This window comes from Perognathus longimembris, chromosome 8, assembly GCF_023159225.1.
Source record: "Perognathus longimembris pacificus isolate PPM17 chromosome 8, ASM2315922v1, whole genome shotgun sequence".
Lineage (NCBI taxonomy): Eukaryota > Metazoa > Chordata > Mammalia > Rodentia > Heteromyidae > Perognathus > Perognathus longimembris.
The window spans coordinates 23,054,861-23,199,039 of NC_063168.1; the positions used below are offsets into that span (position 1 = coordinate 23,054,861).

The window sequence follows — 144,179 nt, forward strand, 5'->3', positions numbered from 1 at the left end:
AAAAGATGAGACCTTACTTGAAACAAAGTAATAAAAGCAAGACTAGAGGCATAAGTCAAATGGTAGAACCTCTGCAAGAGGCCCTGAGTTCAGTTCTCAGTACAAAAAAAAAGTTTAAACAACCTTTAGTATTCCATCCTACAGAATGATGACATAATACAGAACTTTTACACTTTTATTCTATGCCACACAGCAAGTCCAAGCAAGTCCAATGTGCTCATTAAAAATAAATGATTCAGAGATGGAGGTATGGCTCAAGTGAAGTATATGCCAAGGCTGCATGAGGTTCTGTGTTAGATCCTAGTGCTGGAGAAGAATGATTTGTGAACTCCAGGAAATGGAAACAAGAGGTGGTTTTATTTCTTTTTTGCTGTTTTTGTTTTCTTTCCTTTTTCTTGTTTGTCTACCTGTCTTTGGGAGGTCAAGGGGAGGCACAGAACTGGAGGGTCAAAGGGTAAATAAATAGAGCAATGGTACTCACTGGGCACTATGTTGAAAATGAACTCCACAACTTGTGGCTGGGATGGGAGGGAAAAACTGGGAGAGAGCAAGAAAAGGGGTGAAATTGTCCAAAAAAGAAATGTACTCTTGACATGACTTATGTAACTGTAACCCCTCTGTTTTTATCACTCACAAATAAAAATTCAAAACAAAAATGATTTGTGGGAAGCTTAGGCAGGAAGACTACAAGTTTGGGTCCAGTCTGGGTTCTATAGTAAGGTCCTGTCTCAAAAATCAAAAACAATAGCTGCAAGAATTCAGAGGTGTTTTAGTTCCTTTATGGCATGCAGAATTCTCACTTCTAAGGTCATCACCCTAATAAATCTACCACTTGTGAGTGCTGAGGCCTGTTTCTCTGGTGAAGATTCTTCTCATGGGAGTCTTAGTCCTTACCAAAGGAAATGGCATTGTTGTGAAACCCAGAGTAGTTGAGTAACAGTGGTATTGTCTCTACCCAGGAGGACCAACCCAAGTCCTCCAGGGATAGGGTCTCCTCTCAGAGTAAGTGATCCTGTCATCTGCCATAGATATATGACTACTTCTTCACACAACTTTTAACCGTACATATTTTAAGTTTATATAAAATAGAGGATCCACAACATTTATATCAAATTCTCTATTGTATCTTTCTGAAGATCTGATTGAAGTTCCCAAGGGGCCATAGTTTGTTTTCTGGTGGAGGTGGGGGTTGGGGAAGGTAGCTGACAGCCTAATATTCACATATGAAGTTTGTGTCAAGAAGACTTTTTAGGGCTGGGGATATGGCCTAGTGGCAAGAGTGCTTGCCTCATATACATGAGGCCCTGGGTTCGATTCCCCAGCACCACATATACAGAAAATGGCCAGAAGTGGCGCTGTGGCTCAAGTGGCAGAGTGCTAGCCTTGAGCAAAAAGAAGCCAGGAACAGTGCTCAGGCCCTGAGTCCAAGCCCCAGGACTGGCAACAAAACAAACAAACAAAAAAAAAAAAAGAAGACTTTTTAACTGTTAAGCATTTTCATCACCATTTTGTGAAAAGAAAAACATAAGCAGAGATGGATAGCAAAGTCTATGACATGTCCCTTGTCTGGTGCATAGTATCTAAGATGCAGGGCTTCTCTACCAGGGCATCATCCTTTCCTCGCAGTGTTCAACACTGCCTTCTGCTGGTCGACTTGGGTGTTTGGCTACAAAGTAATGGTGGCCTAGTACAAGTAGCTCAAAAAGTTCTAATTTTTGTTTAAGCAATGAATAGGATTATACGAACTTTCACTCACCTCTGTACCAAAGGAAAAAAAGAGGAAAGAAAAAACATTTGGATATGTCTAGATTTAGTACTTTAAATTAAATTAGAATTATTCTTCATCTACTACTTAGTCCCCTAAAGTTCCTTTTCCTTTCCTTTTTTCCCCTTCAAGATATAAACACACAAAATGTCTCATCAACATATCAGTAACTAATTGGCATAGAAGTCCAAGTTTGATGTTACTTTGTTTTGAACAAAGTAGAAGAAATGAATGACTAAATCCAATAATTCAACTCTATAATTCAACCTACCATGTCACTCCTCTGTGATTAAAGCACTTAAAAAAAAACAGATAGGAAGTTGAGATTTGCACTGAGATAAAGATAGAATAGATCAAAAGAAATTGTACATATGTCAGTTAGATTAAATGACAAGATGTGGGAAGTGGCTTGTCCCATATCCAGTTACTTTACACACAAGCACGCTTGCTAAATGCAAGTACTGCAACAGGCTAGCCACCCAGGGGCAGAAACAAGGGAAATTAATGGAAGGCAAACTAGATGGCTCAACCCAGAATTTTTTAAGTCAGAATATTTATTCAGATAGGGATTCAAGATCACATTTCTTCTGATTACTAATACCACTGGGTGTTTGTTGTTGTTATTTTACTAATGTCTTGTCCTGCCCAACTCATCCTTGAAAATTTAACCTTTTAGAAATCTAAAAAAGCCAGCATTATATTGTAAGTCCTCTATAACCCATGCCCAAACTTATATAGACAGATTATTTCCCCAAACCCATTAGAAAGAAAAATATTTACACACACACACACACACACACACACACACACACACACACACACACACCAATTCTATAATACTACGTATAGTATTGGGGGGGGGGGGACAAGTAATGTAAAATAAGGTCAGCATCACTGGAGCCCAGAAGACAATGCTAAATCCATTTTAAAATGACTTGAAATTAGAAAAGAGAGAAGATGGGAAAGCATAGTGGTTTCTGTAGTAAATAAAATGGAAAAATCATACCATAATTAATTTTCCTGGAAGGGTGAGTTGCAGTAGAAGAGTGTTGCTAAGGACCAAAGTCAATGCTGAATGTTACCTGGGGATGTCACTCAGATTTCATAAGGAAGATGATCTTGGATAAACGGGCCAGCTATACATCACAGTGGTTAAAACCCTATGTTAGGGAACTTCTGTGCAGGTTTCCATGAGGGTTGCTTCTTTAATATAGTCACTAAAATCTAAAAGTCTAGAGCTGAAGCTGGGAATATGGCCTAGTGGCCAGTGTGCTTGCCTCGTATAAATGAAGCACTGGGTTCAATTCCTCAGCACCACATATATGGAAAATGGCCAGAAGTGGCACTGTGGCTCAAGTGGCAGAGTGCTAGCCTCAAGCAAAAAGAAGCCAGGGGCAGTGCTCAGGCCTTGAGTTCAAGACCCAGGACTGGCAAAAAAAAAAAAAAGTTAAAAGTCTAGAGCTGGACCTTCTACTTTACCCTCACTATACTTGACTGCCCCTACTGTAGTAATAATCAAGTCAAATCACCTTTCAGCTAAAATGTTTCTAGACCCTTGAAGATCCAATAGATGGAACTGGATCAAGATACCTGAGGCATTTGTCTTGGCTACAGAATTTGAAGATGGCATCTAAAGCTTAAGTAATCAAGGTAAGTATTATTTGGACATCTCTTACTGTACTCCTAACTTTGTTGAATTGTCTTCATTGAAACTTTTATAGTGCTGGGGACTGAACTGGGCCTCATGTTTGTAAGACAAGTCCTCTACCATTTGAGCCATGCCTTCAGCACTTTTTTGCCTGTTGGTTTTTCAAGGAAGGATATTGCTTTATTTCTGATCTAGCCTGGACTGGAGTCTGCATTTATTCTTCCTGTTGTTGGTAGGAATAACAGGCACCTGGTATCACAGCCATTGAGTGAGATAGAGTCTTTCAAACTTTTGTGTCCAGGCTGCCTTCAAACCACAATCCTATGATCTCTTCCTTACAAGTAGCTAGGAGTATAGGCTTGGGCCACTGCACCCATCTTGAAAGTTTTTGATAAATCCTTCACCATGGAGGGGTTTTTGGTTTTTTGGTTTTGCATTGACTTTGAAGTTTTCAATATTATTCATCTTGATAAGTGAAGTTTGAGGGGCATTCTTTTGAATTCTGCATGCTAAAGCAAATGTTGCATTTACCTTGTACCAGATTCAGAAATCTTTTCCTTGCATCTAATCCAAACTTTCTCAGTCTCAACTCTACTGACATTTTGAGCCATATAGTTCTTTGTGATGGTTGTAGGAGCTGACCTGTGCACTGTAGCGTGTGTAACATCCATCCACTAGATGCCTTGAGTATATCCAGAGCTTATAATAACCACAGTGGCCTAGACTTTGTCAAACCATCCCTGGATGAAAACCACTAGACTAGCCAACATCTCTCGTGCAGCCTACTACCCCCATTTCTCCTCATTATGTTCTCAATAGAGATGGAAACAGCTTTTTATCATCTTCTAAATAATAGCTCCATGAGATTCTTTGCTTTGTAGAGTATGTTTACTTGATCATCTGATTAGAGTGATAGTAATCACATTAACATGTCTAGACTTGCTAAGGCCAAACCCCTGGCCTCTGTAAGGTTCATTCCTGCCTAATATCTAATGTCACCATAGACTGCTTGGCTGTCTGTACCAGCAGATCTCACAATTCAGAGATACCTTATAATTATAACCCCTTCTCAAACTATAAACTCAAATTGTTCATTGAATTAGTTACCCCCTAACTTCATTTTCTCTCTTCAAAGTGAATTTCATCTCAAATCTTATCAATATCCTCTATGTAAACTATATTCTTTTCCATCTCAGGAGTTAAGGCTCTCACAAGTTCTACTGAATAATCCAGCTTTTCAACTTCTTCTGTGATCTCAATTTTTTAAATCGTAGAATTTGGGGGAACCATTTTGCCTATAATGAACAGAAAAAACTGAACAGTTTCCTTCTTAATATTTGAAGTCCATTAAAAAAAGCTCAGAGAAGACAAAGATTAATTTCATGTGGAGACTTAGAAAAATCATTTCAAAGGCAACTGACACAGAAGATGATATGAATTTCCCAGACAGTAGGGAGAAGAAGACTTTGCCCAGCCATGAGAATATCCTCAGCATGGGGTCTTGAGAAGAGGACAAAATCATGGGATTATTGGGCAAGTGAGGGAAGACCAACTGGGAAAGCCAGTGGGGTGTAATTGGGATGTAATTGTCACAATCCTTGCAAGTTGCACCCGAGTGGTTGTCTCTTCACCTGCTAACACTGCCTGAAATTTTGCTAAGAATTGACCTGAGGCATCAACACTTTTGTTCCTTCAGTTCTGGTCAGATATTTAATTCATTGTTTAGGAGTTCAATCCCAGGAATCAAAACAGTGGAACAGGCAAAGTTTTCTCTAGTCCTTCCTTTGGTTGAATCTACCTTTCCCTTCTTAAGCCTGCTTTCGTCTGCAATCCTCTGGCTGTACCTCAACCAATGTTATGCTGTGTTGCACAAGCTGAGGGCCCTGGGCCCTGACCCTAACCACACACCCTGCCATCCTCCTTCCTCCTCCAGCTCATCCCAGCCTAGGACTGAAGAAGCGCTCAACAGAAAAAACCGTCTCCACTGTGATTCCAGGCAGCAATTCTTCCAGTAACCTGGTCTGCAATAGAGAGCATGAAGACCAGAAGCAGCAGTGGCCATTTTCCTACCTCATTTTCTTTATCTTTTCCAACCTCTCCTCCAACCCTATCCCACTCCTGCCACCAACTAACCAAAATCCCTGATACTGACAAGAGAATTATCACAGACCACAAAATAAGACAAACACAGCCTCTCTAGAAAGAATGAGGTGAGCAGAGGCCTTCTTGTTTCTTTTCTGGCAATACAAAGGGCTTTGAGCTGGAAACAGAATCTACCCTTTCCTCTGGCCTCACATTCCATAAGAGGTGGGAATAGGATCCATAAGGCTCCATCATGCACACACACACACACCCAAAAATAGGATGAGTGGAATTCTTTGAGGATTTGTTTAAGCTGCTCAGATTCTAGGAACTCAAGCCTTATGAGCAGCTCCAAGAATCTTAGAACAGGGGCTGGGAATGTGGCTTAGCGGTAGAGTACTTGCCTTCCATGCATGAAGCCCTGGGTTCCATTCCTCAGCACCACATAAACAGCCTGCTGATATGAGAGGTCATATCACAGCCACTTGATATGAGAGGTCTTGCTTATTCCCAGTAAAACACTTACCAGGAAGAACGTCCCTGCAGTCCTCTCCTCTAAAAACTGACAAGCTCACGCTTGTACTCCTAGCTACTCAGTTCAAAGCCAGCCTGGACAGGAAAGTTTGTGAGACTCTTACCCAATTAACCAGTAAAAAGCCAGATGTGTAACTGTGGCTCAAGTGGTATATAAAGTGCTAGCCTTGCACACACACACACACACACACACAAAAAAAAACACCTCAGTGATAGCACCTAGGCCCTGAGTTCAAGTTCAAGCCCCAGAACTAGCATGTGTGCGTGCGTGCATCAACTAGGGTATTTTCTTTTTCATAAAGACAGTTTTCTTTTTTAAAAAGTAAAGATAATATGTATAAGCTAAATAAAACTAGCCTCTCTTGGCGTATTAGACATGAGTTCTATTGTTCCCCCCTTCCCTAGGTTGTCAAGAGGCTTGGAATTATATTTTGTGCTTCCCTTTGTGTTTGTTGTTGTTCCTGTTTTGAAGCTACTGGGAGTGGCTCAAGGCTAATGCTCTACCAGTTGAGCCACAACTTTATTATCAGGGTTTTTGGGTTTTTTGTGGATAATTGAAGAGTCTCATGGACTTTTCTGTCTGGGCTGACTTCAAACCATGATCCTCAGATCTCTTGAGTAGCTGGAATTGCAGGCATGATTCACTAGCACCCAGCTCAGCATGGCTTTCTGCAGGTTATTTTGGAGATCATTTTTCTGACTGGTCTGGCTTCAGACCACCATCCTCTACATCTCAGCCTCCTGGGTAGCAAAGATGATAGGCATGAGCCATCAGCACCCTGTTTTCTTGGTTATTTTTGAGAAAGGGTCTTGCTTTTTGTATAGGTCAGGCTACATCAAAATCTTCCTATTAAGCCTTCCTTTATAGTTGGGATGGCAGGTGTACACCACCATACCCAGCCTTTCTATTGGGATGAAATCCCTTGAATGTTTTGCCTGTATTCAGTCTGGGTCTTTCTGGTCTTTATTTAAGTAGCTAGGAGTATAAGAATGAGACACTGTGCCCAGCATGTGTGTCTGTGTGTGTGTGTGTGTGTGCGTGCGTGCATGCGTGCTCCAGTACTGAACTCAGCATTTTTCACTCAAGTCTAACACTCTACCACTTGAACACAGTTCTACTTTCAACTTTTTGGTGGTTAATTGGCAATAAGAGTCTCATGGACTTTCCTGCTTGGGCTGGCTTCAAACTGTGATCTTCAGATCTCCTGAGTAGCTAGGATTACAGATGTGAGCAATAAGTGCCTGGCCAGTCTTTTCATTTTTTTGAAAACACAGCTGTTTTCCTCTCCCACACTTTTCCTTTCTCAGTAAACACACACACACACACACACACACACACACACACACATTTTATAGTCTATTAAGATGTGATATAAGGCTGGGAATATGACCTAGTGGCAACGATGCTTGCCTCGCATACATGAAGCCCTGGGTTCAATTCCCCAGTACCACATATACAGAAAATGGCCAGAAGTGGCCCTGTGGCTCAAGAGATAGAGTGCTAGCCTTGAGCAAAAAGAAGCCAAGACAGTGAGTGCTCAGGCCCTGAGTCCAAGGCCAAGGACTGGAAAAAAAAAAGGGGGGGGGGGGGGCGCTGGGAATATGGCCTAGTGGCAAGAGTGCTTGCCTCGTATACATGAAGCACTGGGTTCTATTCCCCAGCACCACATATATAGAAAATGGCCAGAAGTGGCGCTGTGGCTCAAGAGGTAGAGTGCTAGCCTTGAGCAAAAAGAAGCCAGGGACAGTGTTCAGGCCCTGAGTCCAAGCCCCAGGATTGGCAAAAAAAAAAAAAAGATGTGATATAGCTGTGTTCGTAAGTTTCATGTCACCATGACAAATGCTTGAAAGAAAAACTAAGAAGAAGCTGGGTGCCAGTGGCTCATGCCTGTAATCCTAGCTACTCAGAAGGATGAAATCTGAGGACCAGGGTTCAAAGCCAGCCCCAGGAAGGAAAGTCCATGAGACTCTTATCTACAATGAACCACCAGAAAACCAGAAGTAGCACTGTGGCTCAAAGTAGTAGAGCACTAGCCTTGAGCTGAAGAGCTCAGAGACAGCACCCAGGCCCAGACTTTAAGCCCCACCACAGACAAAAAAGAAAAACTGAAAAGGAAATAGTTATTTTGGCTATGCTTGGCCTACTCAATTTCTTTGGAACTGAGACAAAGCTCAAACAGGAGGGCAGTCAGAACATGTGACATAGGCTGTTTGCTTTGTGGTGGCTAAAGTGCAAAGAGAGAGAGGAAGGGGCCTGGGAACAGTATACAGTTCCTCAGAACAATTTCCTCCACTAGGCCTCACCTCCAAAAGTTTCTATCATTTCTCAATAACTCCATCAAGTTATGACTCAGTCCATGGAATAATTCATTGATTAATTCAAAATCCTCATCATCCAATCACCTTACCAGTGGTCGGATCCACTAGCAGGGGATGAATCCTGTAACACATAAACTTTTCTAGGTGGGGACACCTCATAACTAAACCATAGCAGTAGTAATGCTGACTAAATAATCTGACTTTCCAAGGTCATGGTGCTTTATTTGGGTTGTTTGTTTGGCTTTGTGTGTTTTTTGTTGCTTTGTTTTGGGTTGTCGTTTGAGACAGTTTCACTGTGTATCCCAGAGTGGCCTTGTTCTCCAGTCTCAGCCTCCTGAATGCTGGGATTATAGAAGTGAGTCACCCTGTCAGACCCCTTTTGTATAAATTTCTTCTGTTTTGTGTATTTTCACATAGTACTCTCTAGCAAATGTTCAAACTCACTGATAATTTTAAAATCTGGCTATATAGTGAACTCCAATGGTATGCTAATTAAAAATGTATCATGTTATCCTCATTTTACGTATTTCCCTTTGGAATATTTTCTTTTTTTGTTTTATTGTTAAAATCACTATTGTCTCTTCTTGCAAGCTGATTTTTGAGTAGAGATGATATACTTTAGGAAGGGGTGATAAATTCCAAAGTAATCTTTACCAAAGCTAATTTCTGCATAAATTAGACCAAATGTGTTTTTCAACCCTGTAAATCAAGTGTAATAGCTATAAATAAATCATGAACTCGGGTTTCCTCATTTATAGCTCCAAATCTATCATACTTCAACATAAATGGGGCAAAAGTGTTTTTGTTTATTGAGTTCTTTTAGAGATATGGGGCTTACCATCTCAAAGTTGGGAATAATTATTATAGATTCAAAGGGGTTTCTTCTCTGCAGCTGGAAGCCTAATAATTAGAAGCCCAGTAGAAAAACTCCTTCTGCATCCCTCTCTATGCTTCTGCAAAACATCCCAACACTCCTCTTGGAACCAGCAAATCCACAGAAGAGTTGCTTTGAGAATGGGATGGGCTAGGAACGAACAACTCTGGAGTTAGGAGGGATGTTCTGGTGTTTGCAGTGCATAGCCAGCTCTTGCCATCCTCACTCTCTCCAAGGCTTGGCATCCCACAGCCAAAGAGAACACAAAAAATCCAGGCTCCTCGCTTCCATTCTGCCTTGAGATGTATAGTCCAGAATTACACTGCCCATATGGTGGTCCTTGGTCATAAGTTGCTGGGAGCCGGTATCTCACACCTGTAAACCTAGCTACTCAGGGGGCTGAGATTTGATGATTATGGTTTGAAGCCAGCCAGAGCTGGAAAGTCCATGTGAGACTCTTATCTCCAATTAACCACCAGGAAAGTGGAAGTGGTTCTGGGCTCAAGTGGTAGAGCACTATCCTGGTGCAAAAAAGCTCAAGGACAGTACCTAGGCCCAAAGTTCAAGCCCTATGACCAACTAATAATAATAATAATAATATAGTGAAATTTAAAATCCAGTGCCATACCCAAGTATAATCTTATGCTCCTATAGTCCAGCCACTTGGGAAACTAAGGCAGGAGCATCTCTTGAGCCGAAGGGTTCAAAAATAACCTGGGAAATACAGGAGACACCATCTCAAAAAACTTTCGGTCTCTCAGCCACTCTAGCCATAGTTCAAGTGCACAGTGAGCATAGGTAGTTGGCAGCAGCTCTAGTAAATTATACAGAACATTTCCTCTGTGGCAGGAAGTTTCACCCAACAGCACTGCTTTAGTATTGACTGGCTATGGACAGGCCAAAGCTAAGCTTGAACTGAACCAGCATCCTTGCTCAGTGATTTCCCCATCCTTGTCCACATCCTTGCCTCTCAGTAGGCTTATTCTTTTCTGAAGAATATTCCCTAAATAAATAATGTGTACTCAAATCTTTGTCTCCGGCTCTGCTCTAGGTACTCCAATCTTTCACTTCACATTTGGATTCAATCTAAGTTGCCAACTACATTGTGTTTATTTTTTTACATTGTGTTTAGCTTATGATAAACCCAAACCTAAGTATTCATATACAGAAGCCTTGGGTTGTGATGTAGAATAATATATAGAGAAGATTTATTCTATTGGTTCTGTTTCTCTAGAGAATCCTGACTGTTAATGCAAAATCCCTTAGCACAGTAGTATGTGCAAGTGCTCAGTAAGAGTTCATTAGTTACTTCATCATCATTATCACTGTTGTCATTGTGATGATGGAATTACTAATAAATATCTGCAGATAGGATCGCAGGTGCCACAGACTGTATAGCTTCATAGACCTTTATCGTCTTGGGGTACTAGAGGCCCAAAGTCCAAAATCAAAGTATTGAGTGGAGACTCTTACCAGGAGAAGGATTGCTTGTGCCTGTCTCCAGGCTCCCAAGACGGAACCTCAGACATTCCTTGACTGTACACACAGCACCCCGGTCCTCCATCTTCACAAGTCCTCCTCCTCCCTGATTTCATGTCCTCCCATATGCATGTCTGTCTCTCTGTCCACATTTCCTCTTTGTATAAAGACACTTAGTCCTATTGGATTAGGGCTCAGCCTAATAATCTAATTTTAACTTTATTTCCTTTGTAATAACTATATTTGCAAATATGTCACAATATATTCAGTGGTTTAGAACTTCAACATGTCATTTTAGGTGGGCACAAATAAGTCATTACATGATCCAATGACAGGAGCCAGGAAAGACAAAAGCCAGAAGAAAGGCTGAGAGCCAGGAGCCCCCACATTAGAGAGTACATGACTGACTGTATTTACTGGGAGTTGGAGGTAGGAGAGAGTAGACGTGGCTAGATAACAGCCTTTGCTTCCATTCCTGTTTCCAGTCAAGGAAATTGATCACAGCTTCAGAGAACACAAAGGTGTCAGGGATGGCTACACCTTTAAGACCTGGGACTGCTGGCTGTCATCCACTCCTACCTTCTCCCCGGGTCTGGAACCTCCCCCCGCCCTCTGTCTGTGAGTACGTGTGCCACCATGGCGCCAGCTGGACTGGTCCTCGGGGGACTGTGGTCTCCGCCTCTGCGGGAAGTTCCGTGACATCCCCGTGATGGACAGTTCATTAGCCGATCGTTAATACCCAGTTAGTCCCTCCTCTTCCTGCCGCCATTACTGTTATATAAACCCCTCCCCTGAATAAAACTTTGGGAAGTCGGTAGTCCATCAGACGGCTCCCCCAAAATCTCCGTGTCCAGTGTCTGCTCTTAAACATAAGGGGGGCTTGGGACGAGGGGTTTCGTTGGCTTTACCCCATCTCAGTTTAGTCTCAATTGGGATACGCTCTGCCCTCCCACCAGTGGGAGTAGCGCACAGAGCCGAGTGTCCCCTACAACCAGTGTAGCATGACACAAAGGAAGTAACCCAACACATGCTGCAAAGCACCTTGTTCTGGAGCCTGACGCAGCCTGTCCCCCTGTGCTGTGCCAGAGTTTTAAAAAGGAAAGAAAGTGGGAGATAGTGACTTTGTACTTATTTTTTTCTTCTGTCTCGAGAATGCAATGAAAACAGACACTTCCATGTCAAGCTTTCTGCTGCTAGGATTCTAGCAGGTTATCAGAATCCCCTGGCCAGCAGTTGTGTTCACTGTTCCTGGGAGATCCCAGCCACAGAGGAGACATTTTCACAGTGCATTCAGACTCCATCAGCATGCAGGGCCTCCTTACAGGGAGGTCGTGATTTTACCTCATCGAAGTTAAGCCTCCTGGCTTAACTGGTTTCACTGGAGAGGGAGGACAGGGAGTGATGAGGGACAAGATATATCCTTCAAAGGCATTCTCCAGTGACCTACTGTCTCCTAGTCCATACCACTTCCCAATAATGCCATCCAAATAGGAATCCATCAATGGGTTAATCCAATCAGGATCCAATCACTTCCTCAAAGCCCATCAGCTAGCAACCAACTCATCATTTAAAAAGCCTTCTATAGACATTTCAGATTCAAATTATGTTATCGGGTGTTAGGTGTTTTTTTTTTTTTAATGACTACTGTAACAAGTTAGCACAAAGTTGATGACTGTGCATAACATAAATTTATTTTGTGTAAGAATTCAAGAGCACTGAGCTGAAGTCAAGGGACTGGAAGGACTAGTTCTTTTGGAGGCCACAGGGACAATCACATCTGCAAAGTTTCTTTCATCACATAAGGTGACATTCTCAGGATCAGGGATGAGGTCCTAAATCTTGGTTGGGAGTGGGAGATGAATTGGTTTAGATGACCATGGCTTAATAAATCAAGGCATTTTTGTTAGTTCATCAATATAGACCTTTTCAGCTAGACAATTTTTATTACAGTGATGAATACCAACTGTACAATTCAGAGACTACTCTTCTAAGTTATGGTCTGTTTAGCCCCCCCAATCCACATTTGCTACTGAATAAGTATAAGACTGTAGTCTTCCAAGGATGGATGAGCCTCTTTCAGCAAATGTGCCTGCTTCTTCCCCCGGTTGGGGACTAGACAGGCATGACCAGCCCCGAGTTCCCTCCCAGGATCCTTCCAGCTCCTTTCCTCCATTCCTTCCCAGTGCCATTCCAGCTGGTCAGTCATCCTTAGGACCCTCTCCCACTTCACACCAGAACCCCCACCCTATTGGTGATGGGTACTGCACGCAGCACCTGGTAAATAAAGGCTGAGTCCCAAACCAACTTTCATGGCTGATCATGTGGCTCAAGTGGTAGAGCAAATCATGAAGCCCTCAGTTCAGTAACACACACACACACACACACACACACACACACACACACCCTTGAAACAAAATTGCACATTCCTAGATAAATAAAGACAGCAAATAAAATTCAGTTGAAACCTACAGGAGATCCTTTAGAAGTTGTCAAGGGTGAACTAAGGACGGCAAATGTTCAGTGTCAAGTCAGTCAAACCTAGGGCATCTGAATTATGAGAGGTGGATCACTGATACTGAAATTTTGTAATCAGATGTAAGGAAGGATTGCTAGTGAGCAGTGAGATTGGAAACACATCATAGATCTGCTACATCCTAGCAGCAATTCACTGAACTTCTGTAAACTTTGTGGCAATTTGTGTTAATTCTGTATGAAAGTGTGTGCTGACTCTTCTAACTCATAGTAGTTCCTCAGAAAGGGTGGTGGACTAGGACATCTCAAGCCATCTGACTCAAGGAAAGGGAAAGAGTTCTGCTTCCCCTCCAAGCCTGTTCTTTTTCTTTTATTGATACTGAAGTTTGAACCAGGGCCTCTTGCTTGATAGCCAGGTACTCTACCACTTAAGCCACCATCTTGTTTGCTTTCATTGTTTCAGAGATAGGGTCTTGTGTTTTTGCCTAGTCAGTACTGGATTGCGATCCTCCTGTTTATATCTCTGGAGTAGTTGAGACAACAAGAGCACTCCACCACATCTGCCTTTTTATCAATTAAGATGGAAGTCTTACAAACTTTTTGCTGTAGCTGGCCTTGAACCACAAACCTCCAATCTCCAACTCCTGAGTAGCTGGGATTACTGGTGTGAACTACCACACTCAGCTCCTCTGTGTCTTTATATTGGAAGCACCTGCTTTGGGGCTGTGAATGATCAGTGAGCAGCATTTTTGCTGTAAGGACACCTCTTGCTTTCAAGCCTTCTGCAGTTAATGGGAAGATAGCATTAACTATGTAGAAGCACATGACAAGCCACTAGAGGGCAGACAACCTGTTCTCTGTGTCTATCTGGCTCGCGCTCTCTCTCTCTCTCTCTCTGTCTCTCTCTCTCTCTCTCATTCTGGGGCTTGAACTCAGGGCCTGGGCACCATCCCTGAGCTTTTTGATCAAAGCTAGCACTCTACCACTTGAGCCACAGCTCCACTTGTGGCTATTTCTATTTATGTGGTACTGAGGAATCGAACCCAGGGCTTCATGCATGCTAGGCAAGCACTCCAACACTAAGCCACATTCCCAGCCCCCTCCAAACCTCCAAAGCATGAGCAGGGATTTGCCCTCCTCATTCACTCACACCCTTTCCCCACCCCATACACTGGTGGACCTGGCATGATAGCCTCCACAGAGGTCAGAGGGCAGTACCACTAACAAGAAGCCCAATGGTTTTGCTCCTTGGGGCTGGAAAGGCCTTGTGTATGGCTTCTGTTTGGAACCCATTTCAGTCTACTTGGTCCCCAGGCTTGCTTCTCACCAGGCCTTGTAAATAACAACCGGCCCCAGGGCCCAGCTCCACTCAGGGCTCACTCTCCCCAGGGCATATAGACAGCTAGGCCAGAGCTGCTGCTAATTGACTTGTCCCCTTTGTTTTCTCCTCACTGTCCTGGGTTATGTGTGACCAGAGCTGTGAGGAGGGGAGACCCCCAGGCCCACGTGGTTACTAATGAGAGTCTCTGTGAGCTGGGGCACAGCAGTAGTTGCTGGGTTGACTCTTGCACCTTATTTATTCTTTTTTTTTTTTTTTATTCCTTCCTCTTGATTTTTTTTTTCTCAAATTTTTATTATCAAACTGACGTACAGAGAGGTTACAGTATCATACATTGGGCATTGGATACATTTCTTGTACTGTTTGTTGCCTTGTCCCTCATGCCCCCCTCCCTCCCCCACCTTATTTATTTTTTAATAATGAATGCTCCAGTGCCAAAGAGTTACTCAGCACCCATCAAAATGTTGGCACTGCACCTACGGGCATGTTCCCCTCCCCTTAAGGAGGCTGCTGTCTTTCTTTCTACAACCACTTCATGGGTCTATCTACCTCCTTTCAGGTGGCTTTTCCCCCTAGACACTTGCTGTAATATTCTTCTCTCTTGTCTGCTAAGGGGACGCTCTCTTCTTCACAATGGCCCTCTGGATTTGAGGGAGGCTCTGGCCATCTTCAGGGGAGCTATGCCTGTCTCATTCGATTTCATTGGCCATGTCTAATGCCTCTCCGACAGGTTTCAGATACAGGCCTGTCCAAGGATCTAGGATCCATGAAGAGCACACCTGGGACTGAACTGTCTAAAAGCACGTTGGGTGGGCTGCCCCACCTTCTCTCCCACGTTCTCATGATGGTTGGTATGTCCTCAGTGTTTCCTAGGATGTATAGAAAGTTTGAACACATGACTGGGATTGGATGATGAGCATACTCTCTCTGACCATTACAATTGGTTCTTGAGTGGGTTTATTACCCAGCCAAGCCAATGAGCCTTAGTCCTAAGCCTCTGCCAGAATCATTGGGGTCAGGTGTTCCTTGACCACAGTTATATACAAGCCAGCTATACTTGTCACCACATGGGGCTTCTTCTAGCGGACGAGGGCCTAGATTCCAAGAGGCATTACCCTGACAACAGAATTTGAGCTTTGCACCTTTGGTTTAGCCATATCAGACATATTCATCCCTATACTTCCCAGTGACACATCTCCCATGTTTGTCTTAACCCAATACAAGTTAAGTTCCTATGTTGACCTCAGGAAGGTGTTACTAACACAACCACGCCTCCATGATCAGTCTCTCTTTCTTCCCTACAGGCCACACACCTTCTTGTCATCCACATCTCTCCAAGCAACTCTGCTGGCCAGTCCAGCCCTCCCTTCTCAAGCCCTTTCACATCAAGGCCTCCTTCCCTCCTGTCGAGCCTTCCTTCCTACCTTCACTATCCCTCTCCTCTTCATGACTCCTTCACAAAGTGAGTCAATTTCAAGCCTAACAGCAAGCTTGGTGCTCTTGTTTCCTCTGGCAATCTAATCTCTTCAACCACATCTTTTTTTTTTTTTTTTTGCCAGTCCTGGGCCTTCGACTCAGGACCTGAGCACTGTCCCTGGCTTCCTTTTGCTCAAGGCTAGCACTCTACCACTTGAGCCATAGCGCCACTTCTGGCCATTTTCTATATATGTGGTGCTGGGGAATCAAACCCAGGGCTTCATGTATACAAGGCGAGAGCTCTTGCCACTAGGCATATTCCCAGCCCCTTCAACCACATCTTAAGTTCTGCAGCATCAGGATGGTTCCTCACGCTTCCACAGAGGCTGAAGCAGCAAGGGGAAAGAAGTGGGTGTGTGTTGGGCTCATTCTGTGTACCAGAGACAGTTCTGACACCACTGAGTGCACTACTTCACTAACTCCTCATAAACCAACAAGGTAAATGTTATTAGTACTTCTGTTTTCGAGGTGAAAGAAGCAAAGTTAAAAAAAATAAGGAACTTCCTTAAAATCCACCAGCAAGGAAGGAATGGAATTAGGCCCAGAGACCTAGTTACTGCACCACACAGTCTCTTCATAAATACCTTCTGATTAAATTCCAACTGTATATGGGCCAGGCATTGGTGAGTCACAGTTATAAACTTAGCTACTCAGGAATGGAGGTGGGGAGGATTGTGGTATGAGGCCTGCCTTGGCAAAAGGTTCTCAGAATTCCATCTCAGTGAATAGCTGGGCACCTGTCACTGATCTTCTTCTTCCTTCCTTTCACAGCTCTTGCATGCTTCTTGTTCTTGCCAGACCCTTCTCCAAGTCAGCCCTAATGGTGATAATGTAACAGGTCCAAACTGCCTTTGCTGAAAACCATGGACTCCTTACTTGGACCCAGAAGCTAACTAAAAGTAAGAGAAAAACTTTACATCCCTTCCTCCAATTTGTCTTCACCTCTGTCCTGAGCCATTCTCTCTACAGTCACTCTGTTATCCCCTTGGGTTCCAGGAAGGACAGCTCAGCTGCTAACATCTCTGTAGCCAGGAAACCAACACTAGGCTAAGGAACAGCAGAGATTGCAGAACAGACTGTCCCCTCCCCAAGTGAGGATGCTCGCCTGTAAGGGTGAGGCCACCTCCTGGAGCAGGAGGACCATATTATGAGAACCAGGTCGTTCTCCTAGTGATGACAGTGATGGCAACTTGTCTGCAGCTCTCCAGAGAACAGGGACTGAGAGCATGGCCAACCAAACCCTTCCAGACCCATCCTGAGACAATGAGCTGCCACTTCCTGCCACCAGAACACACCCATGACAAGGACTGGTTCATAATTACGTATACCTTTTACACCCTCCTCGAATTCTATGTCTATTTAAACCAAAAGCTCAGAAAATGGCTGCAGAGGAGCCAAAGAACTGTCTGTAGTCATCTGTGCCTTGTTACCTCCTCGCTCTGTCCTTCACCATGTCTCTACTGAACATATAGGAAGAGTAGGTAGACGACATAGGGAAGTCCAGGAGTTGGGGCCGCCTTCTAAAACTCTGGTTCCAGTAACCATTATAGTAGGACTCCCACCCCCAAGTACAAATAATGAAACAGACAAAACGCATGTAGAAAGTGCACCTGTCCATAAAAATGATAAGGAGTTTGAATTCTGCAAGTGGATAAACCATATTTCCACTTCTGGCACTCCTACTCACTGGCTGTAGGATTTGGGGCATATTTCTTAGCCATTTGTATCTTATTTCTTCACTGGAAATGTCATTCCCTATAGCAGGTCCCTCTATACTTTATGTTGAGCAACACTTAACATAGTTCCTAGCACATAGTATGTGCTCAAGTAAGTACCAGCAGCTACTAATATTGTTATCGATATTATCTGTAGTTAGTATTTTTTGTCATAACTATTTAACACAGGTTACTTCTGAAGCAGAAACAATTTTATTTTAGGTCACAGTTTCAGAGTCAAGAGTGCAAGTTGAGTCGTCCCATTGGTTTGGGACTCTGGTAAAAGCCAGCCAGGAAGCAAAGAGGGAGGGTAGGGAAGAGACCCAGAACTTATGATCAGTTTTTATTCGTCCATGGAATCTTGAGCTCCAGTCACTTGAACAGCAAGAAAGAAAGTGAGATGTCCGGTTTTCTTGTGTCTAAGTAAGTTGTTTTGGGTTTTTTTGTTTTGTTTTGTTTTGCTAGTCCTGGGGCTTGGACTCAGGGCCTGAGCACTGTCCCTGGCTTCTTTTTGCTCAAGGCTAGCACTCTGCCACTTGAGCCACAGCGCCACTTCTGGCCATTTTCTGTATATGTGGTGCTGGGGAATCAAACCCAGAATTTCATGTATAGGAAGCAAGCACTCTTGCCACTAGGCCATATTCCCAGCCTTAGTTTCATCTTTCTTTTTCTTTTCTTTTCTTTTTTTTTTTTTTTTTGCCAGTCCTGGGCCTTGGACTCAGGGCCTGAGCACTGTCCCTGGCTTCTTTTTGCTCAAGGCTAGCACTCTACCACTTGAGCCACAGCGCCACTTGTGGCCATTTTCTATATATGTGGTGCTGGGGAATCGAACCCAGGGCTTCATGTGTATGAGGCCAGCACTCTTGCCACTAGGCCATATTCCCAGCCTCCCCTCCACACTTTTTTTTTTTTTTTTTTTTTTGGAGAAGACATGGAATGTCCATCAGAGGCTCTGTGTGATTTGGTAGACTGACTACTAAGGCTCCCTCAAAGAGGCCTCTGTCTCTGTCTTCTTCGAGCTCTTTTGCTCATGATCAATCAGGAGTTCTGGTCCGCTGCAGAATCTCCTCTGTGCATTGTTCCTGAGCCCTAGCTCAGTGAAGTGTGGCCAGGCCAGTGGTTGATAGGGCTCCAAACCTGCTGACTGCAAGCAGGGACTCCCTCTGGGTGAGAGTGTTATCTTCCACCAGATAAGGACCTGCTCAGCCAGATCAAACACTTCTTTATCTGTGGGGTGGTGAGAGCCAGCCCGCTGCTCCAGTTCCTCCCTGGCAGTTATTTGCTTACCCTTATCACCTCTGAATGGTGGTATTGTTTGCGCACCTGTTTTCTCAGTTTCTGGCTGGTTGCACTGAGGTGCCCTGGCCTCTGGGAGGGAATGGAGGATTGAGAAGGAGGCTTAGGGCCTAGGTCTGTCTCCATATGAAGTTGTTGAGCACCATCTGGTTCTGACATCGGATGGGCTATGAGAGACTGAGACAGAATGGAGAAAGGGTGAAGAAAGAAGGAGCAGGAAGTGAGCACTATATGACTAGAACCCACACAAATCTGAAGCAAGAAGGATGCTGGGGAAAAATTCTAGAGTTTGTTCAGGAAAAAAAAAGCAATAATGTAAAAAAGATTTTCTTTGAGAATGCTTCATGAAGATCAGAACTCACAGAACAAATGGGTGGTGGTAGGTGACAATAGCTACTATTTACTTCACAAAATAAATCCTCATTTTAGAAAAGAACGTCAGCGTCTTTTACTTGGGAAAAGATTTTCATGGTGTTAAAAATAAAGGAGGACCTATAATAAAGGAAAGACAGAACGTTACACAACAACCCCGATGTGTAAAAGCAAGCGGGGCTTTTTATACATTCTCACATATTTTAAAGAAATGTTTATTATGATAATGTAGTTCTCAAGGTTCAATTGACATGCATGCCTTTTGAGATAATTGCACAAACTGTGTTGGTTCTTCAGTTATATTTGAAGGGCAAAATTCATTTTCTTTTATGGAAAAGTCCTGTGGTGCCCACACTACCCACGAGGGGGCAGTACAGCCCTTGGTCTGGGTTTACAACAAAGACCTGGGATTTGGAATGTGCAGCCCTAGAATAGAAGGCAGACCCGGCCACTACCACCACCGCCACCACCCCCGTCCCAGCCTCCCCCACCCCACTAGAGCAAGGACGATGAGCTACCTGAAGGTAGTGAAGGAGGTCTGAGGGAGCTGGCCTGGCTCAATTCCAGGTTTCTTGAACCCTCAGTCTTTACACACACATACACACACACACACACACACACACACACACACACACACACACACACACAATTTGACCTGTTTAAAAACAAAATGGATGCAGTCACCAGATGTAGGCCAGTGTACACTGAATCATAAATATACCTCTTGCTTCAAATTTCTTTTGTGAGACTGTGGAACACAGAAGCGCAGGGGAAAAGTGGCCATGTTTTGCACGGGTTAAGATTGTGTCAGCTTGGAACAAATATTTGGGGTTTGAAATTATTATGTAAAAGTAAATCTTAACAAAATAAACTTAGAAGATTGAGTTTTTCAGGGGAATTTTCCTTTCTTTCCTTCTTTCTTTTTTTTTTTTTGTATTGGCTTGGGCCTCCAGGTAATAGGTAACAAAAGTGATATTTCCCTTTTTGTTTTAGTCATGGGGCTTGAATTTGGGGCCTGGGTGCTGTTCCTGAGCTCTTTGGCTCAAGGCTAGTGTTCTACAACTTTTTTTTTTTTTTGGCCAGTTCTGGGCTTTGGACTCAGGGCCTGAGCACTGTCCCTGGCTTCTTCCCGCTCAAGGCTAGCACTCTGCCACTTGAGCCACAGCGCCGCTTCTGGCCGTTTTCTGCATATGTGGTGCTGGGGAATCGAACCTAGGGCCTCGTGTATCCGAGGCAGGCACTCTTGCCACTAGGCTATATCCCCAGCCCAGTGTTCTACAACTTTGAGCCTCAGCTCTACTTCTGGTTTTCTGGCGGTTCATTGGAGATGTCTTTTTTTTTTTAAATTTTACTCTCAATGTTGATGTACCGAGAGACTACAGTTACCTACATAAGGTAGTGATTACTTTTCTCCCTCATTTTTCTCCTGCCTCCCCCTACCCCCAGTTGCACAGCTGATTTCCTACAAGAGATAAGAGTCTTACAGACTTTCCTGCCCAGGTTGGCTTTGAACCTTGATCCTCGGATCTCAGCCTCCTGAGTAGCTAGAGTTCCAGGTATGAGTCCCCAGTGCCTGGCTAAAGGTGATTTTTGAAGAGAAGGAAGTACAAGATATTCACTGTGCCATTTGGATTGGCTGATGGAGAAGATAGACTAGGGAGACCTGTGCGTCTAGGCCCGGATCTGGCCTACAAAGGCATCATACCCTAAATTTTGCACCAGGGGAGGAGTCAGCCAGGAAAACCTTACACTTGGCTGTTTGCCACACAAGGCAAACAATTTGTCTCCTGGCTGCCTGTCCACTTCCTGGTCTTCCTCAGTACCAGAAATCCTGGGTGTTTGCTGAGCCTATCGTTGCGGGAATAGTGTGACTTTCTTCATCTTTCTTCATCTCACTTCATAACCAGTATGAAAGGAGAAAGTGTGTTCTTTGAAGGATTAAAGTATCCTTTCTCTTGCTTTTCCCCTTTATTCATGGTTAGAAGTTAGTTGTGATGATTGGAGCTGGAACAGCCACATGGGATGGTGAGTTTTAAAGATACATAATGAAAATAGTAAACAAATGAGATTTTTTAAAAACCCACCAAGTTTTGGGTTGTTGTGGTTACCATAGCAGCCTACTTAGATTTTTAGCAAGAGAAAAAAAAATCTGTATTTCATTCCTATAAATACACTTTTGTGTTGTTTTCTTTTTCAAAATTACTTTATCCTTAAGAAGGGTTTCAACATGTCAGTTTGTGAGTGTAATCCATCTTGATCAAGTGCTACACTTTTCACATTTCTGTATTTTGGTTATCAATTACTTATAGCTGGCGCTAATCACGTGCAATAGAGACATCTTGGGGAAAAAGCCAGAAGATAGCTATTTTCTCCCCTAGATTTTCTCATTATTTCTTCATTTTCATTACCTATCAACACATACAGAATGTTGTTTGAAGACAGTGCACAGGGTTCTGATTTTAAGGTGGGTTATGGCGAGGGCTGGACTCGGACATCATAAGCAGGGCTCCATTGTTAAAGAATCTTTTTTGAAAATCACCCAGCCACTGCATTGCAAATGCAGGTTAGTTTGGTCATAGCCATTGCTCTTTCTACTTTTTTTTTTACCCTAGGAACAAACCTGTTTACTCTAAATCTCTCCTTATAGTCCAAGTATTATAAAGCCAAACATTGTTTCCCTTTTGATGTTTGATGCAAAATCAAAACATTCACACACCTCCTGGGGAAGGCTGCGCTGGTGCCACTGCACCTGCTAGCTCTGGATGTGGTGATTCATGGCCACTTCTTTGGTTCTAGGGCTGAAGACAAAGCAGGTCAATAGACCCCAGAGTCTGGATAAAAGGCTTCAGGCTGGCATTCATCCACCTCAGACCTATAGAGAAGATGGACAGGAGTGACCACCGGTCAAAATTGCTCAGCATGCCAGGCGGCATTCAGGGGGTGCTGTGCGCAGAGAACATGGTCTTCACGGACAGAGTCTCCATCAGGCTGTGCAGGAGGCAGAACTTCCATCAGCAGGTGTGAAAAGGTGTGAGAGCAGCTGGGCCCAAGGCCCCCAGGCTCTCAGGGGACACCTCAGGCTCTGCCTCACTGGGCCTCACCTTGAAGGCCACGCTATGCAAATCCAGTCCTGGCAGTACTGAGGGGATGGAGGCTGCAAAACATAAAGGAAGTGGCTGCCTTCCAGGAATGGCTTTCTAGGTAAGAAGAACCAGTATGTCTCTTCAAAAACATAACTCAAAGTCTATCACTAACTTAAAGTTTCAAAGCAGCCAGATCATTGTATTGTCATGAAGTTGCATGAGCCAGCTTTACAATGTGCCATTTGCCTGGAAGGTTCTTTTCCCCACAATGTAACAGCACCATAGCCAAGTACTCTATGGCAACACTGAAAAACAAAAACAACCTTGCAGTGAAAATGTGCTCAACACTGCAAAGCCTCCTGATTCAGAGGGGAATTTTTGGCTTTGTTGAAGCCTAAATGAATCAGTTCTATTGCCAACATCTGTCTCTAGCATTTGCCACCAGGTCCAGCTATGTATGGCTTGAGGTGTCTTGCATGTATGCCTACACTAGCCTCAAACTGCAATCCTCCTGTACTTAGCCTCCCAACTAGCTAGAATCACAGGCATGAGCCACCGGCACCTGGCTCAAACTTTCCGTTTGTGAGCATAAAACAGTCCTACAATGATAAAAAATTATAATAAAGGCTAGGCAGGGGATATAGCTCAGTAGTAGCAATTTCAGTGGCCGGTGACACTGCAATCTCCAGCACACAAAAAAGGTATTTTTTTTCAATTAACATAAAACAAACACTTAAGAAGAAAGCATTGTATCCATTTCTCAGTGGTGTAAGATAATGCTACATGTCTTACACTTAATGAAACATGTTTACTTAATTGATTCAAATGGATCTAATTATAGACTACCAAATATAAGTGTTCTAAGAGATGATGTTCACTGATTTCATGTTCTTTTTTTTCCTTTGAATATTGGGGATAAACCTATAGAAAGAGGTTTTATAGAATTCAATATCATGTTTACTTTCAAAACTATGCCCATATCATTGTACTGTGAGACATCCGGGGAACTACCAGCGATTCTTCTGAACTTAATTGCCCATCACACAAGCTTTACATATGACACATATTGCTGGGTTTCTCTGAGCTCTAGACTGGAGGTGGGGCGCAGGCTTCATCAGAGGGACCAAGTCGGTACACCCAAAGGCCAAGTGAAACAAGTGAGGAACAGAAAAGAGCCAGTGAACCAGAAGAACTTACTAATAAGCATTGACAGAGCAAGAGAGTGACTGTGAACTTTATTATCATTGCTAAACGAACCGAAGCTTCCACAGACTTCAAAAACATATATTTATTTATAAAATATACTTAAAAGGCTTGACAAAAAAAATAGGGCTTCAAACTCCTCAGTCTCCAATATTTCATCCTCATTCATCAGAATCAACAATCAAGTCTCACTAACTCAGCTCCTGCATTCTAAGTACAAAAGAGAGTCTGTAATTACAATATTTCATTTTATGAATTATACTGCTGAAAACAGTTATGTTTTGTTACTTAGTAAAATAATGTTCTGTACAGAAGGTTACTGTCATTCCTTAAAATGTATTGAAAAGGTTAATTCACAGTAGTGATTTTCTAAGGCAAATTATTTTAAATGAATGAAGTGATTCTTCTCACAACATTGTAAACACTAAAATGCAATACAAGTGTAAAAGAGAAAATATGAAACCTTGGAGACACCGAAAACATTCAAAATATCTTTAAATATCAACAACAATTAACTTTGGTTTTCCATTTTAATTTCATCTTTAAATTTTAGTTCTAAAACTTTCTATGTGTGTATTTGTGCCAGTCCTGGAGCTTGAACTATGTAGGGCCTGGGCACTGCCCCTGAGCTTTTTCACTCAAGGCTAGTGCTCTACCACTTAAGCCACTACTCTACTTCCAGTTTTTTGCTAGTTAAATTACGGAGATGAGAGTGTGGCCCAGGCTGGCTTCAAATTACAGTCCTGATTGTAGTTCAGCCTCCTGTAATCCTCAGCTAGGATTACAGATGTCAGCCACGGGCACCTGGCAACATTTCAACATTAATTTTTCTAAGATGAGGTCTCTCAATGTTGCCCAGGTTGACCTGGAATTCATGGACTCAAGTGATCCTTCTGCCTCAGCTTCCCAAGTAGCTGAAGACGACAGATGTGCACCACCACACTGGCTTCTGATTTTGTATTAGAAATGTATGAGAGAGAAACAGAACTGTTCCTGGGGACATGTGGCCCCAGGTGCAGCAGCAAGTTAAGTGTCTAAACAGGTCACTGACTGCACCTGGAGAGAGGCTGGCGGTTGGTGCCTGCGGCCTTCATCCATCAGCCAAATCTGATTGTTCAGTGAGGGTCCGAGGACTCCAGGATGCATCTTCAGTTCTGGAGTGTCTCTCTACGAATCTCCAAGTCCATAGTCTTCAGGTCAAATTGTCTGGAGCTTTGTGACAATCAGTACTCTCACCATCTGGTCGAATGAGCTGCAGATGCAGAGTCCCCTTTTGTCTGGACTCCAGTCCACACTAGAGATGGGCTGGGTGGACAGCGTCACGTTCTGCAGGAGGCTGACGGAGCCCATGACTCCCATCTCCAGGCCTTCGGAATCTTTCTTGGAGCGCTGCATGGGGTATTCACTGAAAGCCAGGTCACAGCAGGAAGGAGAGACAAGGATTAGCACTGGCCATTTTATTTTTACCCATAAACTTCAACAACACTGGTTTTCTTTCTCACTTGATTTCTAGAACAAATATTTCAAGAACTTTCACAATGTTGAGTTGTATGGGAGTAGAGATGCTACTCACCTCGTCCCCATTCCCAAAACATCATATAAAGGCTTATTCCTTTCACCTAAATTACAGCTCTGTTTATTTCAAGTGAAACAATTGTAAGTTTTTGTCATTAAATCAACTACCAGGACACTGCAAAAAAGATGTTCATATGCATATGTATATATGAGAATATACATACATACAGGTATATATATATGTGTAGATATACACTTCTATAAAAATATAATCCTAATATATCCATACTAAAAAGGGGGAAGACTCAATGAGGAGTTATATTTTTCTAAAAGGATAAATATAACTGTTATAGCAAAAAGGCAAAACCTAACTGGCAATATAAAATAGGACTGTGACAAGTAGATGAGTGTGTGTATGTGTGTGTGCTCGAGGTGGCCCTATGCCTGCCAGCTAAACTTGTCCAACTGAAGGTCCTGAATTCAAGTCCTGATACCAGCACAAAAAAACCCAAAACTAAACAAACTCCTCAATTATGGATGTGTGTGCGCACGCATATGCGGATGTGGATGAGTGGTGTTTAGAGGAAAATTTTATTTTTTGCTCTCTAGATAGATACATTCATATAAAATACACCTTTGTGTGTGTGCATGTACATATAAGTATATATAATATACACATAAGAAGAGAGTATAATGAAACCCATGAAATCGTGTTTGAAGAGAGGGGAGCTAAGGGAATGTGATCAAGTATAACAGAAGGGGTAAACATGTTCCAAATATACTGTACACATGTATAGAATTTTCACAATGAAACTCCCAACTACTGTTAATAAAAACATATTGGCCCTTGTGGTACCCATGGCTCATGCCTGTAATCCCAACTGCTCAGGAGATCTGAGGAACATGTTTCAAAGCCAGCACAGGCAGGAAGGTCTGTGACACTCTTTTTTCTAATAAACCACCAAAAAGCTGGAACGGAGCTGTGGTTCAAGTGGCAGAGCACTAGCCTTGAACAAAAAAGCTCAAGGAACACTGGGCACTGGTGGCTCATACCTGTAATCCTAGCTACTCAGGAAGCTGACATCTGAGGATAATGGTTCAAAGTCAGCCTGGGCAGGAAAGTCAGTGAGACCCTTATCTCAGAACCTACTGAGAAAAAGCTGGAAGTGGTATTGTGGCTCAAGTGGTAAAGTAAACCAGCCTTGATCCAAAGAAGCTCAGGGACAGCACCCAGGCCTTGAGTTCAAGCCCCAGGATTGGCATAAAAAAACAAAAAAATGTCTGCAAGACAGTGACCAGGCCCTAAGTTCAAGCCCCAGACCAACCAGCACACAAAACAAAACAAAGAAAAACCTCATACTGGAACAACAAAAAAACCCAATACCTCTCCCATTGGCTTTATCCTTTAGCAGAAATCACTCTCATAAACAAAGCAAAACAAAGTCTCTAAGGTTTTCTCTCTTACAGCAAAAGCTGAGTGTCTCTCAACTGCTTGCCCCAGGCTGTGATCACTTTTCTGTACCTCCGCAGAAAGCCTATGCTGCCACAGGCCACCAATTCCCAGGCCAAGAAACACTTTGCAGCACTTAGAGAAAGTATGGGCTAGAGGTGGCCCTGCTAACCTTGTCCTACTGAAGAAGGTGCTGAATTCAAACTCTGATACAAACACAAAGAAACAAAACTAAACTAAAGATCCAGTTCTGGATGTGTATGTGTGTGTACTCACACATATGTATACGTGTTTGAGTGGTGTTCAGAGAAAGACTTCATTTTTTCTTACTTAGCTACTTAGTTACTTAGTTAGTGAAGAATTCAGAAACATCCCGGACTCTCAGTTTGTATCAGTGCCTAGTGACACCTCTCACAGAACCTCCTCAAACCTAGGTTCACAGAAAGCAAACTCCAGACTCCAAAGTAGGACATTTCTTGGAGATTGTTATGGTTTGAATATGATATGCCCCCTGCTGGCTAATGTGTTAGCATTTGGACCTAGCTAGTTGTGCTGTTTCAGGTAGCATCTAGAAACTTTGAGCAGGTGGGCCTAGTGAGAAGAACTAGGTGACTGGGAGTGAGGCTTTGAAGGTTGTATGTGTCCAGGTCCCTTCCCTTCTCTGCCATACCCCCAGGAAAATCCAATGACAATTCTTCTTTCTTTCTTCAGAAAGTAGACACATACTCCTCCTCTTCATATTTAAGTACAAAATGCATTAAAGAAAAAGATGCTTAGTTATGTAACATCATTTAAGTTTCAATCATGCCAAATGAACCAATAAGGAGGGAAAAAGATACAGAAGTTCAAGCTAATCCTACTTTACACCCACGAGCATTTAAGAAGGAACAGAGCACAGTGCGGGGACTTACTACTTCCAGAGGTGAAGGCTGCCTGCGCCTCCAGCTGTCAGAAAGAGCTCTCTGTTCTGGGGCAGGTGTCGGACCTGCCAGAGCGTAGATTTATGAGCCTAGACAGGACAAGAGGCACACTGTCATTTACACGCTCAATGGCACACCTGGAAAGAAACCTCATAAACAAAGAGTTTTTATACTGTAACTCCAGTAGATAGAAAAGGAACAAAGGTTATTTTCTAACACATCTCTTCTTGAGGCCTACAAAAACTTATAAGAGCCCATCTTCTCCTTTGCAAAAGAAAACGACAGATTGATTTTCTTCTTAGGTGGGTTTTTATAGCAGTCTTTGGTTCCCAGGAAAACTGAGTGGCAAATATAAAATTCTCCTTTATAGACTGGTCTTCAGTTTATTGCATTTGACTTGTTCAGTCTTCAAAATGAGGACCATAGACTTACAAACTGTGTTTATAGTCACATAAGTATATAAGATTTTTAAACACAATAACTGATGCTTTAAATAATTTTACTTAATATAGAAAACTAGACTACAAAATAATACACAAGGAAATGACATAATTGATGTATATTAAAACATTAAAAAGTTTATTAACTGTATGTTTACATGAACATTATATATTTATTTAAAAATACCAGGATAGGTTTCTGTTGATCAAATTCTTGTTTGTTTGTTTTTTTTGTCCAGTCCTGGGGCTTGGACTCAGGGCCTGAGCACTGTCCCTGGCTTCTTGCCGCTCAAGGCTAGCACTCTGCCACTTGAGCCACAGCGCCGCTTCTGGCCGTTTTCTGTATATGTGGTGCTGGGGAATCGAACCTAGGGCCTCGTGTATCCGAGGCAGGCACTCTTGCCACTGGGCTATATCCCCAGCCCCCAAATTCTTTTTTTTAAATAAAGACCATGTTCTGTTTTTATTTTCATTTAATTAATTAATTTAATTATTTGCCAGTCCTGGGCCTTGGACTCAGGGCCTGAGCACTGTCCCTGGCTTCCTTTTGCTCAAGGCTAGCACTCTGCCACTTGAGCCACAGCGCCACTTCTGGCCATTTTCTGTATATGTGGTGCTGGGGAATGGAGCTCAGGGCTTCATGTATATGAGGCAAGCTCTCTTGCCACTAGGCCATATTCCCAGCCCCTGTTGATCAAATTCTTAATACCAGCTAGGTTTCTTGTGACTGTCCTTATACTACAAAATAAGATTCCTAGCCAACTAAGATCTTTATATAAGCAAGAAGTTTCCAGTTGGTAAACCTTGGGAAATTACTGTTGGCATAAAAAACTTGTCAAGATCTCACAAGAATATAATAAAAAGTAGTTCCTTTCACAGAAAGACCCAGAGGAAGCCTGGTGACTAATTGGATTTATTCGTCTAAAACAAGCTATTATTCCTTTCCACGGAAGACATTTTCCTCTTACCTTTTCTGAAACAGAGGCAAAACCTTTGGTTGGATGCTGTGTTCGCATATCAAAGACATGGAATTTTCCTTCCAGAGATGTAGCCACTAACTTATTCATACTTATGTCTTTTCGGTCAAACTCTAAGCTACATACCTGAAAGCAGAGAATATTTATTACTGAATAAGCTCACCCTTACTAAAGAGGGTCACTTAAACTTGGTGAAATAGCTTTAAAATAATCAGATTAAGGGAAGCTTTAAAATAATCAGATCATTTTTTTCAATCAAAACATTATTGTTACTATGATCAACAAAACCATCGTGGGCTCACATGCTCAGTGAGCACGGCTGGGAAGCCAGCATGTAACTTCCCATCATTTAGCTGTCAAGGCCGCCCCCAGAAAACAGGAGGGAATCACATTCTTCAATACAGGTGCACACTCAGGAACCAAAAACCCAAACATAGTTGGAGAAGTTGTTATTTGAAGAAGTTGCTAGAACTTCAGGCAAAAATGAAGCCTCTCGTTTGTTCTTGATATCACACCACATGGCCTGCAGGATTCACAGATGGGCTTGGGTCAGCTGACTCCTGGGTCAACATTGGGAAAACCATAGAGGAGTATGTGTCTACTTTGTAACGAAAGAAGAGTTCTCATTGGATTTTCATGGGGGTATGGCTGCAAGGGTCATTGGTAAGCCAGAAATGGTGATGCACGCCTGTCATTTCAGCCACTTGCAAGGCAGACAGGAAGATTACAGTTTGAAGCAAGCCCTGCCAAAAGTTCATGAAAATCTCTCTCAAAAACAAGTCAAGCAGGGCTGGGAATATGGCCTAGTGGCAAGAGTGCTTGCCTCATATATATGAAGCCCTGGGTTCGATTCCTCAGCACCACATATATAGAAAAGGCCAGAAGTGGCACTGTGGCTCAAGTGGCAGAGTGCTAGCCTTGAGCAAAAAGAAGCCAGGGACAGTGCTCAGGCCCTGAGTCTAAGCCCCAGGTTGGCAAAACAAACAAACAAACAAAAAAAACTCAACAAGCCAAGCATAGCAACACATGCCTGTCATTCCAGCTACTGGGGAGGCACAAACAGAAGGATCACAGTCCAAGACTCTGGACAAAAGCTAGAAATCCAATCTTAAATAAGAATAAAAGCAACAGGAGTGGGGTAAGGCTCAAGTGGAAATGGAAGAGTGTCTGCCTAGCAAGCATGAAGTCCCGACTTCAATCCCTAGTACTACAAAACAAAACAAAGCAAAGCAAAACATCAGTAAAGGATTGGATTAAGTTAAAAGAGGTGCTCCCAGAACTTAGTAAAGGTTCAAGGGGCACAGAAACATACTCAGAGTAACTGAATAGCATCAAATCGCACATTACCCCATTTTTAATGTTTGTCTCCCACCGCAGTGACATATTTCTGAGATCAAACAGTTTGATATCTCCATTATCATAGCCAGCACAAACAACACGCTCCTCTTGATTGTAAGCATTGCCTGCAAGTCAAGATAAAACATTTCAGATTTTTACGAATTTGAAGGCTGCTAAAAAATGTTATGAAACTACATCTGACTTATAAAAACCACACTGAGGCTAGATGCTGATGGCTCATATCTGTGATCCTAGCTACTCAAGAAACTGAGATCTGAGGACTGCAATTCAAAGCCAGCCCAAACAGAAAGTCTGAGAGATTTATATCCAATTAATCACTAAAATGCCAAAAGTAGACCTGTGGTTCAAGTGGTAGAGCACCAACCTTAGCAAAAACAAAAATAAAAAACCCCCACAAAAACCAAAACTAACACCTAGCAGATAGCTAAGGCCCTGAGTTCAAGGCCAAGAACCAGCACAAACACAAAACAAGACCTCATGGTAGGTAGAATTCCATTTTCTCGAATCTGACAAATGTCAAGATAATTAAATTGGCATTTAATTTTTTAAAACAAAGTTCGTTACTTGAAATTCAATACCAAAGGGTTACTTGGAAGTTTTCATAGGATTTGAAGGTGAAAGACAATGCTCTCTCTATACAAAGACTGAAAAGACTACAGAGCACCTATTGTTCAAGTATCACCTCTACATTTCTATTTCTTTTCTTTTTTTTTTTTTTTTTTTTTTTTTTTTTTGCCAGTCCTGGGCCTTGGACTCAGGGCCTGAGCACTGTCCCTGGCTTCTTCTCGCTCAAGGCTAGCACTCTGCCGCTTGAGCCACAGCACCGCTTCTGGCGGTTTTCTGTATATGTGGTGCTGGGGAATCGAACCTAGGGCCTCGTGTATCCGAGGCAGGCACTCTTGCCACTAGGCCATATCCCCAGCCCCTCTATTTCTTTTCTTGACAGTATGTTTCAACACAAACAGAAATTAAGTTTACTTATTTGGTAAAAAAATGTTCTGGTGTTCTGTCTTTACAAGGACAGCACAGTGAGGTGGAGCTTGTTGTGACTAGTGTTACTAGTCTGGAGGACTGCATCTGAAGTTTATATTCTGTATTTCAATTCATCTGGCTTGGGTCCAGGATCATCTTTCATAAGGACCTCATGCTCAGGAAAGTGTGTGAAGGGAGAGGGAGGCTGGTCATTGTGCTATGCCATCTGAGTTATCTTACCACAATGATTGGCCTTTTCCTCTCCAGCCTCCAACAAGATGATGGTACAGCAGCATCTTATCCTTTCATGTCCTAAACTGTCTTTGCCACCTTCCCTTAAAGGCATCCCATCCTTTGTGGAGCTTCTTATTTATTTTGTGCTGTGTGTGTGTGTGTGTGTGTGTGTGTGTGTGTGAGAGAGAGAGAGAGAGAGAGAGAGAGAGAGAGAGAGAGAGAGAGAGAGAGAGAGAGAGAGAGAGAGTCAGTCAGTCACTGGTTTTAACCTCAGGGCCTGGGGTCTGTCTTTCAGCTTTTTTCACTCAAAGCTGGCACTCTACTTCTTGAGCCTCGCCTCCATTTCTGGCTTTTCATTTGTTTTGTTTCCTGGTTAACTAGAGATAAAAGTCTCACAGACTTTCCTTCCCTAGCTGGTTTCAAACCAAGATCTTCAGATCTCAGCCTCCTGAGTAGCTAGGATTACAGATGTGAGCCACTGGTATCAAGCTAGCCTTTTAAATTAATAACATCTTTCACTTCACGATGATTGTCAAAAGTCAGTCACTATGAACATACATCTTTGTCTTGTACCTCATATCCCAAGTCTGACAAATTCTATTTATTCTGCTATACTATAACCTTTTAGCTTCTCTGCTCATTGCATGTAAATGCTCTTCCCTGGAACATTGCCAAAAGTGCGACCTCTCAGCCCCTAAGCACTCTCTACACTTTACCAGTTAAGTTTTTAAAGGTGCCGTAGCAAACAAACCTTCAGACACCCCTGGCCATGGTCCAGGGCCATCCCGAAGACAACTCCTACCACTATTCCTTTCTGGATGTTTTTTAGGCACTTTCAAGTTACTCCCTATAATTGAAATTTCCCTTCAACATCTGGGGTGGAAACCCACTGAATCTTTGGTCTGAGGCATCAATCCCTCTGGATTCCTTCTGCATCTCTCTATGACTTATGGTATTTTTTTATTCCTCCTATCTCATACTGTAACCAGTGTGGACCTCTTTTTCTCTTCCTAAACTATACATGTTTATTATGATATTAATTTGTAAACAATCATTCTAAATACTGATCCTGAAATTTTTACCATGAATACATATAAGTTCATATTACTGCTCATAGTATACAAGCACAAAGTGATTCCCATATGCAAGAAAGAAGTTGGGAATATAAATGCTTTCTCTGATTAAATACCAGTCCTAGGGGGGCATAGTGATGAACACTTGTAATTCCAGCTACTCAAGAGGCTGAGGTACCAAGTTCAAAGCAGCCTAGGCAATTACCAAGACCTTTCAAAAAAATCTATTAAAAAATCATTTTTTTCATTTGCATAATTAGTTATGCAAGAGGGAAACTTAAAAGAAAATGTAAAAAGGACTGGGAATGTAGCTCAGTGGCGGAGTACTTACACAGGTGTGAGACCCTCACTACTAGTAAGTAAAAATATAACTCTCAGACTTTTAAGAAAACATAGTATACAGGGGCCAGGAATATGGCCTAGTGGTAAAATGTTCACCTTGTATACATAAAGCCCTGGGTTCGATTCCTCCGCACCACATATATAGAAAAAGCCAGGGGCTGGGAATGTGGCCTAGTGGCTAGAGTGCTTGCCTTGTGTACATGAAGCCCAGGGTTCGATTCCCCAGCACCACATATATAGAAAACGGCCAGAAAGTGGCGCTGTGGCTCAAGTGGCACAGTGCTAGCCTTTTGAGCAAAAAGAAGCCAGGGACAGTGCTCAGGCCCTGAGTCCAAGGCCCAGGACTGGCAAAAAAAAAAAGGAAAAGAAAAAGCCGGAAGTGGCACTGTGGCTCAAGTGGTAGAGTGCTAGCCTTGAGAAAAAAGAAGCCAGGGACAGTGTTCAGGCCCTAAGTTCAAGCCCCAGGACTGGCAAAAAACAAACAAAAAACATAGTACAGTTCACAATGTTAAATTCACTTTTCATTCTTGTTAACTCAGTAGGATTATACTGAGTAAGAGCAGAATGAAGAGAGAGGTTGAGAGCCAAATATGGAGCCAGAGGTAGTGGTGCATGAATGTAATCCAGGTATTCAGGAGGTTGAGACAGGAGTAAAAAGTTCAATGCCTGTTTGACTATACATCAATACCTTGTCTCAAACAAAACAAAAACAACTAAATATGGTCCATTTCCATTAGTAGCAAAAATTGTTTTGTACTCAAAAGAAATAATTTTAAGATGACATAAAATATTTTCTAGAAAATAAGCACAGCCTACATAAAATGTAAGCCATTTGTTAGGCTACTATTTGCATTTGAGGCTCTGCTTAGAAAAACACCATGAAGGACATTTAGTTACAAATTGTATCAATGCTGGCCGCAGGGTTCAAGTTGTAAAGGCCTAGCAAGCAGCCCAAATCCCAGAGTTCAGCCTTTAAATTCCAGTACCCGTCCCTTCCCCCAAAAAAGTATTTAACTAGGTTAAAAAAATATATATATATATATTATTTTTTTTTTTTTTGGCCACTCCTGGGCCTTGGACTCAGGGCCTGAGCCTGTCCCTGGCTTCCTTTTGCTCAAGGCTAGCACTCTGCCACTTGAGCCACAGCGCCACTTCTGGCCTTTTTCTGTTTATGTGGTGCTGGGGAATCGAACCCAGAGCCTCATGTATACTAGGCAAGCTCTCTTGCCACTAGGCCATATCCCCAGCCCCTAGGTTAATATATTTAATAGCAAATTTCTTTTGGCCAGTCCTGGGGCTTGAACTCAGGGCCTAGGGACTGTCTCTGAGCTTCTTTTGCTCAAGGCTAGCACTCTACCACTTCAGCCACAGCACCACTTCCAGCTTTTTCTGTCTACGTGGTACTGAGGAATCAAACCCAGGGCTTCATGCATGCTAGGCAAGCACTCTACCACTATGCCACATTCTCAGCCCAACAGTAAGTATTTCTGAACAGTAAATAATCTAAGCACACTTCTAAACAGTTTGGGACAATACTATCCCCAAGTGCTAATGGCTCACACCTGTAATCCTAGCTACTGAGGATGCTAAGGTTTAAGAATAGCAGTTCAAGGCCAGGCCCAGAAGAAAAGTCCATGAGACTCTCTTATCTTCAACTGACCATTCTAAAGTAGTAGAGTACTAGCCTTGAGCAAAAAGTCTCAGTAACTGAGTCCAGGCCTAGAGTTCCAGCACAAAAGAGCAACAACAAAAACACAATCAAGTGAATTCCATGGTCAGTTCCACTTTGTAAAAGAAACAACAGAGGAACAGAGAAGTTTAGTAACCTGCCCTCAGCCATAGATGAAGCAGACCAAAGATCCAAATGTTGGCCCCAAAGGCTGTTATTAGCCACTGGGATAATTGCCTCAATAGACTGTCAGACTAAAGCACAAAGCACACTATCAAGAAACAATGGGGGAGGGGGCATCAAGTACTGTGATTTTTCCAGCTGAACTCCCAATACCAGCATTCTACAATAGCTTACCAAATGCTACAGTCCAACAGTCTCTCTTGTTTTCTCCTTGTACAGGTTCCATATTAGCAACGGGGTCATCTTTTTGCCGTGGGTCCCACACCTTCACAGTACCTGCCAGAAATAAAAGTGAGTTGGTAAATTACATAGTGACTGGTCATATGGCTTTTGGTACACATGGCAATATGGCAGAAGTTAAGGTATCTGAAAACACTCTCACATTTGCCCGACTTCTAATTGGCTAAGTGTTATTTGATATCAGAGATATAATCCATATGTTACTGTTGAACATGATTTTGTAACAAATACACAGAAAAGCCAACAACTGTTCCTAAGTTTCCCGCAAGTTATGACTCACGGGGCAAACACATGTGTTATATAATCAAACCATGACTTATTTTCTTTGTTTGACCTAAAATTAATGTATTATTTACTTAGAATACCAGTACTGTTTTGATTTTTGTTTTTCCCTTACATAACCTTTAGCATTTTTCTTATACGGAAGAAAAGCTCTAATTTTCATATCTGCAATTTTTTACAAGGGGTTTTTAGGAATACTATTTTCATACAATTAGGTTTAATTTCCCTTAGGCAGTCATAAGGAAGGAAATGTTAAACAAAATTAACAAATATTTCTTCTCAATTTAATTTCAACTCCCTCCTGTTCAGCCATATTACAGGACTACTAAGTATTGGCACTACCTACAAGAAATACAAATGTATGTCATTATATGGCTAAAAGTAATTATAAGTACCTGAGAGAGAACAGAAAAAGAAAATCTTAAAGGCAGTAATAAACTTGGGAAAGGGGGAAACATCTCAGTAGACTTATTTTCAAGGATACAGCTGCTCATTATAAAGGATCCTATAAGGAGAAAAATATTTCTCAAAAATATGAGATTATTATCTAACCCTACACTATTTATACAAATTGATAAGGTTTGCAGTAAGTTTATAACAGTGAAATGAGCAAAGAACATAAAAAGACAACTCATAAAACAAAATGAATTAGTAAGTAAACACAGAAAGACACTAACACAAGTTGGAATGGAATACTATTTTGAATTTATAAAATCAGAGGGGAAAAGTAGAGCTGTGACTCAAGAGGCAGAGCATCAAACTTGAGCAAAACAGTTAAGGGCCAGCACTCAAGACCTGAGTTCAAGCCCAGAACCTGCAATCAACCAATCAATAAACAAACAAAATCAGACAGAAAAAAGAAAACCACTATTACTAGAATAGGTTGGAAACCCATGTCATCCACATTACAAACAAGTATTTCAGAAACTCTGGGAATAAATTTTAGAAGAGCCTAATAGCTATGCCCTTATGAACGCATAAGAAGATGCTAAGTGAAATGAACTCTATGTTATGGAAACGACTGTTATATCACTGTTGTAATTACTTTCAACATGCCATGTGAAACCATAGCTTCTATTGTTGATGATCCTCTTGTATCCCCTTCCTGTGGTTGTACCCGCACTATCACTGTATCTTGTCTGAGTACCCTGGATACTGTATATACTGGTGTTAGAACTAGGGAAGTGAAAGGGAATATCAAAATCAAGAGACAAAGGATAAAAAGACAAACGGCTCCAAAGGCAATACTTGCAAAACCATTTGGTGTAAACCAACTGAACAACTCATGGGGGGGGAAGAAGAAAAAGAGGAGGGGGAGGGGGGAATGAGGAAGGAGGTAACAAACAGTACAAGCAATGTACCCAAGGCCTAACATATGTAACTGTAATATCTCTGTATATCACTTTGACAATAAATAAGAAAAAAAAAAGAAATCACAAAATATTTATTCTTAGAGTCTATTATTTTAGGAAATGTTTATTCTTTTGTATGTGTGTGTGTGCATGTGTGCAGAGGTCCTAGTGCTTGTACTCAGGGCCTAAGCATTGTCCCTGAGGTTTTCTTTCTCAAGGCTAGCACTCTACCACTTGAGCCACAACTCCACTTCTGGCTTTTTGGTAGTTTACTGGAAATAAAAGGCTCAAAGTTTCCTGCCCTGACTGGGTTTGAACTGCAATCTTCGGATCTCAGCCTAAAAAGTTTATTCTTCTTATGCTAATAATCATGAATTATTCTCAGTTACTCTCCTAACAATAAACATCAAGAGCAAAAAAAAAAAAAAAAAGTCTACAGCATCCTGAATGTTAATTAACAGAGAGGCATGGTTAAGCACCTTGTGATAGTCATACAATAGCAAAACAGTCATTAAAGTAATAATTATGGAAACATTTGCATTGACAAATCTCATATGAACTAAGTAACATATCTAATATTATTCACATCAGCATATATAATTTATAGATAAAAGTTGAAAGGGAAAGAAAACCTAAGTCTATTTTACCTTCTGCACTCTATATGGCTCTTTAAGTAAAAACAATTGATTTCTAAAACACAGCTGCTCTTGAGTAACTATTGGAAAGTTCTAACTCTTTGAAAATAGTTTTCTTTTACATCAATGAAGGTACCAACCAATCTCTATCCCCTCCTCCCCTCATGAATCAACAAAAACTGACTCCAGACAGACATTCAGAGCAGCTTTGGACCTGCCCCTCAAGGTCCACCGCATGGGAAAAGTGGAAAGATGTTGGAGCACTCAATAGTGCTCAGTGGATGGATCACAGAACTTTGGTATTCAACTGGCTGTCAATATGACAAGTTTCATGAGTACCAATTCTGCTTTTTAAAAAAAAAGAAAATGGAAAGCTGCCACCCACATTACATCATCAGCTGCCTCAAAAACCTGTAAAGACAATTTAAATCTTTCAAGGTTTAGAGGAAATTATCATTGTCAATCGTTGAACTTACACAACATGAAAATAGGAAGTGTTACTGCCTCTATCTTAAAATACCCAATGTCTGCAACATGGGGGAACATGCAATCAAACTTGCCCATTAAAATGTAGAAGCAAGCTTGTTGGGAGTTGGAGGGCTGGGGGACTGCAGAAGGTTTTCATGAGGATATACTGCTGCACAGACTTCCACTTGAGAATTTTTTTCAGAAATACTTAGACTGGCTGACTCACCATCTCGACTGCCAGTCACAATTTCAGGCGCTCCTTCCCCAATTCCAAGTCCACCAACACCGTCTATCGTGTTCACAATTTCTTTGTGAGCCTTTACAGAATACACTGGCATCTCTGGAGCTTCCAAATTCCTGAACAGAAAACACAGCGTACTTATACCACATGCCCAAACAGCTAAGTCCAAAACAAAACTTTAAGATTCTGTAGGTAGGCCTGGAATGTTCATGCCTGCCTGTATTCCTGGCTACTCGGAAGTCTGAGACCCAGAAGATTGAAGTTCAAGTCCAGTGCTGACAGAAAAGTCCAAGAGACCCCTCTCAGTAGAAAGAAGCTGAGTATGTCAGAGTGCACCTAGAATCCAAGCTATGACAGGAACTATAGAATAGGCAGAGTGTGATCCAGGTATGTGTAAGCAAGACCCTAGCTCAAAAATAACTATTGCAAATAGGGCTGGAGGTGTAACTCAATAGTATAGTGCCTATCTAGCAAGTGTGAGGCCCCGAGTTCAAATGCCATAACACAAAAAATTATACATACACAAATTTAATATATAAATATTGTTTGATACAAAATATTATATTGCATTATTACATATAAATTTCAGTATTTGATATATATCATACTTAAGTTTTTGCTTAAAAAATAAAAGTTGTACTATGAAAATAATTTATACATTTATTCTGTTTTCCTCTCTACATGTTCTTCCAAGCCCCCAATGAGAACTGTTATTATTAAACAAGAAATTTGAATTCCTGTGCCTCCTTAGTGTTCTTTAAAACTGGTCTTATCTAGGTGTGCTTATTAATAAATGCAGATTCAGCCAAGCGCAGGTGGCTCACACCTGTAATTCTAGCTACTCAGAAGGCTGAGATCTAAGGATGGAGGCTCGAAGCCAACCTGGGCAGGAAAGTCCATGAGACTCTTTTAGCCAATAAACTACTCAGAAAAAGGCCAGAAGTGGTGCTACAGCTCAAGTGGTAGAGTGCTAGTCTTGAGCACAATGAGTTCAGGGACAGTGCCTAGTTCCTGAATTCAAGCCCCAGCACCAGAAAACGGGGCGGGGGGGGGGGGGGGTAGGGAGCTCAAGAACAGCACGGAAGCCTTGAGTTTAAGCCCCAGGACTGGCACAAAAATAAATAAAGTGAATGAATGAATGTAGATTATTGGGCTGCTTGCCAGACATTATAAATCAAAATCTCTAGATGGGCCCCCAATATGCTGACCACTGTAATAGGGAGGCCAGATCTGCCCAGTGCCATCATTAACTGTGGAGGGACTTCAGGTTGACTCCAGCTCAGATAAGAGCAGAAGCCAACTCCATCTCCACTAAGCCCTCCCCCACCCTATTCAGGGAAGCTCCTCTTTACTATGTTAAGTTATGTAGATTGACTACCTGAGGCCTGGGAGCTTCAAGGGAACCTGCTATGAGTAGGTGTAGAATGATAGGTTAGTTCAAATAGATATTATGAGACAGACTGTAACTCTATTGGCCACCTGTGTGCGGCCTAGCATGCTCTGTAAGTGCTGTATCTTCATTGGTCACCTGCGTGTGACAAGTTTGTCTGTGATGTTTGCCTTATAACCAGGCTGGAAGGCCACACGGACACGCGGTCCCAGCTCCCGAGTCTGGGCTGCACAGGTGTGCGTGGTTCCAGCTCCCGAGTCTGGACTGCACACGTGCGGGCAGTCCCAGCTCCTGAGTCTGGGCCCTGATCCTGCACACATGGTCGGCAGTTTCGGCTCCCGAGTCTGGGCTGCGACCAAGGCCGGTAGGTTCACTTTTTGTTCACTTTTTACTTCCCCAATAAAACTGTCTTTTTGTCACCTTGTAGCTAGAGACTGTGTGGTGGACTCTTGGGGGAACCAGGAATCCCCTCCCTTGGGGGGGACCCCGTTTCATTGTAGCGAACCCCCACTCTACTTCAACCACCAGTACACAGCAGTCCAATTTGCATTGTTTTAAATCTAGAGTAAATTCAAAGTGATTCAGAATGTTTCCAAAGCAGGCCTTGGAAGTTTGATGTTTAGGCCCTTCTGAAGGATCAAATATAACTGTTTATTTTGCATACATTTCTTTCTTCATAACGTATTATTTTCATCTAGTGACAATAGTTATGTTCGTAACAACAAACAACCCAGCCAGTGCTGCTAATGGCCATCTAATTCAAGATTAGTTCAGACAAAAGGCCTCAAGGAAAGTGTAGAGTACTGCCTGGGCTCTAGTCCACAAACTGGGTGGCTGGGTGCTGAATGGCTGGACCAGGCCAGCTCCTTTAAAAAAAAAAATACATACATATATATATATATATGTATATATATATATATATGTTTTTATTGATCAACTTTGAATCTGAGCCACAGTTTTGTTCTGTTTTTTTTTTCCCAGTCCTGGAGCTTGGACTCAGGGCCTGAGCACTGTCCCTGACTTCTTTTTTTTTTTTTTTTTCCAAGGCTAGCACTCTCTGTCCGCTTTCTATATATGTGGTGCTGAGGAATCTAACCCAGGGCTTTATGTATACAAGGCATGTACTCTTGCCACTAGGCCATATCCCCAGCCCAAGGCCAGCTCCTTTTAACTGTCTCCTTGCCTCCTTCCATTGTCTTCCACTTTCCCCCACTTACTTTTCTATGGACTAAATCAGTTTTCAAATAGCTTTTCTTCCAGGATTGTAACTATTTGTAAAATATAATCTCAACTTATTATTAAGGCAAAATTTATTGGTACAATCTCACTAATCAAAAACTTGAACTAGGGGAGTATAAATGGCTCTTGCCTGTAGTATTAGCTGGGGAAGAGGTTGAAATCCAAGAATCATGGTTTCAAGCCAGCCCCAGCAGGAAAGTCAGTGAGACTCTTATCTCCAATTAACCAGCAAAAGCAGACATGGAGCTGTAGCTCAAGTGGTAGATATTAGCCTTGATGAAAAAGCTCAAAGACATCACCCAAGGCTGGAGTTCAAGCTCTAATACTGGCACACATTAATTTAAAAAAATGAGCTAGTTCAAACTAGTTTAGAGATGGTATATCTTTGTACCATCATTAGGAAAGATAAAGAGATTAAATGGGGGTAGGCATTGGTAGCTCATGTCTGTATCCTAGCTACTCAACTAGATTTGAGGATTGAGGTTCAATGCCAGCTGGGGCAGACAAATCTGAGAGGCTTCTTTTTTTTCCTGGTCCTGGAGCTTAAAATCTGGCCTATGCACTGTCCCTGAGCTTCTTTTGCTCAAGGCTAGCACTGTACCACATGAGCCATAGCTCTATTTCTGGCTTTTTTGAGTAGTTGTATTGGAGGTAAGAGTCTCATGGACTTTCCTGCCAGGTTGGCTTCAAATCACAATCCTCAGATCTCAGTCTCTTGGGTAGTAAGGATTACAGGTGTGAGCTACTGGCATCTGGCTTCTAAGAGACTATCTCCAATTAACCAACAAAAATCCTTAACTGAATGTGGGCTTCAAGTGGCAGAATGTCAGCATGACTGAAAAAATAGAGTGCAAAACCAGTATTGACTTCGCAGGAGAAAAAATAAAAATGGCAATGAAACATATGAGGAAATGTTCAACATCCCTGGCAGTAAAGGAAATGCAAATAAAAACAACCCTGAGATACCACCTTACCCCAGTTAGAATGGCCTATACTCTGAACTCAGGAAACAACAAATGCTGGAGGGGGTGCAGGGAAAGAGGAACCCTTCTCCACTGTTGGTGAGAGTGCAAACTAGTATAACCACTTTGGAGAACAGTATGGAGGTTCCTCAAAAAACTCAGCATTAACCTACCCTATGACCCAGCCACACCACTCCTAGGCATCTATCCTGAAATAACAGGTCTCAGGATACCATAAAGACATCTGCACTTTCATGTTTATTGCTGCACAATTCACAAGAGCCAAAATATGCCCCACTACAGATGCATGGATCCAAAAATTGTGGTACCTGTACACAATGGAATACTACACAGCAATGAGCAATGATAAAATATTGGTATTTGCAGGGAAATGGTCAGAGCTTGAACAAATAATGTTGAGCGAAACAAGCCTAGAACACAGAGAACAAAGGTGCATGGTCTCCTTGATATATGACTGTTGGGGGGGAGGGGGCAACAGTAGAGACCAGGTCTGCAAAATAACAAACTTCTTTTCAAATTGTATTTCTACAAGTTTGGGTCAGCGACTTTACACTATGTATCTAAAACCAAACAACTACTAAACAAGCATAAAAAGGTCTAGGATAGACCTATCAGAAGATCACAATAGCTCAACAGCTATGTACACATGATTATATGAGTATAAGCAAAAAGAACTCCAAGAGAAGGACACAGGAGGATTCTATAATTGTCATTACGTTTAATGTTATAAGTGAAATTCCTTTGGTATACCCCCACGTGGTTACTGTATATAATTTTGGTACACTGGATATTGTATATATGCTTACCTGAACTAGGGAACGGAAAGAAAAATGAGGAAGGGTGTAACAAATACGACAAGAAATGTACTCACTACCTTATTATGTAACTGTACCCCCTCTGCACATCACCTTGTCAATAAAATAAAAAAACAACAACAACTACTGACCATCCCCCCAAAAGAGACTAAGTACAATTGTGATGACACTTAAGAGAAATAATTTACTATTTATACAGTTTTACAGTATTGGGGATTGAACCCAGACCTTAGACATGCTAGGCAAGTACTGTGCTAAGGATGTACATCCACAGCCACTTGATAATATCTACAAAGACGAGTGTCAACAGTTAAGTTCATTGCATAGTCTCATGATGAATGTAATTTACTTCAAGAAATTAAAAAAAAAGAAATACCACACTGGTCTTTCTTCCAATTTCTATGGAAGTATATGAACTAGCATGTGAATTGTGACAAATGCTAATTTAATTATTAAGCAGCTAAAGCAAGGGGAACCCAAACTTGCTTCAACCTGTTTTATATTATGATTCTAAAAAATGATTGTAATTCAATTATAAAGAAGCACATTTTAAATGAGGATCCAGGAAGGCACAGTAGAAAACATGACAGGGAATATAGTTCCTTTCTAGAACATTCAGTGTATATATTAAATGGTTGAAATATGTTCTTGAAAGGTAACTAAACAGACTTTCAATTTGCTCAGTTCTATAAGGAAATAACTTTAGTAAGACATGAAAATTAGAGGCACTTGGCACAATTGACTTTGGTCATTCCAAACAATTTTATTCTTGATTTGTTCAACAGATGTGTTTCTAAAACATTGTGCCTAGAAGCTAAAACATTAAAAAAGCAAAATTTTGGCATTCTGTAGTGCCAAATCTCTTGCCAAAATGTAAACACAGTATCAAAATTTCAATGTCATATATGAGGCTTTGTATATTGTATCTTTTGGGGGGGGGTGTATGTGTGTGTGCACAAAAGAAAGAACACAATTATTATAGCTTCAATTCAGGACCTCCCACTTTCAATTTGCTTTTTCCACTCAACCTTGGCTCTTTAACCAATTGAGCCACACCTCTACTTTTAGCTCTTTGCTGGTTAATTGGAGATAAGAGTCTCATGGATTTTTCTGAGGATGGTTTTGAACCATGATCCTCAGATCTCAGCCTCTTTAGTAGCTGGGATAACAGCTGTGAGCTACCAGTGCCTGGCCCTGTATATTGTATCTTTAACAGGAGAAAACAGAAGATTATTTGCAGATCTAGGGCATTAAATACTAGCATCAAACAGCATATGAGAAAATAAATACTAACAATATAATTTTAAATATCTAAAGGAAAACATTATTGTAAAGTGGATTTTTAAAGATGAAATCCAGATATATTAAAATATAATCTCCATATTTTATAGTTAATATTGAATGAGAAAAAAATTTAATTAGAATTCTCTCAGAGAAAGAGTAATAAAAAAATGTGTTTGTCCTATCTGTCGGAACACTTATTAGACAATCTTACCATATATGAAGGTTTCCAGCAAAATCTCCAGTAGCTAAATATCTCTGTTGCAAAGATGTTGCACCAAATGTTCCACATTTAATGGGCTTGGCCTTTTCAATCTTGATAGAGGGAGGGAAAAAAAGAGCACACATTATTTAAGCAGTTATTTATAAGCCACAATATTTATGGCTTTGCTATGGGATTTGATAAAACATAATATAAAAAGCAATTAAAATATTTTCTGATTTAAAATATGTCATGCTCTTTCCTTAGTTGTTTTCTTCAACTTTAAAAGTATATAACTGTGGCTGGGTGCCAGCATGGCTCACTCTGGTTGTCTAGCTATTCAAGAGGTTGAAATCTGAGGGTTGCACTGGGTAACAAAGTCCAGGAGACTATCATCTCCAATTAACCACTAAAAAGCCACTAGGCCTAGTCTTGAGGGAAAAAAACCCCACAGGGACAGTGCCTAGACCCTGAGTTCAAGCTCCAGGACTGGCGCGCACACACACACACACACACACACACACACACACACACACTTATTTAACTGTCAAAAATGGTTTTAATTTACTTTTCTCATCTCTCTGGAGAGACATTCAAATGGGAACTACCATCTCCACTATTTCAGCATGCAATGTGCTATTCTTTAAGATCCTCAGTAGAAATGTGAACACAATGAAGACATCATTCTTTCCAGATGGCTATGGAACAAAGATGCTCCTGTGTCTCTTACTGTCCCTGCAGAGCTCTGTAACCAGAAGTTTATGTCGCCCTTGCTCCGGCCCTTGCCAGTTCATAGAGATGTGCACACTTGTGTATGGACATTGCTATGAGTATGAATTATCCAATCTTTAATTTCTTTCATTTAAAAGACTACTGCTCTGAGTGTTGTGTCTAATGACGTTAGTAAGACAATCTTATGCTAACACACTGTTGAAGGTATAAGGCTCATAGAAATCAGGTGCAGAATACACTATTGTGTAAGGGGCCCTGGAAATGATATAATGATATAATGAAATACCATCCTGTCACAGGAGACTGAAGGCTTCACAGATTTTCCCAGTGCATGCGACATTCAACATTTAGTGACTTTCTATTACTGGGAAACACCTCTATTCTGAACATCTGAACTACAAAAGGCTCCAAAATCTGAACTGCTTTGAATGCAGATAGGATGGCACAGGTAGAAAATTCCTTGCCCGAATTCACATCACGTGATGCATCAAAAGGCAAACTCACTAAAATATTACATGAAATTGTCTTCAGGTCTAGGTGTATATTGAAACTTTGTGTTTAGACTTCAAGCCCATTCCCAAGATGTCTCATTATGAATATACCAATAGTCCAAAATCTAAATTCCTGGCCCCAAGCATCTCATGTAATCTGTATGTACTGTCACTGAACTACGTAAAGGGAAATAAAAAATAAATAAGATGGACACCAGTGGCTCACACCTGTAAACCTAGCTACTCAGAAGGCAGAGAACTAAGGATCCATTTCGAAGCTCAGAGAAGAAAAATCCATGAGACTATTATCTCCAATTAACCACCAAAAAGCTAGAAATAGAGCTATGGCTCAAGCAATAGAGGACGAGCCTTGAGCAAAAGCTCAGAGACGGCACCCAGGCCTTGAGTTCAAGCCCCAGGACTGACATAAAAAAATGAAAGAATGAATTTAAACTTATTTTAACACCTTGTCATTTGCATGAGGACACATTTTCTTCATAAGGATTGAGCTCATTTGGCAAACTTCTATTTGTCTTTTGTGTTTTTTTTTTTGGTACTGGGGATCAAACCCAGGATGTTGCACTTGCTAGGCAAGTGCTTTGCCACTGAGCTACATCCAGCCTGCTCTGTTGGCAAACTTCTAAAAGCAGGCACGTTTTCTCTTTCCTCAGACATTTATGGAAATTATAATAGTTACTGAATTAAGAGAGGACACTACTTACATTACTTTTTTTTTCTTTTTTGCCAGTCCTGGGGCTTGGACTCAGGGTCTGAGCACTGTCCCTGGTTTCTTTTTGCTCAAGGCTAGCAATTTGCCACTTGAGCCACAGCACCATTTCTGGCCATTTTCTATATATGTGGTGCTGAGGAATCAAACCTAGGGCTTCATGTATAGGTGGCAAGCACTCTTGCCAGTAGGCCATATTCCCAGCCCTACATTACTTTCTTGTAGGGTACCAAAGGGCTCTTCCCCTAACCTTGTTAAAACATTTTGTATGGAAAAGAAACCATACATAGAACTCAATAGAAACCTAAAATCTTTCTTGCTAGAAAACTGATTGGTTAAAAAATATTTATAGTTCACACAAAAAATAAGCATCTAAGGGATAATTTTTATTGATATAATACAAAAATGACCATCGATGATAGTTTAGCTGACCTTTGCTACAAAACTACATTAGAATGGTTAAAGAAGCCCATGATTGATCATTTCTGCTGAGCTATTTTTGTTCTGTCTGTGGGTGGGTCTAGTACAGCTTGTCAGTATTTCCTCCTCCACATCCTGGCACTATTAATTAACATTACACGGGTTAGTCAACTCAATGCTAACAGGCAGTGAATTCAGGGGCTAAAAAATTAGCTTGTCACTAATATCCACAATCATTATTGCATTTTTCAGGGCAATTCCTATTCATTTGGTATCTTGTACCAATTAGGGAAAAGCTGTGCTTTATAAGCGGATGGAAGACTTGATGAAGGGAAAGAGACACTGGGCTAGAGACTTTTGTGTGGTACAACCAACTGTTCAAACTATACCAGGAGGCCCTACCTTGAATTTTCTATCTATCCTGTCACTACCAACACTGATTTGCTTCCTTTACATGTTTTGTTCAGATGCATGGGTTTTTTGGGTTTTTTTTTTTTTTTAGCACATTTTTGGGGTGGTTCTTGCATGATAAATCAAATATGTGGCCAGGAGCCAGTGGCTCACATCGGTAATCCTAGCTACTAAGGAGACTGAGGTGTGAGAATGGTGGCTGGAAGCCAGCCAGGACAGAAAAATCCCCAAGATTCTTATCTCCAATTAACCAGCAAAAAGCTGGACATGGAGGTGTAGCTCAAGTGGTAGAAGGCCAGCCTTGAGTGAAAAAAAACCCCAACAAAACCCAAAGAATGAGAGCCCGAGAGTCCCAGTATTGGCGAGCACGGGGCACGCGCGCACACACACACACACACACACACACACACTCACACTCAAGTATGTTTCCTAATATTTTATTTGGTTCAAACATTCTCAACCCAGCATGTACTAGAATCATAGCAAAAGTTGAAAGACAATACTGATGTCTGTCCATCTAGGCCTTAGTCTAGTTTAAGTACAACAGAGTATCACTGAATCAAAATTTCTAGGACTAAAGACCAAGAAGGTCTGTCTGTCTGTCTGTCTGTATGTATGTATGTAGAGAGAGAGGAGACAGAGAGAGAGAAAGGTAGAAATTGAGAGAGAGAGAAAAAGAGAAAATGAACACCACCAGTACAGGGCTTGAACTCAGACCCTGGGCACTGCCCCTGAGCCTTTTTATTCAAGGTTAGGACTTGAGGCACAGTTCCACTTTTGGCTCTTTGGTAGTTAATTGGAGATTATCATAGACTTAAGACTCTCACAGACTTTACTGCCTGGGCTGGCTTTGAACTATGATTCTCATATCTCAGTCTCAGCAGGAAATTATAAAACATGCACACACACTAATGACAGCTACAAACACATCCAAATAATTATAATGCACAGTAAGGAGAACCACCAAATGCATTTAACCCATATTCTTTTTCACGGCATCACTCAAGACAAATACACTAAGTTTCAAAATGTGTTTTTCTATTCATTTTACTATATTTTTAGACGGCACACCTTTCATACATATCATACAGATACACCTTTCATATGCACAGTACTTTGAAAGAGCAAGTTCTCAGAAACTCATGATAAAACAAAAAAGACAACAAAAAGGATCCAGGCAAAAATATAAAAGTGGTTATTCCTAGGGTTGAAATTATGGCCGACGCCCTCTAACACCTCAATTTATACTTTCTAAGTTGTTCTCTTATGAACAATACTTTTGGAAAATAATTAACGTGCCAGAATTCTCCAGTAACTCTAGAAGAAACAAAGAACATTATTTCACCAAATGGAATAAGTATTAATGAAGTATATACAAATCATAATTTTTTAAAGTTCCTAAGTCTACAGAAGCTCTGTTTGAATCTTGATTAGCATTTGTTCCTAGTACTTAAAAATTGTAAAAAAACTCTCCTGTCCAAATGTTTCCAATTTATTCCTTTATCCCAAGTTAACTAATGTTGACCAAGTCAATATTTACATTTCCCAGGTTATTTCATGGTTATAGACAAACACACTGACTCATTCTTTCAGCAAATATTTATTGAGTGGTTGCTCCTTACAAACTGTACTAAAGAAAGATACTGCCTTTACTCTCTCGGAGTTTACAATCTAATTAAGAGAGAACTGGGGCAGAACGTGTATTTCCAGCACAGAAAAGAAGTACTTAAAGAAATGCATTATACAGGAAAATTACTTTGTGTGGGGATCAATATCAGATAACCTGAACGGCTGACTGGGTCAGCCAGACTATCACAGTCACTGACAGATGTGACTTTAGGAAAAATCCAATACAGCAAGCCATATACCCACGTTTAGGAACTCCGAGTGCCTGGATGACAGCGAAAACAGCTGATCAGGAAAACAGGCACTCAGGTAAGTTCAAAGTGGATGACGCCTCCCATCCCTTTTCATCCAAACTGTATCCATCCATTACCCATCATTTCAACCCTTATCACCCTGCAAGCTGGTTTGCTTCGTAGTTTTCCATCGTTCAGAGCTCTCAACCGCCCCTGCACGTGTGGCATTTATGACATACGCCTACACAGAAGCCTCTCCACAAAACGGCGCAAACGGCCTCCAAGGTCCTCCTCGCATTTAGACACGAAATCGCGCAGGCTGCGCTGGGGGTGGCAGAAGGAGGAGCTGGCAGGAGCCGGAGGTGCTAAGCCCACCGGTGAGAAGTTAGGGCTGAGCGAAGGCTGTGACAAAGAGGAACGCACCCCCCACCCCACCCCCACCCCCGCCTCTACCTCCACCTGCACCCCCCCCCCCAGGGCAGCTCCCGGCCCGGCCCCCCAACCCGCCCCGCCCCCCAGCCTGGGCGGCACCCACCTCCCGGAGCAGCTTCAGGTCCCCGTGCTGGATCTCGTACAGTTGAATGACGCCAGTGCCCCGTGCGAAGTTGCCCATGGTCACAAATTTGGCGCTGCAGGGCACCCACTTACAGTCAAACACGGTGTAATTGAGGCTCTTCTGGATATGGGCGATGACCTGAGGCTTCTCGAAGGCCGACATGGTTAGCCGACTTCAGTCCCAGTAACCGCCACACTCAAAGCCCCACAACACACGAACCTGGAAACTGGACGCCAAACAGGAACGGCAGTTTATCCCTCCCGCTCGCCGTACTTCACTCCTTGGAGGGCGGGGGAGCCTGCCCCGCTCCGCTCTGCCCCGCAAATCTTAGTCCTTTCTAATAATGCCAGATCCATCCTGATTTCGGACAAGATGTTTTTCCGCCAAAGACACAAATATGTCCATTGATTTTACGCAATGACTTTCTCATGTAGGCGTACTAGAGGTTACAAATGCTATAGCTATGACAGTCAGGCATTTGGGGCAAGCGTACGAATCAGGCATATTGTCGGACAGTCCAGGCAGACACCGTCTCGGATCCGTCCCCAGTCCCGCCCCTCCCGGCGTTGGAGATAGTTGGTCAGGGGACGGAGCTTTGAGGCTGATTGGCAGGGTCGTGCGCGGTGCGCCTGCGCAGTGCGGCCGCGCACGTGTCCCTGCACTGGTGTTTGTTAGCTGTGGAGATGGCGGAGATGGAGACTCAGACTGCCGGTGCCCAGGACGGCTTTACTCCGGTCACCCGTAAGGGTGGCCGGCGGGCGAAGAAGCGGCAGGCTGAGCAGCAGTCCTCCGCGGGCGAAGACGAAAGCGCGGGCCGCATGGACACAGAAGAGGCCCGACCGGCCAAAAGGCCTGTCTTCCCTCCCCTGGCCGGGGACGGATTCCTGGTACTAGTGGCGGGGATCTGGGGTCCCTAGTAAAGCCGGCCCGGCCGGGTCAGGCCAAGCTGGTGGTCTCCCCAGGTGTCGGAGCCGGGCGGGGGGCTATCCAGCCATGACTTCTTAGGGAAAGTGACTCTTGGAAGTTTTAACTGTTCTGTGAAGGGGAAGTATTTTTTTTTTGTGGGTCGGCTGTCATTTTACAACTCCACACGTCTCTTGAGGTGTTGTTTGTTTGTTGCAGAGTGGGAAAGAAGAAACACGGAAAATTCCAGTCCCAGCGAATAGATACACACCCTTAAAAGAAAACTGGATGAAGATATTTACTCCTATTGTAGAACATTTGGGACTTCAAATACGGTTTAACTTGAAATCGAGAAATGTGGAAATCAGAGTAAGAATGTCAGCCATTTCCTAATATACTGTTTTCTCTCCAACAGGGATGAAAAGGCATGATCAGATTTTCCTTAATAGGACTTTTTCTTTTAAGTGATTTTCTTTTTTTAATACAATGTGAGTTGGAACTTAACAAATACCTTCACAATATTCATTCAGCACAAGTTTTAACTGGATTCCTAAATTGATGCTGAGATTATATCAAGATGCTAGAAGTGTTTGTGCAATTTGGTAACGTTGTGTGCTGAATTAAGAAAGATAGGTAGAGAGCACTGGTATGCACAGAAGTAGGTAAATGATAAAGTACTCGCTGCAGTACAGGTGCTTCATATTTTCATGGCATTCTTACGAGAAATGTGTTTGAGAAAAATAGAAATTATTTTATACATATACATTCTTTGTTTTTCATTCTGTGTTGTCAGTCAAGTAGAGATTTAAAATTGATACTGAATTTTCCTCTTCCAGGTGTCAATTTTGTGTCAAAATTGATCACCAAAATTATTTATGTTTGCCTTTGTGAGAATGCTTATGCCATCATTAAGATTCCTGTGGACCTACATCCTACTAGAGCACTTAAACACTACCCTAAGTAGTTGGCAAAGTTCCAGAATGTGACATTAAAACCTCTCTTTGCTTTCTTTGCCACTCTAGTGTCTTTTTAGTGGTAGTTTCATGAACTTTTCCTGCCCAGGCTGACTTGGAACCTTGGTTCTCAGATCTCATCCTTCTAAGTAGCTAGGTTACCACTGAGGCTCATCTCAGTTTGAGTTCTCAGCATCTATTGATTCTGCCCTGTGCCAATCGCTTATTGGTACTTTGACATATACCGCATCATTTGTTTTAGGACTGCTGGGTTAGGTAGATAAGAGGTGTGAGGAAACAGAGTCAAATAAGTTGAATGTCTTGGTCAACATAAGGGAACCAACTGACTCAGGATTTTCCACTTTGACCTTCCTTTTATAAATAAGAAAATTTACATCTGTGAGGATCCTTGCTACTTACCCACTGTCACATATACCATTGGAACTAGGATCTGGTTTTACATGTGAAAGTTCAAAGTAGTTTGCCATTACAAAGTGGTATATGGTTTAAAGTTGTGCCATATGTAGTCTCCTCAGCTAGATAGTGAGTCTAGGTTAGAGAGTGGAAGTACTAGCTTTGAAGTGAGACTAGTGTTTGAATCTTCCCTATTTAAGGTCTTAGTACCTCAGTTTCCTTAGATATAAAAGTGTATTCAAGAGTATAATGATGGTATGGCTAAGGTGTGTAAAGCACGTTATTTACAGTGGTAGGAGTTTAACATTTCTGCAGTTGTTAGATAAAAATGGACCAGCCTGGGCCCTAAAGAGACAGACAGCCATTGGGCCATGACAGAGGAGTGCTGCTATTAACCCAGAAGTCCTACATCAGTCATATAGTGCGGTTAGTCACTTGACCATCCTTTTTTATTTTTATTTATTTATTTATTTATTTTTTAATGTTTGTTTGCCAGTCCTGGGGCTTGGGACTCAGAGCCTGAGCACTGTCCCTGGCTTCTTTTTGCTCAAGGCTAGCACTCTACCTCTTAAGCCACAGTACCACTTCTGGCTTTTTCTGTGTATGTGGTACTGAGGAATTGAACCCAGGCCTTCATGAATGCTAAGTAAGCACTCTACCGCTAAGTCACATTCCCAGCCCCATCCTTTAAAAAAATGTTTAGTGGAGCTGGAAAGGGTTTGTCTGCTAAAGACTGCTTATCCTCCCCCCCAAAGGTGGGGGGGTGTTCACATAGACCAATGGGGAAGGGTGTTGTTAGTGAAGGTAATTATAATGGGAAAGGTCATTTCTTACTTTAGAATGTTTTCTTTTTTTCTCTTCACTATTTAAAATTTGATTACCTTTTTGCAGACTTGTAAGGAAACGAAAGATATTAGTTCTTTGACAAAAGCAGCTGATTTCGTGAAGGCCTTTATTCTTGGGTTTCAAGTGGAGGTAAGTCTGTGATACTGAAAGTGGAGACTTGAGAAATATTCTATGGATCTTTCAGTGAGTTGGCCACTTATCAAAGCATTGAGTCCTATACTACTGGGGCTTGTGTATTTTTTGTTGTACAGTGCTGTCTGTGTTACGTGTCCTTGGGTATAAGTGAGAATCTTCACAGAGCTTTTGTATTTTAGGATGCACTTGCCCTCATCAGACTGGATGATCTCTTTCTAGAGACCTTTGAAATTACAGATGGTGAGCATGCAATAGTCTTCTGTGAACAATTATCCTTTTGTGTTGCTAACTTTGTATTGTATTGTGACTTTCAGTTTCCTAATACATACTGCTATTTACACTTTTATTCTGAAATGTGCATTTTGTGTGGGAAGTTTAGGTAATGGTTGAACTTCTGTGTAGTGGGTACAGTGGAGTAGCTTCCATTGGGTGGAATGGAGTAGTTTGCCATCTGAGGTCTTGCTTTTCTTCTTTATTCTTTAGTTAAGCCCCTCAAAGGAGACCATTTGTCAAGGGCAATAGGAAGAATTGCTGGCAAAGGAGGAAAAACCAAATTCACCATAGAGAACGTGACACGGACACGGATAGTTTTGGCTGATGTGTAAGTGTGTGATCTTGAGAAAATTATTGTCATAATGGTTAGTTTAAAAAAAAAATCTAACAATTGTTTGTGTATAATATTCTTGCTAATTTATTGGAAGTATCTGGTTCAAAGTAAAGACCATCCTTGAAAGAGGATTACATTATCAAGAAAATTTCACTAATTGTAAGGTGTTTTTTTTAACTTAGCAGTGAAAGAAATGTATGTGAAGTTAGTAACATAATATGGGCAGTGAGGGTGCTAAAAATGAATTTGAGATTGCCCATCATGCCTTGAAGCTGCTCCTGGTCATGCTTGCAACAACTGCCAGATGGGGCCTGGAGCTTATATAATGCTATGACATGATGAATGAAACAGTTGACTGAGAGGCCGAGGGATCTACTTGTAACTGAATCCAGAAATGATTTTATTAGAATCTATACACTTCCATGTATACATATAAATTTGTATAACTTATCTCGCTTTTGCTCTAAACTGAGGGGCGTAGTATTTAGATCTAAATTCTCCTTCGTTCTTTCCTTTCCTTTCCTTTCCTTTCCTTTTCTTCCTCCTTCCTCCTTCCTCCTTCCTTCCTTCACCTAAGTATCCAGTTGAATGAGCTGGCTCACCAGTAATACAGTCCTGCAGTCCACTCCATAGTCCCTGAAAGTTCCCCATGTGCTTTTGTGTGTGTGTGTGTGTTTCTAAGAATTGAACTCAGCCTCACAATTGCTCTGCCACTTAAACCTGCAATCCTTTTGCTTTTAGTTTATTTTTCAAATAAATTCTGGTGCTAAATTGGTCTGGGCTGGTCTAGAATTCACATCCTTCTACTTCAACCTTCTGAGTAGTTGGAATTACAGCTATATTACCCTGTCTGCCCATGTACATCTTTTTTGGTCATGGGGCTTGACCTGAGGACCTGGGCACTGTCTTCCCTGAGCTCTTCAGCTCAACACTAGCACTCTACTACTTGAGCCACAGAGCCATTTCCATTTTCTGGTGCTCATAGGAGATAAGAGTCTCACAGACTTTCCTGCCCAGGCTGCCTTTGAACCATGATCCTCAGATCTCAGCCTCCTAAGTAGCTAGGATTACAGGTGTGAGCCACTGGCACCTGGCTTCAGTGATTACTTTCTATTGCATATTGAACTTCTTTTTTTTTTTGCCAGTCCTGGTGTTTGAACTCAGGGCTTGGGCACTGTCCCTGAATCCCTGAGCTTTTTCTCAAGGCTAGTCCTATACCACATGAGCCACAGTGCCACTTCTGGCTTTTTTTGTTTATATGGTACTGAGGAATTGAACCCAGGGCTTCATGCATGCGAGGCAACCACTATCACAAGCCATATTCCCAGACCCACATAGTTAAACTTTCTATTGTTCGTCACAGTTTCATTTGGGAGCCATTATGAATCAGGTTGCTAGGAAATTATTGTTTTTATCTTTCATAATTTTTACAAAAAATTACAAGTAATTTGATGAAATTAAAGAAGTGTACAGTCCTGGTTTTTGCTATATATAATCTAATTGGAAATCCACATGTTTAACAGTTCATATTAATTATGGAATGGCCATAAGATGGGCTGCTATGTACTTGTAAATGGTGTGATGATCTGTTGCTTATAATCTAGCAAAATATAGTACAATGTGAGCAAAATACAAAAGTAGTTCACTCCAAATATATTCAGAATGCAAAATGGGAAATAATATTGTATATGTTCCTTGAGGTTTGTTGTGTACAGTAGACCTCTAGTATTCACAGGTACATGATTCCAAGGAGGCTTCAAACATTGAGGAAAAACTGCGTGCTCAGGAAGCAGAGTTCATATGTAAATTATTCAAATTTACCTGTACTGTATACACAGTGCATATGAGCATCCGTAACTTGAAATCACATAGAATCAGTACCTTCCTGTCACAAAAAATTACTGTTGTACACGTTAACACTCACCAAAACTAGATTTTTTTGGGGCTGGGGATATGGCCTAGTGGCAAGAGTGCCTGCCTCATATACATGAGGCCCTGGGTTTGATTCCCCAGCACCACATATACAGAAAACGGCCAGAAGTGGCGCTGCGGCTCAAGTGGCAGAGTGCTAGCCTTGAGCAAAAAGAAGCCAGGGACAGTGCTCAGGCCCTGAGTCCCAAACCCCAGGACTGGCCAAAAAAAAACTAGATTTTTTTTTCCTTCTCTTTAATACTGCTGATGTTAGCTCCGTAACGCCACTCAACTTCCACTAACCTTTCAGCAAATCTGAAGTTTTCAACTTAACACTTCAATTAAACACATTAACTTTTCCTTTGTTTTTTAGAGAGGGATGTTTTCACACAATAAGGGCAGGGAAAAAGCAGATCACTACAGTAAGCAAGATTTAAACTAATGATAATGCTAGAGAGCCTGAGAGTTCTTCCTCAGAAATTAATTTTTTGTTGTTTTTGAAGTTGGTTTTGGACTTTTAAAAAATTGAATAATTAACTGACAAATAAGGTGAGCTTACTTGTTTCCAGCTATTGCTCCATTACTTTGATTCTTTTAGTAGCAAAGCTATTTGCACTTTGTTCTTGATGTGTCTATTTCCTCATCCATCATGCTGCATTTTATTTTAGTTTATTTTTAGCAAAATGAGACACGTGTAGTTTGAAAGGCCAGTTATGTATGCTGCTTACCTTTATCTCACCCTCACCCTGAAGAGCCAGTTTCATCTTGCTTAGGTTAATTTTTAAAAGCTATTTATTTGTGCCAGGGACAGTAGTGCATACCTTGGTATCAGCTCCTTGAGTGGCTGAGGCCAGAGGATCACAAGTTCAAGACTAGCCTGGGCAACATTGCAAATTCTGTCTCAAAAATAATATAATAATCCAGTTGTATTTCCAAGTATCTTACTATTCGACAGCTTTTCAATTCTTAGATTCAGTGGTGATTTTTCTTTTTTCTTTTTTTGCCAGTCCTAGGCCGTGAACTCAGGGCCTGAGCACTGTCTCTGGCTTCTTTTTTGCTCAAGGCTAGCACTCTGCCACTTGAGCCACAGCGCCACTTCTGGCCATTTTCTGTATATGTGGTGCTGAGGAATCGAACCCAGGGCCTCATGTATATGAGGCAAGCACTCTTGCCACTAGGCCATATTCCCAGCCCCTCAGTGGTGATTTTTTCATCCTAAAAGATAAAGATTTAGGGTTTGGTTTTGTTTTTTGTCCTGGGCCTTTAACTCAGAGGCTGAATGCTTTTTTGCTCAAGGTTAGCACTCATAACTTAAGCCAAAGCTCTATTTCTGGCTTTTGTTGTTGTTAATTGCAGATAAGAGTCTCAGTGACTTTCCTACCTGGGCTGGCTTCTAACAGTGATCCTCAGAATTTAGCCTCTTGATTAACCAGGTTTACAAGCATGAGCCACCTGCATCCAGCTAGATTGAGCTTTCTTTTTCCTCCTCCTTTTACGTGTGTAGTCCTTGTTATACACATTTAGCTTTTCTACCACATCAGCTTAGTCCTCCCCTTGTAGCTGAACAAGGTGAAATTCTGTGACCTTTTTCTTCTGCATATGTGTTCTCTTGAGGAAGTGAATCTGGTATGGTTAGTTTCCAATGTAATGCCATAAAGACGTCTGCATCTTCTCTATCTCCTTTTGGTATATTTAGATGCATGAGCTGTTAATTTATAAAGCTCTCCTGGAGCATTTGTTCCAAAAGCACCTGTACTGTCTTATTCTTGTCCCTGCTTCCCCCTCTGTGTCTTTACTAATTTGCTATTAGAATCCCTCATTCAGGGCTGGGAATATGGCCTAGCGGTAGAGTGCTTGCCTCATATACATGAAGCCCTGGGTTCAATTCCTCAGCACCACATATATAGAAAAAGCCAGAAGTGGTGCTGTGGCTCAAGTGTTAGAGTGCTAGCCTTAAGCAAAAAGAAGCCAGGGACAGTGCTCAGACCCTGAGTCTCAAGCCCCAGGACTGGCCAATGAAAAAAGAATCCCTCATTCACTGTTAACTTTCTCTGGAGGGAACATAGTTCCTAGGTTCCCCTACTGCTAAGTTAGATCCAGTTTGCTTGAGACTGTGGGTCTACAGAGTCAGTTCCTGGTTTTCCATCTGCTTTCTGCCTTCCTGGAACTTAGTACTATCATCATCACCTTCTTCCTTCTGGGTTTGTATCTTAGCTATCATTTTAGTGATATGGGCAGGGAAACAGATCACTAAGCAAGATTTAAACTGATCATAATACCAGACTGGCTGAAGGAGTACTTGTGTGTTCTGTCTATCTGGGGGTGTTTGGAAGTATGTTTTAGGCAGGAGGAGCGCACAGGTGTACTAAGTTGAGAGTCTGTCATGTGGAAGCCTATGGCTTCATGTACTTCACTGGAATAAACCAGTGGAGGATGAGAAATAATGGCCATATAGTAACATAGGAACTTTGACTTTTTATCTGAGTCAGGGGAGGTCACTGGATGATTGTGAGCGAGGGAGGGGAGGCAGGATGTAGGAGTGAGACGCCATGAAGGATTAACTCAGTAGGTTAGAGGTCCTGGAGAAGTTGAAGGACTTGGCTATTGGCAGATTAGTTAGCATGAAGTGGAGTGATAGAGGAAGAAGACTTGAATGTTTGAAATTCAAATTATGGAGGGGTTGCAGCTTTTGGTAATGACCAAGAAGACTAGGACATGACAGTAGACATAAAAACAGGATGGAAAACAAGATCCAATGTGTGTATAAAAGATGTCAAAGCCCCAAGAGGCTAGGGCATTGGAACTGTCATCCCACAGCTAATGAAATTATTAGGCATTGTGATGGGAGTAGTCAGAGCCAGTGAGCATGGAGCTAAAGTCTTTCAGGATGGTTTGTGGGGCTGGCTGAGGGTCCCAGCAAGATGTAGTAGGCAATGTGGTCTTAAGAGAGCAACCTAAAGCTAAACGCTGAAGGGTCTAGGAGTGGAGATGATCCCACCCCCACTCCAGTTGGTGGTATGTGGTTTTTGGAGAAAACTGGTCACCATGAGAGGTTGGTTTTAGTTAAAACACAGTGATTGGGATTTTAACCAAATTTTAAGAATTAAAAGATTTATCCCAATAAATATTATAGAATGGAAACAGTTTTAAGGTAGACTTCAAAAGGCAAAATCCTGCCAGGCCTGTTGGTACACACCTCTGTAATCCCACCTACTCAGGCACAGGCAGGAGGATTGTAGGCTTGAGGTCAGTCTAGATAATATAAATATAAATAAAAGCTGAGTGTGTGATTCAAATGGAAGTCCTGGTTCATTTGCCCCACCAATACTTGAAAGTGCTACGAATCTTATTGGAGTTGTAAAAGTCTTCTCAAAAGGATGATCCTCCAAATACTGAAGACATTTGGATAATTTTTTATTAAGTTGTTGAAACATGTTATAATTTATATGCAATTTTGTTTGCATTTCTGGGTATTCATTGGATAATTATGTAGTCTAGTAGTGTATAGGTTTCTTGATTTTTGTCTGTGTCTCTCCCCACCTCCTTTGTTCTGGATTGAAGAGCTTCACATATATTTCTTTCATTTTAAAAGTGATCTTAGGATATTTAGAGTTCTGCAGCCATTACTTCTGCCTTTGTTTTCTAATCTGATCTATTTTTCTGGAGTTTTTAGATTTCAGGATTTAGTAAGGAAATGTACTTTGGGGCTAATTTATGGCTAATTTGACTCATTTCATCCCTTTCAGGAAAGTACACATCCTTGGATCTTTCCAAAATATCAAAATGGCAAGAACTGCCATTTGCAATCTCATCTTGGGTAATAGAAGTTTACTTATTTTCATTATATTGGTGTGTGTGTGTGTATGTCTTTGCCTGTTTTCTCTGGAAACGATGGGGAATTGAGGAACTCAAGCCACATTTGCAAAGCAGTTTAGGGTAATATTGAAGATTCCCAGCGGAAGTCCTTGGGAGTTGGCAGCTGTGGGCCTAGAGGAAAATGCAGAAATTCTTTGCTTAGATATCATTTATCCAAGAAAATTAGTTTTATTGCTTAAATCTCTGCTGCTTTCCCATGAGAAATGTGCAGAAAGCTACTCCAGAACAGCAAGAGCATCACAGCCTGGGTTTCACAAAAGGAAGGCTTGCTGGGCAGCTGCCTTGTTTGAGCCATGAATATGGGTTCTAGCACTGCAAACTTGGATTGTCCTCTAATGCCCAGAACTGATTGACTTCTTTTTTAAATAGTTTGACAATCCAATGCCTTTCAGTCTTAGAAACTTAAAATGTTTTTCTGTAAGATTCTTTTCATGGCTCAAGATAAAACTTTTTTTTTTTTTTTTTCCGGCCAGTCCTGGGCCTTGGACTCAGGGCCTGAGCACTGTCCCTGGCTTCCTTTTTTGCTCAAGGCTAGCACTCTGCCACTTGAGCCACAGCGCCACTTCTGGCCATTTTCTGTATATGTGGTGCTGGGGAATCGAACCCAGAGCCTCATGTATACGAGGCAAGCTCTCTTGCCACTAGGCCATATCCCCAGCCCTCAAGATAAAACTTTGAAAACTCCCTCTTCTTATTGGGGTGGTCGGCCTTTTTTTTGTACAATATCTATATAGGTGTGTGTGTGTAATTTTATTTATGTATAGATTACTTTTTTTCTTTTAACAGGAAATCCTCCATCAAAGGTTTATGGCAATATTCGAGCGGTGGCTAGCAGATCAGCAGATCGATTTTGATTTCACATCAGAGATTTTATCTTCAGACTTCAAGGAAAAAGTCCCAGTGAAGCCATGGCTATAGTGGCAGAACATTAGCTTTAAGCAAAAAAGCTCAGGGACCACGCCCAGGCCCTGAGTTCAAACCTCAGGACTAACAAAAAAAAAGAAAAGGAAAGACAGTGGCCTTACTGTCTGCATGTGTTCACACAAAACCATGTAGGGAATGTTGCAGTCATCTTTAAGCCTGGGTCCTTTCCTCCATGCTCAGTCAGAAGCATAAACAGAAAGGAAAGGTTTAGAAGTATTTACACTCAACAGCATACAGAATAACTGTCAAAATCTAACAGTTATGTGTTAAGTATAACTTTAAATCACATGTATAGGTTTGCACTTTTAAATCCTCCCATTTATAGAAAATTTCTTGCTTAAAGCTTTCATATGGTGAGCTGGGAATATGGCCAAGTGGCAAGAGTGCTTGCCTCGTATACATGAAGCCCTAGGTTCAATTCCTCAGCACCATGTATACAGGAAAGGCCAGAAGTGGTGCTGTGGCTCAAGTAGCAGAGTGCTATCCTTGAAAGAAGCCAGGGACAGTGCTCAGGCCCTGAGTCAAGCCCCAGGACTGGCAAAAATAAAAAATAAATCTTTCATAAGAATTTTGAAGCTTATAAATTTGTGAAGTTATGCCCTGTAAATTGTAATTAAAAATTATCTCAGAAAACTATGAACCAACCAGCAGTAAGTAATGATCTTTGTGCTTGTTTTGTAGTTTGTAAAATGACTTTGTACTGTAACGTTGATAGGAGGAAAGTTTTATTTTTCAAATATTCATAAGTACTCACATTACAATGTTGGCTATATTTCTCATAATTAGTGCTTGCTTATTTAAATATGATTATTTTTAGAATGGAAGAAATCCAGTTTATTAAATGTGATTTGATACTACATTCTCTCACATATCTCACAAACCCTAACCGGACTTTTAATAATGGGAGTTTCATGAAAATTCATGAGAACTAAAGGAAAAAATACTTTTAATAAGCCTCTATTTCCTCTACATTAGTTATACTTGCTGCTTTCCCAAGTTGTTTTATATATTGCATGGGACTAGGTATACTTACATACCAATTGGAAATGCAACTGGAAATCACTGAAAATGGCTCTCCAAAGAAGTTTCTTCACTTCAGCAACACAACAGTACGGGGAGAGTATATTGGATTCCTTTACTTAGGTTGAAAAGTGGAATATGTTATGCTGGACATATACTGGCTTCTGTAGCACTGGCCTATTGCCACTCTGCACAGAAAGATACATTCAAAATCATAGTGGCTCACTACTAACATGCTTTTCTGTGATATGACAGCCACAGAATCTCATTTAATTGGCTTTTCAAAGCAGTTGTGCTAAAATGAACCACTGCTAGGTAAGTATATGTTTTGATTTCTAAGGAACTAAGGCAGACTATGATTTTGATGGAGAGGTTTGGGTTCTTTGTTAAGGAGAAATAATGTTTTGGTTATTGATTTACTTCACTTCCTCTTGAGGATGTCTTACGTAATTAAAACAATAATTGATTTACCCTTCTCTGAGGAAGTAGTACTACTAGGGATTTGAAATGAAGACAAAGGGACTTGGTTAGTTCCTGGAAGGGAATGAATGGAGGAGGAATAGAGGTAACAAATTATACTGTAGCGGGCTGGGGATATGGCCTAGTGGCAAGAGTGCTTGCCTCGTATACATGAAGCCCTGGGTTCGATTCCCCAGCACAGCACCACATATACAGAAAATGGCCAGAAGTGGCGCTGTGCCTCAAGTGGCAGAGTGCTAGGCTTGAGCAAAAAGAAGCCAGGGACAGTGCTCAGCCCCTGAGTCCAAGGCCCGGGACTGGCCAAAAAAAAAAAATTATACTGTAGCACACTGGTAGTTGATCTTAATGACCAATATCAAATCACTTCTTTAAACCCATGGGGCAAGTCACTAAATCTAGTACCACAGACATGCTTTTGTGTCTGCGAAAATTCAAGAACACAACTCCTGGCCTATTAGTTTACATACTAGTACATTGTCTTGGGAATAGGCCAGCAAGAGGAGTGCTTTTAAAGATGCTCAGTGACCATGAGAGGAGATGATGTTTCCTCATTACTCCAGGCCTAGGTTCCACTCATGTTCCCTATGTCATCATGGGAGGGTAGAAAGTTCATGTTTGTCAAATGCGAGGGGGACCCAATTTTCCTCCTCAGAGTCATGCCCATGTTAAGATAGAACAGAATCATTAGAGTGAGATTACTGTTAGGTATACATTGACAACAAACAAGGGGCTGGGAACATGGCCTAGTGGTAAAGTGCTCTCCTTATATACATGAAGCCCTAGGTTCGATTCCTCAGCACCACATCTATAGAAAAGGCCAGAAGTGGCGCTGTGGCTCAAGTGGCAGAGTGCTAGCCTTGAGCAAAAAGAAGCCAGGGACAGTGCTCAGGCCCTGAGTTCAAGGATTGGCAAAAAATAGTTCATAACTAGGAGAAACAAAGCATAAACGTGTTAGAAAAGGACAAGTGCAAGCAATGCAGTAAAGGAGACCTAGGTGTATTATTATCTAAAGGCAGCCAGGAGAGATCATTGAGCCCAGGATATATCTGAATTATGAACTAAAGGCATTAAGTGGAGATCAGTATGAAGCCTCCTCAAAACAAACTAGACACTAGTGTCGCATTGCTTCCTAGCTACTGAGAAGACAAGATCTGGAGGATGGTTCAAAGCCAACCCAAGCATAAAAGTCCAAAACTCCAAAATGAACAATAAAAACTAGCTGAAAGCTGGGCATCAGTGGTTCAAAGCCAACCTGGACAGGAAAGTTTGTGATACTCTTAGCTCCAACTAACTGAAAAGCCAGAAGTAGAGCTGTGGCTTGAGTAGTAGAGCACCAGCCTTATGCACAAAATCTTAGGCACAATACCCAGGCTGAGTTCAGGTTTTAGGACGGTACATGCGCACACGCACACACACACACACAAATGGGAAGTCATGATGGAAACAGCAAGAGTGCCGGCCAACCAAGACTTGAGTACAAACCCCAGTCCACTCAAAAAGAAAAACTACAGCCCTCAAGATCACTTCTGGGAAACATCCTAAGGAGTTTAAAACAACACGTACTCTATTTATTGTGGGTCTGTCCACAGTAGTCTAGGTATGGTATCAGCTGAGCTGCCCCACAAGTGATGAATGGATAAAGAAGATGCGGCATGTACATACCATGGGAAATAGCCACAACGGAATATACAGTTGTCATTTTTCAGGAAAATGGGTGAAACTGAAGATCACAGTGAGATAAGCCAATCTCAAAGGAATCTACACCTAAAAGACATATACTTAGATATACATTCACACATGTATATGTATTACAATATTTAAATGTGGGACAGGAGACAGGAAACAGGGAGGACATGTAACTGCAATGTATGTTGTCTAGCAGGCATTAGGAATCTCACTGAAAGCTAAGGCATAACAGAAACAACAGGTGGTTAGTCTGCCTATAATATATGCACACCTGAAATACCATGGTAAAGCCTGTGTACAAGGAAGATACACTAAGGTAAAACAGTAACAGTAAAGCAAATCAGGCTCTTGGGTGGGTACCAGTAGGAGTTGAGGAGCAACTACCAATGAAACTTTCCTTGTATAGTACATGCTAATTAAAAAGAATCAGGCACAGCTGCCCACTGGCACACTTGCCATCCTTTGCTATGTGAGATTATAGCTCCTAGCTGTACTTCCAGGGCAGCCAGAACACAATAGTTGCACATACTAGGTAGGGCAAGCAGCCTGAAATAGGTGGACTGAAGTCCAGGTGCAGGCCTGGGCAGGAAAGAGCCATCTCAGAAGTAGCCGTCAGGGCTAAAGTGAGGTTCAGTTAGTACAGCACTAGCCAATAAGCAAAAGCAGCAGGTACTGAGTTCAAGTACCTGTCTTGGACCTAAAAACGAAACAACAAAAAACAGCACAGCTGGGCACTAGTGGTTCACATCTATACATCCTTACTACTCAGGAAGCTGAGGTATGAAAAAAATCTTCATTCAAAGGCAACCACACAGACAAAAACCAATCCACACGTTAACCAGCAAAAAGCCAGACCTGAAAGCATAGTTTGAATGTTGAAAGAGTGGCATCCTTGAGCCAAAAAGCCAGCAAAAGTGGCTGAGTTCAAGCCTCAGTACCAGTACTATCGCTCCTAGCAGAACATCTACCTAGCAAATGTGAGGTCCTCAGTTCAAACCACAATACTACACACACATACACGTTAAAAAGAAAACATTCATTAGCAACCGGGTATTGGAAAGCAGCAGGGACAGGGTAGTACTGCAAAGGCGTAATGTGGAAGCAGCTAAGACAATTCCAGAAAGGGTGGTAAGAGATGAGATCAGGGAGGTAGCAGTTTGGAGGAATCCTTTTATTAAGGCTTTGTAATGACTACTCTTCCCATTATAAAGCACATTAATTTTACCTGTGGCTTACAATGAAAAATAAAACATTTTATCAATCTTTTTTAGCTGTGGAAGTTCAAAGACAACTAAACACAGTCAATGAAGTTTCAAATATTTTATTTTCTTATTCATACAGTATGAAGTTTTCTAAGGATCCCACAACATGACGCATCATGCAGAAGAAAAACTAAACATTCAACATAAATCACCCCCACCCTCTCCACCCCCACACACAAACTAAAAAAAAAAAAAAAGAAAAAAAAGGAAAAACCCTCATTCCCCAGTAAGGAAATAATGTTTGCACTATTTTTCTGTAACGCCAGCCAGGATATGCACAAGCAAGAGAAATAGAAAGCATTTGCTAAAATATTTGTAACAAATAATTATGTACAAAAAATTCACAAAAGACTAGTTCCCCCTTGAAGCAGAGCACATGGCAGTTGACACTGGAACAGATCAAACCACTGGCTGGGATTGTAAGCCATGTACTTTTTACTGATCCAGAGGAAGAAAGGTACATGTAGTGGAGATTCAGTTTGAACATTAACATTTCCAAAGTTTGGCAACATTATCTTTTAAAATTATGCAAATTATGTAAACAAGAGGTACATTTTAAATCGATCTACATGCAAAACTCCATGTCATGCAAGGACACCAAGCACCGGGATTTCTCTCACAGACAGAGCCCATGATGTGCAGCACTCAGCTGAAGGAGCAGCAGTGGCAGGAGGGGGCGTCCCACTCAACACTCAGTCCCCTGGACTCCACCTGCCCCACGACTACTCATGGTTCTAAAACCACTTGTTCAGAAAACTATAGAGGGGAAGATCACTGTCATATAAAGCTAACCAAAGTGTTTTTCTTCCAGCCAATATAGTACCTTTGCAGAAAAGGGAAGGGTAACAGCAAGTGGTGGAACATGATTTACTACTTTTATATCACACAAATTTATTGCGTTATCATCCATTACCAATTATTTGGGCAAGCAAAAAAAAATCATGTATTCTATACCTTGCATTAAAAATAAACAAGTATAAATTTGGATAAAATTTTGCTCTTCTACAGTGTATACAAGATTTCTCTCATTTAAGTCACAAGTGTATGTGTATGTTTACACACATACATGCACATTAAGTATCTCAAGTATTTTATATAAGCTCCAAGTCTTTTGAAACACAAGGGAAATTCATGGTTCAAACACGAGTTTAATGACAAATTATTTACCTATGTATAATGAAACAAACAATATCCTAAGCAGTTACATGATTGCTTCAGGTTTCCTTCATTAAGTAATGCAATAAGAGAAATCATGATTGCTTCTGGCCTTTATGAATAAAATCAGGACTGGTAAATTACACTTACTCAGGGACATTTAATAAATGTTAATGGCTCTCAGTTACAGAGTAACAGAAGGAAGCAGCCATAGCACTGTGCAGATACTATAGGAATACAGCCAGCTCTTGGCAGCAGCACTCAACTATACTTTCTCCTCAGGCAGAGATGGATTAAAAGCTGCTCAGCAACGAGACATAGTCCCTGGAAATATATTCATAGGTATAAATAAAATTACAGACTCCTCTGTCTAAAAAAATGTAATTAAGGTAAATAATAGGACATTAACAAATGCTTTGTCAATCTCTCAAAAGAGAAAGCACAGGAAAATAGCTGGCCTAACACCCGGCTCAAATTGTACAATCTTCTATCTACATATAAAACTGTGTGAAATAAAAGTAATGGTGTTTTATGTTCTGCTTGGCACTTTTGTACTCTATTGTTTTGTTTCTGAATCAAGTATATTAAATTAAAGCCAACCTATTACATATATAGAAAGCTACATATATCTATATATAAATATTTACATATGTATATATAGATACTTTCTTGTTATAAAAGATGAAGAAAAATAAATTAAAAAGCCAACCCCTTCCCTTTCTCCACCACATTGATATGCTCTTTTCATGTTGCTGTCCCTTCAGACTTTAAAGTGCTACACTGAGTTATTGAGAGAGCAAGAGTTCAATAACACTTAGTTGGCTTCATGAGGCTCATGTTGGAAAATGTGGCTTCACAGAGAAAAATACTTCCATTTAAATACACAGAGAGCATTGCTGGACGTCTTGAGCAGATCTTCAGAGATGGAGAAGAAAGCAAAAGTGTTGGGTGGTACTTTTCAAAGAGTCACACATCTACCACCATCTTTTTGTGGATATCTAGGCCACCTACAACCTGCAACGGAAAGAAGAAGATCCAGTTTAACAATGCTTAAGAGATGCTTTTTTAGTAGTTTAACAACCTTATCAAAAGTATATATAATTTAAGCTGGGCATGGTGGCTCACACCTGTAATCATAGCTACAAGAAGCTGATATAAGAATCGAGGTTCAAAGCCAGCTCTGGCTCTTATCTTCACTTAAAAAAACCAGAAGTAGAGCTGTGACTCCAAGTAGTAGAGCACTAGCCTTGAGCAAAAAGAGCTCAGGGTCAGCTTCCAGGCCCTTCCATGAGTTAAAACCTTATAACTGAAAAAAAAAAAACAAAAAACAAAAAACCGAACACTATAATTTACAAAGCATACTACTCTATCGATTTTTAGAAACTAGATTTAAAAACAAAAATTGGAGTGCCTCCAAGTTAGAGTTTTCAAAGCCTTTTTTTTCTAGGCGAACAGGCATTTTGTGGGGTTTTTTTTTGCCTGTCCTAGGGCTTGAACTCAGGACGTGGGCATAGTCCCTGAACTTCTTTTTCTTTTCTTTTCTTTATTTTTTTTTGCCAGTCCTAGGGTTTGGGACTCAGCCTGAGCACTGTCCCTTGGCTTCTTTATGCTCAAGGCTAGCTAGCATTCTAGCTCTTAAACCACAGTGCCACTTCTGGCTTTTTCTATATATGTGGTACTGGGGAATCGAACCCAGGGCTTCATGTATGTGAGAGGCAAGCACTCTACCACTAGGCCATATTCCCAGCCCTTTTTTCTTAAGGGTAGCTCTCTATCACTTTTGGGCAGTTTAATGGAGATAAAGGCTCCCTCAACTTTTCTGCAAAGGCCGGCAATGAACCTTAATCCTCAGATCTCAACTTCTTGAGTAGCTAAAATTACAGTATTATAGGCACGAGCCACCAAGCATCAGGCTCATTTTGCGTTTTAATACAAATGTCAACAAACTTGTCCTGTGAACAGCCAGAAAGTTCTTCTAACTTCAGAGACCACATTGTTTCTTTTCCATTTTCTTTTACTTAAATAATAATTTAAAAATCTAACTCAAAAGACATAAAAAAATAACAGGCCAGGGATAGTATTTTTCCTTCTTTGTAGTTTGTTGATGCCTAGTCTAGTAGTTTAATATTATATGATAACCATACTGCCATAAAAATTATTCTCAAAAGCCAAATGAGGGCTTCATTGGCAGTCTAATCTAGAAAGTATTAAAAAAATTCCAACTGAATAAATTTCTGTGTGCTGTTTCCACATATACTTCTCAGTAAATACAAGTTTATTTAAAAATAAAGAATAACCATCTACCCGATTCTAACAGGATGTCTTATTATGAATAAACTGTATAAGCAGAAAGCATGACTCATAAATGTCCACAGCTTGATGAGTTTCACAAAGTGAATAATATCCAAGTAATCAGTATGTACATTTTTACTCTGACCTCCTTCAAAAGGCACCAGCCAACCCACAAAACACACACACACACACACACACACACACACACACACACACACACACACACACACACACACACACACACCTGGCTTTTTTTTGTGCCAGTCCTAGGGCTGGAACTCAGGGCCTGAGTACTGCCGCTAAGCTTCTTTTTGCTAAAGTCTAGTGCTCTACCACTTGAACTACAACTCAGCTTCTCACTTTTCGATGGTTAACTAGAGATAATCTCATGAATTTTTCTGCCAGGGATGGCTTCAAATCACAATCCTGGGATGACAGCCTCCTGAGCACCTAGGATTACAGTTGTGAGCCACTGGTGCCCAGCAACCCTGACTCTTTTACATCATGCCTAAGTCTTCTCTGTTGTATATCGTATTAATAGAATCTCCCTTTTGAATCTATGAAGTTCCCCTCACTCAACAGTATGTTTATGGCATTAATCCATGTTGTATTAAAAATAATTGCATTTTTACATTTAAGTTTATCCTTTATAATATTTTATTTGAGGTAGGCACCTGTGACTCACGCCTGTAATCCTAGCTACACAGAGGGGTTAGATCTGAAAAATCACAAGTTTGAAATCAGCTAGGGCAGAAAGTTTATGAAACTCATCTCCAATTAACAACCAAAAAGCCAGAAATAGAGCTATGGCTCAAGTAGTAGAACACTAGCCTTGAGCACAAAAGCGAAGGCAAAGTTTCCAGGCCCTGAGTTCAAACCTCAGGACTGGCACCAAATACACACACACACACACACACACACACACACACACACACACACACACCTTACTTTAAAGATACAATACAAAAGCTAATTCACTCTATAAATTGTGCAACAGAACAAGTGGTTTACCACCATGTTTCTTTCATGAAGAGATGCTGACACTAGAGATGAAAACACAGCTTATTTACACTTAATTCCCAAACATACACTCCCCAACATCTCTGCCCCATTATTTCCCTGACTAGAGATTTTCCCTTTATTCTCATCAACCCGTTTCTTGTGAGGTTATAGGAGAGGTGCATAGCTGAGGAGCAACGGGGAGTCCTAATGCTGCAATGGCTTCTCAAGAGACTTTAAACAGCTCTCTTGCTTTAGCTTCACTGTCACCTCCAGCTTGTGCCCTTCATTCTTCCAGAGAATTCATGCCATCAATTTCTAAGCCTTTGGGGACTTCTGAATTACAAACTAGTCTTTTCTTAGGTTTCCAGGCTGATAGCTTGTAATCCTTTCTCCCTGTCCACTGGATTGACCATTCAATGGTGCAAATCACAAATTCAGTCACACTGTATTTTCTGATACTCATTTTGCCCATGTAGGTTCATAACCCTTTAAGTCATTTTATTCAAACTTTAAGAAGTAAAATAAATGCATGTTCTAGCTATAATCTTTAAAAAAATTTTAAGTAGGTGTATAGTATGTAAACTTTAATTAAAAAAAAAAGAAAAAGGCCAGGCATCATTGGTTCATGCCTGTAATCCAAACTACTCAGGAGGCTGAGATCTAAGTACTGTGGTTCAAAGTCAGCCTGGACAGGAAAGTCTGTGAAACTCTTATCTCTAATAAGCCAACAGAAAACCAGAAGTGCCACTGTGGCTCAAAGTGGTAGAGCACTTGAGAGAAAAAGCTCAAAGACAGTACTCAGCTGGCCCTGAGCTCACGCCCCATGCCTGACAAAAATAGAAATAAAAAATCTTTTCTTATCCCTTCCATTGCTGTAGCTTAAGTAGTCACAATAAAAAGAACATGGTAAAGCCAAAGTTGTGGGCTTCATCAATGTTTAGAAAAGTGGGCTGTATTTGCTTTTGTATTCATGGTTTTAGGGACCAAACTTAGGGCCTTGTACCTGTTAAGAAAGGACTCTTATCATTATCAATTAAGCCCTATTTAGGTTTTTTTGGTTTTTTTTTTGGCCAGTCCTGGACCTTGGACTCAGGGCCTGAGCACTGTCCCTGGCTTCTTTTTTGCTCAAGGCTAGCACTCTGCCACTGAACCACAGCACCACTTCCAGCCATTTTCTATATATGTGTTGCTGGGGAATTGAACCCAGGGCTTCATGTGAGGCAAGCAACTCTTGCCACTAGACCATATTCCCAGCCCCCTATTAAGGTTCTTAAGCCATGTTTTAATAAACATGATTAATGGAAGACCAGTTCTTCTGTACTTACAGCACAGAATTCTTCAAAGGATATTCTTCCATCTCCATCCTTATCTGCATTTATTATGGTTTTGTCTACAATCTGTTGTAACTGTGTATCTTTCAGATTGTTCCCCACCATCATCTTCAACACCTGGAAGAGCTCCCCATTGGAAATATAGCCATCTTTATCCATGTCATAGATACGGAAAGCAACTGAAAACAGAGGAAGGAAAACAATTATATAAAGCAACCACATATGAATCTTTTAATGAAAAAGAAAACAATAAATTGTCAAACATCTAAAACTATGACTATGAGGACACCTCTTTCTAATATGTGGAAGTTACCCACAGGTTCAGCTTAACATAGTTTATTAAGAGTATAAGCTATGGACTCAAGACTGACCAAGCCAAAGAGTATACAAGAGTATACCTAGACATAAGTTATTTAACCTAATATAGAGCTCTATAACATTATGTAGAACTGGGGGGGGGGGGGGGGAGTTCCAACCTCTCAGGTAACTTTAGAACAATTCTTCCCACTTTCATAAAAAAAAAAGAAAAAATTCATGGTTAAGTCATATAGCTAGTTTGTATGGCTGTTTTCAGAAGGAAATTCTTAATCTCCCTCTATACAACTAACAATACATTATTCAAATACTGTAGTTGCAAATATCCTGAAGGATTCTCACTACAACATAATGAGAATCCCAATACAACTGGAATAAATCTTTTAGAATATTTCAAGAGAAGTCAACAATGCAGTATGGAACGGTAGTAATTTAAGAATAGTGTCAATGAAGAAAAATACTTACACCTCAACTTCTGCTCCTTATCTCCTTTCACACTGAACTGAGACACTCCCTCAATGAATTCTAAATAAGAGTTGAAAATGTTTATAAGAACTTTCCAATTATAACACAGAAAAGCAACATTTATCACCTTACATACCCCCCAAAAGTTATTTCCTATGCAAAACAAAATATCTTGGTTGAAAAATAAAAATGACTAAATTAAAATCACCTATATTTTCACACACCTGGAATTTCAGCACACAGGAGGCTTAGGCAGAAGGATAATAAATTTGAGGACCTAGCAAGACCTTGTCTTAACAAAAACACTCGCATGTAATCCTAGCTACTCAGCAGGCTGAGATCTGAGGATCTAAGTGAACCCAGACAGGAAAGTCTATGAGAGTCTTATCTCCAACTAACCACCAGAAAACCAGAAGTAGTGCTGTGGCTCAAAGTGGCCGAGTGGTATAGCCTTGAGCAGAAAAACTCAGGAATAGTGCCCAAGACATGAGTTTAAGCCCCACAACCAAAACAACAAGAAAAATAAATAACTAGAAATAAAAATATATCTTTAAATTTTTTGAAAACAAAGTAAGAATTACAAACTTCCCAAAACAAGATTTTTCCCTCATTTCAACTTCAAATTCTGAATTAATCAGCTGAATATTTGCTAAGCACTGCAAACCATAACACTCAAAAAAACATTCTTGAATTATTTTTTTTTCTTTAGACTGTAATAAAAGGCTTTAAAACTAAAAAAGAACTATATCCAGGTACTGGTGGCTCATGCTTGTAATCACAGCTGTTCCAGATGATCATAGATTCATGCCATCCCAGGCAGAAATGTCAGAAATAACCAGCCAAAAACCTGGCTGTAAGGTCATGTTAAGTGGCAGAACGAAAACAAGTTCAAATCTCTTAAGTTCCGATCCTGTACTGGCAATATTTTTTTTATATCAAAATTGAAATGTTTTGCTAAAAAGAAAATGAACTTGGGTTTCTGTTCCCAAATTCACAATCAAGTAAATACACAGAAGTTTAATGCAAAATAATTATCTTTTTTCACTGTTTAGGAAGCACTAAATTATCTACTTTAGATTCCTTCACTTACAAATCAGTCTTCCAAACTAAAAAAACAAAAATCTAAGTATAAAATCAAATATAAATTTTCCTATTAGTAAAAGCACATTCAATGTCATTATGCAATCTAGCTCAAGTAATCTTGTTTTCTGATAATACTCACATCCTACTTCTATGGATAATATATCCTTGCTACTACAGGTCTTAGTCTTAAAAAAGAAAAACAAAGGTTTAAAATGCAGTTTCTAATACTGTAAGTTGTTCTCAAGAGAACAAATTAGAAATACTGAATTTCCCTTTTGGGAGTAAACTCTTCTAAATGATACCTTAATCATTTATGGACCAAATAGTAAAAAGATCTTAGTTCATTTAAATATACATGCCATAGGTTTTGAGGTTTTTAACATAATCTTCTAAGATCATCAAAATATAAAGACTTTTCATAAAATCTTTTAAGTTTTATTTTGTAGAGACTACACATAGGTTTATCTGTGAATTTAAAAAAATCTTTTAAAAACATTACCTTTAAAGTCTACTTCTCCATTCCCATCTGTGTCAAATATATCTATTACTCGCTGTACTAGAGGATTCTGTTGTAATTCAGGAAGAGACATGAATTCTTCCACACTCAAAGAGCCAGAATTGTCCAAATCAAGCTTCTTAAATCGCTTTCCTAGCCTTTTAATTTCATCAGCATCAACTAAAAGGAAACAAAATAGGGTAGCAAGATTTTTAAAAGATGGTCATTTATGGTCATTAAAAGAAAAAATCCAGCAGTTAATTACCCAATAGTTTAGTTTGTACATTGCTTAAAAGAATTACATATATTGCAAAGCGAATTACTTTAAATACAAAAAGCATAGTATCTTTATTTGGTTACCTTTCAGTTTCTTTGCTCCTGCCATAACACAGAACCAATTGTATGCCAGATGCCCAGATATCAAGGATTGAAGATGCTAAGCTGATCATGGAGGTCACAAGAGATATCCAAGGTATGACAATGCTAAGCTGATCATAAATACCTTGTACCAAACAGGCTAAATCAGCTTTGCTCTGTACCCAAGCAAGCCACCTTCATTTTCACTTCTGTAAATTTTAATTTATATCTGGTAACTCACAGTTCAAAATTCCAAAGTTTCCTTCCTATCTCACCCCATGATATCTAATTCCCTTCCTGGGAGCAATGTGAGCAGGTTCCTGAATATACTTCCAACCTCAGATCAGTTCCTACTACTCCTTCCAAGTCTGAGCACTCAAACACAGCTTTTACTTCTCAACCTAACAAAATTCACTGTTCAACACTTTAAAAAGAAGGGGCTAGTATTACTTTTTTTTTTTGCCAGTCCTGGGGCTTGAACTCAGGGCCAGAGCACTGTCCCTGGCTTCGTTCTGCTTCGTTCTGCCAACTTGAGCCACAGCGCCACTTCTGGCCCTTTCTGTATATGTGGTGCTAAGGAATTGAACCCAGGGCTTCATGTATACACGAGGCAAGCACTCTTGCCACTAGGCCATATTCCCAGCCTCAGTATTACTTTGTACTTCCACATGCCATTACTACAAAAAGTTTTAAGTCATTTTCTTCTGAGTTACATCATGTCCATAAAGCATGCAACTAACTCAATTTTGATGGTAGCACTAAATTCTTAAAATATATACCAAAAATAAAACTGCCAATTTTTAAAAAGAAATGAACAAGGCAAATGCAACACTGCCAATAATTATATCTATGTAACATGGTCCACAGTATTAAAGAGAGGACAAGCTATTTTGACAGCCAAATACTTGGCATCCTCAATTGTAAAAACTAAAAAATTAAAGTATTGAACACTTCATGTAATTTACTGAGTACTTGTATTTAAAAAGAAATAAAAATAGTAACAGAGTACACTGCAGAACAGTAACTATTCACCCAAGCCCAGGCTGGACAGGGAACTGACTAGCTAGTCAAAGGTCAAAATTCAAATTTCCCTGCTAAACGTGTATAATTTTCAAATTATCACGTCACCACTATCTGTACGTTATGAAGGTCAGGGGCAAGTTTTCTCCAACTGAAAACAAAGTCTAAAGTGGTGCTGTGGCTCAAGTATTAGAGTACTAGCCATGAGCTGAGGAGCTCAGGGTCAGCATCCAGGCCCAGAGTTCATGCCCCTACAACCAACAAAATAAATTAAATAAATTTAATTTAAAAAAAAACGAAAAGGCTAGGAATGTGGCTTGGCGGCAGAGTGCTTGCCCAGCATGCATGAAGTCCTGGGTTCAATTATTCAGCACCACAAAAATAGAAAAGGCTGGAAGTGGCTCTGTAGCTCAAGTGGTAGAGTGCTAGCTTTGAGCAAAAAGAAGCCAGGGACAGTGTTCAGGCCCTGAGTTCAAGCCCCAGGATTGGTAAAACAACAACAAAACACAAATGGGAACTTTGGGATCTTCAAGGCTTCTTGGTGTGGTGTGAACTAAGGCTACAGATGAAGTTGCAAAGACTTTCTTACCAACACCTCTAATGACTATTAACAAGGATGGCTGTACACCTGCTCATCATTCATGTTTACAAAATTACTTTCTACTAGGCTGGGGATATGGCCTAGTGGCAAGAGTGCCTGCCTCATATACATGAGGCCCTGGGTTCGATTCCCCAGCACCACATATACAGAAAATGGCCAGAAGTAGTGCTGTGGCTCAAGTGGCAGAGTGCTAGCCTTGAGCAAAAAGAAGCCAGGGACAGTGCTCAGGCCCTGAGTTCAAGCCCCAGGACTGGCAAAAAAAAAAAAATTACTTTCTACTAAAGTAAACGGCTTCAAGACCCTATACTTCAAAATAAGGGTTTAAACTTGTAAGTATGGTATTTAATACAAACACCAATTAATCTGTATTTATGTCTTTAAGATCATTAATACTCTTCTACAAAGTTGCAGAAAACAAGTAGTGTATACTACACACATCACAGCCAGACATGTGACTGCAGCACAAGAGATTTTCAGGAGCTGGGAATGTGGCTTAGAGGTAGAATGCTTTGCTTGCCTAGCATGCATGAAGTCCTGGGTTGGATTCCTCAGTACTACCTAAATGGAAAAAGCACGAAGAAGCACTGTGGCTCAAGTGGTAGAGAGCTAGCCTTGAGCATATTGAGGCTCAAGGACAGAGTCCATGGCCTGAGTTCAAGGCCCAAGACTGGAAAAAAAAAAAGGGGGGGGGGGCTCAAGAGCACGTATTTAATTAATGATGCCTATTTCAAATACCAACATACAAACTCTTGTTTTGTTTGTTTGATTGATTGATTGACTGATTGGCCAGTCCTGGGGCTTGAACTCAGGGCCTGAGCACTGTCCCTGACTTTTCTTTGCTCAAGGCTAGCACTCTGCCACTTAAACCACAGCACCACTTCTGGCCTTTTTCTATATACATGGTGCTGAGGAATCGAGCCCAGGGCTTCATGTATACAAGGCAAGCACTCTGGCCACTAGGCCATATTCCCAGCCTCTCTTATTTTAAATAATCAATCAAAACTCAAATACATACTTCCTGATCACATCAGCTGCAAAAACATCTTACAATTCCATTAAAGAGTATTCATTGCCAATGGCTGATACCTGTAATCCTAGCTACTCAGAAGGATCACAGTTTAAGGCAGCCTTGACAGACAAATCCATGAGACTCTCATCTCCAATTAACCACCAAAAAGCTGAAATCAGAGCAATGACTCAAGTGGTAAGAGTGCTAAGCCTGGAGCAAGAAAGCTAAGTGACAGTGTCCAAGCCCGGAGTTCAAGCCCCACTATCAGCATAAAACAAAAAGAAATACCTTATTCATCAAAATAACGTCAATATTCACAGTAAAACACTAAACACAGTTAACAATTGAGAATGCTTTTTCCACATTCACACTTTTCTGAAAAGCTACCTTTTTTCAATGCTTAACTGAGTATTACAAGTCTTATTTTAGAACTGAGACTAGAAAAAGTGATGGCAAAATAATAAAAGTAGAAAAGGAAAAAGTGGGCAAATCAGGACTTCTCCATAGTACATCGTTATGATGAGGGAAAGGGAAAATGTGGCACCATTAGTATTTGTAAAAGCTGTTTGTTTTATACTATGTGTTAACACAAGCACATGAACAGCTTAGAAAACTATTAAGAAATAAATGCAGGCATCTTGAAGGATTGTTTTAGTTACCTGAAAAGCCTCACTAAAAAAGAAAGCAGTCTGCAATTTTGAATCCTTACCTTGCATAAAAAAGAAAATTCTGGAGGGGCTGGAAGAGTATGTGGTTCATTGATAGAGCACACTTCTTAGTAAGTGCAAGACTCTAGGCTAATCCCCAGTGCACGTGTGTGTACACATATGCACAAACACAACAACTTTTATAGGGGAGACTATAGAATGAATGATAAAACCAAATAAATCATTTGGTTTATCCACCCTTCTTTAAACTGTCAACATTAACTTGTTTAAAAGGCACAAATTCAAATTGTTAGGTCTTATAACTAACAGGATAAAAAGCCTAAAACAAAAGCCAGGCACCAGTGGCTCATGCCTGTAATCCTAGCTACTCAGGTGGCTGAGATCTGAGGATCAAGGTTCAAAGCCAGCCTGGGCATGAAAGTCCATGAGACTCTTATCTCCAATTAACCACGAGAAAATCAAAATTGGAGTTATGGCTCAAAGTGGCAGAGCACTAGAGTCTTGATCAAAAAGAGCTCAAGACAGTGTCCACAAAAGACAATGCCATAAATGACACCCCCCCCCCCAGATAAAGCTTAAAACAAGTTATATGACACTTAGCCTCAATTCAAATATCTATATTATTCTTCCTCCACTTCCTTTTCCTAACCTATACCAATCCTGGTACAATGCTCCTAAGATAAAAGTTTTAGACTTCTATTTCCTTATAAGCCTCTGCTGGAAACTACTTCCTCAAACACTCCATTTATGGGACTCCTAATGATTTTTCTCTAAAGATAGAGAAGGAGCTGGGCACCAGTGGTTCACATCTGTAATCCTAGCTATTAAGGAGGCTAAGATCTGAGCACTAAGGTTCAACTTCAGCCTAGGCAGGAAAGTCCACGAAACTCTATAGATTAAGGACCAAAAATAGCAGAAAGTGGAACTGTGGCTCAAATGTAGTAAAACACTAGCTGTGAGCAAAAAAGCTCAGGGACAGCTAGCACCCAGGCCCTGAGTTCAAGCCCCAGAACTATCATGTATAGAGGGGAGGGGAGGGGAGGGAAAAAGTAAAGGGCAAGTGTTACTAGCTATACATTTCATAGTTGTGTATATCATTAAGTTTCTGGCCAAAATCCTAAAATTAACTTTTTTCTTTTGTCAGTCCTGGGGATTGAACTCAGGGTCTGGGCACTGTCCCTGACCTTCTTTTTCTCGAGGCTAGCACTCTACCACTTGAGCCACACAGCCACTTCTGGTTTTGTCTGTTTATGGGGTACTGAGGAATAAAACCCAGGGCTCCATGCATGCACTCTACCACTAAGCCACATTCCCAACCTTAAGTAATATTTTAAATCTACTTTCTTTTAAGTATCTTCTTACGAAATATTATAAAGTAGTTAATTCTTATTTCAGATGGGTACCCAAAACTTGCAAAGTGAAAGCAATAACAATTTAACAACAAATGAGTTCTTAAAGAGACCTTTCGAGCTGGGCATGATATGTATGCCTGTAATCCCAGCACTCAAGAGGTGAAGCAGGATTGTCCCTTAAGTAGGACTGGAGAAAAACTCATAATCTTTCCCATCTCCACTATTCCCATGCAAATACAGCTTACTCGGAACTTTTTGTATCCCACATTTTTTATTAGCATCAATTAGTTGTATGGGAGTGGGGGTTCACTTTGACATATTCATATATGCATAGTTTACCTTTATCAGATAACATGAGACTTCTTTAAGCTAGTAAAATGTTTCAGAGAGCCATATCGCTACTATGCACTCATTAATTTCCTCCATCTTTCCTTCCTTCCAGATAGGACTATAATGATGAATAACACATAGACAACTTTCCTACTTACTATCCAGTTGAGACTAGTTGAGAAAGTAGAGGAAGTACCTAAATATCTAGAGTATTGAAGAAACCGCCTTTTAAAGCCAAGACCTAAGAATGATAACTTTCAAAGACACACACAGTAAAAACAGTCCTTTTAGGTATTGAACAGAGTGACTTTTGTCACTACTATCTTCAGAGGACCCGTTTACTCAAGCATTTCCATCTGCCAGCAATGGATCAGATGTGTTGTAGGACTTCTGAAACATCAGCATTCCTATAAAGCAGGTAAACATTGCTAAAGCAGATCAAATTAACCTTGTTATTAGCACCATTAAATATTTTCATTACATTCAAGGAAGATCTGTACCTGGTACCAGTTATGTATTAAAGAAGAAATTCTAATTATTGATGCCACTTTCTATCAGGCTATTTTCCTACTGCTTAGGGTACTATTCTTGTAAGAGATGGGCAAGGAAAACAAGCCTCCACTTCTTGACTCATCTTGTGACTCAGATACTTTTCTTCACATTTTGCCAAGTTGAAGCACATCTCATTTTCTTACACTCCTTTGGGAGGGGACTACCTTTTTGAATAGTTCAAAATGCTTATACATTAAATTTAAAATACATTAGAAATAATCTTATAAGTCTTATAGACTGTTAGTCATTTTATGTCCTATCTAAGACAGTAAAAATTCAAGAGCTTCTAGCTTGAGCTTGTAAAATATATAAAGTTACTAATAAGAAAGTGACATATTGCTTACACAGAACACCTTAAATTAAACTCTTACTTAGATCAATGTATTTTCAGGGATAAGTGGGAAATTCAGAAATCTTACTGATTTTAATTCCATAAAATAATTAAGAATTTGCTTTTAGAGAACTCATGTAGTTACAATGAACTCTAATATTTTAAACTGCACGTTAATACTAAAGCACTATGATACCAACAGAGACAGAGCATACATATTCATCTATCTTCCTGATAAGTATAAATTACTTATTTTCCTTTCCAGTATTTATTTCTCTCATTCAGGGAAAAAGAAAAAGAATTTGGAGTAGGAGTAGTTCAGGCATTAGGGCCTATCTAGCAAGTGCAAAAATCCGAGTTCAAAGCCCAGTACTGATGAAAACATTAAAAATAAAAGATAACTTAATTTTTCTCCATAATTGTAGCAGAGAAGAGATCAGAGACCCAAGTCTCTGGCTCCCAATAAAAAGGAAAAGATGCACAGAAAGGCAGAAAAATAAACTTGTCTCAAATTTTAGCTAATTTCCAATAACTGTGTGGTAGTAAACAACACGACTACCACTCCTTCAGGAAGAATCTTTCAACTGTCACTCATAGGTAATTTACTACTTTAACAGTTTCATGATTTAACAACAAAAACAAAATAAAGCAAGCCTTTTAAGTTTGCTAACAATATTTTCAAATATTCCACCATGTTTTTACTAACACACATAGTGTATTTTTTAACCTGATTTTCCCTGAATCTCTTCTAATTTCTGACAGTTCTTAATTCTCTCTCTGTCTTTTTACAACCTTGAGACTTCTGATCCAGCATTTTGAAAACATTCTTCAGCTTAACCTTGATGTTTTCTCATAATCTGAATGAATTTAGATATTTGGGGTAAAGATAGTATAGAAATGATGTTATGTCTACAGTATGGCATACCAAACATGAAAGACACCAGTGCATCTTATTACTAGTGATGTTGACTTTGATCACCTAGTAAAAGTGCTGTCTGCCATATTTTCCTTACTTTTTATTTTGTAATTAATAAGTACCCTGGGGGAGGGGGTATTTTGAGGCAGTGCAAGTATTTCTTCTCCAGTTCTGACCTAATTTTCACATCGTCACTGGGTTTCGTCTCCACCATTTCAACACTCTAATATTTGCCTAAGAGTCATTTTCTTTCTCTTGCTTTCCTTCTACACTAAGTGCAACAACAATAAAACTAGTCCTTTCTCCATTTATTTCTGTACCTCAGTGTGGATTAATGGTTACCTACTTTAGTCTATGGGAAAGTTCAATACTATCATTATTCACATTTTGTCACACTGTTTTAAGTTTGGTCTGTAGGTATTACTTCAAGATGGCTCCTGTATGGACTTACAGCAATCCCTTTTGGTTTTGTTGAGCACTTTTTTAATTTCTGACACAACAGATCATTCTATACACTTTCTCATTATCTACTTATACATATATATATTTCTAAAAGGATTCCTCAATCTCTTTCATGACAAGAAACATAATATTATAATACAACTATTAACAAATATTACTCCCATATAAGATCTTAGAATACCTTAAGTATTTTGAATAAAGCCATTAGATAGGCAAAAAAATTACCTATGGAGAAGTACATATAAAATAACTCTATAAGGACCATCACAGGGGCTGGGAATATGGCCTAGTGGTAGAGTGCCTGCCTTGGATATATGAAGCCCTGGGTTCAATTCCTCAGCACCAAATATATAGAAAAAGCCAGAGGTGGCGCTGTGCCAAGTGATAGAGTGCTAGCCTTGAGGAAAAAAAAAAAAAAGAAGAAGCCAGGGACAGTGCTCAGGCCCTGTGTTCAAGCCTCAGGACTGGGGGGGGGGGGGGGGGGGGAGGAAAGGACCATCACAAGAAAAGTGTTATCAACAGAAGTTATTGAGAATTGTTCTGACATAAACATTAAAACCTAGAAGTTTAAGTCTTTTGTACAATTAATCTCCTACAAAGGCAGTATTTCTCTTAATAAAAAATACAAACCAGGGCTGGGAATATGACCTAGTGGCAAGAGTGCTTGCCTCATATACATGAAGTCCTGGGTTCAATTCTCCAGCACCACATATATAGAAAATGGCCAGAAGTGGTGCTGTGGCTCAAGTGGCAGAGTGCTAGCCTTGAGCAAAAAGAAGCCAGGGACAGTGCTCAGGCCCTGAGTCCAAGGCCCAGGACTGGCAAAAAAAAAAAAAAAAGACCACCAGGGGGCGCAATAGAAAAGGCCTTCACAAATAGCTATCCAAAATCCCTCAAATTTTTAACAATTTTGTTTACAGAACAGTAGTTTAATATTTACATTTTCCACAACAGAGTTTGCCTACAAAATAACAAAACAAAGAACGCATACTACTTTATTAAAGGCTATATAATAGATATAGACACAGTTGCACACTTTTGGTCTGGATCTTTTCGTAGACATGAAAAAGGTTATCTACTTAAAATATCTACATTTCAGAAATACACCATAATTTTAGGATAAAAAAGTTAACAGATGCTTCTTGTACTTTTAATAATAATTCTTATACCTCAAAAGTTATTAAGCAGGCTGGGCGCCAGTGATTCATGCCTGTAATCCTAGCTACTCAGGAGGCTGAGATCTGAGGATTGTGGTTCCTGCCCAGACTGGGCAGGACAGTATGTGAGACTCTTATCTCCACTAAACTACAAGAAAGTTAGAAGTGGGACTGTGGCTCAAGTAAGCGAGCACTAGCTTTCAGCATAAACACTCAGGGATAGTGCCCAGGCAGAGTTCAAGCCCCAGGACTGGCAAAAAAAAAAAGGATAAAACAACAGTCAAATAAATATGAAATGCTAGATAGTTCAGTGAAAGAATTATCAAGTTATAGCTGACCACTGTTAGGTACCCTTGCAATCCTAGCACTCCTGAGGCAGAGAGACAGGAGGGTTGAGTTTGAGGCCAGCCTGAACTACATGGAAAGAGCCTGTCTTACAAAAACAAAAAGAAAAAACTATCACATTATAAACCAAATGCTAAAAATAAGTTTAAAACAACTTTAAGAACTAATATGTTTTTTAATGTGGGTTTATTCTATTGTACCTATCAGTCAATTCCCCAATTATACCTTTACATTATGTAGATAATTCTCCTGGGCTTTATATACTGTACCCCACAATCATGCTGAATTCATTTATTCTGGTAACTAGTAAGAGAATTTGATATATATGAAACCATGTCATCTGAGAATACAACTTTCCTCCTTTGCAATCTTAATATCTTCTTAAATGTATTATTTGTAGCCTAGACATATGAAAATAAAAGCATTAAAAACTAAAAAAAATACTATTCGTTTTTATTCTCCTTCAGTAGTTGTACAAAGGGGTTTCAATTCAACATGTCAGTTTGGAGAACAATACAACCTTGATCAATGTCATCCCTTCCATCATTCTCCTGATCTCTCTCAACAATACCCATTCCCTCAATTCAACTGGTTCCTTTTTCACATATGTAAATGGGCATTCATTCACCCTTCCTCTCTTTGATCTCCCTATACCCCAACAACACATTCTAGGTTCCTCGTTTTCATTTTGTTAAATTGTAAGTTAACTGTGCAAAGGAGTTACACCACTGGAACCCTTCCCTGCATATATCATACTTCGGCTAATATGTTTGTGTATATGTGCATATGACCCTGTATATGTTTTCTAGTTCTCTGCTAAATTATCTATAAAGTAATATCCTGTACTTTGTCACTTTTCCAAGTTATCATGCCAACTGAAACCTACAACTGGGGCTGGGAATATAGCCTAGTGGCAAGAGTGCTTGCCTCGTATACATGAAGCCCTAGGTTCGATTCCCCAGAACCACATATATAGAAAACGGCCAGAAGTGGCACTGTGGCTCAAGTGGCAGAGGGCTAGCCTTGAGCCAAAAAAAAACAAAAAAAAAAAACCCTACAACCTCATCTTGGAGCAAATTTCCCCAACAGTAAATACATTTTCTAGTCCAGACTACTGACAGAAACTAGTCCAAACAGAAACAAAGAAAGTTGCAATGTCTTAGAATAACTTCCATGAGTTCAATCCCCAAAAAGAAAAATTAAAAAACATGAAAGCCTACTAAGAAAAACAAAAGAGAGTATCCAATCAATCCAATTTTGCTTAACATTATCCATTAGGAAAGTGTAACAAACTTGGTAAGATTTACTACAGGATAGCCCAACACAATGGCATGTGTTACACAGTCAAAGCTACTCAGAAGTTTGAGCTGAGTGACAAAATAAGGCCCTCTTCAAAATATTAAACTTAAAAAAATAGTACAAGAAAGGTTTATTAAACTATGGTTAAAAATATGACAGAGGCCAGGAGTATAGCTCAATGGTACTATACAGAAAGGGGGAGGAAGAGGAAAGGGAGAGAGATACACACACATAGGAAAAGCAACACTGTTGGCACACACACACACACACTGAAGAAAAGCAATAGTACTGCCTCTCTCTTACAAGGTTAGTATAGGGATTAAAAAAAGGGCACCAGAGGCTCACACCTACAATCCTAGCTACTCAAGAGTCTGAGTATAGAGATTCAAAGCCAGCCTAAACAGACAAATCCCAAGACTCTTATCTTCAACTAACCAGCAGAGAACCAAAAGTAGAGGCAAAGCTCAAGTAGTAGTATACCAGCAGTGAGAAAAAAAATCCAAGTGAGAACATGAGGCAAACACACAAGGAGAGCAAAGGTATGCAAAGGGTTTATGTAAAACACTGCTAGAAACATGGTGCCACCCACATTACGTGTTCATCCTTTTGAATGACAAAGATGGTAAGATAACTGTATTAGGTTTTCCTCTAGGTTGTCTATATAGTCCAAATCTGACCCCTTACTGGCTTATGTCTAATAATTACTCTGTATCTGTTTTATGACAAGTATTAAGCTTCCAAGTTCCAAGCTTCCTAGTTTTCTCCCTCCCTCCCTCTCCCCCCATATTCTTTTTGTTTGTGCTAGTACTGGGCTTTGGTGCTAACCCAGAGCTCTTTTTGCTCCAGGCTAGAGTTCTACCACTTGAATCAGGGCTCTACTTCCAGTTTTTTTGAGTTTTTTTTGGTTTGGTTTTGTTTTTAATGTTCTCTTGGACTTCCCTGCCTGGCTTCAAGCCACAATCCTCAAATCTCACACTCCTGGGTAGCTAGGATTACAGGAATGTGACACTTGGCTTCCAATTCTTTCTTTTTTAGGAGCAGTTCACAAAGCCACACTACAAAACTGTACTATCAAAAGAAATATTGTCTATCCTAAAATTATAAAGCTGAATAGTAAGGGTGAAAGCATCTGCCTTGAAAATATTCCACCCTCATAAAATGCCAAATCACAATGAGAATCCTACAAGCAGAAACAGGAAAACAGGTAAAAAATAAACTCTATCTCACTTTTACCTTCCAAATCTCATGATTATAATATGTGACAGATATAAAGTGACATTAAGAACTCTGGCTGCAAAACAATATGAGATTTTTGCCTATTTTAAAGTTTCTAAATACCAGAGAGTGGTCTCAATGACATTGGCCACTCTTGGTAATATAAAATTCTAATTTTCACACCAACAGACATACTACTACTGCAGGAGACAAAAGGCAACTAAAGTAACCAAGGGAATTAAGCTACTCAAATAGAATTAAATTAGTATTTAAAGATGTAGGGAGAAGCAGGTGGGAAAGTAGTGGGGCAAACAGGACTGAATTTAAAAAACCATAATGTAGAAGAACAGTATGACAAAGGGATTAAGAATCACCCTATCTTTTATTTCTATATATTGAGCTCTAAGACTATATGGAAGAATAATATTGTTCTACTTATCAAATAGTCCTTTTCTTTTTAGATTTTACTTCTACCCCCAAAACTAAAAGTAACAACATTAAAAGACATTATAATGCCGGATAAGGGTGGCTCACACCTGTAATCCTAGCTACTCAGGAGACTAAGATCTGAGGATCATAGTTTGAAGCCAGCCCAGGCAGGAAAGTCCATGAGACTCCTATCTCTAACTAACCACCAGAAAAACGAAAGTGGAGCTGTGGCTCACGTGTGCTAGACTAGAGCGAAAACGCTCAGAAACAGTGCCCGGGCCCTGAGTTCAAGCCCCAAGACCAATGAACAAAAGGAAGGAGGGAGGGGGAGGGGGAGGGGGAGGGGGAGGGGGAGGGGGAGGGGGAGGGGAAGGGGAAGGGGAAGGGGAAGGGGAAGGGGAAGGGGAAGGGGAAGGGGAAGGGGAAGGGGATGTTTGAATGAAAAACTAGAGAGGAACAATCCTACATATCTAAATGGATGTCAAATGTCGGTGATAAAGCACCCTATCAATAGGCTACTATCAATAGTATAGGTAACCAGAGCACTAACCTCTTTCTTTGTTAACTCTTATTGCAATATTACCATAATTAATCCTTAATATCCAGTTTATACACTATTAAACTCCCAACAATTGTACTCATTTTGGGAGAATCACTACTACTACTCCCCTTAGGATTTAAAAAACTAGCAAAAACCTGCTGATTACATTTATAAAGTGATTCCATTTGTACAAAAGCTAAAGATAAAACACTTAATAGTTGTTATATGTTTCATCTATTTCTCTTTCTTGAATATACGAAAAGCTATACTTTCCATCTCTATGTCTATAGGTAGGATTTTTTCTAGCCCATAAAATCTGAGCGTAAGTCACTTCTAAACCAAGACCAATAAAATGGCTGGCAGGTCTTTACACTTCTCTTTCCCCTACTGGCTTAGGAAATATTGCTAAAGTTGTTAGAATTACAAAACAAGAAGCCTGGATCCTTGAGTTACCAAACAGAAATAAAGCTACTACAAATCCACATTGTAATTCTGTTAACCTGAAAATCTACAAGATTAAACCACTGAGATTTGGAGGTTTATCTGTAACTACATCATAGTGCAAACATTAATGCTGTCTATTTAAAAATTACTGGCTTGGCACCAGTAGCTCAAGCCTAAATAATCCTAGCTACTCAGAAGGCTGAGATCTGAGGGCTCAGCCTGGGACAACAAAGTCCATGAAAACACTAGTCTCCAATGAGCCAGCCAGGGACAGCAAAGTCCATGAGACACTTGTCTTCAATGAACCACCAAGTTGCTGGAAATGGAACTGTGGCTCAAGTGGTAAAGTGCTAGCTAGCCTTGAGCAAAAAACTCAAGGACAGCACTCAGACCCTGAATTCAAGCCCCTTGGACAAGCACCCAAAAATTTAAAAAAAGTTTAATTAATTTAATCTTAGTTTTTAATTTATTAAAGTTTTAGTTTAAGTTATTAACTCAGATTGTTTATCAAATTCATTATTCATGGGGGCTGGGGATATAGCCTAGTGGCAAGAGTGCCTGCCTCGGATACGCGAGGCCCTAGGTTCGATTCCCCAGCACCACATATACAGAAAACGGCCAGAAGCGGCGCTGTGGCTCAAGTGGCAGAGTGCTAGCCTTGAGCGGGAAGAAGCCAGGGACAGTGCTCAGGCCCTGAGTCCAAGGCCCAGGACTGGCAAAAAAAAAAAAAAAAAAAAATTCATTATTCATTTTAAATAGTTAAGGGTTTAACTATGCTATATAGATAAGTAAACATATAACAGATGTATGTTTATAATACATTCATACATATTCATTAGAAGTAAAAGAAACTCCTAAAATCAAGAATATTCAACTTACAGTGTGAGCACATTTCCAAAGGATAACTTGCCTCATTTCCCTGCAAGGAAAAAAAAAAAACAATTGGTCACTAGACTGGCTCAAATTTCTTCAAAATATTAAGCAAATATTTTATATAACAAAACACAGTGAAATGAACCACAAACCAGAAGTGTTTAACCTTATAAATTGCACTTACATTTTTTCAATGGGTAAAAACACACTGTACAACATGGGAAAGAGAGCTTTTGACTCAAACTGCATTAACATGTGGATCTACTACTTAGAACTTAAGCAAACATATTTCAAATCATTTTAATAGTCTAAACATGCTATATATCAAATCCTCACTTACTGAGTATCAATGTTCTAACTTATTGTGTGAGCTCATTTTTGAAGAATAGCTTAAAGCCTCCTGCCATCTCTATTTATCTCAGGTTTCCTGAGACTGCAAAATAAACTGTTAAAAAGAAAAGACTTGTTACCATTTATACCTACACTGAAAATGAATTTTCTGCATGCTATGTATTAAAGGGAACACAAGTATAATGTAAGTCACTTTATAACTATTTTCATAAAAAGTCATATCTCAAGCCAGGTACCAGTGGCTCACATCCTAATCCATAATCCTAGCTACTCCGGAGGCTGAGATATGAGGAACCCCGTCAGTTCAAAGCTAACTGGGCAGGAAAAGTTCATTAAACTTATCTCCAATAAACTACCAAAAAACAGAGCTGGAAGCAGAGATGTAACTCAAGTGGTAGAAGACTAGCCTTGAGCAAAAAAGCTCAGGCAAAACATATAACACACCTACACTCCATCCAACTGTTTCCTATACTAAGATATTATATGAAATATTTGAGAAAAAATGTTTTTAGGAAAACTACAAATCAGGACCAATGTATGTATTTCATAGTTTTTAAGAACTGAGGGCAGGGAGATTAAAAGAAAAGCCTGGTAAAGGGTTACACCATTTGACTAACAGTAGAACCAACTGATTTTAGCAGTCCTAAATTTCAGTGAAAATTCCAAGTATAACAGGGAATCATAAACATCTCTAACATCTCTATGGTCCATGGATCTTAAAGTATATTTAATCTTCAAAGTTTAGTGGTAAATTGAGTACCAAGTATTCTACATTGCATTTGCTAATCAGAACCCTGCCTAACTAATAAGGATCAACATTGAAGTATTTGTTTATATGTATATATTGTCTTAGAAGTTAATGAAGATAATCTGAAGGAGGAAACTTTTGGTTTGTTTTTTTTTTTGCCAGTCCTGGGCCTTGGACTCAGGGACTGAGCACTGTCCCTGGCTTCTCTTTGCTCAAGGCTAGCACTCTGCCACTTGAGTCACAGCGCCACTTCTAGCCTTTTTCTGTATATGTGGTGCTGGGGAACCAAACCCAGGGCTTCAAGTATACAAGGCAAGTGCTCTTGCCACTAGGCCATATCCCCAGACCCTGAAGGAGGAAAGTTTGGTTTAGTATGGCTGGTTTTCTTTTTGAGCATTTCAAACAATATGCAGGGTAAGGTGGTGCATGCCTATCATCTCAGCTACTCAGAAGGCTAAGATGGGGAAAAAAACAAAACAGCAAGAAAAAGGTTTGCAACAGCCCATCTCTCAGCAAAAAAAAAAAAAAAAAAGCTATCAATCCAGGTATAGTTGGAAGTCCGAGTAGGATAATCACAACCCAGGCCAGCCTGAGCAAAAAGCAAGGCCCTATTCTCAAAAATTACCCGAGCAAAAATGAACTGAGGGCTCCTCTCAAATGGTAGAGTACCTGCCAAACAAGGAAAAGCCCTGAGTTCAAACCCCAGTGTAGCCATGAAGAAAAAAAATAATTCGATAGGCTAAAACTAAAAGGACAGAAAAGATAGACTATACAAACACTAATAAAAAAGAAAGATATCGTGATTATATTGAACAATGAAAAATTCGTAACAAGGAATACTACCAGAAATAAAGACTGTTGTTACATAATGTTTAAAAGATGAAGTTCAAAAAATATACAAATCCTACAAATTCCTGCAGAAAAGCAGAAACGGTAAAATCTAGTACATCTGAGCTCTCTTTTTGAGGCCAGAATTGTTTTAATACCAAAATCAGACAATATTACAAAAGAGAAAACTACATTTTAATAACTTTTCATGACCATGCATGTAAAAACCTTTAATAATATTTCAGCAAATGAATCCAGGAGAATTTCAAAACTACATAAATGTCATAAGCAACTGATACTTACTACAGCAATGCAGGGTTAAAGGTTTAACATCCAAAACTAAGGTGATTCACAACAATCACAAACTAAAAAAGCAGTCATCTCAGAACATGCAATAAAAGCATTAGGCTAATTCCAACAGTACTTCATGACAGAATACTCATCAAACCTCAGTCTTTAAAAGGGTATCTATAATTCTTCAAATAAACATGTCTATTCCATATGTACTATGGTAAAAGATTGAAGTCTTTTCTCTTTAAATCAGAAACAAGGATACCTGTACCAGTACAATAACACAAGAAAAAAGAAATAAACTGAATGAAAAAGTAAGATAAAAACTGCCTTTATCTGCACATTGATATAATTACATGTGTTCATAAATTCTAAGCAAACTACAAAAAATGCTCTCAGAATAAAAGAGTTAAGAAAGATGGCAGGATAAAACATCAATATACAAAAGTCAGATGTACTCTCACATCCACAAAATGGAATTTAAAAAAACACTTCCTGGGATGGGGATATAGCCTAGTGGCAAGAGTGCCTGCCTCGGATACACGAGGCCCTAGGTTCGATTCCCCAGCACCACATATACAGAAAACGGCCAGAAGCGGCGCTGTGGCTCAAGTGGCAGAGTGCTAGCCTTGAGCGGGAAGAAGTCAGGGACAGTGCTCAGGCCCTGAGTCCAAGGCCCAGGACTGGCAAAAAAAAAAAAAAAAAACACTTCCTCTTATAAAATCATCAAAAATACAAAATATTCAGAAGTAAAGTCAAACTGTGTGTGGAATGGACATAACTCAGAAATACTACACATGATCTTTAAAAAGACAGAGAGAGAGAGAGAGAGAGAGACACACACACACACACACACACACTACTGGGACTGGTGGCTCATGCCTATATATCCTAGTTACTCAGGAGGCTGAGATCTATCTTAGGATCACAGTTCAAAGCCAGCCCAAGCATGAAAGCCCATGAGATTCATCTCCAATTAACTACTAAAAAAACAATGTGGAGCCACGGCTCAGGTGGTACAGTGCTAGCCTCCCAAGCCCCAGTTCAAGTCCCAGGACTCCCATGAAAAAGAAAAAGATGTTGTGCTTAAAGATAAGACATAGTAAAATGGCAATTCTTCCCACCTGAATGAACAAAGTACTATCCCAATTAAAACCCCATCAGAAACCAGGTGCTAGTGCCTCTTGTCTGTAATCCTAGGTACTCAGGAGGCTGTGATATGAGGATCACAGTTCAAAGCCAACCTGAGTGGGAAAATCTCTCAAAGTCTTTATCTCCAATTAACCAACAAAAAACCAGAAGTGGAGGTATGGCTCAAGTGGTAGAGCACCAGCCAAGAAAGAAAGAAAGAAAGAAAAAGACAGAAAAGAAAGGAAGGAAAGATAGAAAGAGAAGGAAGGAAGGAAGGAAGGAAGGAAGGAAGGAAGGAAGGAAGGAAGGAAGGAAGGAAGGAAGGAAGGAAGGAAGGAAGGAAGGAAGGAAGGAAGGGAGGAGGGGCTGGCCTGAGTTCACTCCTCAGTACTCTGCCCCCCCCCAAAAAAAAACCCAGCCCAATATTTTACAGGAATCTAAAAATTTACATGAAAATACAAAGTACATATGCTGTCAAGCATAGAATAATGATGGACTCAAAAAGTATCTGACTTAAAATTATAAAGCTCTCATCGTCATCGATACGGAATAGACAAAAACTAAAGAAACAGAATAAAGTAAACACATAAGATTTTCAAGAAAGGTGTCCAAGATACTCACTGAGGAAACATTTTTGCAATGAATGGTGCAATAAGGGGATTATCAGTATGTGGAAAAGAAAAAAAACAGTGAAAAGAAATAGCCATTTCACAAACAAATGATAAAGAAATCACAAATGAGCATGTGAAAACATTTTTAACATTGGACAGTAGAAAAAGACAAACTAAAACCACAATGACATATATACATACATACATACATACAGCTAGTATAATGCAACTAAAACTTACAAAACTGACATACCAAGCATTACCAAAATATATTATTTAAAAATGGGCATGTAGTGGGCTGGGGATATAGCCTAGTGGCAAGAGTGCCTGCCTCGGATACACGAGGCCCTAGGTTCGATTCCCCAGCACCACATATACAGAAAACGGCCAGAAGCGGCGCTGTGGCTCAAGTGGCAGAGTGCTAGCCTTGAGCGGGAAGAAGCCAGGGACAGTGCTCAGGCCCTGAGTCCAAGGCCCAGGACTGGCCAAAAAAAAAAAAAAATGGGCATGTAGTGGCAGAATTCTTAAATAGCCTTTCACAATTCCCAACCTTTCATATACATTCATTTTCTTTCATTTATTAAAATACTCATGTAAGTATAACTGGGAAAGTATTTTACAGATATAAAATTTCCCAAATCAGGGGGCTGGGGATATGGCCTGGTGGCAAGAGTGCTTGCCTCGTATACATGAAGCCCTGGGTTCGATTCCCCAGCACCAGAAGTGGCGCTGTGGCTCAAGTGGCAGAGTGCTATCCTTGAGCAAAAGGAAGCCAGGGACAGTGCTCAGGCCCTGAGTCCAAGGCCCAGGACTGGCAAAAAAAATAATTCCCAAATCAGTTGACTTTAGGGCAAGATCATCCATGGGACTTGATCTATTTGTAAAAGCTCTCTAAAAGCAGAGTTTTCTCGGTCTAAGAGGAAGTCAAGGTCCAAAGAATGAGAGGAATTTAGCACAAGGGAGATGAGAGAGGCCACTTGATATTGAATGTGGGCAGCTTAGAGAGTTTAGCAAGCAAGGAACTAGCTGACTTTTGCCAAAACCCTGAAACACACTCTCAGAACTTCAAAAGCAGAACTCAGCCTAAGTAACACCTAGGCTTTAGCCTTGAGATACCTGAAAAGGGTGGGAATATGGCCTACTGGTAAATGCTGGCCTCGTATACATGAAGCCCTGAGTTCGATTCCTCAGTACCTCATCTATAGAAAAAGCCTGAAGTGGTGCTGTGGCTCAAGTGGTTGAGTGCTAGCCTTGAGCAAAAAAGAAGCCAGGGACAATGCTCAGGCCCTGAGTCCAAGGCTCAGGACTGGCAAAAAAAAAAAAAGAGATACCTGAAGAGAACCTACCTAGTTGTGCCATTGTGAACTTCTGATCTTCATAGCTATGAAATAAATAGGTGCTGTCTTAAGTCACTAAGAGTGTTTTTAAGTGACTAAGTATTTGTTGCACAGCAATAGAAAGCTAATATCCAGAAATACAGTATATGTGGCTAAAAGAAAAATGTCATGCCAAATAGTGAAGATGTAGAGCCAGTGGATCTTTATACACTGCTAGTAGGAACTCAAATTTTACTGTTAGTTTAGAAAATGGTTGAGTGGACTTTTATTTACCAAATGAATTTCTGATTGACTCATGATCAAAACATGAATTTACAAAAGATCTGTTCACAAATATCCACAGAAGCTTCGTCCTTATTATTATTAGTTCAATCTGGAAACAATCCAAATGTCCTAAACAGGTCAATAGATAAACTTCATGGAACAAAAACAATAGTGCACTATTCAGTACTGCATCAGTAAAGACTGCTGATGCCTAGAACTTAAATAAATCTCAAAAGCAATATGCTAAGTGAAAGAAATGAGACAGCAAAACACATGCTGCATGATTCAATCCATAATGCTAGAAAAGGCTTACTACAGCAATTGAAAATTCAGAGGATGCTGTAAGGGGGTAATGCAAAACTTTAGGGTGACAAGACATAGGCATATTATACATCTTAACTGTTGTAGTGCTCCCAAAACTATACATCTAAAAGGGGCATGATGTATTGTACTCATAAAATGACATGTTGCCTTGTATATGTAAAGGGAATGAAATATAATATTTTAAAATTACACATACATCTATCAAAGCACTTAAACTACACACTTATAACTGGTTAAGGTTATTTACCTTAACCTTTACCAACAAAACTGATTTTTGAAAGCCAATTACCTCAGTCCCTAGTAAAGTCTCCACTTAAGTAACAATCTTATCATTTTAGATAATAAAGCAATCAGTATGGTTTCCTGTGATACTATTCAAAATGTTAAATCTCTAGACTTTTGTCTTTATGAGACACAAATTTGAATACCAAAACAGAAACATTTTCCTGATAAAACCAAGATCTTAAGGCATATTTGACACTCACCATTCTTTCATCCCTTAATTACCTTCCCAGACTTTAAATGCCACAAAAACAGCACCTGTCTTATTAGGTTGTGATATGCCTTGCTGGATTTAAGAATGTTCTACATTTGAGGTTTAATTTTAGTACATGGTTAAAAAAAATGCCTGGAACTTAAGCATTAAGTAATTTGTTAAAGAAGTTAATGTGTTAGTAAATTCATAAAAGTTCAGTTACAAATTTAGATTTTCAACATGAGCATTTATTCAGCATCTGGACCCACTACATACATTTTAATTAAGCAAGCAGTATACCAATGTAATATTTTTAGTTCATACGAGAAGAGCCTATAACCAAATAAGGCAATGTTGTCAGCTCTTCAAGTCTACTAGATAAAGATAAATGCCTAAATATCCTCACAACATATCTTGCGAAAAGCCTAAACTTTACAGAATACATCTATAAAATTTATTTTTGTCCTCTCAAAATTCAAAGTAACTGTAACATGAAGTAGGGATCCAAAAACTTTTTTTATTTCTTTGCTAGAAATTTTCTTTAGATAATAATTTCCTAATTACTACTGATTTGATCCTCAAATTAACAATCATAACAGAGTTTAAAAGTTTGGAAACATTAAATTACGTGAGTTTGAAATAATGTATTAGGAATCAATCTAAATAGCTTTAAATATTGAAAAATGGTTTGCCAGTTTCCCGAGTTAATGTAAGTATTATAATAAATTTCTTCCAGAAATCACTAGTCATCTTATTAAATATTTTTATGTCTTTTTTTTTTTTTTTTGCCAGTTATGGGCCTTGAACTCAGGGCCTGAGCACTGTCCCTGGCTTCTTTTTGCTCAAGGCTAGCACTCTGTCACTTGAGCCACAGCGCCACTTCTGGCCATTTTCTATACATGTGGTGTTATTTTTAACACATATCCCTTTTTCCTAGAAATATAATACAAGGTATATTTTGGGGAAGAAGAAGTAAAAAGATCAAGACAGAAGAAGCAGGAGATAAAGACCAGTGATATTAACAGACTTGTATGGCAAGTCTTTCTAGAAAGCTAAGGATTCAGAAGTACTCAATGACTTGTTCATTAGAAATAAACATTAGTGGAGCGCTCATGCCTCCTAGCTATCCAGGCAATTAACCATCAAAAGCCAAAAGTGGGGCTGGGAATATGGCCTAGTGGCAAGAAAGCTCGCCTCGTATACATGAAGCCCTGGGTTCGATTCTCCAGCACCACATATCTAGAAAATGGCCAGAAGTGGCAGGACTGGCCAAAAAAAAAAAAAAAAGCCGAAAGTGGAAATGTGACTGAAATGATAGAATGCTATCCCTGAGCACAAAAAAGCTCAGTGACAGACAGCATCCAAGCCCTGAGTTCAAGACCCAGGACAAGAGAGAGAGTGGAGAGGACAGAGGGAGGAAAAGGGGGTAGGAGGAGGGGGAGGGAGAGAAAGAGGGGGTGGGCCAAGAGGGTGAGAGGAAGGAAGAAGTGAAGGGGGAAGGGGAAGTAAGAGGAGAGAGAGAAATGAAAGGAAAGAAGGGAGGAAGGGGGAAGGGAGAATGAGAAAGAATGGAAAAGGAAAGAGTAAGACGGAGGGGTTGGGAATATGGCTTAGCGGTAAAGTGCTCACCTTGCACAGGGTTCGATTCCTCAGCACCACATGCACAGAATAAACAGAGGGGGGGGGAGAAACTGAGGGAGAGGGAGAGAGGAGAGAGGGACACAAACTAGATGACTTTGAGGTGTTCTAGCCAAAATTATTAAACACTAACGAAGATGCTAGAGATATTAAGATACACACTAAAAAGAGGGTGAGGAAACAGAAAGGTAGGAAGAAATGAAGAGGGAGAAATATACTGAACATCAAGAAACTCTTGAAATGGGGCTGGGAATATGGCCTAGTGGCAAGAGAGCTTGCCTCGTATACATGAAGCCCTGGGTTCGATTCCCCAGCACCACATATATAGAAAATGGCCAGAAGTGGTGCTGTGGCTCAAGTGGCAGAGTGCTAGCCTTGAGTCAAAAGGAAGCGAGGGACAGTGCTCAGGCCCTGAGTTCAAGGCCCAGGCCTGGCAAAAAAAAAGAAACTCTTGAAAGCATCCTGTTGGTCAAGAGACAAAACATTTCCCAGTATGCCCAACATTTTAATATTTTTTTCCACAGGCCTATGCAACATACAGCGTTTAAAAAAATTTTTTAAAGGAAAAAAATCAATAGAGCTCAGGAGTACAAGTTGCTAGCAACATACAGGTAACAAGATTTTAGTTACAGTAACAAATTTAGTACTGGGTATTTTGTGGATAACCTATAAAAATTAGCTATAGCATTATCATGTCAGAAATATTAAATAGCATTATCACTATTAAATAGGGACTCGTTTTCCTACAGAAGTCAATGCCATATCTGTATTTATCAAGACTTTGGGAGAAAAACAACACAAAACCTAAACAAAGCCCAAGTATGGAGGGCTCTAAGGGCTCATTGACTGTAATCCTAGTTACCTTGACCTGGAGTACCAAGGTTTGAAGCTAGCCTGGGAAGAAAAGTCTGTGTGATTCCACCTCCTATTATCCGGCAAAAAAGCTGGGCTGAAGATGTGGCTCAAGTGGTAGAGTGCCAGCGGTGAGCAAAAAAATATAAGAGATCTGATACCTGGTATCTGTGTGAGAGAGTCCTAGCACTTATCCTCCCACTCACTGAACCAATCTAGCAGAGCAGATGTTTAAGGCACATAATGTTAACTCTTTTAAAGATTCTTCAATAATGACGCCTGAAACAATCATAGTTATTGCTCAATTTCACAGTTAAAATGTATTTCTATTAAGCAACATCCAAACTACTAACTTGTCTTTTTCTGCTACTCGGTGTTAATCATGATTGTGTATTTATCACACATCCTGTATAAGTATTAAATTCATTTATTCTATACTTTTCTTGCATATATCTAGAATTTTTCTATGTAGGCCTCATGTCACCTCTGAATAGTTTTTCTTCCCTTTCCCAGCTGCGTATGCCTTTCCTATTTTTTTTTTTTTCCTGGCCATACTGTAGTGATTAGAACTTCCAGCACGACACTGAAAAAAAGCTTGATGCCTTTGCTTTGTTACATCCTTCCCTCTCCCCGTCCCAGATGTGGGGGTTGAACTCAGCATATGGCCACTGTCCCTTTGCTCAAGGCTAGTGTGCTAACACTCTGGGCCAGAACTTCACTTCTGGTTTTTGAGTGGTTAACTGGAGATAAGTCTCACAGGGACTTGTCAGTCCAGGCTCAAGTGGTAGAAAGCTAGCCTTGAGCACAAAGAGGCTCAGGGAGAGTGCCCAGGCCCTGATTTCAAGCCCCAGGACAGGCAAAGGGAAAAAAAAACCAACCCACATATAATTACTCTCCAAATAAGAAAACACTACAGACATGTCATTTTCCATTATGACAAATGAGAAAATAATCTCAAAACAGAGGAATTAACAACTATCCTTGGGCTGGGAATACGGCCTAGTGGTAAAGTGCTCGCCTTGTATACAGGAAGCCCTCAGCACCACATATATAGAAAAGGCCGGTAGTGGTGCTGTGGCTCAAGTGGCAGAGTGCTAGCCTTGAGCAAAAAGAAGCTAGGGACAGTGCTCAGGCCCTAAGTCCAAGCCTCAGGACAGGCAAAAAACACAACAAAACTATCCTTGCAGTGGGACAGTTTTGATGATGATAAGAGATAATACTGCTTTGCAAGAAAATGAAGTTGAATCTACTATGATTCAGCAAACTGCAGCCCCAAGCCAAACCAGGCCATTTTATAGGTTATCTTTTCATTTTTTTAGCATCTGTTGAAGCACAAATTTGTAAATTTTGATGATACCCAATACATCTTTTTCTTTTCTTTTACTGTGTCTTTGGTGTCACATACAAGAAACTATCCATCACCTATGTTTGCACATTAAGTTTTACTGGGAAAAAAAGGCATGATTATTTGTCTATTCTCTATAACTGTTCAGCACCACAACACAATATATAACCAGCAAAGTACCAATCCCTTGGCAATGAGACATTTTCTTCCTAAATCAAAAACATTTGTCAGTACCTATTATTCACCTCTAATCTAAAATGAAATGCTTTCCTTTACTTGAAAGGGCTTTAAGGGAGATTATTAGTTCAAAGGAGAAGCAGAATTTGGTTACTGCAAACTAGTCAGAGAAAATGTTAATCAGGAAGCTGACCACATGAGGGCACAGCTATGTATTATAAAGGATGAGGTATAGTATAATACTAGAAACCAGATACAGTTTTCAACTCTTACAATCCCATCAGTAATCTGTGACCTTTGTTAAGAGTATCAAATAAAATATTGATGAGGTTGTTTTTAGTACCATAAGTCCTAGCCTCTAGTGAAGGGAGGGTCAGCTAAGGCTAGGTTACAAAAACCTAACTGCCAGAGCAAGGAACTGGTCTAGTATGAAAGAGCCAGAAAGAATATATTAACACTTGAGGAAAAAGCCTCCAAGGGGCTTATATGAAAGGTTTTCTACCTAGGACCTATTTCAGACAGATAATCATGTCTGATAGTGTGTTAGCCTTCTCCTGAGATACAGAGGTTTAAAGTATAAATAGGCTCACCTCAATGAAAATGATCAACTCTGCCTCTGGGCTTCTCATTTTGTGAAATAAAGTATTCTTTAAGCCATCTTGTTACTTATAGCAAGAATATTATATAAAAGTTCTAAACACTAAATTTTCTACTTTGATAATCAGTATATTATAGGATAGAGGGTTGCACATAAATAAGAACTCATGAAATCAAACTTGTCAAGAATGTTTAAAGCAGGGCACCAGTTGCACACTCCTGTAATCTAATCCTAGCTACTCAGGAGCTGAAATCCAAAATCATGGTTCAAGGCCAACCTGGGCAGAAAGAGATTCCATTTCCAGTTAACCAGCAAAAAGCCCAGCATATCTCAAGTTGCAGAGCACCAGCCAAGCAAGTAATAAGCAAGAAGAACAAATGTGAAGTTTTGAGTTCAAACACCATACTGACCAAAAAAAAAAAAGTTACATATGAATCTTTACATTATAAATAAACAAGCTGAGTGCCAGTGGTTCACATAGGTAATCCTAGGTACTCAGGAGGAGGATATCTAAAGATCTGAAGATCGATCATGGTTCCAAGCCAGCCTCTGCAGGAAAATCCCTGAGACTCATCTTCAATTAACCACTAAAAAGCCAAGTGGCACTGTGGCTCAAATGGCAGAGTGCCAGCCATGAGTGAAAAAGCTAAGGACAGCCCCCAGTCCTGAGTTCAAGCCCAATATTGACACTAGAAAAATTAAAACAGCAAAAATAAACAAACAGCATTTTGCAATTTACTAATAAGCATATTAGATAATTACCTAGCCCAATACCAAAAGAGCACTGAATCAAGTAGGCAGTTTTGCATAGCATTTTATACATACAGAAAGAAAAAAATATCAGGATATAGAGGTATTACAATTCTCTACTACAGAATAGCAAATAAAATCCACTGAAAAGCAACAAACAAAAATATAGTAGTAATCTTTCAGCACTGAAGTAATTGTTGGGAGCAAAGTGACTAAAATCAGGAACAAAACATCAAAAATTGGTACATACTGTTCAAAAGGGAGCAAGAGATGGAAAGAAGAAACTATCACCTAAATAAAAAGTGCTTACTGAAGTGTTTATAGTTTTTCTGTCCATATGACTAACTCAATCTACATCGTAGTTTTCTTTGTGAGTTTTTTTTTTCCTTCTGTTTTTGTCAGTACTGGGGTTTGAACTTAGGGCCTCCTAATGCTTTCCAGGCAGGCATTCTACCCACCTGAGCCAAGTTTCCATCTCAACTTATGCTGAGTCTTTTTGACTGTTAACTTTTTCATCTTTGTACCTGACAGTATGTTTGGTATATGTAGTATATGAACATTAAATGTTTTGCTTGCTAAATGGAGGAAATCAAAGGTTTAGAATTGTAATCTCACTTTACTAATTGTTCCTAGAGCTTCTAGGGGGAATAAACCAGTTCAAACAAAAGTAAACATTCATAAATTTTGAGTTTCCTTTTATCATGAAGTTTACTTTCTATTTACAAATGAAACTAACACCCTAACACATAATTCTACTAAGATATGTAAAAAGCACCTTGGAGCATAAAAGGACTTTTATGATGTGGAGCACTTCCCTTTCTGGCAGTTACACGGTGGCTAACACAGTCTTGAGGATTCCAGAGCACTACCTACAGGACTTAAAGACCTCCCTAACCATAGATAATAATGCAACTTCACAGCTCTGTATTGTATGAGAATACCACATGGGGACTGATTTACAAAGACGAAAAGAAAATTTTACAAAATGCCACTGTCAAAGAATTTTGAAGTTTAATAGAGAAAAGGGAAATGACACTTCAGACAGAAAGGTACAAAGGCACAAATAAATGAAGATGGACAAAGCATTTGAAAAACACCTTGATTTGGTTAAAGCCTAAAGGAGGCTTTTAAGAGATGACTAGGTCATGAGAGCTCTGTCTTTATGAATGGATTAACATCACTACTATGAATAAAAGGCTCAGAGTAAGAGAGTTGTAAAGAAAGCCTAGAACTTAAGATGCCCTTACCAGAATAACAGTAGAAATACAGACAGTAAAGGCTATTCTAATGAGGTCTCAGAAATGAAGCAACAGGTACTAGAAATCAAAATAAGTCATTTTGGGGGGATATAGTTAAAAAAAACACACACTAATGTCATAAGACTACAATGGAGAAGTGAAAAGCAATCAACCAGAATATTTGATAGAAATATCTAAGCAGCAAAGCTTGGAATAAGAATGACTATCCTATGTCTCCCACCATTTTTTTAAAGTATGTAACTTGTTGATTTCATTGTTTCAAAGATGATGAGGAAATTGCCTTAGGATAATTAGAATGCCCTAAAGTCTTCCATCTCACTCAAATGAGATTCCGGATTTTGATTTTTAAGTTGATGCTAATCAAGTTAAGACCTGAGGGGTTGAAATATAATGAATGCATTTTTATGTGAGAAGGACATGAGTTGGGGGGCCTGGGGAGAATGCTATATAGCCTGAATGCCCCTTCCAAAGGCTCATGTGTTGAAACTTAACCCCCAAATTCAAATGTGATACCTGGAGGTAGAGCCTTGAGGAGGTAACAGAGGTAGGTGAGGCCACGAGAGTGGAGCCACCCATTATGAGCCACTCCACTTTACATGTGGAGACCTAAGTTTCAATTGCTTGATGTCTTCCACCAAGCTAGCACAGCAAGCATCCTCACTAGACATGGCCCCTTGAAATTGGACTTTTCACAACTGTAACAAATAACCTTGTTTTCTTTATAAAATCGCCCAGTGTCGGGTATTCAGCAATAGAAAAGAGACTAAGAAAGAGTAATCACTGGCCAATAATAGCTTCTGAGCACTTACAGCTTTTGTGACAGAAAACATAAATTTATGTTTTAATTTTAATTAAAATGTAGACAGGCATTTTTTGTTTGAGTGCTAAACATCACAAAACTGTATTGGAATGAAAATTAAGAGCATGAGTTAATAGCAATAAAAAGTCAAAAAGATAGCAGCATGACAGCTGGTCAAAATGGCAAAATGAAGAGTAGCTTTGTTCATAAATTTACTTTACTTGAGAATTATTATGAGTTAAAAACTCAATTCTGTTAGAAAAAGTTGTACTTATGTATAAGCATAAAATCCAACCATCCACTGTCCACAATCACTTTTCCTAAGATTCTAATCTTTGAGATTGCCTTATTTTACCAGAAGATACCAGCTTATCATATGCCCACAACAGGTGGTTGTGACGCTACACTCAGGAAGAAATGTAAGAAAATGATCCCTGAAACTAAACAGATTAAGAAAAAAGGTGCAAAGAGCTGCCAAGAGTAAAGGTTTGATCCTTTTTTATGGTGCTATGTTTTGTCCTGTTGTAAATGAATCTTAAAATACACACTTAATTCTAACAAATAAAAATGAATACTCCTAGTATTTACAAAAAAACCCAAACCTAGTCAAAACATCAATGGGGGGGGGGGGGGAGGGAATATGGCCTAATGGCAAGAGTGCTTGCCTTGCATGCATGAAGCCCTAGGTTCGATTCCTCAGCACCATACATATTGAAAAGGCCAGAAGTGGTGCTGTGGTTTAAGTGGCAGAGTGCTAGCCTTGAGCAAAACAAAGCCAGGGATAGTGCTCAGGCCCTCAGTTCAAGTCCCAGGACTAGCAAAAAAATCAATTTAGTACTGGCTCCAGTAAAACCAGGCAAAGTGACATCTTGTCTACAGAGATCTGAGGATCACAGTTCACAGCCAGATGGGGCAATAAAGTCTCTTAGCTCCAATTAACTACCATAAAGTAGAGATGTGACTCAAGTGGTAGTGTTAGTCTTGAGCAAAAAAGCTCAAGGACAGTGCCTAGGCCCCAGTTACACATACAGTGACATCCAACTGTCAATATCTCCACCGTTTTCCTTTGAAGAGATTTAAAAGACAGCCTCTTGCTCCTCTTCCTGGCTTATTCATTTGACCCCCAAGGTAAATCCTTCCTCAAGCCTAAATTCTCTAATTTTTATCCTCTCTCTATTCAAGGTTTGAAAGGGCAGGCAACACTCAGTGTCTGGCCGTACATTTATTATTTATCAAACCCAATAAATGCTGAACTTCCTTACAACCATTACATCAAACTATTATTGCCTAAGTCACCAGAACTCAAAAGACACTTTTAAGTTTTTCTTCACTGATTTCTCCAGTATCTATTATTCACTAACTCCTTGCTTAAAACTCAGTTTAATCTTACATCACTGCTAATTCCCCAACTGTCTTTCTGATTTATTCTCCAACAACTGTATCTGTTCACCAACTTCTACCTGCTTTTTTTGGGGGGGGGAGGGGGAGGGTGCATGCCCCCATCCTGGGGCTTGAACGCAGGGCATAAGCACTAACCCTGAGCTTTTGGGCTCAAGGCTAGCACTCTACCACTTTGAGACACAGCATCATTTCCAGCTTAGTGGTAGTTAATTGGAAAGACTTTCCTGCCTCAGCTGGCTTTGAACCATGATGCTTGGATCTCAATCTCCTAAGTAGCTAGGATTACAGGTGTGAGCCACTGAAGCCTGGCTCTATCTGCTCCTTACATGAAGTATTTTTTTTTGAAGTTTGCCTCTTTGCTTCTTTTTTATAGTCTTTCTTTGTATATAAAACTGCATTTGGCCAGGTGCTGGTGGCTTAGAGCTACTTGAAGGCTTAAAGCCAGCCAGGGGAGAAGTCTGTGTCTACAATTAATCAGCAAATTGCTATACCAGAGTTGTAGCTCATAACAGAGTGCAAACCATGAGCAAGAAAGCTGTGTAAGAGCACAAAGCTCTGAGTTCAAGCCCTGGTAGACACACACGTAGACACACACACACACACACGAAGATTGTACCTAGTTACATGGCTCTCTTCTGAACTCTAGATACAAAGATCTGTTGGCCACAAACGTCTACATGATCTGTGACTGCTTTTTAAAGTCAGTAGGTCAGAGAAACCTTCCATCATTCCTCCATACTATCTTCTATATTTCCTAGGAGAATCTGTATTTCTACCAAAGGCCCAATGCTGACATGGCTAGTTCAGAATCCCCATTTTGAGAATCACTGCTGAAACGTATATGCCTCTTTCAAACTAGAAGCTATTTATCAAGTTCTTTCTGCTATCTTGTAAGGCTATAACATCTTGCAGCAGACAGTATTTCATGGCACTCTAGCCTATAGAAATTATAATTGTGCAACATACCAAGCATTATCAAATTGGGAATGAAACAATGGTCATCTGGCCAAACTCAAATTTCTTGAGGACCGATATAGTATTTTCCGGTAGAGAACTGAAACCAAGTAGGTGCTCACAAATATTTTTGCTTGAATGGACAGCATCATCATATTCTGTCACTAAAGCCAAAAATCAAAGCAAGACTTGCACCTTTTATTTACCTTTATTTCATAAAGCCATAAACCAAAGCCAAGATTTGCTCTTCTCTTGCGCCTCCAAAATTTTATCTCATATCCAGTCTTTCCTATCCATCTGCGCGGTTAACTTTATTCTCCCAGGTCCTTATTTTTCATATGAATTACTGTATTTACTAATAGACTACCATGTCTAGATTTGATTTAATAATCTGTCATCAAACTGATCTTTTAGGAAATGAAACATGATTCTCCTCAAGATTTAATAGCTTAAAATTCATTTAGGAGGAAAAAAAACTCCCTCATATGATAAACGATCACCTCTAATCTAACCTCAATTTCCCTAACATTCTCTCTAACCCTTCTAAGCCTACCCCCTAAATCTCCAGTCATGCTGAATACAGATGCTTCTCAACTTTTGATAGTATTAACCTCATGATAAACCCATCATAAGCATCAATTGTAATTTCAGTTATCATAAATCAAAAAGCATTTGATATGTATCATCTACTGAATATCACAGCTTAATCTAGACTACCTTAAACATGTTCAGAATACTATTAGTCTATAATTAGGCAAAATCATCTAACACAAAGCCTTTTGTTGGTGGTGGTGGTGGTGGTTGTGGGCTTGAACTCAGGGCCTGGGTGCTGTTCCTGAGCTCTTTTGCTCAAGGTTATCACTCTACCACTTTCAGCCAAAGCTCCATTAGGGGTTTTGAGTGGTTAACTGGAGATGAGTTTTCACAGGAACTTTTCTGCCCAGGCTGGCTTTGAACCACAATCCTCAGAACTTAGCTTCCCAAGTAGCTAGGTTTACAACAAAGCCTAATTTATAATCAAGTATTGTATATCTCATGTAATATACTGAATACCATACTGAAAGCAAAAAATCAGAAAGGTTGTATGGATATTCATCATTAATATATGGTTAATGTATGTTAAAGCTTCTACTGAATACTTAGCACTTTCACACTCCTGTAAAGCTGTGAAATCCTAAGTAGAGCCATCTTTATGCTCTGTCTGCACTTTAGTTTTCTGAATGGATCGCACATTTGCCTCTGTCTTTGAATACTAGGTCCCCATGGGGAGTGCCCTTTCCCATTAGTTAAGTATTCATCCTTTTAAGACCCAGGCCCCGTTTCTTCCAAGAGGCTTCCTGTGAGTGACTCCCACTCTTGTTTGGATTAAGCGTCTTCCCTGTTATGTGCCCTTCCAACATTCCAGGTTTAGTTTGTTAATAGCACATACCACACTGCATGATCAGTCTTGTTTCCCCACTTGATTAAGTTGCTTAGAGATAACAATCAAATCTTGTTTATTTAACTAGTGCTAAACAGATTAACAGATATGACTAAATTTAAATAAATACATTCCTTAATATTCCCTAAACAGTGGCTCTCAAAATGTAGCATACATCACAATCACCTGGGAGACCTATAAAATCTAGACTGCTTGGCTCCTATCAAAGGGTTTGGATTCAGTTTTTCTGGGGTGGGGCTGACAAGTTTCCTGATGATACTGAAGCTGCCAACCAAGAAACATTTTGAGAATCAGTAATCCAAATGTATATAGTCTCTTCCTATGTTCTGGATTTACAATATCATTTAGATATACCTCTCCCTCCTGCAATCCTAGTAACCTTTTGGACCCAATACAACTTTTACTCCTTTCATAGAACTTTCTTTAAAACACAATACATCTTGCTTTTTCCTTTGGTAATTTCTTTCTTTTTTTTTTCTTTTTTGGCCAGTCCTGGGCCTTGGACTCAGGGCCTGAGCACTGTCCCTGGCCTCTTCTTGCTCAAGGCTAGCACTCTGCCACTTGAGCCACAGTGCCCCCTCTGTCCGTTTTCCATATATGTGGTGCTGAGGAATCGAACTGAGAGCTTCATGTGTAGGAGGCAAGTACTCTTGCCACTAGGCCATACTCCCAACCCTCCTTTGGAAATTTCTATCAGGTTTTGTGTATACTACGCACACAATACTCATCACATGTTAACTTACTTCAAAACTACAGGCATTAATCTTATGTTCTCTACTTAAATGATGGCAGAAAACCTTCTTGAATTACTGTAATATCCTCTGAAGAAGACAGTAACAACAGAAAAAAAAAAGCAAATATGTATTTGCTGATATAAATGAAGCTCCATTTGCCTGCCATGACCCCTGTGCCCAGGGTTTGCCTGAGGTGCTTAATCCTCCTTGCTCAACCTATTTCCTCTTATTGCCTATCTATGATAGATATCCGATTCTTCTTCCACAGTCTGTTCCTTTCATTACTGAATGACCTCTAAGACAGCTTCTTTATCTTATTTGTACTGAGTCATTTTAATTTTCTCATCCATTATGGGATATAACAAGGGAAGAAACCTGTCTTCTTATATGACTAATAGGAATTTTGATTCTGCTAGGCATAAGAGAAGTCGCTTGCTTTAAGTGTGTGTGTGTGAGTGTCTGTGTATCATAGACAGTAATTACTTCAAGTTCTAGCAATACCTATCAGAAAAGAGAATTTTAGGGACTCATCTTACAAGGCCTTTTATTTTCTCCTTATCTGAATTACTTAGCAGTCATAGTAATTCATACTATAATATCTGTTGACAAACCCAGGCACAGGTGGCTCATACCAGTCAGTAATTCTAGCTACTCAGGAGGCTGAGATATGAGGATCAAAATCCATGAAACTCTTATCTCCAATAAACTACCAAAAAGTCAGAAGTGGAGCTGGGCTCAAGTGGTCAGTGCTAGTCTTGAGCAAAAGAAGCTCAGATTCAGTTCCCAGGCTCTGAGTTGAAGCCCCAAGACTGGTACAAACAATAACAACAACAACAACAACAACAAACTGTTGAAAAAGTAAATTTGTTCATAACAATCAGGAGTTATAATAGCGATTTATCATACAAGATAAAAAATTTCAGAACTGCAAATTCAATTAAGTAAAAAAAGAACCAGATTACTCCAAAGCCTGACATAGTTAAGTAAATATCCCAATAAGGCAAAATTGAGTTATAGGTAAGGTCTGAACGCTTATAAACAAATGCTGTATTCAACAAAACAAAATAACACTAAAATTGGGAAACCAAAGTTACTATGAATTATGTCAGGTCTTGAAATGTTCCTGGGAGGATTGAAAATCTTTAACCAAAGGTGAATTAGAAAAACCTAAAAGGAACGTGGAAAGAGCAGAAAATAATGAGCTGGAAAAAGACACTATCATAAGCTACATTTTGAAGTATTTTAAAAGATTAGGAAACACTAAGTACCATGAGGATAAAAAAAAAAAAAAGAAAGGGGAGGCTGTGATGCGTCACAGTAGTAGAATGCAAGTTTAGCACTCTTAGTGAGGGATTGGATCCTTGGTTCAACCAATCCCCAAGTGCAAAACATAAATAAAAACATTCACTCCGATGGACAAAAATCTTGAAAATCCCAAATTTCAAGTAAAATACACATCTAAGAAGTTCTAGTAAAGCACTAAAGTTCAATTCCTAACTTGACAACACCAACAAAATCTTTGTACTATGAATGGCTCTTGCTCTTCCCAGAGTGTTTTCTGTAATACTTGGGAAAAGCCTAACTTTTGTGACTTTGGAGAGCCAAAGTTGTCTGAAATGCCTCCCAAATTAGCAAGGAAAACCTTCCTCTACATGTCAAAATCATGAATCATTTATTCCATCTGCTCCTAATCTGAATCTTAAGCATGCCAATAAGCACATTTAACCATTTGGCCTAAATTTTAAATAAACACTGACTTATTTGACTATTCACTTTTTTATTTCGCTAAACAACATCACCAAATTGACTTTCCATTTATCTTGACTAACCCCACCATTATAGTTAAATTCTATATACATGTTCTTCGACACAGAATACCGTATAATTTAAAGATATAAGCGAACAATCAAAATCTTTTACTGTTCAAAAACTTAGAGAGTGTAACAATAATCTTATCTCATGCTGACACAGAACAGCACTGTGATTTTTTTTTTCTGCTATGTATACATCTCTTGATTGCGAAGAGGAAACTCCAAGGGCTAACAAACGAGAGCCCGAGAACCAGTAAGGTAACAGGCTAAAAGGGCGTCGTTGATTTCTTGGCTTCAGTGACAGGCGAGAGACACACCCCTAGCGTCGGTCTGAAACACTACAGCAGGGAATTCTACCTAGGGATTAATGTGAGGGTAAGGAAAGACAAATTTAAATCGCCATGATTCAAAAACAACCACCCCATGAGAGACACAACGAAGGTAACAAAGAAAGTGAAAAATCCAAGGGGGGCAAGAAAACATTCAAATGCAAGTCCCTCCTTATTTCTTTAAAGGCCAAGCCGGCCAACGTTTTGTTTTTGTTTTTTTTTAATGGGTCTATACCTGGTCCTTTCCAGTTCACCAGTGCAGAGAGAAAGAAAAGGAGCCGCGAAAGAAACCCCCTTAAGGTTGCAAACTACCAGGAACTAAACACTAAACGGAGCGAGGGGAAGTGGCAGGATTCCTGCCAAGATTTATTGCTAGAAAATGGGGAGTGAGTGGGAGAAAGCTGCTCAGGAGCAAAAGTGGGTCTTACATAAAGCGCCATTTGCCACACGTTATCATTTCCATAGGATTTCGGAATACCCCCCCCCCCCAACTTGGGAAAGAGTCTGGGAGGCAGAGAGACGACGGGGGCGCCGCATGGAGGAGGAGGGTCGAGAGAGAAGTACGGCGGGGCACGGAGGGGACTGTGCCCGGCTGGCGGCCGTCCGTGTGGACCCCGGGGGACCGCGCAGAGGCGGAATCCCGGCGGGCGCGGCAGAGGGGAGCCCCGGAGGTCCGGGGGCGGACGCGGGGGCCCCGCCGCAGCCCCGGCAGGGCCGCGGTCCTGTCAGGCAGACGGCCCGCCGCCCCCGCCCGCCGCCAACGCGCCCGGGGGCCGCCGCGGGCTCACCCGCACCCGCCGCAGCGCCGGCCGGGCCCGGGGTCTCTGGAATTTTCCACCGGAAAGGGGGAGGGGGCGGGAGGCTATCGGGGGCGTTCGGGGTTCGCCCCGATTCCCGTAGCTGAAGCGAGGGGGGGACGGGGCAAGGCACCCGGGAAGTGGCGGTCTCACCATTTTGCTCGGCGGGTCGGCGGCTCGAGGGCGCGGCGAGGGTCGGCTCTGACGGGCCCCGTGGGACGCGGCTCTGGCGGCGGCGGCCCGGCGGCGGCCCTCGGGACGCCCGGGCAGGGGGTGCGGGCTGGGGGAGGGGAGGCGGCGTCGCGGAGCCCGCGCCGGCCAGGGGACGGGGCGCGCGAGGGAGCTGGCAGGGCGGAGGGGAAGAAATCGAGGTCGAGATTCAGAGACCGAAGGAGGGCAGAAAGGCGTAGTGCAGGGGCCGAGCGGGTCGAGAGGGCCGGGCGACTCGGGGGCTGCAGCTTTGCTCTCGAGCCGGAGCCGTGACGGACTCACTGCGGCGGCTCTCGCTGACCCGCAACCTCAAGGCACGAAACCGGGGGAGGGCGGGAGAGGGAGGGGAGAGCGGAGCGCGGCGCAGCGCGGCGGCGCGCAGGGCGGAGGGCGGGGGCGCGGGCCGGCGGCGGGGTGGGGCTTCCGCGAGCGCCGCACATCCGGGAACCCGCGCGCCAGCTCCGCGGCGGCCGCGGCGGCGCTCTGGGGAGCTATGGTTGGGATCGCGGGGCGCGCGGATCACGTTCGTCCCTCCGCGGCCGCCCGCCACTGGGGTGCGACACGGGGGCGGGGGAGGAATTGGGGGGCTGGGCGAGGGCGCGGACGTCGATGACGTCGCGCAGCGGAGCTCTTCCTGTCACGTGGCTGAAGGCGGGCGAGAGGAAGGCCGAGCTGGGAGGAGGAGGAAATGTGAGGATGCCCGGGCAGGGAGGAAACGCGAGGGGTGCGCCAGCAGTCTGTAAAAGGAGGGGGGGGGGGGGGGAACCTGAGCCCGGGGAGTGGGAGCAGCGTTATGGGTGGAGGAGGAGGAACAGATGTGCGGCCTTAAGTTCCCAGAAGCACCCAGATGCTGCGCCGTAGAGAAAAAAGAAATCCCAAGTCCTGGGGCATCTTTTGCATCCGCGTACCGGCTGGGTCCACCCCGGGGCGTCTCCAAACTGCTGCCAACCTGGTGTGGCACTCCAGGATCTCACCAGAGTGTGGCCTGGTGCGGTTGGAAAGACCAGAAGGAGAACCAGAGCCGGTCGCGTGAGGCCTGGGGAGCCGCTGGACCACAGAGTAGAGGGACCGGTACCCCCCTCGGGCACAAACTTGCCCAGCCAGCTCTGCGTTGCCCAGGAACCTTACAGGCCGCCTCTTTGAGTGCCCGCCCCAGCTGTGGTTGTTTTTGAGAAGTTCTCCAGGGCCGACTGTCCTATTATCCCTTTAGTAGGGCAACTACCTTCTCACAAAATCCACACTACAGTAAGAAATGAAGTCCAGAAAAGCATAAGGAGGGAAGTTATGTTTCAGACAAAAAGAGAAAGTTGGCAGGAGAGGTGTGATGAGGATAACAAAGAAAACATTTTGCAACTAATCAGTTCATCAGTTCCTTCCTCTAGAAAACGCACATGTGTGTCCGAGAAAGAGAGCTAGCATGAGAGCATGTTTGAGTGGCTAGAAACTCCTTATTGATCAGTCCTTTACAAAATGCTGCGGGGATGGATTTTGAAAGGCAGTCCGTTCCTGCTACTTTACATTCTCTGCTTCTCTCTTTCCCTCTCCCTCTCCAGCCCTCTTATGCTTCTGGGTCAGGATGCCTGAGGAACAGTAAGACAAACAAGCTGTGTCATACAGTGTACCAAGGAAAGACCTGAAGTGACTCTGATCGTTTTATCTGGGTTACTCGATTTGGATATATTACTACTTAATGCTCTGAAGAACAGTAGGGCAAAAATCCTTAAGCAAAATGTGCGTCATGTGTTTTTTCTAGATATATTTTAAATTAATTTTTATGAAAGTTAATACTTGCTTACTGTTTCAGTACTGGGTTAAATATTCCTCTTTCAATGTCACTTCTTATAGATAATCACTTCTTGCCTTTCTCCTTTGGATATTTTCAGTGAAAACCAAATTATCATCTTGACTAAAAGTTAAATAGTAGGAATTTTGATCTATGTGGAGAACTTGTAATTTTGTATTTGAGGCAATTTAGATTGTGTCATCCAACAAATATCTATTGTGAGCCTATACCAGAAATTAGTTGATAATTGTGAAACATTAGTTTCTGCCACTTTCCAAAGCAAGAGACATAAGGCCAATCTACTTATTTGCTCCTGCTTGCCCTGAAAATCTCCCAAAGTTCACCACTTATATTCCCTTGGCCTTGAGTATACACCATCAAATAGGGCCATGTAGCAAATAGTGTTTCTGAAGGTAAAACTAATTATTTTGAACCCACTGAGACATAAACCCCAAATGTACATTTAATACCCAAGCTTTTCTCTCTAAGGCCGAAAATGAAAGTAAATCATTTTCCCTTTTACTTTTAAGATCTAGTGTGAAGGTAAGTATGAGAAAGTACAGGTAAAATAGGTCCAACTTAAAAAGCAAACATTTTAAGATAACAGATAAAGGAACAAGCAGTAGGCATTCCTTTTCAGGTTGCTTTTCCTAGAAAAGTTAACAACCAAAAGTAATTATCAGGAAGTATTCTGTCAGGTAGTTTGAAGGGAGAGACTTCCAAGAGATGCTTGGTACAAGAGTGGTAACAGGTATACATGAGGAGGAAAGGAAAAGTGAATATGAAAGACATGAAGAAAAATGTACTGTGGAGCTTAGTGGAACTGAGGAGCTGAATTTTGACAACTGAAAACAATGATTGCATAAACAGAAGTCAGTCCAAGTATGGTTTTTGAAAAAGAAGACATGAGTTTGGGTTTAAAGGTGCAAGGTTTTAAGCTGTAACTGTAGCATATGTGCTTGGCACAAAGCACTGGGTTCAATCTTCAGTCACCCAAAAACACTGAAATTCAAAATTTGAGTTGATTATCCCAGGAAACATTCAAACAGAAGTTGGATGAAAGTGCAGGTGAAAAGAGAATTGAGGTGCAGGGGGGGAAAGGGTAAGGGGGAGGAGGGAGGGGGGTATGAGGGACAAGGTAACAAACAGTACAAGAAATGTATCCAATGCCTAACTTATGAAACTGTAACCTCTCTGTACATCAGTTTGATAATAAAAATTTGAAAAAAAAAAGAATTGAGGTGTCAGAATCAACGTTACACAGAGATTGACATTGAAAATAAAGTCTTCACCAGTATCCTTCTGAGGAAAAAAGAGGTTACCAATAGTAATAGTGCACAAGGAAAAAGAAAACTAAAGCAAATGAACGTTTTCAAAAAGAATGTTTATAATCATGTTTGGCCAGAAGCAACCCCAAGCTTCAGTGTCTCCACAATTATCTTTAAATTAGAAATGTCACAGGATGTCATTTCTAAGTCTTTGAGATCACAATGCTATCTAAAAAGCTGCCTTATTCTTAAAAGGCTGACCACTGTCACTTTCTTATATATAGTATTTAAGGGTTACAGAATAAACATTTTCATTCCTGTTCTTTAAGGTGTTCTAGTACTCTATTCCACCAAAATATTCAATTTTGTTCATGATTGTATTTACTGTCAGCTAGAAACTAAGTTTGGTTTTGTCCTTTTACTATACTTCAAAAGAAAATAAGCCGGGGGGTGGGAATATAGCTTAGTGGCAAGAGTGCTTGCCTTGTATACATGAAGCCCTGGGTTCGATTCCTCAGCACCACATGTATAGAAAACAGCCAGAAGTGGCGCTGTGGCTCAAGAGGCAGAGTGCTAGCCTTGAGCAAAAAGAAGCCAGGGCGAGTGCTCAGGCCCTGAGTTCAAGCCCCAGAACTGGCAAAAATAAAAATAAAAAATAAAAATAAATTGCCTTACGTACAAAAGAAAATAAGCATTAATGAAAAGTATTTGACGAAGAGTGGTGCACAGGAATGGAAGGAGGGAGGGTGAGCAAATGTAGTCATTGTATTTAATGTACATTTTGTTTTTTAAAAATGAACTTTGGAACTTGAGGATAGGGACAGGAGGGGGAAAATGAAAAGAGCCAAGGAAGGGGTGACATTGTCAAGAAGCATTGTACTCATAACCTGACTTTGGGAATAATAACCCTTTGTACAACTACTTAATAATAAATGACATAACATAAAATAAATAAAATTGAATTAAATAAATTAAAATTTTAAACCAAAAAAAATAATAAAGCCACTTGAAAGTAATTCTCACCCCCCAGCCCCCGCTTTTTAGCCAAGATGAGGAATCCCAACATCCCAGGAATACCTTGTACCTTTATCTCATCTAGTGTCATATCAGAAAATCCCCTTGTGAGTGAGTGGGCGCTTAGGTGACTTTCGGAGTACATTATCTTTCTTCCAATCACTTTTTTGAGTAAGGGTCAAGCAGAAATGAGTGCTATCCTCTTGCTCTTCAGTGTGGTTGAAGAGGCGTTCCCTGACACCTGAGAGGACAAGGCAAGTGGTCGGTTTTTCTTGCAAAACAGTCAAGTTTGCACTAAGGATTCTGAATTCCATCCTGGAAACTGGTTTCTCCATAGAAACTTTTTCACAAAGAGTCATATAAACAATAACTGTTCTACAATTGTTATATAGGCAAAATTTTATATTTTTGCTGTTGGAAACACTTCATTGTTTTGAAGTTGATTCTCTAAATAACAGACTACCTTGTTTCTTCTGTCTCTTGCACATAAAAGTTAATGCCAAGAAAAAGCCTGGTTTATTTGGACTTTGAGAAAATTTCCATTTTACTGGTATACCTAAACGTACCATTTACCTAAACATAGCAGGAAATAACACTTTAATGTAAATCAGAACTACCATGGCACTAGAGAAGGCCTATCTATATATGCTTGTTAACTCACTAATAGTCTTATATATTTAACAAAAACAAAAAACTATTTAAGTCTAGAGGTAGACCCTGATTAGAGCCATGGGCTCCAGTCCATGTGAATTTGGATAAATGTTTAAGATGTCTAAGATGTAGTCACTAGTCACTTGTAGCTATTTGTATTTACATTTTTACCTAAAATTGAATAGAATTAAAATCCAGTTCTGCTGTCTTGCTAGCTGCATTTCAAGTGCTCAGTAGCTACATACCTCATAGCTGCCATATTTCCTCACAGGAGTTCTTTTATAAGTACTCACCTGAGTTCTGTATCTCAGCACATTAATTTGCAACCATAATAAAATATTCGTTCATTAGAAGGATAAGTAAATTTCAAATATAATATGGTGAGTTCATCAAAACTGTAGTTGGCCCTGCATACCTCTACGTTCCACAACTGTTTGCATCCATTTATACAACCCTATGTGAAAATAATTTTTTAATTACTTGGTACTAAACATGTACAGTTGTGTGTGTGCACAATATGCATGTGTATGCATGCGTGTGTGTGTGTGTTACTGGGGATTGAACCCAGTAACTCACACATACTAAGCAAGTGCTGCCCCACTGAGCTGAGCTCCCCAACCATGTACAATTTTTTCTTTCCATTTCCCCCATTCTAATATAGAAACATTATACTCAGAATTGTGAGTAATGCTTATGTAAAGTATGGAGAATGATATACATAGATTATATGAAAATACAAATATTTTCTGAAAGTGACTTTTGGTAACAGGAATTGAATTTAGGGTCCTCACACTTGCTAAACAAGTGTGCTACAATGTTAGCTACATTGCCAATCCCTTTGCTTTTAGGTTTTAGTTGTTTTTTAGATAGTGTCTTCTTGCTTTTGTCAGGGCCAACTGAAGCTGAAAGACTGCAATCCTGCTATCTCAGCCTTCCAAGTAGCTGAGATTACAGGTGTGAGTCACCATGACCAGCCAAGCAATTTAAATATTCTTAGATATTGATTGTCTATGGGTGTTCTTAGAAATAACCTGTTGTAGATACTGAGGTACCCTTACCACTTGAAAAAGCATTGTTAACACTCCTTTAAAAAAAAATAAAGAACAGGAAATATATGTTAAAGAAAATTAGCAGAAAGAAATATATACATAAACATAAATACATATAGTAGCAGATGGAAGATAAACATGCTAAAATAGCTTTCTCAACATAAAAATATATCAATAAACAAAATAAAATATATTCTCAAAAAAGTATGTTAGTAACAATGGAAAATATACTTTGTGAATCTGTACTTTGTTTTCATAGTGATTTTTATTTTCTTTCTCTTCATGGTATTCTAAGTAAAATAATTGAAAATAAAACCTGCCTATTATCTGCACATAAAGGTGACTGCAACATTGTTATTCTATGCTGATATTCTGAGTTGCTTCAACAAAAGTAACATCATAACCAAGTTCAGTTACAAACATAATCTTTCTTCTCCCTACCTCCTCCAACCCATAGTTTCTTCCTTGTATACTATTTTAATTGGAGCCTAGTGCTCCACTTTGCTTTTCATGAAAGGCTGGCACTCTTCTACTTGATCCATACCTTTACTTCAGTTTTTTACTTGTTAATTGGAGATAGGAGTCCCTCAAAATTTGTTTGCCCAGGCAGGCTTAGGATCATGATCCCAACATCTTAGCCTCCTGTGTAGCTAGGATTACAGGCATGAGCCTCCAGTTCCTAGCTAATTAGAAATACCAGTTACTAAAATTTTTAAAAAATCACTGGATACATGAGTAGTCTTTGTAATGATTAAATTCAATTTTTTTCAAGGCAAACTTATTGTAACCAAGTTGAAAATATTCACTATTATATGGCTGGTAATGTTTCCCAGGAAACAAAAGAGTAACCAAGAAGGCATATGCTTGAAGAAATATTATTTTAGTAAAAGCAAATGAATACACAATAATGTTATACATTGGGAAAAGTTACTAAATGATCCATGCCTGCCCATTCATTATACAGCTAAAATTAATCAGCATGTTTAAAAATGTGTACTCTTTTGAAAATAGTTTTTGAATGTGTATAAGATATGTAAAGCATAATGAACAGAAATAGAACTTGTTTCTACATGAATAGCAAATTTCAATGATGCTAAAATTCTGTCATTAGTAGCTATTTCAGTGTAGATAAATCTTAGGAGAATGAGATGTGTTATATTTCCAATTATTTTTAATTATGTATTTTACATAAGATGGACCACAAATTTATTTCATTTTTTTCTACAGTAGATAAAAAATTCTGCTAAGAAATTCCACACACCACCTTTATTCATATTTACATATGGTTCCACAGAAAAAGTTGGCAAAAATATTAACAACTGTATAAGTTTTTAAATCATATATTTTGAGTAAATTCTTGAGTAATTCTTTCAGTTAATTATATTTTGTGATTTTTTTTTAAAGGGAGCATTATCAGATCACATCAGATAGAGTTCTCTGCTCAAATGACAACTCTGAAGGAAGAAAGATATCACCAGATAAGCATATTATTTTTGCAACAAAACAAATGAATTACAGGGCACATTCTACTTTAGACACAAATCTTGTCAATGGTCACTGATTAGTTAGTTTCAGTTAGCTTCTTCCATTTTATTTCAAAATTGTTGCCAACTTCAGTTCTGAGACATCACTGTCCAAATCCTTAATAGCACCACCTAAGCAAAGTATTTAGTTAGGACCACTTTCTTCCAGGCATCTGCACAATCACTTTTAAGCACAATTGTCCAAGGAAAGAACTTTCTAAATGGCAATGGAAACAGTGAAGAGTGAAAGAATAGGGCAATGGCAGGGCTTCAGAGTAAGAACAGGGTCCAAATCCTCCCAGAAGCCCTGTGCTGTTGCTGTACTCTTCCTGTTCATCCCCCTTCCCCCTTTCCCCTTCACTAATGTCAAGTCCCAAGCTTTGAATTCCTCAGCCTACATTCCCTTGCAACCCACTCTCAAGCTCCATGTCCCTTTCTTTCCTTGCTTCTTTTTATGGGATCTAATAAAGTGCCGAAAATAGCAACTATAGTGGATCTACCCAAGAGCTGGAGGATGGTTTTATTTGCACAGAGCAAGCTATGGAAAGTACTTTTAAAGTGATTGTACTATACAACATTGGATAAATCTTTAGGTGTGATTGAACAGAACCTTATTACTCAGTTGAATAAATTGCAAAGTAAGAGTAGTAACCTACAATGATGTATTGCAATCAGCTACTCATTACAAAGCTATCTTAATGATATGGGAGAAGGGGGTAAAACCTTTCTTGTAGCTCAGAAATCTAAAACTATGATCCTTTAAACATGAGTATATTTCTTACATTTACCTTTTCTAAGTTTCATGGCAACATAAAGGATTCTTCTTAATGAAGAGAAATTGAATGAAATGTAACTTATTCTATAATAATACTCTTGTGGTTTTGGTGGTGATATGGGTTTAGAATCCCGGGTTTTGCACTGGCTAGGCAAGTACTCTTCTCTTTGAACTATGCCTCCAACTCCTTGTGCTTTCCATTATATTTCGGATAGGGTCTTGTATTTTCACCTGTGGCCCAGCCAAAAAAGAGAAACTTGTAAATTTTATTGTTTCAACCATGGTCATGCTTCAAGCTGTTGCTTGAAGATACCATATTTCATAAACCATTTTATTATGTTTTATAGTTGGAGTTAGTGACTACACCAAAGAATGTTTAAAATGAAAAGCTGAGAAGAATTGTGCATTTAGCCGTGGGCCTTGAACCCCTCTGTGGGCCATGGTGTGCCTAACTTGTGAATGCTATGCAGCTGGGATGAGAGAGAGGTACTCAACACCATGCCCACCTTGTTTGTTGGGATGAGAATCTTACTTTTTGTCTCAACTGGCCTCGAACTGCAATGCTATCCATCAACATTCCACAAGCAACTATGGTTATGGGTGTAAACCATCACATCCAACCCTAAGAAAAAATACTTTCATCCAAAATTTCCAATTTTCCAGGTTTAGCTTGTTATTAGTAAAGTCCATGAAGCCCATTACAGCAAGGAGCTCCAAGAGGAAACAGAAAACATTTAAATATGGACAGAACATTTTTAAATGGCTCTTATTCAGATATCTTATGAAGGATTTGAAAGAAAAAAATATTTGCTGACTACTGTGTGTGTGTGTGTGTGTGTGTGTGTGTGTGTGTATGCATGCGCGTACCAATCCTGGGGCTTGACCTCAGGGCCTGGATGCTGTCCTTAAGCTTTTGTGCTCAAGGCTAGCACACTACCACTTGAGCCACAGCTCCACTTCCAGCCTTTTGGTGGTTAATTGGAGCTAAGACTCTCATGGGCTTTCTTTCCCAGGCTGGCCTGAATCATGATTTTTAGACCTCAATCTTCTAAGAAGTTAGAATTGAGGGCTGGGAATATGGCCTAGTGGCAAGAGCGCTTGCCTCCTACACATGAAGCTCTGGGTTCGAGTCCCCAGCACCACATATACAGAAAACGGCCAGAAGGGGCACTGTGGCTCAGGTGGCAGAGTGCTAGCCTTGAGTGGGAAGAAGCCAGGGACAGTGCTCAGGCCCTGAGTCCAAGACCCAGGACTGGCCAAAAAAAAAAAAAAAAAAAAAAAGTTAGAATTGAGCCAGTAGTAGAAGGCTTTGCTTTTCATTATTAAAAAAAGTAATATAGCAAAACCCCTAAGTGATTTTTATTTTTATTTATTTTTTTTGTTTTTGCCAGTCCTTGGGCTTGGACTCAGGGCCTGAGCACTGTCCCTGGCTTCTTTTTGCTCAAGGCTAGTACTCTGCCACTTGAACCACAGCGCCACTTCTGGCTTTTTCTATATATGTCGTGCTGAGGAATCGAACCCAGGGCTTCGTGTATACAAGGCAAGCACTCTTGCCACTAGGCCATATTCCCAGCCCCCTAAGCAATTTTTGAAATGCAGGACTTACTGCTTCCCATTTACTCTTATACTTTCAATTTACTCTTTCAGATACAGAAAGAAGTATTTCTGTCTACTATTCTAAGCTTTTTTTTCCCGTCAGTCCTGGGGCTTGAACTCATGGCCTGGGCACTGTTCCTGAGCTCCTTTTGCTCAAGGCTAGCACTCTACCACTTGAGCCATAGCACCACTTCCATTTTTTTCTTTTTATGTGGTTCTTAGGAATAGAGTCATGCCTGCTAGGCAAGCACTCTCACTAAGCCGCATTCCCAGCCCCTTTAGTTTAGTCTTAACTACTTAGAGTTCACAAAGTTGATTTGGGGGCTAGGAATGTAGATTCATAATAAGCTCTTAACTAGGATGGGCAAGGCCCTGATTCAGCCTCTGACACTACAAGAAAGGAACTTGAAAACATAAAAGTTGTATCTCTATTTTGAGTTGTATATTTTAAATGACCAATTTTTTGGCCACATTTTTCAAAAGATACAAATTGTGCTTGTGGTACTGCGGCTTCTGTAGGCAAAAGAAAGCACTATAGAGCTGTTGTTCTTAGTCACATAGTTAAGAACACCATAGTTAGAGGATGACAGATGTGTCATTAAGGAGGAGTGATGAATTAATGTGGACATGTAAAATTGAACTCAATACACTTTGCTTATTTCATCATTCCAAAATGAATGAAACATGAGTTAATGCATGTTGTTTACTCTGAGGACAGAGGCCTGGGAAATGCTCCCAGAGGCTGAGTGAAGATCATGCTTTAAGTCTAGGTCTGGGACACATCCATTTGTCAAATTTGATTTTTTCTCTGTAGTTTTTTCAAATGTGTGTGTGCACATGCTGTGTGTGTGTATTAAGATCAGTAGTTGGTTAATCAGACTTTAAAAATGGAATTGTGTGTCCTTATGGGAGGATTTCTTGGTGACACAGTCAATATGTTCTTAAATTCAGATCATGTGTTTTATTAATATGGAAGTTCATTAGTCGAATCTAAGCCTTTAAATTTTATCCTGCATTTTTTCAATCCCTTCAAGAGAACAAACTTCAACTCCCCCTTAACTTTACCCCCAAAACACACACACACACACACACACACACACACACACACCCCGTTTTCTCTATACTATGGACAGAGCAGTCATAACAAATATTGGGGGCTCTGAAGATCAGTAGGATATAAATCTTGTTTGTGGAGATTTAAATTAAAAATTACTTCTTAAAAGAATATGAATAGAAGCTGAGAATATGGCCTAGTGGAAAGAGTGCTTGCCTTGTATACATGAAGCCCTGAGTTCGATTCCCCAGCACCACATATAGAAAATGGCCAGAAGTGGCGCTGGGGCTCAAGTGGCAGAGTGCTAGCCTTGAGCAAAAAGAAGCCAGGGACAGTGCTCAGGCCCTGATTCCAAATCCCAGGACTGGCAAAAAAAAAAAAAAAAAAAAAAAAAAAGAATATGAATAGAAACATGCCCCTCAAGATCTCAAGTCCTGTCTGGAATGCACTTTTTTCATCTCTGAAACAAAGGACAGAATTGAAGGAGGCTAAACATTACCATCCCAGCTCTCAGGTCTATGCTCCTATTGTATCTAACAGGTGTCATGAAACCTGTCAGAGCAAAACCAGGCGAGCTCCAACCACAGCCCCTGGAAGGAGCGCTGAGGCTCTAATTGCTTCCTTTGGCTCTACAAGCTGTACCCTTCAGAACTTCATTTTATTCTGAACCACATGGGTGGATGCCGGAAGAACTGGGCTTTTTTTATTCAATATAAATGCATGAAAAGAAAATTTTAAAAGAAAGCATATAAAACAGTTCCCAGGACAAAATATTTTATAAGGCAAGGTCCTTATAAAAAGGATCATCAAATATTCCATTACTTATATTTTTTGGAATAAGACAACACTTCCAGACAGTACTCAAGGAAGTCTTTTGCAATTTCTTAACTCTGGCCTAATATAGGTAATAGAATATTTCCAGGGACATTTACTTTTTAAAGAAGAAAAGCCATTAGTAGATTAACATCTAATAATATGAGAGATTTTTTAAAATATAATTTTGTTATTAAGGTGTTGTACAGAGGAGTTACCATTTCACAATTCAGGCAATGTGCAAATTTCTCTGTTAGGTAATGTCACCTGTCTTTCACTTTGTCAGAGTTTCCCACTGAGATTTGAGAGGAGGAGATACGGAAGTGCTTTGCAATGCTCAGCCCAATGCATAAATAGGCATAAATATAAGGGTGAAAAGATTGGAAAAGTTTAGAAATAAAAATCTTTTAGGGCTGGGAATATGGCCTAATGGGTAGAGTGATTGCCTCGCATACTGAAAGCCCTGGGTTTGATTCCTCAGTACAACATAAACAGAAAAAGCCGGAAGTGGTGCTGTGGCTCAAGAGGTAGAGTGCTAGCCTTGAGCATAAAGAAGCCAGGGACAGTGCTCAGGCCCTGAGTCCAAGCTCCAGGATTGGCAAAAAAATAAAATTAAAATTAAAAATCTTTTAGCCAGGCACCAGTGGCTCATGTCTATAGTCCTAGCTACTCAGGAGGCTGAATTAAGAATTGTGGTTCAAAGCCAGCCTGAGCAGGAAAGTCCTTGATACTCTTATCTCCTATTAACAACCAGAAAACTGGACGTGTAACTGTGGCACAAAGTCGTTGAGTGCTAGCCTTGAGCAAAAAAAGCTCAGAGACAATGCCCAGGGCCTGAAGTCAAGCCCTATGACCAATAAAATAAAAGTAAAAAATAAATTTAAAAAATTCTTGTAATCCTTGAAGGTATATACAGGCTTTATCATCTTTCTTCACTTTAGACCAAATGATTTTCTAAATATTTAAAGCATATTCTAACTCAATTTACTCTCTATTTTATCTGCATTGGACTATTATGTGATGCTTATCTTCCTGAAGATTACATCAGCAACAAAAAGTGATAGCAAACAGACAAACACCTCTTATTATGAACTGTACTCGATGTGCACTATCAAAAAATACATCAGATCCACAACCTAACAACCCAGATGGAACCTAACTTCTATGGTAGAATTAGATGTGGTTATTTTCCAGGTAATTGATTGGGTTTCATCACCAATATGAAGAGCTTATAGCTTGCTAGCAGTCAAAGTTATAACTGGGGCATGCCAGGGAAGAGAGCACTGGAATTATCACACAGACTCAATCGTTAGTTCACCCACATTCTGCCTACTACCCCCATTCCCCTCCTGAACTACACCCCCATCTGTCTTTTGCATGCTGAGCTCTCTTTAAAGCCTGTGAGAGTTTCATGCGTGGGAAATCAGAGGAAAGCAAAGCTACCCTATACAAAAGCATATGGTTAGGAGTCCAGAGGATGCTGAGAAATATTCCATATGTGTATTCTCCCCATGGAACACAGCTAACAGTGAGACCCTCAAGTGGTGCATTTTGTGTGCCTACAACTGCTTAAATTGGTAGCCTCCATCCTATAGTGCCAGGTTTGTTTTCACATTTAGTTCTCTTGGATCTTTTTTAACCTAGTTTGACAGAAAAGAAAAAAAAAAGGGAACAAAATAGGGAAAGAAGGCAGGGGAGTCGGGAAAGAATAAATCATTATGCAGCTCTCAACCTTCACAGGGAAACAGCAGTACAAACCCACAGATCCAGAACTGTTAAGCAAGGGGGCTGTTTGTTTACAAGTGACAGGTTCAATTATGTAACTAGCTAAGTTAAGAAAATCTAGTGAGAGTCGGGGGTGGGGAAATCTATGCTTTTGAATTAGTCAGGAAACATCAGCATCTCTGAAATAGGTTCATGAAGATATTCTGTGTGTTTACTTTTTGTTTTTCTTTTTGGTGCTCTTCCTGGGGCTTGAACCAATGGCCTGGGAACTGTCCTTGGGCTCTTGTGCTCAAGGATAGTTCTCAACCACTTGAGCCATAGCTCCATTCCCAGCTTTTTTGGTGGTTAATTGGAAATAAGTCTCATGGACTTTCCTGCCTGAAATGGCTTTGAACCATGATCTTCAGATCTCAGCCTCTTGAGTAGCTAGGATTACAGGCATGAATCACTTTTTCTTGGCTTTGTTTACTTTTAGTTGCTTACTAACTTTAGGCTCCTAGTTTTATTATACCCAGAAAAGGGCAGTATCCAGATGATGACCTTTATTATTTGATGCCTTAAAACACAGTTCTCAGCATGAAAAATATTAAACCATTAGCATGTATGTATTAGAAAGTAGATTCACTTTTTAAAAATCTGTTGCCTTGGACTTCCTGTTTGATTTAGCAGGAAAAAAATTAATACATTTGTGATTAATAGATCAATTCTAATTCTCCTCCACTCTTCACCTATTGGTGGTTTCATTTTTTATGGTATGGGACTATAAAATGCCCATAAAATAATTTTTTTAATTTCCATATACATAAAGCTGTTTAGATCTGAAACTAAAAATTGCCCTTCTAAAGAAAATAAAGTTAGAAAAATCAAACAATACGTCTTGGCATGAGACTATAGTAAATTCCATACATCTCAACAAAGGCACTTAACTAAGGTGGTTTTAGCCATGTGTGATGATATATTCCTGTAAGTCCAGCTACTCCAATGGTGGAGGCAGAAGAATCAAGAGCTGGTGCTTTTAGACCAGTACAGGCAAGATTAGTGAAATTATTCTCCCCCTCCCCCTCCCCCTCCTCCTCCTCCCCCTCCCCCTTCTTCTTCTTCTTCTTCTTCTTCTTCTTCTTCTTCTTCTTCTTCTTCTTCTTCTTCTTCTTCTTCTTCTTCTTCTTCTTCTTCTTCTTCTTCTCCTTCTCCTCCTTCTCCTTCTCCTTCTCCTTCTCCTTCTCCTTCTCCTTCTCCTTCTCCTTCTCCTTCTCCTTCTCCTTCTTCTTGTCCTGGGGCTTGAAGTCAGGGCCTGAGCACTATCCCTGGCTTCTTTTTGCTCAAGGCTAGCACTCTACCACTGATCCACAGCACCACTTTTGGCTTTTTCTATATATGTGGTGCTGAGGAATCGAACCCAGGGTTTCATGTATATGAGGCAGGCACTTTGCCATTAGGCCATATTCCCAGCCCTCTTCATTCATTCATTCATTCATTTAGGTAGTCCTGGGGCTTGGACTCAAGGCCTGAGCACTGTCCTTGGCTTCTTTTTGCTCAAGGCCAGCACTCTACCACTTGAGCCACAGTGCCACTTCTGGCTTTTATTGTTTATGTGGTGCTGAGGAATGGAATCCAGGGCTTCATGCCCTGTTAGGCAAGCACTCTACCGCCAAGCCACATTCCTAGCCTGAGATTTTTCTTAAATAGAAACAAACAAGCAAAAAAAGAAAAAAAACACCCAAAAGTATAAATAAATGCTGGAGTGAATGCTTCAGGCCCTGGGCTCAGTGCCCTCCCTGTGTGTGGGGGTAGGGGGGAGACTACTCTCTTTTAAATATTTATACCTACATTTTAATATGCTCTAAGATGTTTTCCCTAAAAATTCACACTCAGATCAGAGCCAAATTATTGGTAAGCATGTGAATCAACTGATAGCCAATTAAACTGAAAGGGAGGTTGCCAAGTCAGTAAGTTCATGGGACATTGTTGTTTTGCTTACTCATCTAGCTAGCTTGTTATTCAATTGGGTCAGTTTGGTGCTACCGGTTATTCTCTAGTGGGGAAGATCTTCAGGGAATTGTTGGAGAATTATGTTTTTCAGCAGGCAGACAAAAGCGCTGAATCCATCCCCTCAGGGAACCTTCTCAGGGTGTTTTCTGCTAAAGGTACAAGAACCTGGTGACAGGAGGGAGTTTCCCAGCTGAGACCTGGTACTCAGGGGGTTTCTCAGCTCTAGTACTTAGCATAATAGACAATGGGGGGTAGGGATTAACTCCATGGTAATCTTGCAAGGCATATAGGCAATGCCTTTTCTTCTTTTAAAAATCTGAGTTTTGGCAAAGAGTAGAGTGGGGTTAATGATCAGTGTCCTTCTACCCACATTAAAGGTAGGGCTGAAGCTGATTCACTCTCTAAAGACAAAAGTAATGCAATCAACTGTAAAGAAATCCTGTGCTGGTGAAGGATGTTTTCAATAAATTATATAGTCCCCGTCTAGCAACACTGTTATGATTCTGTGGTTGTGGGTTTGAATCCTGGTGACTGGAAAGCCCAAACAAGCTAAGCCAAGAAACAAAAGAGTGGAGAGAAATTTATTACTTGTAATAGTCAAATTGAGCATGAGAGTTGCTTCCAAAGCAATGCCCTCTATTCACAAAAGGAAGCATGTTCATTTTATCTGGGGTATATATTCATAAGCACTTTGAAACTGGGCACATTCCTAAGCATGTGCACTTGCAGGCCATCATTTTAGAAGGAAAGATGGCAGACACATTCTGGGACATGCTAAGCTTCAGGTCATGGAATGTGTGTTCCAAAGGTTAAAATGATGGACAGGATTACCTCTAGGCATGTTGAGATTGTAAAATGAAATTTTGGCTGCAAATAAAGGAAAGGACACTTTGAAGGTGTGTTACTATAGTTTCCCCCTAAAGGTGTCTGCTTTGCTTAGTGATCTCCAGTTAGATGATTATATTTGCCAGCTTGCATTATGAATTAGCTGAGGGGCCTCTATCCACCAAATGGTCCATGAATGTTTACCACAAGACATGAGTTAAAAGTTAAATGACACTGATTGAGACAGGCATCTCTGAGTTGCTATTCAAATTCTTCAGTCGTACATTTCAAGGCTATAGTGTTTCATTAAGAAATAAAGATGCTTTGTTCAAGTATGTGGAGGTCAACATGTTTGAATCAAATTTTATACATTTACATATACACATATTCAGTGTGTGTGGATTACAATCATTATTTTAAAACAATGATAGTAGGGCTGGAGGAGTGGCTCAAGTGGTAGAAAGCTTGCTACCAACTACAAAGCCCTGAATTCAAACCCCAGGATGGTCCAAAAAACAAAAAAAAAAAAAAGAAAATCTACACACACACACAAAATGATAGTGTACAAGGGAGCCTACAAAAACAATTTGCCATTATCTTTTGTTACCTTTTATACAAAGCCATAAGAAAATAAATCATTATCATTAAAATGATCACAATAATATTTTATCGATATTACTTTAAGTTAAATATTCACCTTTCAAATATAATTTAGGACTGGAGGCATAGCTCGAGTGGTAGAGTACAATTTGTGGGCTAGAAGAACAAGAAAGCTAACCAAGAGATCAAAACTCTGAGTTCAGGCTTTGATACAATCACACATACACACACCCCTTAAGTATGTAAGATAATTTACTAAGTAAGTGGTGTTCACTGTAACATTATTTTGAGATGTCAAATGGTAGCCATAAATACTTTTCTTATTGGAACATGAAGATAGGATGGATTTTAGACATTTCAAAAAGGTGTACTTAATTTCTTTATGTATTTTACATTTCAGTACAATTTTTTTTTTTTTTTTGGCCAGTCCTGGGGCTTGGACTCAGGGCCTGAGCACTGTCCCTGGCTTCTTTTTGCTCAAGGCTAGCACTCTGCCACTTGAGTCACAGCGCCACTTCTGGCCATTTTCTATACATGTGGTGCTGGGGAATTGAACCCAGGGCCTCATGTATACGGGACAAGCACTCTTGCCACTAGGCCATATCCCCAGCCCCTCAGTACAAATTTTAGAAGGCTCTGCTGACATAATGTGTATAAATATGATATAAAATCAGTAAAGCTGAGTGAGCTAAGCCAATTCTTTAAAAATATTTTTTTCAATAAAAATATATGGAAGAGCTGAATTGTAGCGCAGTGGCAAATCACTTGCATAGCAAGTACAACATCCTGGGTTCAATTCCCAGTATGAAAAAAGAAAAGACAACAAAATTTAAATGTATGGAAAGCCAGGTGCTGGTGGCTCACACCTGTAATCCTAGCTACTCAGAAGACTGAGATCTGAGGGTCGCGGTTCGAAGACAGCCTGTGCAGGAAAGTTCATAAGGCTCTTATCTCCAATACATTACTCAGAAAAAGCCAGAAGTGGTGCTGTAGCTCTAGTGATAGAGTGCTAGCCTTGTGCAGAAAAAGCTCAGAGACAGCGCCCAGGCCTAGAGTTCAAGCTCCAGGACTGGCGAATGAATGAATGAATGAATGAATGAACGAACGAACAAACAAGCAAGTGTGGAAGTATCTTTTAAAGATGGTTTATACATTAGCTGATGATTTGATGTGCTCTTGAGTCTCCCAAACATACTAGAGGATATACTTGAGGTGTCATTTGAGTACCTTGTTTTATGTGAAAATGGAATCTTGAGGAAGCAGGTGTGGATGGAGTAAATAGAGGCAGTCATGAAGGGAAGGATGGCTCTGATCAAGATGCCTTGAATAGCCAGGTGCCAGTGGCTCCCACTTGTAACCCTAGTTACTAAGGAGGCTCAGAACTGAGGTTCGCAATTTGAAACCAACTTGGACAGACACGTCTTGGAGACTCTCATCTCCCATTAACTAGTAAAAAGCCAGAAGTGGAGCTGTAGCTCAAGTGTAGATCACCAGCCTTGAGGGAAAAAGTTCAGGGACAGTGCCCAGGCCCTGAGTTCAAGATTTCATATTGGCACGTGCACGCGCGCGCGCACACACACACACACACACACACACTGCATTGTACACATAAATGACCATGTTAAATTGAAATGTCCTTGATGCCACTATTTAAAGATTGATGATGATGATAATAGAATCTTGCTTTAGTTTTTAAGTCCAGAGGAAGGGTGGGGGTGTGCATGGGGAACAAGAAGAGAAGAAATTCCTATTCAAACAGGGTAGCATTACATATCTTCTTGAATATGTCTGAGGCACAGGGAAGAGAATGCTATAGATTGGATATAGATTTAATTATCTGCTTCATTCCCAAGCTCTGGCCTTGGCTCTTTCATCTACAAACTGACAATGTTGCTTTGCAGAGTAAGTACTCAGTACTGATGCCTGCAGGGAGGAGAGATTAACCAAATAAATTCTTGGGGTAAAGTGTTATAATTAAATAATTGTAAACAATAAATGGACTGGTTTTCTTTCAATTCTTCAAACACCACTAAAGATGATAGAATCAGCCATGCAAGTGGCTTTTACAAAACTTTATTCTTCTGGCTTTCATCAACTATAAATTAAAGCAACTCTGTAGCCTAAAGCTAAGGAAATAAGCTTTTCTAACCTGCTAATATTTTCACTCTAGGAAAATGTTTCTGGGAAAGCTGCAATATACCATGATTAATTCCTACTATTTGAAATATAAGGATGTGTTAAATATATACATGTATTTTTTCTTGAAATGAAAATCAAAGGATTCTTTTTGAAACTTCAAACAATAATCAAGTGCCATTTAAACTCTAAGGTATATATTACTTGAGAATTTTAATGAGAAAATAATGCACACTAATTAATTTTACCAACATCCTTGTTGTAAAAGCATTTTTGTTCCACCTCCCCTTTCAATACTTAGGGAGACGAGATTCCATAAGACCAAGCTTCTCACTCTAGGGAAATGTGCAAAAGTTGCTGAGTCACAAAAGGGACCCAGAATGTTTTAATCTGACCCTTACATGTTTACAATTTTAGACAAGGCCATGATCATATCTAACATTTCTGTCTTTTTAAAAAAAAACATATTTCTTTATTGTCAAAGTGATGTATGGAGGGGTTACAATTTCATACATAAGTCAGTTATCCAACTTGTTACCTCCTCCCTCATCCCCCCCACCCCCGCCTTCTCCCTCCCTGTTTTCCTCCCACTCCCATGAGTTGTACAGTTGTTTTACAGCATATAGTTTTATAAGTATTGCTGTTGCATTGGTTTGTCTTTTATCCACTGTCTCTCCATTTTGATATTCCCCTTCCTTTCCCTAGTTCCAATACACATATATACAATATCTAGGGTACTAAAATCAGTTACAGAAATATCAGGGATAAAACCATGGGGAAGAAAGACAAAAGAAAAATGAATAATTTCACATGACATGTTGAAAATAACAACAATGATAAACCACTTGTTTCCATAACTGAGACTTCATTTTGCTTAGCATCATCTTGTGTGTTCATATGTACATAACTGTTGAGCTATTGTGATTTTCTGCTAGGATTATCCTAGACAAGTACTAATTATTCCTGATGAGGGAAACCATAGAGTCTATGTTTCTTTGGGTCTGGATCACTTCACTTATATGCTTTTTTTCCCCCAAGTCCTTCCATTTCCTTATGAATGGGGCAATTTCATTCTTTCTGATAGAGGTATAGAATTCCATTGTGTATATGTACCACATTTTCTTGATCCACTCGTCTACTGAGGGACATCTGGGTTGGTTCCATATTTTAGCGATGACAAATTGTGCTGTGATGAACATTGTTGTGCTGGTGGCCTTAGTGTCTGTTTTTTTTGGAGGCAGGGGTTGGTATATTTGGAGAGGAAGTGGGTTATGTGTGCTATGTGACCTCCACTCCAAAACAATATTAATATTAATTTCCAGGTTCTAGAATCACAAGCTATTTGTTTGTAATGCTAATATTTTAATTGCTTTGACCTGGATTTATTTATAAGTAAACCTCAAATTGTTCCTATTGGTGGTTTAAAATGAAATTTAGGCCGGGTGCCAGTGGCTCAGGAGGCTGAAATCTGATGATTCCAGTTTGAAGTCACTCGAGGCAGGAAAGTCGATGAGCCTTCTCTCCAATTAACCACCTGAAAACCAGAAGTGGTACTGGGGCTGTAGAGCACTAGACTTGAGCAAAAGACCTTAGGGAGAACACTCAGACCCTGAGTTCAAGCCGCATAACTGACAAAACAATAATAATAACAACAACAACAAGCCACACACACAGCAGAAAGAGATTGTATTGAGAACATAGATGTATCAAAATTTTATTTCCAAAATATCCTTTTTAGTAGCCAAGAAGAAATACTGGAGGCCATTGACTGTCATTGTTAGGTAATAAGAAAAATGGAATTCAGCAGTATTACATAGGGGTTTGTTTGTTTTTATTTTTCATGATGAACTGTAATGTTAATGTTAGTTTGTTTAAGCACCCATGTAAGTTCTTTCCTGACATGGTTTTGGAGTTGTGATGTATACTACAGCAACTAAAACTGAATTTGGCTTTATGAGCTAGGTTTCATCTTTGAGGTACTTCAGTGAGCTTCTGAAAATGAATCTTATGAGTAGTTTTTTTTTTTTTTTTTTTGCCAGTCCTGGGGCTTAGCATTCAGGGCCTGAGCACTATCCCTGGCTTCCTTTTTGCTCAAGGCTAGCACTCTGCCACTTGAGCCACAGCGCCACTTCTGGCCGTTTTCTATATGTGTGGTACCGAGGAATCGAACCCAGGGCTTCATGTACATGAGGCAAGCACTCTTGCCACTAGGCCATATTCCCAGCCCTCTTATGAGTAGTTTTCCACTAGAATGTTTATGGATATAGTAATTCAGGCAGTCATTCACTAGGTAAATTCCCTCGCTAGATTATGACATGCCAACAGCTGAAAGATGAGAATAAAACCCAAAGTTTCCAGTTGAACTAGACACACACACACACACACACACACACACACACACACACACACACACACTTTTTTTTTAAAGAACCACTTAAAAAAAAAGATTGGTACTACATTGAAAAGGTCCACACTTCTGGCAAACTGTCCTTATGGCTATTTTGGACAGACCACATTCTTCTGTGCTTCTGGGTTAAAGTTAAATAACTCCTCAGATTTTAATTTTAGTTTCTCAAGGAAAAAGAAAAAAATCAACCAGTTGAAATGCTTTATTTCCTGAGCCAGGAATTGAGGCCAAGAGTATTGAAGAGGTACAAGTTGACTTTTTTTGTGTTTTAGAGGTTAAAAAATGAGCAAAGAAGGAAGGGGAGAAGGTTGTTTATGTTTTAAAAAATAATTTCAGGTGAAATGAATGTTTATCTCACTATTTGTCAATTATTTTAGTCTCTTCCTCCTCCATTTCCTCCTCCTCCTCTTTCTCCTTCTCCTTCTCCTCCTCCCCCTCCTCTTCCTCCTTCTTCTTCTCCTCCTCCTCCTTCTCCTGGGTAGCAAACTCAAGCATCTTGGGTATCCATCCTAAGCTACCACTACCACTGAGCTCCATCCCAAGTCCCCATAAAACCCTTCATATGCACACATGACTGTTTAAAAAACATGCCAAATGCCATTTCTACAACTGATAGCTATCTTTGCAACAAGACTGACGTTGTAAAATACATTTTATGATGCTTGGCAGATTCGTGTTGTTATAATCCTTGCATTTAAGAAACTCTCTAAATCATCAGTTACACGAAATAAAGAATCTAGGGAAAACTTGAGCAAGATTGTTTCACTCAGCTGTCCCTTTTCCCTTTGGGGCCTATTAAGTACTATACAAACAAAGCTGTCTCTTACCCTGGCTGATTTGGCGTTGGTACACACCTCTCAGGCAATTGGAGCCAGCCCTCTAGAACTGGCTGTCTCATCTTGAACAGTTTGTTATTTGTATATCAGCTCGTGCTCTCTCTCCCTCTCTCTCTTTTCACACCTGTTTTTCATTTCATGATATCCTCAGAGTATCTGATACTGATGAAGTCAAGTGGAGGCAGAGTCAAATGTAAGCATTCTGCACAGGACTAGTTTTAAGCTAGTCTCTGTGCAAGCTTTCAGACTAGGACAGTAGGGTGTACATCTCACTCACCTGCACAAATTGTATGACATTTGGATAGAAAAGTTTTGTTTAGAAATGTCTTTTCACTTCTCTCTTGGGCTTACAATGATTTACCAGGCTGAGCCCTGGACAGAGAATAGAAAGGGACCCATTTTTTAAAGCCATGTGCTTTAGATAATATATACAGAACACCAGGAATTGGCATTTCACCATTTTTTAAGAGTCTTACTCAGGGACCAACATTTATCCTAACATGGAGGAAGATGGTACCAAGAAGCAAAATTGTGTTTTATTTTGCCTTATGAAATTCATGCTTGGGCAGATCTTTGGGGCATAAAATCTTCTGCATGTTCATGTGTAATAACACTGGTCTCTGTGGATGAGAGATAACCACACACATAGAAAAGAAAACATGCCCTTTAGAACTGAACTTGGACCTAGGGGATGAAAATATCTCCCTTGCTAATGGCTGATGGGAATTGTACAGTCTCGAATTTGCTCCCTGAGGACCTGACATCATTGAATTTGGAGAAGCAGAGCCAGGTTCATCCAGGGGTAGCAGAGAAAAAAAATGTTTTGAAAAAAAAAAGGTGATTATGAATCAGGTTTTTAAATTAAGTCACAGAAGTCCCTGCCTAATTATATCATGAAAACAAGTTCCTAAGAAAGAAAAGACTGTGATTCTTGTTTACTACTTTTAACCAACCATTCTAGATTTGCTTTTCTGAAAATGATTAAATTTAACTTGTCCAATAAAATCAGGCCATTCTACCAAAAATAATCTTCAATTTGGAGATCAACATATTTAGTTTTCAGGGACTCCTGGTAAGGGGAAATGGATGATAAAAATAATTTTGACCCAAAGGTAAGCAAAAACTTCTTGATTCCAACTATGACAAGGGCCTAGCCAGTCACTGAAGCAACACAGTCCTGAGAGACTGCAGTGGGTGGAACAAGATGAGAGGGGCTGATGGAGACAAGAGTAGCCAAAAAATGTAACTGTAGAATTCGAAGAAATGTTTAAGCCCGAATATCAGTACAAAGCACATTGAATTATATTCACTGTGTGTGTGTGTGTGGTGTGTGTGTGTGTGTGTGTGTGTGTGTGTGTGTTTATGTATGTGTAGGTACTGGGGCTTGAACTCAGGAGCTGGGCACTGCTCTTTAGCTTTTTCACTCAAACATGGTGCTCTACCACTGAATCTATAGCTCCACTTCTGGCTTTTTGGTGGTTGGAGATAAAAGTCTTTCCTGCTCAGACTGGCTTTGAACCATGATCCTCAGATCTCAGCTTCTTGAGTAGCTAGGATTAGAGGCATGAACAACTGGCATCTGGTTTACATTCACTTTCTTTCTTCTTTTTTCTTTTGTCAGTCCTGGGGCTTGAACTCAGGGCCTGGGCACTGTCCCTGAGCTTCTTTTGCTCAAGGCTAGCACTCTACCATTTGTGCCACAGCGCTACTTCTGGCTTTGAGGACTCGAACCCAGGGCTTCATGCACTAGGCAAGCACTCTACTACTAAGCCACATTCCCAGTCCTACATTCACTTTCCAGCCTCAACTTTCCCTCACCCTTTTCTAAAGGGCAGAGAACTAAGGAGTAAGAAGGAGAAAAAGTCAAAGTCCTTGGTAGTCTATTAAATGGAATTCAAAAGAAGACTCTAAATGCTCAGAGCATTTAACTATCTTCAGAACTAAGAGGATAAGTTTAGAAAATAGATAAATCTTATCTGGTCACTTCAGCCTTTTCAAGTTTTTGCTTTCACATCTATAAAATTGGAGCAATAACTCAACTGTACATGATACTTCAGGAAATCATATGAGATGAAATGTACAAAGTGTTTACTTAGCACAGAGCTCAGCAAGTAGTAAGAATTTAAAGAAACAGTAGTTCCTGAACTTTTAAAGATGAGTATTGGCTATTATCCATTTACTGTTTAATATCCTTTACATGGAATGTTTTTGACTCTTATGAGTTTTACTGGTGTGTGTGGGGGGGGGAGTGGGGGTCAAGTCCTATTCTATAAGGAATTGGTCAAACTCCTCCTGGGTTTGATCCAAAGACTGATTCATCCAACTACCCCCTCTAGAGGTGTGGAGGTGGAGTGTGTGTGGGGGTGGTGGTGAAGAATCACATGATCTGAGGATTACCACCATGAGCATGCCTTAGCCAAAATCAAGTACATCTTGGCTTTGCATTCTCTGGAACTGAATGTGCCAGGCGTGTCTATCTCATAGCTAGCCCAAAGAGAGCACGTGAGTGTTTTCACTTTGTCCTTCCTAGTAGGCTAAGTTAACTCCAGGACCAGGACTTAACTGTGCTTGGCTTTGGAATGAAGGGCTGTTTTAGAACAAGGAAGCACAGTTGTGAGTCCAGTCCATTCAATGGTATAAGATGACATGAGTCCCACTTAAAGGAAGATGTGCCCTCAGATGTAAAATCACTAGTGACACATTATCATGGGTTCAGCACAAGAAAGAGGCTAGACATAAGACTTATGTTTACTACCAACGTCAATGGAAGTGAGGAAAAACAAGACAGTCTAGGGAACTGAAGTTAAGTGGCTGCAAAATGTCTCATCACAGAATCGAGAAGCTCAGGTGAAAGATGCCTGCCACCACAGAGAAGAGAGCCATTATATTTTTATGTATGTGGCTAAGATTTGGTTTGGGAATACTATTGTGAAGTTAACAGCTTGAGATTAATGTGTATGTATGTAAATCCAACTGTATTAATTAAGCTTGGTGCAGCAAGAATATATATATATATTTTTTTCTCCTACCAGCTAATGTTTCATACAAGTTAAATAGAAAATTCTGCATCTCATAGCTAAAAGGGCAAGAAAAGAAAGTCCTAGGATCCTTGACCCATCAACTATGAAGTCATAAGCTAATAAAAATAATAATCAGCAAAGGCTTTTTTTTCCTACTCTGGAAAATAAGGTAGTTGGATCTCCATGCAGGTATCTAAGGTTACCTCCTTATGCAGGTAGCCAGGATGAAGGATGGGCCATCAAATCAGTCCTCCCACTAGTACCACCTAGTGGTAGCCAATAAGACATGTGAGCACCTTTAAAAAATTGCTTTAACATTATAAAAGCAAAAAAAAATCATAAAAGCAATATAGCCATCAAATGCATTGCTAACACAATAAAAAATGTAGAATTCTGAGCAAATTGTCAAAGGATCTTCTGTTCTCTCTTCTGATCCTGCTTTTTTCCTTTCTTATTAGCAAAAACCCTGGGTCTCCTATGTAGTGCATTAAACCTCAATTGTGTGTGTGTGTGTGTGTGTGTGTGTGTGTGTGTGTGTGTGTGTCCCCTTATGGGTGATTTTTTTGGGTCACTTAGCAAATATCATTTACTGTGCCCATTTCTAGGCCCAGTAGAAACCATTTCTAATGGATCCAGACACTAGCATGAGATCTGCTCAAACATCAGGTCTGCTTTCCAATTTGGATGTGGAAGACTCAACCATCAACTTTCTCCTGGCTGAGAATCATGAGCCCTGGGCACCTCCTCCACTGGGCTCTTCCTGATCCTGAGCAATGGTTTTTCTTTGTCTATCTTGGGCCAAAGCTAGCAATCTGTGGTTGGTGTCCCGCCTCCTCCTCCTCTCTCCTGTGTTCTCAGTCTGCTAATTCCACCTCTCAGAATTTTCTGCTCCCACTGCTATTGTCCCCATTTAGCCTCCTTGCCCATCATTGTTGCAAAACAAAGCAGAAGATACAAATCCTGGTATTCATTTTCTTGCCTCCAAGCCACCACCAGGAAGATTGCTCTATAAAACAAAATCCCTTCATCATTTTATGCTTAGAAAATTCCCCTAGTTCTCACTTTCTTCAAGAGCTGAAGCTAAACATCTTAACATGTATGCTCCCCATAGTCTGGCCTTAATCCATGACTGTTCCCTCCTCCACTATTCCTTGTGCTTCAACTATACAGAATTCTATCTTCCAGAGAAGATCGTATAGTCTTCTGCAGTACTTTTTCTATGCCCGAAATGCTCATTCTCCCTGGTTTTACTGATTAGATTTCATTTGTTTCTCAAGATGCAGATCAACTATCAGCTACGAAACTGCCTCCAGCTCCCACAGGTTCTGGTCTGTGTTTTCATGCACTCTTTATCTCCTAGTGTAGCATTCATTTATCATTATCATTACATTTTACCATGAGCATCAACCTAACTTAACATTACTTAACATCCCTTCCTCTCCCCAACACAGGGCTCCATGTTGAATAAATAAGTAAATGCATACTAAAAAGGACTATAGTTAATAAACATTAGGGCAGTGTCTTCCAAATGTTAATATGATAAAAATCACCGTAGGTGTATATTAAAATGCAGATAACTTGGATTTGCTGAGAATCCACGGGATTTAAAATGGGTCTAGCAGAGATAGAGCTTAGAGATCTACATCTTAACAAATAGCCCAGGAGAATTCTAATGTCTTCAGAGAAACCTTCCCTTAGAAGGCAAAGCAAGCCATTTAGAAAGAAAAACAAAGGGAAAGAACGTTTGTTCCTCAAGATGATATACACCGAAGAGTGTACTTACTCCCTTTACTGATCCCTTGAGGTAGTTGTTCACCTAACGCACTAAGTTTGAGAAAACCACCATGAAGTGAATTTGTGAAGACTAAAAAGAAGCATCTGAGCTCTATGTACAAGGACTGGAATGTTTCTTTTTTGGGGACAATTGTCATCAACTCCCATATGCTTGTTTTGTTAGAATAGTCACTATTTAACCAAGCCCAAGCTGTTTTCATTAATATGTTGCATTTGTGTCAAGCTTCTCATTGGATGGTCTCCAAGCATTTGAGCAGCTTTAAGCCTGTCTTCCCTTGTTCCCTGAGGGAGGAACAAGTACAAGTTCACGCCAACTCGTTGGAGAGGCATTGCTCAAGAACAGCTCCTGGGGCACCAGATGCAGGCAGGAGCAAGAGAGTGGGGTAATTCCCAGCCTCCTCCCTCTGCTCTGTCTCATTTTCTCCACCCACCCTGCCAAATGCTCATATTGTCTCCAGCAGGTGGCTTCCACCCCTGCCTTCAAGTCTGCTCAGACAGTTTCCTTCCTAAGATAGATAAGCTCCAAAAAGATTCACAGGTTCTAGCAATGCAGAGCTGCAGGGAGCATGCTAGGTAATGTGAAGCCTCAGACAGTCGGTCTAAAGAGGTTTAGCAGAGACTGTGGTAAACACAGATTAGGTTCTGGTACAGAAGGTAGAAACTGTAGGCCACAGATCCCATCATGGGCCAAGTGCAAGTTCTCCCAGAGGTCTAGGGACTCCAACCCTAGCTGCGTGGAGCTAGGGTTGGATGCACCTGGCTCCTCCGGTCCTATAGTGTATTGTTAGTTATGAATGTTGCATTTTCCGACAGACTTGGGTTTCCTATATTTGTCTTCAGATCAAATGACATTAACCCAATGGGGTCAACCTAGTATCTCATTTACATATTTTTTGTGGCACTGGCATTTGAGCTCAGGGCCTTGCACTTGCTAGGCAATCTGTGTCACTGGAGACACACTCCTCTCCTTTTGGCTCCAGTTTTAGTTTTGTGAATAGATTTTTTTTAACACTTTTTACAGGTGCTGTACTTGTATCATGATTTTCCTACTTCCACTTCCCGTGTATCTGTGATTACAGCCATGTACACCTATACTAGGCCCTTGAGTAGGATTTTTTTTTCTGTTTTTCTATTTTTATTTAATATTCTAAACATCAAAAGGGTTTCTCTGTCTATGTCTGGTTAAGTAGAAGCAAACACATTTTAGACATACACAGCGATGTTATAAAGGCTTGTTTTTAACAAATGGACTTCTGTAAGGCAGAGTATATTATCAATAAATTCAAGGGCTCAATATCATGTCAATTAGCTTTGATAAAAGATGAAAATAGGTGGCTCATTCCAGTAATCCAAACTACTACTCAAGAGGCTGAGATATAAAGATCATGATTCAAAGCCAGGCCTGGCAAAAAAGATCATGACATTGAGTAGGATTTTTATGACTCCACATTTGCTGGCTTCTTCCATCTCAATTGTGGTCACCTTAGCATCTCTACCTTTCAGCTCCATGACTTCATGAAGGTTCCACTGCATGGCTAAAGCAAGATACATATATTCAAAGCACACCATCCAAGGGAAAGAGGAATTACCTCACAGTACTGCTGAGGAAGTCCCTTCTTGTTTCTTTGGGAATATATACTGATGCTTTGTAGAGATGGTCTAACAGAACATCCTATGGGTCATTTCTCTTCCTATTGTTTAAATAAACAAATATAAAAAGGAATTCTCTGTGTGTGTTTGTATGTGTACAGCACTGTGGGTTTTAACACGTGTAACGTTCATTCAACCACCACTACTATCAGGATATAGAACAGTTCTGTCATTCCAAAACACTTCTTCATGCTGCCTCATTGACCTAATCTAAGCATGATTTGAAGGTCTTAAACTTTAAAAAAACAACAACAAGAATTCACAAAGATAGTCTATATTCAATTATTTGAAGGGATTCTTCAGTCAGGGTTGGATGACTTCTACAGGGTGAAGACAAATTCCTATAATCTCACAATCTAAATGGGAGCTTGGGTTCTCCTCCCAAGTGAGTTTTGTTAGGCTACTACTTCTTATCCAAGCAAGCAGGATTGGCCTGTGTCACGAAAAACATCCTTGTCTCAGTGGGAACTTGACCACTAATGTTACATCCCATTCTTTTGGGCTCAGCTAAGATGATCATAAAATCATTAGTCTGCAACCATGACATTTCTGAAAATAAGCTTTTAATGTGGTACTATTTCTAGGTATGATCATTTATTGGATTTAGCTGAAAATTAGTATATTTAAAATCTGTGGGGTATGGTGGGTTTTTTGTTTTGTTGTTGTTGTTTTGGGTAGGAATGGTGGTGAGTCTCTAATTTCAGCATCTGGGAGTTGGCAGCAGGAGGATCTTGAGTTAGAGGCCCAGCCTGGACCGCATAGGGAGTTTCTAGTTAGCCTGGGCAACATATAGACATATACATAGAGATTTTTTGTTCTAGACAGTAACTGGTAAGGACAAAGGACAAATTAGCTGTTGCCAAGTGAGGCAAATTTACAATGCGTTCATGTTTAGTGGGTTTGTTGAGCTTTACTGCCTATGTAAAAACGTTCTTGTCAAAAACCTCTGGATGTTTTGCCTCAAGCAAAGATGGTGGTTGCCATGAATGCCACTGTTGCCTCTCAGGCCATGACATCCTGGAGACAGCCATCTCAGAGGGAGGAACCATCAAAGGCTAAGGAGTCACTGGCTTCTAGAGGAGGGAAACTGTTGGAATCACCCATTGGGATTTGCATGTTGCCTTTTTCACCCACGTTAGTCCTCTGACCCTGAGCAGACTGTAAAATCTCTCTAAGCACACCAGCCTTTTTTTTTGCAATGGAAATTATATATACTTTAAAGAGTAGTCTGGAGGCTCCAATGACATAGTGCACCTGTTCACTTTGCCTTTTCTTCCTCAGTTTAATCCATCCTGATACCAGATAGAACTCCACACAAACCAGCTCAGTCAGCATTCATCTTTTTGTTTTGTTTTGGTTTTTGAGAGTCTCACTATGTAACTCATTCTCTCTTCTAACTCTTGATCTTCCTGCCTCTGCCTCCTGAAAGCTGGAATTATGAGTGTATGCCACCACACAAAGCATATCACATGACTTTAATTTTTTCCTTGAGGGATGCTTTCTTCAAGCTGACTTCAAGCAGTTACTTGTGGTTTAGGTACCTCAGCAAGAAAGAAAAGCAGATTCTAGGAAAAGGAAAGCGGGCATTCTGAACCTCCTAAATACTGTAGATCAGGAAAGGCAAGGGTGTGCTGTGTAACGATCAATCCTAGATTCTTAGTGATGGTTTAAAAAGAATTATTTAAAAATGGGGACATACTAGGTGCCCGTGGCTCATGCTTACAATCCTAGCTACTCAGGGGGCTGAGATTTGAGAATTGCATTTGAAGTCAGCCAGGAAAGGAAAATCTGTGAGACTTTTTATCTCCAATTAACCTCCCAAACTTCAGAAGTGGAGCTGTGGCTCAAGTGGCATAGCACTAGCCTTAAACAGAAAACCTAAGAGACAGTGCCCAGGCCTTGAATTCAAGCCCCAGGATTGGCACACGTGCGTGTGCGTGCACACACACACACACACTCACAATGAGTACAGTCTAGAGGGGCAAAGAAGCAATGAAGGAAGTATAGCAAAATTGTCATTGGGCAATCCATATGATAAATACATGGGTGGTTATTTCGACATCTAGTTTTTTCAATTTTTCTATACGTATGTCCATCTCATAGTAACACATTGGGAGAGAAGTTCCTCATTTATGCTGCACATCTAGCAAAGGCTGGCTAGGGTTCCCATATCTTCTCCCTGTAGAACCCAGGATGATAGATGCTCTTGAGCGTGACCAGTTGCCATGGCAAAGGGAATGGAACTCTTCTGGGTATCGCATTGGCAGTTGGATATTTCAATGACTTCTCACAATTCATTGGCTGGAACTACAGTCACATGTTCTACCCCAAGCCATGGAAGTACACTCCTACTATGTGCACTATAGGGGGAAGGCTAGGAGCCTCTTGTCAGCAGCACAGTGGTTATTTGATGTAAATAAAACTTCATAAATTCTTTCAAAGAGCAATGTACCTTAGTAGTATCATTGGAGATACTACCCATATGAAAAGTCAAACTCACTGTTAGTAAGGGAATTCAGAAATGTTTTCTTTCTCATTCTAAGTCTTCTTCAAAAGGAATAAGGAAGCTCACTGCTAAAGGCTGATATATTCCAAATTTTTTGCTGGCTAGTCTTCTAGCCAGCCAGTCAGCCTGCCAGCAAGCCAGTTCTTTCTAGAATCTCATCACCTTTTTATTGACTCAGCTCATTTTCACTGTGTCAGGAAGAAGATGTGGAAGCAGTTCAGAGAAATTAAGAAAAACAGAAGGAAGGAGACTGGTGACACTTTTAAGAAATGGGGTAATAAGATTTTTTTTTTGGCCAGTCCTGGGGCTTGGGACCCAGGGCCTGAGCACTGTCCCTGGCTTCTTTTTGCTCAAGGTTAACATGCTACCACTTGAGCCACAGCGCCACTTCTGGCTTTTTTTGTGTGTGGAACTGAGCAATGGAACCCAGAGCTTCATGCATGGTAGGCAAGCAATCTACCACTAAGCCACGGTCCCAGCCCCTCACAATTCTTCTTCTTCTTTTTTTTTTCCCGCAATTATTCTTGACTCAACCTTTTAGAGGAGTCAGGAAAGACTTTGTAGCTGGAGTGACATTTAAGCTGGCACTTGAAGGCATTTGCTAGGTAGGAAATGGAGCAGGGCATTCCAAGCAGAGGGAACAGGTTGTGCTATGGCAAAAGAAACTATTCACATTTGGAATACCTGAAGGAGAATAAAATTCTCTGTGGTCAGAAGTTAGGACTGCCTGTTAGGACTAATTTAAAAAGATAGTGTAGGGCCAAATACGTTGGAGTTTTTCTTTGTTAGCAAGCAACAACATGAAATTCACTGTACTCCAAAGTAAACCTCTAATTCATCTTATCTAGTGCTTTTAACTGGAGTGGCTCTGACTTCTAAAAGGCCACCTTTAAATAAATTACTATGTAGGGTACAGTAGGACCTTTTATTCAAAGTTTCACTTTACATGTTTCAATTATCTTCAGCCTCTGGCTAGCCAAAAAAATGTAAAATATCAGAAGTAAACAATAGGTTCTAAATTCTACTAAGGGCTGGGATGTAGCTCAGTGGCAAAGTGCTTGCCTAGAAAAGAAAAGACAAAAAAAAATTCTCCCAATTGGTGAATAGGCCAGGATTTGAAATATTTCTTTTTTATTTCCTATCATTTTGAAAACACTGGGGATTGAACTCAGGGCCATGCTTTTGCTAGGCAAGTGTTCTACCACTGAGCAATGCCCTTAATCCCTGTTTGGGAAGTATTTTAGCTCCAGAATCTGAACTTCTTTTCAGTAATATGTTACTGAGATAATGGACCATCTTCCTAAGTGAATCAGAGCCATAAGTAAAGACACTGATTTTTTATTTTTTTATCTGCAGAAACTCCTGTGGTTTTAAGACAAGATGGTTTCTCCATCATATGTGGCTGTTCTTAGTTTATGTTTTAATAGACTTAATTTGCATTTTATCTATTTTTTCTATGAGATGAATTTATTTTCTACAAATTTATTCTTCTACAAATTGCCTTCTTTCTGCTAATTGTTCTGCTTTCAGTTTTCAAATAGCCAAAAATGAGCCCACTCCACATCTTAGACTGTGTCTAAAATGGGAGTTCTGAGACCTGGAGACAAGATCAAGCCTTTTGTGAATGGACTTTGTGACATCTATGGACAGGCCCTTTTATTTACTTTTGGCACATTTTCTGTGCTCATCTGTGATCCAGATGGTTTAGATGGTTGGGCAAGTGACTTCTTCGTAAGTAAAGTGTCAGCAAATACAAATTCAAGTCATTTCTACTCTTCCACCTGTTTCAAAGTGTTTTAGTCACCATTCTAATTAGAAGGGTGGCCTAGTTCCTCAAGCTTCTGGGTAGCCATCTGATGCTTGAAAGTAGAGGGACGTGGCTACAACTCATATAAAAATAGCCCTTCCAGATGGCTGAGGGGCAAAGTTACAACTCAGCAGCTTGATATAGCTGAGCACTTACATTTTGGAGTAGGAGGAGAGCTTAGAGAAAAGTAGCCAGAGAGACTGGGCTCAAGTCCAATAATAAGTAGAGAACAGTATATGCCAGGAGCGATCACTTAACGTGGCAGATTAGCTGTTAAGATTTTCTATTACTTCATCTCTAACACCTCCCCAACTCCCTAGATTCATCCTTGCCTCTGGCCAGGCAGGAATAAACACACACACACACACACACACACACACACACACACACACACTTTTTATTTGTTTTTTTAAACTATAGAGGCACAACCATAAATCTTTAAAGGATTTTAGGAAGTTCCTTTGATGGCAGCAAGCTGAGGCAACCTCCCAGGCTCCTCTGGGAGGAGCTCATGCACCCCGGCTTCTCTTCTGATCCAGAATGCATCTTTTCTATTTTTTTTTTTTTTGGTTCAAAATAGGGACTTGAACTTGGTACCTGATGCTTTTGCTCATTGGCTGGTGCTTTACCAACTGAGCCATGCCTCTGCTTCTCCCACACCCAGGATCCATCTTCCTGCTCCTCTGTGGGAGGATATGGGAAGTTATACCAGGCCACATTTTGCCCATCCCTGTCCTGAGTCATTTTAAACTTGAAATGAAGCCTCTCATTAAAAAAGAGAGAAAAAAAAGCAACGACAACCAAAACCCAAGCATAGAATATTGCAAAAGTCATGATGTTGTTTCCACCCTTCAAAACAAGCACTGACACTCTGAGAGGTGACTCACTAGCTTGAAACCTATGAAAATATTTACTAATCAAACACAAAGATCCAAATGAGTAATTCTCTTGTTTTTCTATCTTCTAATTGCCCTGTGTGTCTTCTATTGGATATTTTGGAAAGAAACTTGAGCCTCTATATAGTAAATCCACTGTTTTAAATATCTCAGTGTCTGTTCAAGTGATGTTGGCTTTAAAAATGTGGTAATTAGGACTCGGTTAGTGCTTATACTTGGCAATTATATTAGACACTATTATTTTTGAACCAGCTAATTGAGAAACAGGTCGAGCTAACATTTCTCAGCCCAAATCAAGCTATTACTGCTCCCTGGTGGCAGCACAGCCTGACTGCAGGTAAGCCATAGAAGGAAGGGTTTGGACTATCAGCCTTCCAAGTTTTCATCCTTAAAAAATGTAAACATTTTAAAGTATTTTAAAAATAATCTTTAAGTCCTTGTACAGTGAACTCTCAATTCAACACACCAGTTGATGAGCACAGTGCTTCTTGATCGATGTCACATCTGCTATCATTTCCCCAGCCAAGTTGTTTTTCATTTAAAAACAAAACAAAACTGATTCTTTAAAATAATCCCAGTAGCCTGGTATATTATTATATGGCAAGACTAGAGACATCCACACACAAGTGCACTCTAAATCCCCATATATCTTTGTGAATATTCTTGGGAAGTAGGATGTTTCTTTTCAAGAGGAAATGTCTTCCCTGCTTACGGAACTAAAAGCACCCAGACTTTGTGCCAGGTCCCCGTGGCTCCCTGGGAGCAGGCAGAGGGTCTCAGTGTGACTGTGCATGTTGCCCTCCTGCTTCTGACCTGCACAGCTGGCTAGTGAAGAGGCTGTGACCACAGGAGGGGGAATGGAGTGAGGGTAGGGATGAGCACATTTCCATTGTTTACCACGTGGGCCTATGTTACACTGTTGGAGCTGGCTCTGGAGCCTCCCTAATAAGCAGGAGTGTGAATTCTACTCCACATCCCTTCACCATGTACCAGAGAGACCTGAGTGGACTGGCCTCGAGCAGAGGTCCAAGAGCTATACCACTCTTGCCAAAATTGAGATGTAAGTCAGTGGTATAGCACTTGTCTAGTGAGCATTGGTGAGACCCTGAGTTTGATCCCAATAACACCATAAACAAACGAACAAATAAATAAATGCATGCAGGCATTTTTTTCAGTAACTTTATTAAGAAATATCAAAAGTTAATTACCGTTCCATACACAGTTTTACAAAGTTCAAGTGACAGGGAATGTGGGGGATGCCACCTTTTAAACACATGGTAGTTTGCCAAATGGGAGAGAGACCCCATGGCTCCTGTCAATCAGTGGTCCATGGCCATCCCTTCCACCCTCCTCCCCCCATTTCCATGAGACCAGAGCACATTCCCTTGAGTTACTTCAGAGAGTGTCAACACATTAAAAATACGTCTCTACACATGCATCCTCTTCCTGTCATTACCCTTCCCTGAAAAGGCTGAGCTGTTGAGAGGAAGGCAGAGAGTCCTGCTCACACCTGCTGCTGTTACATTTTCACAAAGCCTGCTTCCGGAGCTGGCAAACACTGCATGTTACAACTTGTCATTTCACACATGGGAGCACTTAAGCACAGGTGGGTTTTTTTGTTTGTTTTATTTTTTCATTTAACAATGAACAAAAAAAGGGTGAGTTACTCATCTTTGGAAACAAAACACCACAGTCATTCTATGGAAGCCTCTAGTACAGGACAAGGCTTCTGATTGTATTGAGCTCCAGTCACAGCAATCAACAACATAACTGAGCGTGGCTGGATTCAAAGACACCAGCATAGAACACAGGAAGAAGTATTTTCAGGGCAGGACATTATTATCTATTATGTCAGGGATACTGCATCATGGGAGTTACACTTTCACAATAATTGGGGCTAGGAGGTCATCAGAACCAGGTAGGAAATAGCCACGGTGTTGGTGTGCCTTGGTTAAGGCTTGTGCTGGTTTATCTAAAAGTAGATTTCTGGAGAGATTGTCCAGCAACATCACAAAGAACTGTCTTCAGAGGAAGGACTCCTTGTTCACCCACATGAGACTGCGTGTCTCGTTGGGCTTGCATTCATACTCAATGACAGAGAAGGGGCTTCCCCACTGGCAGTGGTCCCGCTTGTGGTAATTGTAGAACTTGACTTGCCACACCGTCTCAAAGGTTCCAATGTCCGTGAACTGGGGGAAGAGAAATATGTCAAAGACAAACCTCATTTGTAAGCCATAGGTGAGAGAAAGTGACAAAGTGTGATCTCCCAGCATAACCAGCCAAATCACTGTCTTTCTCCCTGCCTTCTTCCCTTCCTCCTTTACTCCTTCCTCACTTCCTCCTTCTCTCTTCCTTTTTTTTTTTTCCTTCTGGTGTGCTAGTCCTGGGGATTAAACACAGGGTCTAGGCACTCTCTTTCAGATTTTTCACTCAAGGCTGGCATTCTACCTCTTGAACACAGCACCACTTCCAGGCCTTTGCTGGTAAATTGGAGATATCAATCTTACATATTATTATTATTATTATTTTTTTTTTTGCCTAGGCTGGCTTTGAATTTCAGTCCTCAGACTTTAGCCTCTTGAGAAACTAGCATTAAAGGTGTGAGCCAGCAAATTCTGGCCTTGTTTCCTTCCTCCCTTCCTTCCTTCCTTCCTTCCTCCCTCCCTCCCTCCCTCCCTCCCTCCCTCCCTCCCTCCCTCCCTCCCTTCCTTCCTTCTTTATTGGTGATACTAGAGTTTGAACTCAGGACTTGGCTCTTGCCAGGCAGGCACTCTACCACTTATGCTATGCCTTCAGCCCCTTCGGTTTTATAAGATATTCAGAGAATATCTGACA

General features: G+C 40.4%; 4 protein-coding genes and 1 long non-coding RNA gene across 6 annotated transcripts in view; 2 read left to right on the forward strand and 3 right to left on the reverse strand.

The window, feature by feature from the left end:
• Positions 1-24,363: 24,363 nt before the first annotated feature.
• Positions 24,364-49,365, reverse strand: Dnaaf10 (dynein axonemal assembly factor 10). Its single transcript, XM_048352636.1, has 8 exons — positions 49,095-49,365; positions 43,932-44,032; positions 37,995-38,125; positions 34,966-35,067; positions 30,307-30,422; positions 28,951-29,085; positions 27,534-27,631; positions 24,364-25,062 (listed from the first exon to the last, which is right to left on the reverse strand). Exons 1-8 carry the CDS (start codon positions 49,275-49,277, stop codon positions 24,855-24,857), a joined length of 1,074 nt encoding a protein of 357 aa, XP_048208593.1. The 5' UTR covers positions 49,278-49,365; the 3' UTR covers positions 24,364-24,854.
• Positions 49,366-49,752: 387 nt separating this feature from the next.
• On the forward strand, positions 49,753-60,334 carry Pno1 (partner of NOB1 homolog). The gene is made up of 7 exons (XM_048352638.1): positions 49,753-50,002; positions 50,238-50,387; positions 52,277-52,360; positions 52,546-52,606; positions 52,850-52,967; positions 58,631-58,701; positions 59,547-60,334. Exons 1-7 carry the CDS (start codon positions 49,799-49,801, stop codon positions 59,612-59,614), a joined length of 756 nt encoding a protein of 251 aa, XP_048208595.1. The 5' UTR covers positions 49,753-49,798; the 3' UTR covers positions 59,615-60,334.
• Positions 60,335-64,175: 3,841 nt separating this feature from the next.
• On the reverse strand, positions 64,176-107,975 carry Ppp3r1 (protein phosphatase 3 regulatory subunit B, alpha). Its single transcript, XM_048352639.1, has 6 exons — positions 107,571-107,975; positions 86,179-86,218; positions 72,275-72,451; positions 70,693-70,752; positions 69,907-70,091; positions 64,176-66,301 (listed from the first exon to the last, which is right to left on the reverse strand). Exons 1-6 carry the CDS (start codon positions 107,571-107,573, stop codon positions 66,254-66,256), a joined length of 513 nt encoding a protein of 170 aa, XP_048208596.1. The 5' UTR covers positions 107,574-107,975; the 3' UTR covers positions 64,176-66,253.
• LOC125356277 lies at positions 103,183-116,794 on the forward strand. The gene is made up of 3 exons (XR_007211848.1): positions 103,183-103,623; positions 107,039-107,041; positions 116,758-116,794. It is a non-coding gene; the product is annotated as an uncharacterized LOC125356277 (long non-coding RNA).
• A 25,703-nt stretch (positions 116,795-142,497) lies between these two features.
• The window catches only part of Cnrip1 (cannabinoid receptor interacting protein 1), a 17,927-nt gene continuing 16,245 nt past the window's right edge, over positions 142,498-144,179 (reverse strand). For both annotated transcript variants that reach the window (XM_048352640.1, XM_048352642.1), the window contains exon 3: positions 142,498-143,533. In XM_048352640.1, coding sequence (XP_048208597.1) covers positions 143,369-143,533 — 165 coding nt within the window. In that variant the 3' untranslated portion in view covers positions 142,498-143,368. The remainder of the gene's footprint in view (positions 143,534-144,179) is intronic.

Bases quoted from the DNA above. Each gene is read 5' to 3' on its own strand.
- Ppp3r1 (XM_048352639.1), bottom strand. The intron at 72,452-86,178 runs GTAAGTTGAATA...GTTTCCTTTTAG, and splicing joins TTTGGAAATGTGCTCACACT to TTGATGCTGATGAAATTAAA. The intron at 66,302-69,906 runs GTAAGTACAGAA...TTTCCGTTGCAG, and splicing joins CCTTTGAAGAATTCTGTGCT to GTTGTAGGTGGCCTAGATAT.
- Pno1 (XM_048352638.1), top strand. From the start codon at position 49,799: ATGGCGGAGATGGAGACTCAGACTGCCGGTGCCCAGGACGGCTTTACT. The intron at 52,361-52,545 runs GTAAGTCTGTGA...TTTGTATTTTAG, and splicing joins TTCTTGGGTTTCAAGTGGAG to GATGCACTTGCCCTCATCAG. The intron at 52,968-58,630 runs GTAAGTGTGTGA...CATCCCTTTCAG, and splicing joins CGGATAGTTTTGGCTGATGT to GAAAGTACACATCCTTGGAT.
- Dnaaf10 (XM_048352636.1), bottom strand. From the start codon at position 49,277: ATGTCGGCCTTCGAGAAGCCTCAGGTCATCGCCCATATCCAGAAGAGC. The intron at 27,632-28,950 runs GTAAGAGGAAAA...TGTCCTGTCTAG, and splicing joins TTGCCTCTGTTTCAGAAAAG to GCTCATAAATCTACGCTCTG. The intron at 25,063-27,533 runs GTAAGTCCCCGC...CCTGGCTTTCAG, and splicing joins AGCCTTCACCTCTGGAAGTA to TGAATACCCCATGCAGCGCT.